This window comes from Lynx rufus, unplaced genomic scaffold, assembly GCF_022079265.1.
Source record: "Lynx rufus isolate CCGP_SWC_20201006 ecotype Redwood Valley unplaced genomic scaffold, mLynRuf1.p SCAF_6, whole genome shotgun sequence".
NCBI classification, from domain to species: Eukaryota; Metazoa; Chordata; class Mammalia; order Carnivora; family Felidae; genus Lynx; species Lynx rufus.
Genome location: NW_025814878.1, coordinates 41087023 through 41207142, shown reverse-complemented (window position 1 = coordinate 41207142; position 120120 = coordinate 41087023). Strand labels below are relative to the sequence as shown.

Below are 120120 nucleotides of genomic sequence, written 5' to 3'. Positions count from 1 at the left end.
CATCCACAGGGTTAACATTATGTAGAGCAGAGGTCAGTAGCTCTTGAACTGGGTGGTAAATATCAAAAAATTGAGACATATAAAGCAGGAACTTTGGGATGCTTTGAGGAGTGCATGTCAAACCACGACAGCCTCAGATGTTGTGCTCAAGAAGTAAGAGGGCCAAGAAGAAAAACATTAGTCAGGTCTGGGACTCCACTCATTCCAATAATATCCCTGGCAGAGAAATTACTACCTGTTTTGCAACATAGCCTTGGGGCAAGTCTGGGCAAGCTTTGGGTGGGCGAAAAATTGGCTTCCCAAAACTGACCTGGTTTGCCAAGCTAACCCACATACATGCCTCACACATGGAATCTTCTTTTTTCCCTCCTTTCTTTCCTCTTTTCCTACCCCTTCATTTCTCACATCCTGCCTCTCTGCCTCCTCCTCCAACCTCCTCCTCCTCCTTCTCCTCCTGGCCTCCTCCTCACTGCCCACCCCCACCCCCAATCTGTCTGTTCCTCTCTTTCTTTTTCAGAATGATCTGTGGAAATGTGGAATGTGTTTGTCAGACAACTGCATCAGGGACAGTTAAGCATAAGCCAGAGACATGAGTTTTGTCGTCATGATAAGTGCTTGGGGTTCCCCACCAGCTCATTTGTTTATGTTAGTTAAATACTAAAATCAAGATCTTTACTAATTTATAGTTCAAATACACATACGAGCAAATATGTATGTGTGTACATGGAAGTATATATGTACGTGAGTCTGAGTTTGTATAAACACTGATGGATGTTTTTCCAAATGAACTGATGATGACCTCTAATTTGTGGTTTAACAGAAGGAACTTTATGTCCTACTTTTCCTCTGGAGAAATTAAAAGACTACTAAGGGTGGTGGTGGGGCAGAATTGTGCATATTTGTGTATGAGTATGTGAGTGTTAGGTAATATTGGGTGGAAAATTTAGGGATCTTTTCCTTTGTAGTATTCCAAATAAATCTGTTTGTGTCATGGATAGTTACTAGGAATAAATATCTTTCTTCATTAAGTCCTTCTTAATTTCCAGAAAGTCTTATAAATGTTTATCGATAAGATATTTACATAGACTTTGCTTCATTAACAGTAATTGCTACCTTTGAGCATTTACTCTGTCTGGCATTGTCTAACACTTTACATTCTTCGTGTTTAATCCTCATAACCTTGAAAGATGTGCATTAATGTCCCCAGGAAAGATGAGATTTAGGGAGGCTAAACAATTTCCCTGAGGTTATAGAGCAAATAAGTTGTTCAGCTGTTGAACATAGATCTCTCTCTAGCCACAGGACACCTACCATTGTGACATAAAGATAGATAGAGGGCTTATTTAATGAGAGCTTCTCTGTAAAGATGGCTGCTTTTGGTGAATTTTAAGCTAATGTAAAATAAGTTGATAATTACTATTTTAAGTAATTATCTTATGGTCAGTCTAAACATACTCATAGGCCACGTATAAAAATTCTTAGAAAGGGTTTTAGAGTAGATGTAAGCAGCAGAATCATAATGGTTATCTGCTTTTAAAGAGTGACATAGCATCATTTTCTCGACTTAAGATAGCTTTCAAATAATACACCTGTATCTGCAGCAATATTTGGGGGTAATATTTCCTGGTATCTAGTTCTCTTAAAGAGAATGAAGATAGTATTTAGTGCAGTCTACACAGGAACAGAGAGTCTCCTTCCTCACATTTGTCCTTGAGATGTAAGGCAAGGATTGGGGGACTCATTGCATAAATGTTGACCCAAAGTACATAAATTTAATGGTCAAAATCCCTTTTAAAAAATATGTTTAAGGTTGGGAAATATTTCATTTTCCAACCAATAAATAAATTTTTATTTCTTGAAAGCCTGTTTTTAAAGCTATGTGCTATTTACATGTTAGACCACACAAACCTGTTGTAGACCTTACCACCACTCTAGGGATTGGCTATTATTCTCAAATCAGGCTCTTTTGGTTGCAAGAAACAGAGTTCCTCTTTTCATGATGTCTCAAAAGTGTTAAGTTATTTTAAGGATGGATGGAGAGTTTATATAATAAGGGAGCCAAGAAACTCATGGTATTGCTGTACAATAAAACCTTATAAGAACTTCAGTCAGAACTCTGTCAGAATGGGAAGTAGTTCAAGAAACTCACTCTTTCCACTCCAGGAAAGGATGATATTTTTCTGGCATTAATTTTTCTTTAAATGTTTGGTGGCATTAACCACTGAAACCAACTGGTCCTGGGATTTTCTTCGTTGAGGGGTTTTGACTGCTGATTTAAACTCCTTACTCATTATTGGTTTCTTCAGATTTTCTGTTTCTTCATGATTCAGTCTTGGTAGGTTTTAAGTTTCTAGGAATTTATCCGTTTCTTCTAAGTTATTCAATTCGTTGGCCTATAATTGTTCATAGTTGTTTTATGATCCTATGTATTTCAGTGGTGTCAGTTGTAGTATCTTCTATTTCATTTCCAATTTTATTTGAGTTCTCTCTCTTCTACCCCGCCCTTTCACCCTCACCCTCCCGCCCCAATTTTGTCTAATTTGCCAGACTGGTTTCTTAGTCTAGTTCTTAGTCTATCAATTTTATCTTTTTGAAAAACCATTGTCATTGATCTTTCCTATTGTTTTTCTGTTCTTTATTTCATTTCTTTCTGCTCTTTGTTATTTCCTTCCTTCTGCTAATTTAGGGCTTTGTTTTTCTTTTTCTAGTCCTTGAAGTGTAAAGTTAGCATGTTTATTTAGGATTTTTCTTTTTTCTTAATGTAGGTTAAAACTACTTTTGCAGCATACCATAGGTTTTACATAGATATGTAGCATTTTCATTTTCGCTTGTTTTGAGATTTTTATTTCTCTTTTGATTTCTTCTTTGACCCTTTGGTGGTTCATGAGTGTGTTGTTTAATTTCTATAAATTTGTGAATTTTTCAACTTTTCTCCTGTTATACATTTCTAGTTTCCAACCATTATGGTTGGAAAAGATACTTGGTGTGATTTCAGATTTCTGAAAGTTGCTAGGACTTGTTTTGTGATCTATCATATAATCTATCCTAGAGAATCTTCTGTGGGTACTTCAGTAGAATATGTTTTCTGATGTTGTTGGATGGAATATTCTGTATATGTTAGGTCTATTTGGTCTAAAGTATGGGTCTAATCTAAAGTTTTTGTTGTTGATTTTCCATCTGTTAATTACCTATTGTTGAAAGTGGGGTATTAAAATCCCCTACTATTATTGTATTATTGTCTGTCCTCCCTTCAGATCTGTTAGTATTTGCTTAATATATTTACGTGCTTCAATGTTGGATACTATATATTAATGATTGTTATATCTTCTTGATGAATTGACTCCTTTATCATTATATAATGATATTCTCTGTCTCTTGTTACTATTTTTGGCTTACAGTCTATTTTGTCTGATAAAAGTATATCTACCCCTGCTTTGTGTTGGTTTCCATTTGCATGAAATATCTCTTTCTATCCCTTCACTTTGAACCTACATGTGTTCTTAAAGCTGAAGCGAGTCTCTTGTAGGCAGCAAATGATTGGGTCTGTTTTTTTATCCATCCAGACTCTGTAAGTCTTTTTTTTTTTTTTTTTTTTTACTTTTTATTATTGAAATATAGCTGACATGCCTCTGTAGGTCTTTTGATTGGAAAACTCAATCCATTTATATTTAGAATAATTGATAGGTAAGGACTTACTAATGCCATCTTACTGTTTTCTGGTGTTTTGTAGTTCCCTTGTTCCTTTCTTCCTCTCTTGCTGCCTTCCTTTGTGAAGTGATGATTTTCCATAATGGTATGCGTTGATTCTCTTCTTGCCTTTTGTGAATCTATTATGTTTTTACTTTGTGATTACCATAAAGTCTACATAAAACATCTTATAGATAGGGATGCCTGGGTGGCTCAGTCAGTTAAGCATCCAACTTGGGCTCACATCATGATCTCACGTTCATGAGTTTGAGCCCCGTATCGGGCTCTGTGCTGACAGCTTGGAGCCTGGAGCCTACTTTGGATTCTGTGTCTCCCTCTTTCTCTGATCCTCCCCCACTCGCACTCTGTTTCTCCCTCTCTCTCAAAAATAAACATTAAAAAAAATTTTTTTTAAATCTTATAGATGTAACAATCTATTTTATGCTGATAGCAACTTAACTTTGATCACATACAAGAACTATGCCCATTTACTGCCTTTCTTTTATGTTTTTGATGTTACAATTTACCTCTTTTTATTTTATTACTTATTATTTTTTTTAATGTTTATTTATTTCTGAGAAAGAAAAGTGTGCATGATCAAGGTAGGGTCAGAGAGAGGGGGAAAGAGGATCTGAAGTAGGCTCTGCACTGTTAGCACAGAGCCTGATGTGGGGCTTGAACTCATGAACTGTGAGATCATGACCTGAGCCTAAGTCAGATACCTACCTGACTGAGCCACCCAGGCACCCCTACCTCTTTTTATATTGTGTATCCACTTCTTTCACCGTTTCTCTTAAATGGTAATGAACTCCTTCAGCTTTTGTTTGTTAGGGAAAGTCTATCTCACCTTCATTCTGAAGGACAGTTTCACCAGATAAAGTATTCTCATCAGCAGTTTCTTTCTTTTAGCACTTGGAATATATCATCCCATTCTCTCCTGACCTGCAAAATCTCTACTTAGAAATCTGCTGATAGTTTTTCCCTTGTATGAGATAAATTACTTTTCTCTTGATGCCGTTAGAATTCTTTACTTGTCTTTAATTTTAGACAGTTTTATTATAATGTGCCTTGGAGAAGATTGTTTAGGATTTACATTTTTGAGATGACCTATTAGCTTCATGAACTTGGATATCCACATCTCTCCCCAGGTTTGGGATGTTCTCAGCCATTATTCCTTTAAATAAGCTTTCTACCCCTTGCTCCCTGTCTTCTCCTTCTGGGACTCCAATTATGCAAACATTGTTCTTGGAATCATGCTCTATAAGGCCCATAGGCTTTCTTCATTCTTATTTTTTTCTTTTTTCTTTTTCTTCTCTCATTAGATCATTTGACTGATCTGTTTTGTAGATCATTGATTCTCTCTTCTTGGTCAACTCTGCTGCTGAAACTGTCTACCCAGTCCTTCAGTGCAGTCACTGTATTCTTCAGCTGTAAAATTTCTTCTTTTTTAAAATGTTTTATATCTCTTCTTTGAACTTCTCGTTTTGTTAATGTATTGTTTCCTGATATTATTACATTTTCTTCCAGTATCCTCTTGTAGCTCTCTGAGCACCTTTAGGACAATTATTTTAAATTCTGTGTTGGGAAATCCCTGGATCTCTATTTTTGGGGAGCCAGTTCCTAAGGGTTCTACTGTATTCCTTTAGTGGAATCATTTGTCCCTGATTCTATGTGATCTCTGTAGCCTTGTGTAGGTGTCTATGCATTTGAAGAAACAGTCACCTCTTCTGTGGGGAAATAGTTTCAAGAATTCCTTATACTTACATAAATGGGTTAAAAAAGCTTAGAAAAAAAGCTGCCACCACAGGACAAAAGCACCCAAGGTTAGTTAGTGAGATATTGTAATGGGATCACAAGTAACTTGTTACATCACCTGCAGGAAACTATTTTCCATCTGGTGCCAATATACTTTGATCACTTCAAACTCCACTTGCCCTCCAGTCCCTGTGCTTCTTACACACACAAGTTAATGATTATCTGATTGTTTTCTTCATGTTCACCACGTGTATAAGATCTTGAGCTCAATAAATATGGAGATGAAACCCCTGTTCTGGGCTTTTGCCTCCTCCTGGACATTAGCCTCTCTTGTATTCAATTCTGCATTCTCTCTCTTGCTGGACAAGAAAGAACTCCAAACTCATTGTCTGCAGCACTCTTCCAGATATTATGGACTGACTTCATTAAGGGAAAACTTTCACCTGTGGGTGGGGCACACTGGAGCATATTGTGATCCCAGGTCTGCTGGTACTGGGCACCAAGTGTGAAGGCATGTGACAGCACTGTGTTGGGGGTAGGAGGATACATGATGTCTCTTTGGCTCAGGCTACTGGGCTCCACAGTATTGACAAATATATGATGCTTAGTAAGCACAGCAGTAGTCCATAGTGGCTGCAAAGGTTGTTAGGGTTCTCAATGGCTTCCAGATCCAGTGGCTAGGGAGCAGGGCAGGCAGAAGTGGCAGCTGGAGCTGGTGATGGGCACATAGTCTGCTACAGGGGCCAGCTGCAGGTGCCTGTGCAGTGGCAGAAGTTGGTTGCAGACATACACATGGGGGGGGTCTGGGGGGGCAGGCAGCATTGGCTGGGGCATCTGCAGGGGCTCTGGTTCTGGGTGTGCTCTCCTGTGGTTGCACAATTGCCCCCTACACTTGTGCCTGCAGGGGAGGTTGATGATGGGGATTGATCCAGGGGCATACAGGTGCATAACTGGAGGGGCCAGCTGCAGGAAACACAGTGGAGAAGCTAGGGCAAAAGACAGGGCCTGATGTGGGCCCACAAGCTACAGCGTGGAAGCCCTAGCTGTCAGTTTATCCTCCTGTGGCTCCAGGAGGTCTCCCTGGGTATGCACACTGCAGTTGAGGTCAGGGACAGTTGTCAGGCCGTTGTGTGCAAGTGCACAGTTAGAGCGGCTAACTTTGAATGTGCACACGGCAGTGGGGGTCAGCTGTGGGGGTTTCTGCCGGTGTCTTGCACTCTTGCAGCTGTAGAGGCCTGGGCTGGTTGCTGGTGTAGTTCTGGGCTCTGATGGGAGTGTGGCAGGGGAAGGAGGAGGGCAGAGGGTCTCAGCTGGCTGGCATCAACAAATGAGAACACCTGTGGGGGGAGAGTTGGCAAAATCCACAAGGGTTCTGTTGCATCTGTGCTGGCCGTTCATTTTTTCAGTAGCAAAATCTGCTGCATTTGTCTGCAGATCAGGTTCCTGTGAACTGTGACTGCTCCTGTTGAATAGCTGCTAATGGTAGCGCCTGCTTTCCTTCTTCATTCCTAGCTGTCTCTCTCTCAGCTGTGCTGGTCTGGGTGGAGTGAAACCAAAACAGGATCTTCGTGTAGTGTTCCAAAAGACTGGGTAAGCTTGTTGTTCACCCCACTATCCCTTTCCTGACAAAGGGAACTCTTTCTACCTGGGAAGTTCCCTCTTGGTTCATGAACAGTGCTGGCTGGTGGATGGAATGATGCAGGAAAAATGAAGCTGTCTTCATTCTCTTGTGAGTTTTCAGGTTTTCTGTTCCACTATGTTGCCAAAATTTCTTTAGTGAACTCCAGAGCTCTCCTAGAACTCATTTTGTTTGTAGATAGCTGTCTAATTGTTGATCTTTGTTGGCCGGGGGGAGGTGGAGAAGGAGGCTGGGTTCTCCTATGTCACCATTTTGGTCTCTTCTATTATTTTCCGGCTGATAGTTTCCAACCTTCTCCTCCAGTTAAGCCACAAATACCCTCGTCTACATTTAAGACCCCTTTCTTTTCCCTTTGGGATAACATTGGCTAGAGCTCAGTCAACCAGCTTATTTCAATGTATCTGTTTTTTGAATATAGTAGCCTCTTTTGTCCGTGCTTAAATGATTATGGGAGTCTAGAAGGGAGACTTCTAATACATACACCTATTTTTTTTTTCATGTCAGTAAAATGAAAGTATGGGACTCTTCACTTTGATAAGTTTTCTCAACTGCTCGGTTACCACTCAACTAAAGACACCTAGAGGGTGAGAATCAGTCCTCCGTTGAGGGCAACTAATGTACACAGAAACGTTCAATGGGCTCAAAAATAGCTGTGTAGTTACAGCTGCAGCTCCATCAAGTCTTCAGCTTGACACACCCCACACTTGGCCTTCTTTGTTTTGCAGCATAGCTCATTGTTCTTTAGTACATTTTAACTTGAAAAAGTTTGACCGCCTTTAATAACTAAAAGCACTCTATGCTATCAAGACGAGTGTTGAAATCTTCCATCCCACTGAATACACAGCAGATAGTCCTCTGATAACTATCTGGAGCCTCTCTGGAGAGGATACGAGCCACATGACCACTGCTTCCTTTATTCTACCCACTCTGAACAGCATGAAGGCTTCATTCGGTCAGTAAAGAGATTTTCAAACATTACCTTGCAGACTGGCATGAACTGGCTGCACAGCAGCAGATTTATCTGGTGAGATTCTTCTAAGATATGACTCATGCCCAAGGAACAGGGTGAGTTCAGAAATATTTTTTTAAGTTCCTCCAGTAATGTTGGTGAATAGCCAGGGAACCATGGCCCAGAGCATCAAAGAGAAATGTAGCTCCTGCTCTCATCTTGTGAACTTTACACTACTGTCTAGAGTAGTGCTGTCCAGTGTGGTAGATGGTAGCCACTAGCTATGTATGGCTTTTGAGCAGTTGAAGTGTGGGCGGATACTTGGAGACTTCAAAGACATTTAAATTTATTTATTTATTCATTCATTCATTTATTTTGAGGGAGAGAGAGAGAGTGAGAGAGAGTGAGTATGAGCAGGGAAGGGACAGAGAGAGAGGGAGAGACAGAATCCTAAACAGGCTTCTCACTGTCAGTGCAGAGACTGACTAGGGGCTCAATCTCACACACTGCAAGATCATGACCCAAACTGAAATCAAGAATTGGATGCTTAATGACTGAACCACCCAGGCTCTCCCAAAGACATGTTGACATAACAATATTTTGAACATATTGGGTTGTGCAAAAATTTTATAAAATCTTATTTCACCTGTTCCCATTTATTTATTTATTTATTGTATATAGACGACATCACAAAAGTGTTGTGATTTTTTTCTATTAAGATTTTACTTTAAGGGGCACCTGGGTGGCGCAGTCGGTTAAGCGTCCGACTTCAGCCAGGTCACGATTTCGCGGTCCGTGAGTTTGAGCCCCGCGTCGGGCTCTGGGCTGATGGCTCAGAGCCTGGAGCCTGTTTCCGATTCTGTGTCTCCCTCTCTCTCTGCCCCTCCCCCGTTCATGCTCTGTCTCTCTCTGTCCCAAAAATAAATAAACATTGAAAAAAAATAAAAAAAAAAGATTTTACTTTAAATAATCTCTACACCCAATGTGGGGTCAAATTTACAATCCCAAGATGAGGACTCTCACACTTTACTGACTGAACCAGCCAGGCACCCCTCCCCTTTTATTTTAATTCTTTTAATGTTTATTTATTTTTGATATAGAGAGATAGAGTGCGAGTGGGAGAGGGGCAGAGAGAGAGTGAGACAGAATCCAAAGCAGGCTCCAGGCTCCAAGCTGTCGGCACAGAGCCTGACTCAGGGCTCAAACCCATGAAGTGTGAGATCATGACGTGAGCCCAAGTTGGACGCTTAACTGACTGAGCCACACCCCCCCTTTGCATATTTTAACGTAGCTACTAAACTTTTAAAATTACGTATGTGGCTTGCATTATATTTCTGCTGGATAGTTCTGATCTGGAAGTCATTTGTCCCATGGCTCAGGAATTTTGAGTCATAAAATTCTAAAGTTCAAGGACTCTTGTAGATGATACAACCCTTTCATTTCATAAATGAGGATACTGGCACCCAGGTGGGTGAAGTGACTTATTTAGGTCACCTGAATTGATGGCAGAGCCAGGATGTTCCTGAATCCCATATACCTGGATCCCTGTCCAGTGCTAACTTCTCTCTCCCCTGCTGCTTGTGTTTGGCTGCAGTAGCTATACTGAGTGTTTCAGGGTTCCTATAAGTCTGGGGCATAGAGAGTTTCACCATCCATAGCCTCTATTGCTGTCTCTGCTCATGGGCTCCTGTCTGCATAGGTAGTGCTTCCAAAATTCATTACTAAAGAGTCACATTTTGGCCTTAAGTTACTATCTCCCCTTTTCACCATCTCACATTAATTTCTAGTTTTGACTCTACACGGAACTGTGGTTTTAGTGATGTCTTGGTATTTTTCCAAAGTATGGCTCAAAAAACTAACAAACAAACAAAAACTGTCTAGCTAATTAAGAAGTGTGAACTTTAGAAATTCCTTAATAATGTTTTCCCCCCAATGTCTATTACATCCTGGTTTTCTCTGGCATCCACAACACAGTGTTTCTTCTCTTTCCTTCTCCGGTGCTAGTTCGTTCTTCAGAAGGGTCAAGTGCTGATGGGTGGTGAGCCACTCCCTGGCTCTTGCCCTTTAGACATAAAAACAAGTTGTTTTTTACATGGCATCAGCAGAGACTTGCTTGTATAAGACTTTTTCTAAAAGGCAAAAACTATTTTTTCCTTTTCTCTCATCCTTTAATAAATTATTTGAGAATTTTAAGAAAATAATATTATTGGTAGCATCCAAAATATTTCTAGAAACCTCCCCCCAGGCCCCCATAGGAATATTTGCTGTTCTCAATGGTACATTCCAGGGATCTACTTCCCTGGATGATTCCAAGTCTGTTGAGATCCATGTATGTATGAGTCCAAAATGTATGAAAATCCACTTATGTGTGTCAAAGTTAGTGAAGATGAAAAGAAATACCTGGCGGAGGTCTTTGCATTTTGATGTATATCCTTCTGGATTCCTTAGATTTAAGCTTAGCTGTCAAGTATAGAATTTATAGAATAATCAACCCAAGTCACTGATAAATTAAAATGCCCCACATAAATAAGAATATGTGAATAAACCTGGTTTCAGGATTTCTCAGGCCTAGGTCACAAAAAAATTTCTAGTTTCAGTACTTTTACTGTCTAGTTGAATTCTTGCCTCTGGCAGAAGGCAGGAGAGTCTTCCTTGCCTGACTCCAAAGTCCTGTCTGTGTCGAATGTAGCAAAACTTTCTGATCATGACCCTCTTTCTCTCATTGCTTACAGGAGTCTTTTACTGCTGCTGATTCTTTCTGGCCATAAAGATATTTACTCAGTGAAAAGAATGAAAATAATAATCAATAGATGACATGTTTAGAGATCACAATATCATCACCATACTACCATACAATTATTTATAAATGGAGGAGGTGAGAAGAGTTTTTAAGCCTCTAGCTTTGTCAAGGGGAAGAGCTATTCTTTAGTTACTAAAAACCTGAGATGAGGTAGTGAGGGAATATGGTGGGTGTAGTCTGGGATGGGTGTCTTTGGAAGTATCCTTCCCAGTGGCAAGAACTGATGACTCATGATCATCCAGGTGGATCTTGTCATTTGATGAACTTCTCATTTGATGAATTGAATGATTTCTAGGCTGTAGGGAACCCCCGGTGCCTTACAGCTCTAACTCTTGCACAATTTATTGGTGTGCTTCACAAACACATAATCTTCCTGTTAGATCTATGTGGCCCTTGGGAAAATCATAAAGGCCCTTTAAACCTTACCTATTTACCACTGTTTCCTTCTCTTCCGGCCAGTATGAGTAGGCTTCTAAATGCCACACGGTATTTGTTTTTAAGCAAATTTGACTTCTTGTTTGGGTAAAGCATCAAGGTATCTTCCTAGATGTTTAATGGCCAGATTTACTAGAGTTGGAAAGAATTCAGAAGACTTTGTTTCAGTTTCATATTTCTTAGAGGACTGTACCCTTAAACTCTAAAAGTAAACATGAAAGATATTTTCTTCACATACAGGATACACCCAGTGCAGTGTTTATAAGCTACAAGTTGCAATCTATTTAGTTGGTCTTGAAATCTATTTAGTCAACCAGAGTCTGTTTTTAAATGAAATACACTAAAATAAAAAAATATAAATATTGGTTTCTAGACCTTTGTTTTATACATATCTATTTATATATCTTTATCATCTGTCTATCATCTACTGTCTATCATCTGTATATCCGTATTAGTTTTTAGCTTTAAAAAAGCTTGGGGCACCTGGGTAGCTCAGTTGGTTGAGTGCCCGACTTTGACTCAGGTCTTGATCTCCCAGTTCAGGAGTTGGAGCCCCACATCCGGCTTGCTGCTGTCAGCCTGTCAGCACAGAGCCCACTTCAGATCCTCTGTCCCCCTCTCTCTGTCCCTCTCCTGCTTGCACTCTCCAAAACAAACAAACAAACAAAAAACAAAAAAAAAAACTTGAAGAGGAGCGCTTGGGTGGCTCTGTCAATTAAGCGTCGGACTCTTGGTTTTGGCTCAGGTCGTGATCTCCCAGTTTGTGAGTTCGAGCACTACATCCGGGTCTGTGCTGATAGTAGGGAGCCCACTTGGGATTCTTTCTCTCTCTCTCTCTCTCTCTTTCTCTCTCTCTCTCTCTCTCTCCCTCTCTCCCTCTCTCTCTCTCTCTCAAAATAATTAAATAAATTTTTTAAAATCATGAAGAAAATCCGCCTCAGGGGAACAATCAGAAATAGATTATTAGACTTTGTAACAATTTTAGGATTTCTTGATAGACTGAATAGGGAAGACTTCCTGTAGGTTTGCTGGTGCGATGACATCCTTCTTTCACAACCTCTTCCTCCCACAACTCCTATATTGGTTTTTTGCCTTTTAAAGCTATGGGTAGAGACATACACAGAGGAGGTATTACTAAGTCTTCTAGACATTTTGATGAATTATCAGAGGCCTTTGCCTGGATGGCTCCAAGTTCTCTGGGCCAAACCTGGCTGATGTTCCTCCCCACTGATGCCATCCAGCAGAAGAGGCAAATAGAATGTCAGCTCCTCAAAAGGCTTGCCTTGATGGGAACAGACTGTCAACGGTGCATTAAATGAAAAATGTTGTAGAAAAGTTTGGGCACCTGTGCCGATACTGTCTTTCATGCATCATACCTCAAGCATGTGCTTGGAGATCAGTAGCCAATGAGACTTGTTTATACTTCTGAGCAGGACTACCAAACCATTAACAAAAATTTAAAGTGAAAACTTTCTAATATGTAAAAGAAGAAGGAGAAGGTATCATGAGAAATATTGCTTCCCTATACAGTTCTGACACTTCACTCACCCACTCAGGATATAGAATATGGTACTTTTTAAATTGTTGATCCAGAATAATTGAGCTATCATTTGCCATCTCAATACCAAAGCAACAAAAATCACCTACAAATATGGAGGCCAAAAATTACTTATATTTTCTGACTTATCCTTCATTACATTTATTCTGCTTATTGGGAAAAGAAAGACACAGGCATATTCTGCTTCAGTTTCTGGTAAAGCTGGCAAATAAGACTTGCTTATGGATTTCTGAACTAAGAAAATACATACAGTTCTGACAATGCTTCTTGCAATAAAAACAAAATTTTATGTTTAGAATGGTATTTTAACAATTTCCTCACTGAATATGAACAGTATATTTTGCTCAGCTTCCTAGTAGTAAAATACAATTTGAAAATAACCATTGTTGGGGCACCTGGGTGGCTCAGTCGGTTGAGCAGCCAACTCCGGCTCAGGTCATGATCTCGCAGTTTGTGAGTTTGAGCCCCAAGTCGGGCTCTGTGCTGACAGCTCAGAGCCTGGAGCCTGCTTCAGATTCTGTGTCTCGCCTTCTCTCTGCCCCTCCCATGCTCATGTTCTGTGTCTCTCTGTTTCTTAAAAATAAACGTTAAAAATTTTAAAAATAACCATTGTTATCAGTTTGCAGATTTCAGTAGTTGTAAGCCATCATGATCAAATTTAAATATATCTTCCTATTTATAATTTTAGTTTGGCTACTATAGTCATAGGTTTTGTTTCCTATATGTAGTAAATACTGTTTTCATATTAGTGGCATTCAGAAGCTTCTTAGCTTACAGAGAATGACATCTTATAGGTCAGGGACATGTAAAAGTTAGTACTATTCTTTCACACTCAAAATAGAAACTGTGATACAGATCTTTCATTTCAATACAGTCATGTAGTTAAGGTCATGTAGTTAAGTGGAAACGGCTGGTAGTTTTGCAATATTATTACAAATCAAAATTCCATAATATTTCCTGTTCCCTTAAGTACTGGTTAATCTCAGCTTGTCTGTGGTTCTAAGTGTTAATATAGCTTGCTTTCCTCATAAAATGATATCTTTGACTTGTGAAGCAAGATCTCTTAGGTTAAATTGTGAGGCCATGGTCATTCTTAGCAGCATCCAATAAAAACAGAATTCACGTGGCAGCATTGTTTTCAAACAACTCGCTACCAAATTATGTTTTACTTAAAAACTTGCTTATAGAGAAGGAATATTATCCTGTATCTGCATTTGGAAAGAAAGTTACATTTTGACATGTACTCTAGCATTTTACTTATAATTTCCCTGGTAATGTTTACTTATTTAAAGATGCAGAAAATCTTTGAAAGCTAGTTTTTGAGGGACTTGTAAACAGAGGTGACACCATTAGCCCCCTTCCAACAGAGTATGGATTTCAGAGTAGATGGATCAGTTTGATGTTAACTCTCCAGTTGCTTTGTGACCACCAGTATGGATATTTAACATATTCATATGTGTGAAAATGTTGCCATCAGGGTGCCTGAGTGGCTCAGTCGGTTAAGTGTCTGGGTTAAGTGTCTGACTCTTGATTTCGGCTCAGGTCATGATCTCATGGTTAGTGAAAGTGTGGAGTCTGCTTGGGATTCTCTCTCTGTGCCCCCCCAACCCCCCCCCCCCGCCATGTGTATTCTCTCTCAAAATAAATAAACATTAAAAAAAAAAGGAAATGTTCCCACCTTAGCCTTATCAGAACAGAATTCTAATTAAGCCAACTACTCAAATATTTTTTTTTAATCTTTATTTATTTTTGAGAGAGAGAGAGAGAGCACGAGTGGGGAAGGAGCAGAGAGACAGAGACAGAATCTGAAGCAGGTTCTAGGCTCTAAGCTGTCAGCATGGAACCCAATGCGAATCTTAAACTCACAAACTGTGAGATCATGACCTGAGCTGAAGTCAGATGCTTAACTGACTGAGCCACCCAGATGCCCCTCAAATACTATTCTTAATAACTCTCCTATTAAACCCTAGGACTATTATGGAGATTTTTAGTTTTCATTCGTTAGTTACTTGTCTCTCTCTGATGAGTTTGAAGTTTTTAACTGTTGAGTTTTTAACTGTTTCATGTGCCTGGAAGAGAAAAGAAAAAATATCAAGGGGTTGTGTTTTCTACTTTTATGTGCTAACTTTTGTGCTGACATAATTAAATTCACTGGTCATACCTCTGGTGATTTGAGATATTTTAAAACTTGATTTGTATACAACTATTATTCTAAGTTTGTGAGGGAAGTGGCATCTACAGTTTTAGCCATTTATGTCCTCGTATCAAAAGAGAATTTAAAATTATATAACTCAGAACATAAGTTTTAATACTAAGAAATACTCATAGTTCCTTTACTTATATGGTTGAATGACCTTTTTGAGATTTTCTAAATACAGTAAAACCTTGGTTTGTGTGCATAACTTGTTCCAGAAACATGCTTGTAATCTAAAGCACTTGTATATCAAAGCGAATTTCCCCATAAGAAATAATGGAAACTCAGATGATTAATTCCAAAAATTAATTCCAACCCAAAAATATTCATATAAAATGATTACAATACTGTAATATAATACAAATAATAAAGAAAAAATATAAACAAAAATAAATTAACCTGAATTACCTTTGAAAACTACCTTTATATGAGGTCATAAAGGTGGGGTCATAATCCCATAGGAGTATTGGCCTTAGAAGAAGAGAGAAAGAGCTCTTTCTATACATGCATGCCCCAAGGAAAGGCCACATGAGGACACATGTGAGAAAACAGAAAGAGAGCTCCCTCAGAAACTGAACTTGCCAGCACCTTGATCTTGGACTTTCTAGCCTCCACAAACTGTGAGAAATAAATTCCTCTTGTTTAAGACACACAGTTTATGGCATTTTGTTGTGGCAGCCCAAACTGACTAATATACCAAGTAATGCCGATGCTGGTGGTCCTTAGACCACATTTTGAGTACTACTAGCATAAGCCACATCCCTCAGGAATTCTGTTTCAATTTGTCTGAGGGTAGTGCAGGACGTTATTATTTTTTAATGTTTCCTGGGTGATTCTGATATATAAACAGGACTGAGAACCACTGATCAAGGCCAATTGCTTTAACTTACAGCTAAGGACACCGAGACTCAAAGAGGTTAAGCGGTTTGCCCTAGTTATCATGTATGCTATTGCTGAATTTTCCAGATTTATAGGAGGAGAAAAAATTTCTTCTGGGGTCACATGCTGGATTGTGAAAGATTTAGTCCTAGAACTCAACACTCTCCATTTCCAGCATTGACCCATTCATTTCCCCCCAGACAACTTTAATTTGTTTAATTCAGGCAGATTCACTTTAAGTGGCTTTTTCATTGCAGTACAATCCAAGAATGTTGTATTCTGTGTTCTGTGTTCCATAATAGTTGCTATTTGTTGACACATGCTTAATGACTGATCATAAAATGTGTGTGTGTGCATTATGTATACACATATGTGTATAGATGTACATACATGTGGCTGATCTTCACACTGTAGTGGTAACCTGCCCACTATGAATAGAAACATTGCCATCTAGCATTATCCTTCTTATATAATAGCAGGAAATGTAGACAGTTAATTCATGCAATAAAAACATGAAAGTTTGTTAAAACTTTTGAATGCCTTAACAATTCCAGGTATAGTGAGGTAATGAGGATAAATGACTCAAACTTTATTGAGGTAAAACTTTACTGAGGTTAAACTTTATTGAGGATCTCACCTCAAGGTCAGGAACTTGGTTAGATAGCAATTGTTAAGTAGGTGGTGATGAGCATATTTCAACCACATGTCAGTGGGAAATGTAACATACAGCATCTAGTTTAACAATGCTTAAACAAAGGGTGCCATCCACTTATATTTATATTTGAGTAGACATTTGATTTTCTCCAAAAATAAAGCTTATTTTTCCTTGTGCATCCACATTTTGTTAATAGAAAGAATGCAAATTCAAAATTTTAAATAAATTGCCACAGCTCATGTAGAATACAAGAACCTCAAAAGGAGAAGTTAGTTACATTTTCTTGGCCAATGATGCAGCATAGAGAAGTGGGAAAAAGAACACGTAGCCAGGAACCAGGAGGCCTGACTTCTTTTCCCATCTCTACCAGTAATTAGCAGGAACTGGCAATCACCACCTATGCTAACCTCAGTTTCTTTGGAAAATGAAAGGGTTGACATATGATTATTCCAAGTGTTCTTCTTTCTTGCATAGATGATTAGTGCTTCTAAGAAATGCTGGTTCTCTGTTAGACTTTAGTTGGGTTTTTAAATTTTGCTGTTTTAGCATTTTTTAAAAACACCAGTATTTTTCCATTTGGCCACGAAGAGCAAAAATGGCCACTCCAAAATGGCATTATTTATAAAAATGATAAAAACTAGAACTAGAGGAAACAATCTGTTCTTTGGAGTTAGGTTAGAAAAAAGGTATAGAAAATGTCATTGGATTACATATTTAGGTTTAACATCAGCAAACTGGCAATTATTCCTATTACCCAAAAGATCATCTGAAAGATACTATAAATGCAAAACAGCCAAGATTTTCTTTGCTTAATACAGTTAATCTCATTGGCAGAAGACAAAGTCCTGAATAGCCTAGCTGTTAAATGTTTCATTGTATTTTATTATTTTTTAGTACTTGGGCAGCAGAAACTTGAAACAATCTGAAAACAACTAAACTAGTTCAGCCAATACTGAAATCAAGTATTACTTCCCCAAGCTGCATTTCCAACAATAGTACTTAGAAATAAATATATTAGTGAACTGGTTATAAATAAAAAGCAATCTTCATAATATTGTATATAATTATTAAACCAGTGCAAACGTGGTGAATTAACATCTAAATCTAATGCTTCCTTTGGTTCAAGTGCCCATTTAGTAACTTCTGCAGGACAGTGGTTCCCAAACTTTCTGTATATTGGAATCACAGGGCTTTAAATGCCCCAGTCAGTATGCTTTGATTAGTCCAGGCTACAACCTGGGCATCAGAAGTTCTCAAAGCTCCCCAGATTGTTGTAAATGCTATGGAGCATCGGTTCTAACTTTGGCTGCACCCTGGAACCATCTGGTGTCTTTAACAGCATATGGGATGCTGGGGCTTCATCCTAGAAAGAATTAAATCAGAATTTCTGAGAGTGAGCCTGAGCATTGTTGTGTTTTAGGTACTCCCCCAGGTGATGCTAATATGGGGTTAGAAATACTATTATGGAACATTGCCAAAGCAATTCCTTATCCTCCTGAATATGTTAGTGTAAAATCCCATAAGGCTTGGCTTCCAAACTAATGTAAATCTGGCATAATGTCAACAACTTAGAGTAGACTGTGAGTGGGGTGCATGAAGGGAGAAGTTGGGTTATTTCTTGAAATAACACAGTGTAATAGTACTTGGACATTGGGCAATCAGATTCCTGGGCTATGAACCTGACCTCAGAACCTTCTTAAGGCAATTCTTCCTTAATTGCACTTTTCCAGAAGAAGCCAGAGTTTGGTAAAAAGAAGATTAAATACTGTCCAAGCTCCTGCTATAAGGAATCACCAAATTAAATCAAGCCTCAATAAACATCCATTTTCTAAGCTTTCTAAACTCTAAACATTCTTTGTAGTTCTCAAAAGCCATGCTTAAGAAAAATATTAAATACTTAAACTACTTTTGGTTCTTTCCATGACTCAAAAAAATAAACTCAATTTCAGTCATTCATGTGGCAAGTATCAATAATCATTTGTTTAATTTCAGAGAATAGTGCTGTAACTTAGTAGGTGTATGGGACACTGTGGGTGGTTTAAAACAAATCAGTCAGTGATATAAAAATCATCTATTTCAAAAGTCGGTTGAGAATGGAGAAAAACTTTCACCTGAGGACATTCAAACCGTAAGTGGGGTTTTAGATATAAGGTTAGTACAGGTCAAATGATTTAGTGGAAAGAGCCTGTATTTGACACCAGAAAACTTAATCCTATGTGGTCTGAGCCATTTATAGCTTGGGAAATTCACTTCCACTTTCTGAGCCTGTTTCCACTTAAATGGGCATAGTAATGCTGACATCAATGCCTGTGAGGATAAAATGAGATACATATGGAAGTGGCTGGCATACTTGATCTATTAGAAGATTGTGAAGCCAGGAGATATGTACCTGTAGAAGAATTATATATAAAAGCCTTCAATTGTGACTGAGGATGGAGAAGGTGCCACTCAGTTATGATTAATAACATAGGTAAATGTTTTGTTTTACTGATGGAAACTAAGTTCAGGAAGCTTGAGTCATCTAGAGGTGAAGCAGTAGCAAGAGAACAGTCTAGGTAATGGAGAGGGGGCAGGTCGGCACTGGACAAGTCAGGGAGACTGCGGGCCTGAGTATGGGGGGTTGGAGAAAACATCTGGTGGGTGTCTTGGCCAGGACTGAATGCTCAGAAATGGGAAACTGAAGACTATTACTAAGTACACCTCAAGTGCAGTCAGGCTGGAGCAAACCAAAATGATCATACCTTTTCAGTGACTCAAGGATGAATCTTTTAGGTGTAGGATAAGGCGGTTTTACAAATAGATTAATTTGGCCTCAGGGAGGAAAAAAAGAAGCATTTCAAGGACTGAGGCAATTGTACAGTCACGGACCAGCTGGCTGGTTAGTAAAACCTAAAGGGCAAATTTCAGTTTAATGAATTAAACAAGAGAACATAAACCATGTACTTTTAACAGCCCCATAAAATTGGGGTCCATTAGGCTAGAGCCAAAAATAAACTAAGGAGAAAAATATATATAGTTTATTTTGTTTATATATATTTTTTGTTTTGTTCAGACAAAAAGAACATAGAAGGAATGCACCTACTCGAGATAGATGACAAACAGAACTCATTCCTTTTTTCTTCTTTATCATGAAAAAAATAATCCTCTAACCGAAAGAGTGAAATGAACATTGTAAGAGTTTGAAAACTTAGGTGAAGAATCTGTGAGGAAATAACCTAGTTCTATAAAGCTTAACTTCTCGTCTCCAAAAATTACATCTCAGCCAAGAGTTTGTAAATAATCACTTTCATCTCAAATCAGCACAGAGAGAGATGAACAGTAAAGGACCAGAGATGGAGAAGTAGAGTTCCAATTTTCAAAAAAGAAGCCACGAGATTCCTGAAGCCAAGACAAGGGGCTTTTTACAGATCTTGAACAAAATTAACAAACCAATTCTTAAATGGTATCTGGGCACTTAGAAAAGGAAGAAATCCAGAAGTTAACAAGAATTCACTAAGTAGTTGTTTCCTTTTTTTGACAATATTGCTACACCAGTAGAGCAAGGACATCTAATAGACAAAACACATCTGTTGTTTAAGCTGTATCTGGGTGGTAGAAATTGCTTTTTCCTAATCTGTTGGCCTGGGTAAGGGTGGGTAACTTTTACTAATTTCCACAAAGACACCACGCACACATGCACATTAGCTGCTGCTCTGGGACGACAAAAGAAAATATAATTAAGTAACACATGGATTCTCCATTGATGAGAATATTCATCAACAGTGTGCTGATTCAGTGTCAGTTGGCAGTGGAAAGTGCCTGGGAATGAGGACTTGAATGATGACACGGCACACAGACCGAATTTGCAGAAGACAAAATTGGAAGGTAGAATTACTCAATTACATCAGTGATATTCAACATGTCAACAAGCTAGAAGAAGAGGCCTAACTTAGCACAATCGAACTTAATGGAATCAATCACATGTTAAGTGATGAACACCAGCAATAATGAGTATAGGTCAGGAAGGTGTGTTTCTGGGCAGTTGTGAAAAAGACGACTGCTTCAGAATTTTAGTGGATTGTAATATAGGAGTCATCAGGGTAATACTGCTGCCATAAGAGCCCACAGGATTTACTTGAGGAAATACCGTAATTAGAACAAAGCCATTAACCATTTTTTTACTCTGTGTTATTTGGGATGAAACCTTGAATTTATTGTTGGGGTCACATTTTGAGAGGGACGATGACAAAAGAAACTGCCTTCCAAGAGCTTTTCAGAAAGGATGAGGAAGAGCTGATGGAGTTGGTAGGTACCCAGGCACACTGAAGCACTCTTCTGTGGAACTGATGTGCCAGATGCTTCCTGGAAAACACCAGAATGGCAGATCTTCGAGGCCTGTTGTATGGGGTGGGGGGTGGGGGGCAGGCTTTGCAAGAGTAGATGTAATCCAGAAACAGGTTCCAATCAATTGAAGGCAAAACTGGGGGTGAAGAGGGGAGCAAATGACAACGGGTACTGACACTTTTGAAGAGTTCTAAATCCTGGTTGCACATTATGATTACCTGGGAAGAGATTTTAAATGCTTATGCTTAGATACTACCCCTAGAGATTCTGATTTATTGGTTTGGTATGGAGCCCTCATTAAAAAAGTATTTTTATCAAAGCCCCTCTGCTAATTTAATGATCTAGGTTGGAAACACACTGAATTAGATGACTACTTTGTTGAGAAATTAAATAAATCAAACCAGATGCTTTTTCTAAAGTGTCTCCCAAGTGTGAGAAGATCAGTGGAAATTAACTTCTGGATTACCTTTTACAGCTAGGCACTTTCACAATTAATCCTAATAATTGAATTAATACATTTAAATCCCTTAGCACAGCGTCTGGCATGTCGTAACTCTCAAATATTAGCTATTTTTATTGTATCCTCGGTATAAGGGTTCAATGGAGGGATTGTATCTCTACATTACAGATGAGGAAACTCAAGCTCTGCAGTCAGTTTTCTAAGGCCTCTGGTAGGAAACTGCAAGATAAGCATTTAAACCAGATTACAGCCAGATCTAAATTAGAAAGTCCTTTCTCCTCAGCCCCACAGGTCACCTTTAAACCTTTTGGAAGTTTATGCAAAACAGTGGTTTACCTGTGTGAACATTTAAAAATTTAATAAAACCACTTCCTCTTGACCTGTTGGTAAGTAATCTCTCTTCATATGCATTTTCTGAAAAAGAGAAGCATAAGAGGAGACATCCACTTTTTTTCCCTAATGTGGCCTGGTGGAAACTTCTCTGAAGGTCTTGAGAACCTGCGAGGACAAGGGAAATGGAGGTGGCCCTTTAGAGCTCAAACAAAGCACTTGGAAGTGAACGAAGAAAAGACACTGCTCTCAGGTAAAACATCTCCAATTCTAATGAATGGGTAAACATTTGTCACTTTTGTACAGCCTGGCTCTGGTAGGTTTGATTACACGCTAATACGGAGGGAAGCAAGTTAGGCCTTAGGTCATTTAGAACACCTCCCTGGAGCCAGGTTAGACCAGGCTGCGCTCAGTGGCTGCTTAAGAAAAGAGTGGAAACTTCTCCAAGGGGGATTGTGACGACGACGACTATTACTACTACTAAGGTTATAAATCCTCCACCTGAAAAAGTGTTGGATAAGAGATCTCTGTCCTCTCCTTCCTACTCCCTCCCTCTCCCCGCCACGCGGGCCTGGGCGATAAGGTAAAAACTGCATACAACTGCTCTGTCCCTGACCCCTTTACCTTTGATGATTAAAATCCGTTCAGTTTGCGGGGTTCAGTGCTTTCGGCTTTAGTGATCTTAAGATCGTTAGTGCAGTTAAAGGGGAGAACTGCGTCTAAGTAGGTGATTTCCTCCCTTACTCTCTGAGAGTAAAACCAAATGCTGGAGGAAAGGAGGAGTAACTGTTGTGGAGAAGGGGAGGGGAGTGGGCAACAGCCCGGGTAGCAAGGTTCTCCGCGTTTTCCTCGATTTCCTTCCCCGGGCTGGACGGAAGCATCAGCTCCTCCCCTCTGGGCCTCCAAAAGTATCTTTCTGTTCCGGGCGATTCCAGAGTCGAACCCGAAACGTGTGGGTCACTTAGAAACGAGAGCAAGTTGGAGCCAAAGAGGCCCGGCAAGGCAGGGGTGCCTGGAGTTGGGGCCCCAGTGGAGGGGAAGGCCGAACTCAGCGCCGAGCCGCGAGTCCCAGGAGAGGAGGAGCGGAGAAGAAGGAGGGCGGGCCGGAGGTCGGGGTCCGGCGGGGAAGGGGGTCCCCGTTTCCCCCTCCCCATCTCGCCTCCCCGGGTTCTGGTGACGTTGCGGTTTCCTCCCTCTAGCAGAGCCTCAGCGCCCGCCGCGTACCGCCCTCCTCCTCCTCCTGCGCCCACACCCCTCACCCACCCGCCCGCTCGGCTCGCAGTAGCGCCGCCCGAGGCTGAAGCGGCGCATCCCGTGGCGCGGCGCCCACCGGCACCCGAGGCGCGGCGGGCGCGCTGAGGGCTCGGCTCAGAGGGCGCCGGGGGGCCCGGGCGCCGTGGAGTGAGGGGGCCGCGGAGCCGGGGCCGAGGCTGGGGAGGCGACGCCCGGGAGGACGAAGCCGCGGCGGGGAGCGGTAAGCGGAGGGGCGGCGGCGGTCGCCGTTCTGGGCCCCGCACGGCTCATCTTTCTTCCGGGGTCTCGGGCGGGTCGTAGGGTGCCGGCGGGAGGGGGAAAGCCACGTCCCCTGCCCCGCGCGGAGCGGCGCGGGCTGCGCGCCCGGGCCCTGCGCGGCTGGGCTGCTGGAGGGCGCGCGAGGCGTGGAGCCGGCGCCGTGGGCTTCCCGCGTCCGGGCAGCTCCTAGCCCCTTCCCAGCCCTTGAGCGCCCAGCGCAGAGTCGGCGCACGGTGAGGACCCCGAGATCGCTTTCGGTGCCTTGGCACCGCGATTTCCCGGCCAGCCCACGGGGCTCCAGCTTCTTTGGCCAGCTGGGTGGCACAGCCTCGCGCCCTGCTTTCCCTGCGTGCCCTGCTAGTTGGGGAGGGGTTGGTGATTGTCGTGTGTGCGGACCCCGGCGCGGGTAGCCTCTCTGTGCGGCTGCGGAAGCCCGGGGAGCCTGTCCCGAGCGCCCCCCCCCCCCCCCCCCCGCTCCCAGATGCTGGATTCCAGCGCCGCTTGGATCCCCCGAACCGGGAGAAATTGTGGGTAAACCTCACTCGCAGGCAGCTCCTGGTGGTGGTGGTGGTGGTGGGACGCCTGACTCACAGGCTGGGAAGCTCTGTAAGCAATGCCACATGGGCTCGAGATCTGTCGCGGCTGGAATCCGAGCTAAGTTTGTGACCCGAGAACTTTCTCGTTTTCATCGCTCATTTGAGGCAGCAGCCTCCGCTTAGGCTGGCTGGCTGGCATTAAAGGTTGAAACCAAATCCACTGCTTAAAAGTAGGAGGTGAGCCTAGTTTACCTGGAATTCCTTAGGTCAGGAAGTGACACTTTTAATTTCTAGGGATCTTCGTGTAATGAAGTTCTTAAATTTGTTGTTGTTGTTAGTCATGGCTTAGTTAATGATACATTAAATTTGAGAATGGACGTTCTCACTTAGAATTTTGACAGAATTTAATTTTTCGGGAGTCCCCTTCAGTTTTTTTTTGTTTTTTTTTTGTTTTGTTTTGTTTTGTTTTGTTTTTTTATGTCTTAGTAAGTGATAACCTCTGAAATGCTATATGTGCAGTATTTGGTAGAATGTTCAGACAGTACTCCCAAAATGGGATCACAAAAATGTAATGCTCATGAAAGAATAAAATACAGGATTATCTGACCATTTGTCTGTCATGTGTTAACTTTTTTCTTTCAAGTTCACCATACAGGCACAAGTCCTTTTATGAAGTGTGTATGTGTTTTAGTAAAAATGGAGAAAAGATGAAATTTAATGCCTCCAGCATCTAGTGACCCCTTTGTGTGAGTACAGCAAAAAGTGCAAGACACTGCTGGTAATTGAGGGGATATACAGAGATGTATAAGAAACTGCCCTAATTCTCCTGAAGCTTCCAACGTGGAAAGGGAGAAAACATAAATAAAAAGCACCTGAGAGTTTGAGCTTGGGAAGTGTCATTGTCCATTGATGGGCATATCATGTCAGTATCAGTTTCATCCGTTTTTGGTTAATTAAATAAAAACAGTGGCCTGCAAAGTACATTTTTACATTCAGATTAATAAGTATTGATAGTACAGTCACCAAATAAAAGGGAGTTCTCCAAAAAAAAAAAAAAAAAAAAAAATTTGGACAAAAAGGGAAATTTGCAACAAACACAGTATAGGCCTTTGCCACCCTGAGGATTATTAGGATTTTGCTGGTTCTGCTGGGTGAAAGCTGTTTAATGTTCCTCCCTCTGAGGTTAGGGGCCTAGTGTGGGAAGACACCTGGTGAGAAGTCAGCTGGGTTGACCACATGAGGTCAGGACCATTATAGTGACTAACATTTACGTGAGCAACTACTTTAGGATTTATAAAATTAGTCCACAGATTAGCAAATACAGGTTTTCAATGAGATTTGTGGTCTGGCTACTCAGTATCTTGCAGTGCTGCCTGGAGGGGACATGGTGGTCATCCATGAAGTTCTTAACTTTACAGATGTCCTTCCTCCTCCAGTACTTGTTTTTGTTTGTTTGTCTGTTATTTATTTTAATTAGAGGATGAGAGAGAGAGAGAGAGTGTGTGTGTGTGTATGCTTGCCCTTGAGTGAAGGAGAGGAAGAATCCCAAGCAGGCACCACATTCAGCACTGAGCCTGATGTGGGTCTTGATCCCATGATCCTGGGATCATGACCTGAGCCAAAATCAAGAGTCGGACACTCAGCTAACTGAGCCACCAAGGCACCCTCCCCTGCTGTGCTTCTTTTTAAAGACTATTTAATTTCTGAAAAAGTGTTTTGTATCATAGGTGAAAATGCATTCTGCAATTACATAATAAAATATTTATATACATCTTAATGTACTCTTTAGTGGATTATTTTGGTATTTATTTGTACTGCTTTGGATCACACTGTGTGGTGTGAATGATATTACATTATTCCCATTCAGTACTACAATTACAGCAATGATTGGAAAGGAATAAAGGATAAAATATTTAAATTTGCATTTCAGTATATCAGTAATCAATGTTTTCAAAGGGGGTAAAGAACTAGTAAAAGACTAGCATTTCATCATTGCAGCATATATGAAGTATTACTTAACCATTAGCATGTTTGAGTCTAAAATATAATTGGTATTCTTACTCTTTTTCACCCCTTCCTCCCCAGTGAAACAGAGAAATACTGTTATTGTCCTGGGATGTGTTTGTGGCAGGTCTTTGAGGAGGTGAAGAACATCATCATGGTGGATATTGGTATTTCATTTACTGAAAGGGGCTGGACCTTTACTATTCTGAAGGATTGGGTAGGGCACGTGATGAGGTTCGATGGTCATCAGCCTTCTGAAGGAGTGTGTGCAAACAGAGGACAGAACAGTTCTTGTTACTGAGCCTTAGGGTTTTCTCATCTTGGAATTACATTATCTTCCCCTAACTGGGGGTCACCAAATTACCAGCAGATGTTTGGATGACACAATAAAATTCTCTAAACCTAGAATCAGTGCCCAACATAGCAATTAGGCAAGTGTATAAGCCCAGAGTACCATAAAGAGAAATTATTTCCCCATGCCATTCATTTGGTGAGTTAGTAGTGGCAGAATAGGAAATAGAGATTAAAAATCCCAGATTCCTGAGGCACTGATCCATGCGTCCATTTGGTGACAGCAATAATTGGAAATGGATGAATTTCAAAAAGTCTTGCCAACTCTAATGCCCAATTCTAAGAGGAAATTCCCTTTTAAAAATTAAACTCTGCATTAAGTGGATAATATCTTTAATTGAAGTAATTGTTCTTTGAAGAAAATCTGTTACCGAATAAACTCAGTCCCATATTCTGGCCCATCTGAACTTACTGTTTAAGAACTTCTAGTCTCGTATAAAAGATTGGTTTGGTTAGCTCGCAGTGGAGAAGTGTTACAGAAAAGATTCAAACTAGTGGAATGTATTAGGTCAAGAGGGGCCATTAGGATTAATAAATTCTTGCTTACAAATTCATATGTGTGTAGACAATTGAAGGAACGGAAAAGTCCCTGATAGATCATATGGCTATACTAATACTTGCATTTAAAAATCGCTTGGGGGGCGCCTGGGTGGCTCAGTCGGTTAAGGGTCCGACTTCGGCTCAGGTCATGATCTCACGGTCCGTGAGTTCGAGCCCCGCGTCCGGCTCTGTGCTGACGGCTCAGAGCCTGGAGCCTGTTTCAGATTCTGTGTCTCCCTCTCTCTCTGCCCCTCCCCTGCTCACGTTCTGTCTCTCTCTGTCTCAAAAATAAAACATTAAAAAAAATTTTTTTTAATCGCTTAGTACTTTAAAATTTTTTTCAAATCTTATATTTTCATATTTTAGCATAGTGGAAATGGAGAGTGATATAGAGCAGGTGTCTTATCCTCATTTTAGGGGTGTGGAAATGAAAGTACTGTGAGGGTAAGAGACTTGTCAATCATTTTACAAGTAATCAGTGGTCTACCTTAAATATGAGAGGAAACTATGTTACACATTTAATTCTACTTTGCTCCTTTATGACTCCAAGTGCATGTTATTAAAGACTCTTACATTTCATTTTCCTACAGATCTAGTTTATTATCTCCTTTACTACTCACTACCGTCCAGGGACTGTCAGCTCCTGTCAAATGCTTATGTGCTTTCCAGACTTCTGTACACTGGTTTTTACAGACCCCCTTCCTACAGCTCCCTCCACTTCCACTCTGGGCTTTGTAAGGATTCCATTGTGGGAATGGAATTCTCTTCTAATTCTCGAATTCCTGCAGAGCCCTAGGCTCACCGCTCAGTCCTCATTAGCTGACTTCAGGTCTTTGGGTGCTTTACCCATGGCGTGGCTTGCTCCTGCCTCTCAAGGCAAGCTCCAGCCTGTTGAGGGTGTGGAATCCAGATCCTCTTTCAGACGCCCAGAAGAGTATAAACCTGCAGGAGGCAGAGTGTTCGCAGAGCCTGGTGGAGATCACAAAGGAGAAAAGGGAATGATTTTAATTTGGCAAGGGAAGAAAAGAGAGTTGAAGCCATCTGTTTATTTCTTGAATAAAATAGTTTGTTCAGTTCTTAATTCAGAATAACACTGTGAGTTTTAATGTGTGTTAAGATTACCGCTGGATTTCCTTCTAGTTGTTTCAACTCCTTTGAGAGATTCTGTAAGCATGAACTTGGTGTCATCAAATGTTAGTAAACAATTCCTGAAAGAACAGATTTGCCTCTTCAGTAATAGGTAGAACTATAAACATACTGATAATAAGTGTAGTTTGTTTGACATTTTATATTTGGGAATGGTTATAACCATCAGGTAAGTATGGTCCTGTTTTTAAAAAATAGAAGGCATATATACAGTTAATTAACATATATATGACGTATCCACTGTAGGTTATTTGTGTCCATCTGCTTCGTACTAGACAGGGTCAGAGAGAGTTTGCAACTGAACATATATGTCTGCATGCCAAAAAAAATTTTTTTTTAAGTTTATTATTTCTTTTGAAACAAAGAGAGAGAGAACCAGTAGGGGAGGGGCAGAGAGCGACGGAGGGGACAGAGGATCTGAAGCAGGCTCCGTGCTGACAGCAGAGAGCCTGATGTGGAGCTCAAACCCATGAACTGTGGGATCATGACCTGAGCAGACATCAGACTGAGCCACCCAGGTGCCCCCCAACCCCACCAAATTTTTTTCATATTATTTAAGGAATTAATAGTGCCTCTCTTTCCCCCAGTTAATGTGAAAAAAGTAGCAAGATAAACCTAGTAGGTTTCCCTGTGTGTGTTTAAAGTGGTGCACATTGCTCTTTAATAGAAATTGAATAGGTCCGAAATCAGTTAAATTGCTGTCATTGAAATCTTTCTATTTGAAATATTCATTGCATACGCAGATGGCTTAGCGTTGTAAATTTGTATTTGTTGATTAAATCAATGCTTCTGCATTTTTCTCATGTGTAACAAACTTAGCTACTAAGCAAAAGGCACTTAATGCATGCAGATGTTATACCACAACAAAGTTGAATCAGCATTTCATAACTCTTAAAAGGAATTTGTAAAGGAAATGGGCTTACCAAGCTTGTGGGTCTATAATATTTTTATTGATGAAGTACACAGGCCATATACTGGCTTTACTGTTGGGAGTCTAATGGCTATTGCAAGAAAAATGGGGGTATTTGTTAGCAATTCATGAAGTGGGAGGTAAAAACATTAGGTTGGTTATATAAATTTTAGTGTAAAACATAGTAATCTCCAGATTATGTTGTGAATCTAGCAGGAATTACTCATTTACAAAAGTAAAAGACTACAGATTGACAATTTGATTTAGGATACTCCCTGAGGCGCCTGGCTGGCTCAGTCGGTAGAGAGTGTGACTTTTGATCTGAGGGCTATGAGTTCAAGCCCCACGTTGGATGTGGAGCTTCCTTAAATTAAATTTTAAAAAATTAGGATACTCCCTTAGATTGAAGTATGGAAAGGGTTATTGCATTGCTAAAGTTAGCTTGCATCCAGAAAGTTGCGTCAGTGACAAGAAACTCAAGAATTGCATGATAAAAATCACCAAGTACTTTAAAGGTGTCCCATGCCAAGGTACACTCAACACCCTGACACACCGGGTAGAGCAGTAGTGAAGACAGCCTGGCTGCGGGACAATACTGCTTACCTTCTTCACAGTTCTGACTGTAATTCTTTCTTCTTGAACAGCACTTTTATTGTTAGAGTCTACTGAGAATAGACTGTAAGTAATGGATTTCTAGAATTCCACAAATTCTGGTGAAGAACTTTTCTTGGGGCCTTTGCTGTTTAATGATATCATTCCAGGAGGTACAAAAGGGGCCAGACTCACCAACCATGCAGCCTGGGGGCCAGCTGCATTTTGGAATCACCTGCAGTGTTTACACTTCTCCCTGGGGGGGAATGGGCCTGGCCGGAAGGAAAAAGTAGCCTGAAAGGGAATGTTGAACAGCTGTTTTCCATCTTCCCTGAAGAAAAAATAGAGGAAATAGACTTACAGCAAGCATCAAGAGGGATTTATGCTAAATACAGGGAAGTTTTTCTGAATGTTTTAACCTTTAGAATGGCTTTCTGAAGGAGGCCTTTGAGTTTTCTGTGTTTAGAAAGATTTAAGTGAGGCTGTCCTGGAGGGATATTAGCTTTTGTCTTCTCAGGTTCTAAATTTATGAGTTTGGCTCATCTGGATATGAAAATCATAGGAATTAAAAAGGATTTAAGTATAGGAATATAGAAGAAATGGTCAGTTTTTGTGTTTGAAACACAAGTTGCCTTCATAGTTTCTACTTAGCATTTTTGTTTATTAGAACAAAGTATTTGCTCACTGGCTAAATGTTGATCATGTGTAAGAGTCCCGCAGCCTTTATTCAGGTACACATTATAATATCTGAAAATTCCTCTTCTCTCTGCTTAATCTGTTCTCCCCCAAACAGGTCGGTTTTCCCCACACTTCTTTTTTAATCTAGAAAACCTTAAAAGATTTTGGCATCAGATTCTAGTATTCCATTTGGGCTTTTCAGTAATATCTTTTCTGTTTTTCTGCTCCATTTTTTATAGTATAACTAGACTGTCAGTAGTGGCCACAGGAACATATGGGGCATTCATCAGTTATTTGGTCAAAATACAGAGGTTGCCTATGTCAGAAAGAGTCTGGAAACTTTTCTCATTTACCAGACTTCTTATTACAGTATTTATGGTTAAAAATAATAATGGTATTTATAAAAACAGAATGTGAACTTCGTTTTTCTTTAGGAAGATAGAATCTCCAAGAGAATTGATTCTGTGGTGTCAGTCCGGTGGTTCTGTTTTTTCTCAATATTAAAATTATTCCTTAAGATGTAATTATCTTAAAAGCAGGTTCATTTGGATGCGACATGAGGTGTTGGAAAAAGCACTCTCAGCCATTATTGGGTCACTGGGCAAGAAGTGAAGCCCAGCAAAGTCAGGGTCTTAGGCAATTGGAATTAAGTGTTTCAACTTACTTTTACAGCCCATGGTTTTAAAGCAGTTTTGAAATGTTTTCACCATGACCCTTTTCAAAGACAACTCTGATTCTTGGAAGCACTGAAAAACCTGCAGAGTTATCTTAGGTACAAGTGTCTTTTTGCTGGCCCCTTTGGTGGTAAGGTTAATTTCTTCTCTCCCTCCTTTATCTTTACTTTTGAGTCTTCCACAAGTTAGAGCCTATTGATTCTACTGAGAAACCCAGTAGAGAAGTAGAGAGCAAAATAAGAATCAATCTGTTGCTTTTATGCAATACTCCCAATTTGTCCTTTCTTAAACATTAGTGTGAAATTTAGGGGTGCCTGGGTGGCTTAGTCAGTTAAGTGTCCTACTTCACCTCAGGTCATGATCTCACGGTTGAGTTTGAGCCCCGTGTTTGGTTCTGTGCTGACAGCTCAGAGCCTGGAGCCTGCTTCAGAATCTGTGTCTCCCCTCTCTCTCTGCCCCTCCCCCGCTGGCACTCTGTCTATCTGTCTGTCTCTCTCTCAAAAATAAATAAACATTAAAAAATGTTTTTAAACACAGGTGTGAAATTTTAAGCACCTCTGTTTCCTCTGAGAAAATCAGCATTGTTCAGATTGGATTCATCACATGTTAATAACCATGTGCTATGTTTGAGTTCTAGGATTTTCACCGTTAACATTTTTAGACTTACTGTGACTTGTATAGAATTATTCCATATAAGATTCAAATTAACTAATAGTATTTTGAGTATCTGCTGTAGGAACGTGGGAACTTTACAAATTCAATTTCACTTCTACTTGTTGGATTTCATCTTCCAAGTTTCAGGTTAAGTTGGTCCACTCAGTATCTCTTTCTTGGGGAAGCAATGTGTATAGTATTTATACTACTAAATTGCCATAAAATGATAAATCCTGTGCCTAAAGAAGCTGAATTGAGCTGGCAGCATCAGGGTGGTTATATAACAGATCCTTCTTTGTGTGCCTACACCTTTTTTTTTCTTGTTGGTGAAGCCACTGAAGTTTGGTTCAGTGATTGCAAGTTTTAGAAGAGATAAGTCTGTGTTACTTGGGAATGAATGCTTTGATATATAACTTCTTCCAGTGTACTTTTGAACCTGGAGAGTTAGATGAAAGAACATTATACTTTAGCGATAGAAATACTGAAAGGGTTTAGTCATTCAGCAAGTATTTGCCAGGTACTTCTGTGTTTGAAGGGACGTCTGTGTGGAGGCAAAGAGGGGAAACATACAAAATAAATATGACATGGGTTTCCAGCCTTGGGGAGCTATAAAATCTGGTTGGGGAAGGATAATCAAGTATGAAACTTTATGAGAACAACTAAGTGCTGAAAGGGCCGAATGCATGCAGTAGAATTGCAGGAAGGAGAGAGCTGTAGGATTACATGGGCAGAGAATACCCATCTAGGAGCGGAGAATGAATTGGGCCTCAGAGGACTTTATGCCAAAAAGGGGAAGGGAGAAAGCATCACAAACAGGGCAGCTGAACCAAAGCACTGGAAGAGGAGTCAGCAGAGAAAGGGAGTGGCTGAGAAAGGAGAAGGTTGGGGAGAACATGGGAGAAGCGTGGGAATTCACTTCTCCTGTAACATTCTGTTTCCTTTCTTCATTCTGCATCTACTCTTTCATTGTTTTCCACAAGTACTTCTTGAAGGTCGTATTGCATGTAGTCAGTGGTACATGACACTATAGGAAAAGACCAATTAGTACTAAATGCATACATTAGTAAACACATATAAAGCTATAGACATTTTTATTGACACCTTTTTAGGTCCAATTCAGGTACCCCCTTCTCAGTACATCCTTCTTTCTCCACCCTAGCCAGATGTGTTAACTTCTCTAAATCTCAGTAGTACTTTGTCATTCTCTTGCATACATCCTCCTTTTTATTTTAGTGGTATGTGTAAAAATTTTATTTCTTTTGCCATCTTCTAAGATGGTGTAAGCATCTTCTTGGCTGGCATTATTTCTGATTTCTCAAAGAATATTGAACAATGAAGGTATGAGGCCACAGGGGAGACCACTTATGGATGGAGTTGCCAGGGAAGGCTTCATCAAGATCCTTGTGTTCTTTGAAAAAGAAAAGAGGTCGGGTGTGGAGCAGCACAGAGGGGGAGCTCCATGAAAGAGAGCGATAGTGGGAATAAAGAACAAAATGTGAGTTGTACTCAAGGAAGAGCAGGTAAGTGTGAAGAGAGAATTTGTATAGGGAAGAAATGAGTGATAAAATGAAGGTAGGTAAGTGTTAGGTTATGGAAGCTCTTGCATGAGAAATTTGTTTGTTTTGTTGTTGGAATAGAGGCTCTTGAGTAGGAAGGTGGTATAATGGTGATTCTTTAATTTGTAAGGAATTTTGTAGTTTACAAAGATACTTGTTTTGTAGGTAGTATGGTCAGACTGTGGGTTTCTCTCTCAGCTCCTTCGCTTTCTATGTGACCTTGGGTAACATACTCAACCACCTATGCCTCAGTTTCCTCATCTGTAAAAAGAGGATGATATTAGTATCTACATTATGGGCTGTGGTGAGATTAAATGAGTTAATCCATGTGAAATACTTAACATGGTTCCTGGCATTTGGTAAGCGCTATATATATTTATTGTTTATAGCAGCCTCTGGTTCAGATATAAGAAATACGACCTCTACTTTAGAAATGAGAGAATTGTAGAGCTAGGACTGTATGTTAGTTTGGTAGAGCTGCTGTAACAAAGTGCTTCTGAGTGGCTTTCACAACAGAAATTTATCGTCTCACAATTCTAGAGGCTAGAAGTCCAGAATCAAGGTGTTGATCAGTTTGGTTCCTGCGAAGGCCATGGAAGAGACTCTCTATTCCACGGCTTTCTGCTAGCTTCTGGTGGTTCCTGTCAATCTTTGGTGTTCCTAGGCTTGGCAATACTTCACTCCTATCTCTACCTTCATCGTCATGTGGCATTCTCCCTGTGTGTCTCTCTGTCTCCAAATTTCCTATTTTTTAAAAATACCAGTCATACTGCATTAGGAGCCCATTCTACTCCAGTATGACCTTATCTTAATTGTATCTGCAACAACCCTGTTTCCAAATAAGGTCACATTCTGAGGTACTGGGGATTAGGACTTTTACTTAGTGAACTTTTAGAAGACATGGTTCAACTCCTAACAGATTCCAAGTCAGATCTTTTGAGTCTACCATACGGTGACCATGGTGTGCCAAAAGGATTGTGGGAAAGGGGAGGAATCTATAGGTCTATATGAGAAACAACAGGCTTTCATTGGCTCTTCTGTCTCCTCTTTGCCTTAGACCTGCACCATTCCCTGAATAGTCACAGTGATGGACATGCCGCAAAGAGCCTTGGGATATCAATATGTCCCTGTCTTCTGAAAGGATCTTTTGCATTTCTTTCTTCTTCTCAGCATGGCAGTCTCTGTGACTTCTTTCCATTTGGGGATTAGAGATAAGTTTAGGGACATTATACTTGCACTGGATAATTTCAGTCTTCCCTATAAATTTGAAAGATATATCACTGTCCCAAAGTATAGGTGATAAAGGAAGAAGTGAATACTTTTGGGAAGAGGCAAAAATCCACAGTATCAACAGCAAGGATTTTACTAAAGAGTCGATTGGAGATGAGTGAGTGGGTAGATATGCAGAGGTAAGATAGAAGTTGATGCCTCAGGTTTATAGTTGGGATTGAGGTAGAATGAACACCTGGTCCCCCTCCCCTGCCTCGTTTAACTCAGGAATTGCCTGACAAGTGGTCATCTAGCCTCCACATTCATTTAGGACTAGACCTGAGAAGAAAGTTTACAAAAGGATTAGTACAAAAGGAGTTTTCTCCAGCATCCAGCTCAACGAAGAGAATGCCATCAGGTTTGACCAAAAGAAACAGCTAGGTGGGACCTGGCTGTGAGCAGAGATTGGGTGAAATGGGTAGGGCAGATATGAGAGGCATATGCGTAGATTAGGAGATGTGGAGAATGGGGCCAGATTCCCAGATGTTAAAGATAGTATGAAATGTAGACAGTCAAGTCAACTGGATATTCACCAAGATATCCAGTAAAGCATGCATGACCTTGGACATACAGACACAAACGTTAAATATCTGGCCATATTATAGGCTCTGACTTGGGGTATTTCTGGCAGGACACTTTTTTTTTTTGGCCTGTGGATCTGTGGCCAGTGCTTATTCTTTTCTGCCCAGTTATCAGAGTCTCCAGCAGTTTAGTAAAGCTTTTCTTTTCCTTAAAGATTATTTCCTAGTAGTAACACTTTATATATCTATAGAAACTCACCATAATAAGATATTTAGCACAAAATAACAGGAGTGGTATAGATGTACAAGAAATAATAATTCATTAGAAAGCATCTTTATTCTTTTAAATTCTCCAGATAAAAGAAATGTCAGCAGTACAGGAAATTTTTTTTTTATTTGTAAATAGCAGCACTAATAAAGCCCTTAGACCAAACCATTAAATAATAATAATAATAATCTTTGGGAATATAGTTAAAAGGAGGGACATGAAGGGAATCACTCTAAATTTCAAAACAGAACAACCTCAGTGAAAGTCTTAGCACCAAGACAACTAGCCAGTGGAAGGAGAGGCCTGCCCGGTCTGGGCAGGAGTGGATGGGAAAAGTGGTGGAATGTCTAACCCCATGTAAAATGGGCTGAAAGTTTTGAGGTGGTGTTTAGAAAAAGGCTCTGAGAAAAACCCATGCAAACCATCCATGGACTGTTGGGAAACCAAATGAGATACTCTGGGTGAGGAGTGAGATCTGAGGTGGGCCAGGCACCTTAACAAGGACGTGGCAAGACTTAGGGGCACAGCAGTACCTCTCACTTATAGTGCGAGCTTTGTGCTCAAGGGAGGGTTGAGAAGGCAGCGGCTATGGTGCCAGCTGTCAGTAAACCGTAATCACTGCCCTGCGTAACCTTGAAAGGGTCAAGGTTGTAGTACATTTTACCTCCAAAGGGTTTGTCTTGGTACACAAAGAATTTTATCACTTCTCTATATGTAGTTATGTTTGTATAGTTATATGATTATATACATAATTATCCCTCAGTTTTTAAAGGTTTACATCTTGACACATTAGTTAATCTATTCAGTAAATGATCTTTGCATGTTTCTTAAGAGCTGGGCACTCTTCTAGGTGTTAGGGATATAGCAGGAAGCAAAGTGATCCTCTGGAGCTTAATTCTAGAGGATGGAGCTAGGCACACAAAAGAAATAAGTAAATTATATAGTAGATTAGAAGATTATTAGTGCTATAAAGAAAAAATAAAACCCGGAAGGGAGTTAGGGGATGGTGATGATTGACTTAAGTAAAATGAACACAGCCAACCTCACTGAGAAGGTGACATTGAACAAAAACTTAAAGGAGGTGAGAGAGCAAGCCATGTAGATGTCTGGGGGTAGCGTTCTAAGCAGAAAGAACAAGCACACAGATGCTGAGGAGGGAGCGTGTCCCATGTGTACCAGAAGAGCAAGGATGCCACATGGCTAGAATGGGGAAAGAGAGAAAGAGCTGTAGGTTGTGAAGGCAGAGAGGCAATGGGGCCAGGCCATGTTGTATCTTGAGAGCGATTGTAAGCACTTTGGTTCTTACTCTGAATGATGGGGAAGCCATTGGAGGGTTTTAAATGGAGCAGTGACATAATCTGAATTGTGATCGAACAAGGATGGCTCCGGCTCCTGTGTTGAGAATGGCCATTGGGAGGTAAGGGTGAAGTCAGGCAGACTAGTTTGGAAGCTTTTGCAGTGATTCAGGCAAGACATGGTGTGGCTTAGGCATTATGGCAGTGGCGAAAGTGTCTGGATTCTAGGTATATTTTGAGGATGGAGTCAACAAAATTGGCTGATGGTTTAAACATAGAGGCAGAGTAGGTAAGGGAAGGAGCGGGAGTTTGGGCCTGAATTGCTGGCAGGATTGGTTGCCAATAACTGAGATGGGCAAGTCCTGAGAAGACAGTGCCTGCATCTTTGGGTTAATTACATGTATGTATCATTGTTTCACAGACCAAGTCTGTGGTATTCTGAGTTTTGATTATGATTCATGAGAGGACATTTGGAAAGTACTCAGGGATTTTGGTGCCAAAGAACTATGATCTGTGAGACAAAAATGAGAATCAAAAAAAGTACATATAAAAATGGTTGAGAATGTGAAAGGCAGTAAAAAGAAAAAATTAAATTTTGTCATTGGTGAGTATTTGAAGGTTGGAAAAATTGAAGAGTGCTTGAATATAAGTAAGGAATGAAAAAGAACTTTAAATATAGCGAGAAAACATCACTTTGCAGTATATACTCAGTAGACATATTCATGAATGTATATACGTATCCAGTAAATGAAATTTTAATTTTGATTATGCTGGAATTATGGGTTTGATGCCAGCAAATTACTTTCCCATGAAATTCTTTTAAGCTTTTTGCCTAACTTCTGTGTATTTTTTTTTAATATTTTTAAATATTTATTTTGGAGAGAGAGAGACAGACAGTGTGAACAGGGTAGGGGCTGAGAGAGTGGGAGACATAGAATCCAAAGCGGGCTCCAGGCTCTGAGCTATTAGCACAGTTCGAACTCACGAACTGCAAGATCATGACCTGAACCAAAGTCCGATGTTCAACTGACCGAGCCACCCAGGCGCCCCTGTGTATTTCTTTTTTTAGATACTACCTAAAGCTTTCAGGCGGTCTGTAAGTACAACACTGTATATTCTGCTGTGTCCTGTGCTTCAACGGCAACATCCTTGGACAGAGACAGAATCATTTTCCTGGGGAGAAAAAATCAGCAAAAGTTGAGTGAAAAAGAAGATTTGGTGAAGAGTATCACCACATTTTCTAATGGGGCAAAGTGTGTGGCAAGACTTTCATGATTCTAATGGGAATTTAGATGATTGGACTAAAAAGAAGGTTGGGTGGGGGCTTCCCGCTGACCACCATTGGGCCCAGTGATCCACTAGAAAGTACTCACAAGAAGCTGTTTTAATCATGAATATGGTTTAACAAAACCATATTCTTCTGGAGAATATTCAACTTCTGGAAAGCTGGTTGTGTAACCCCAGTCCAGGGACAGGAGAAGGCTGATGGCCCAGCTCAGGCAGGCAGGCAGACAAGAGAGCAGGAGAGCGAGTGTGCACACGAATGAGAATGAATTCTCCCTTCCTCTACCTTTTTGTTCGGTTCAGACCCTCAGTGGATTGACTGAGGCTCACCCACATCAAAGAGAACAGTCTCGTTTACTTGGTTTACTCAAATGCTAACTTTTGTGGAAACCCCATCACGGACGATCCAGAAATGGCCAGTCAAGTTGACATATAAAATTAACCATCACAAATGGTAAGAAAGGAAGTCACATACCTAAAAATCAAAGGGGAGCGTTGGTCACAGAATTAAAGGTAGTTTTATCCACAAATTCAAGGAATTACATTATCAACTGAAAGTTAATGCATATTGCCATTTAGGGGAAGTAGAAAATGTATTTCAATCAAACATCAGATTTTTGAAGTTGTATTTAGGTTTAGAAGTGATTCTTTTCATCTTTTAAATTTCATCAAGACTGGGGTTTCTAGGTTTAGGATGTTTTTCTGACTGTAAACACATGCGTCATTATGGTATATCTGTAAGCTTTATCTCTCTATATAAATATTGGTTGATGAAGAAATTGTGTTAGATTTGAAGATTTCTTTTCTTCTCAGATGTGTTCAGTTACTTGGAATATGTCGCCTAAAAATTATAAATGTGCAGTTGAGCAGGAAGGAGAAACCTCTTGGCTTCACATACTTTATATTTGTCAAAATATTTTGATATTTTTAGGCTCCTGATGACTCTGCAAGATTCTGAACACACAATGCATTGTACCTATTTTAAAAATAACATTCTTCGTGTGTTAGTTCTGTGAGCGTTTCCTCCTGCTGTCATGGCCCCCTTGCTCTCAGTTGGACTGACCTTCGCAGTCTCATCGATAAGATGATGGCTGCTAGCACTTACAAAACACCTCCTAAATCCTAGACACCCTTTTAATGTTTTAAGTAAATCAGCTACTTAAAGATCACAGAAACCCTATGAGGAAGGTATTATCCAGTTTACAGAAGAGAAAACAGGGGCATAGCTAGGGCTGTGGTGGTGCTGGGATTCATTCAGACCTTGGAAGTCTGGTTCCAACTTGTGCCCACAGCCACCAATCATGTTCTTTCCTTTTTTTTTTTCTTTTTTTTTTTTGAGAGAGAGAGAGAAGGTGCAAGTGAGCGAAAGCCAGATTGAGAGAGAGAGAGAAAGAGAATATACCAGGAGGGCAGAAAGAGAGAGGGAGGAGGAGAGAGAGAGTAGTGGGGCTCACCTGAAACGGGGCTCAAGCTCACCCTAAGCAGGGCTCGAGCACACCCGATGTGGGACTTGAACTCACGAACTATGAGATCATGATCTGAGCCAGTCAAATGCTTAATGACTGAGCCACCCAGATGCTCAGCCACTAACCATGTTCTGAGGTGAATGGTGATGGACAAGTATTTTGGGGGAACTCTTACCAGAAAGTGGCAAATGCTTTCTAGGTGTTATTTAATCTCCCAACTGTTATATGACACAAATACTATTTTCATCTTCATTTGAAATAAGGGACTAGGGTTTTAGATAGTTATAGTTGACTTGTCCAGAGTCACAGAGCAGTAAACCAAGGCCACTCTGATACCCCTCTTAGCCACCTCACCAGTCTGCCTTCATCAATCTATGGCAAGAAGAAAAATTGTATTTTAGTTTTCATGAGTATTTATGGTTTAGTTTAATTGTTATTTGAAGCTATATGCAGTTGCATTCAGCCATGGGCTTCGGTATCTTTATCTTCCTTTATATGCTTTATATTTTTAGCTAGTAATGCCAGAAAAGAGTGTTTTCATGGTTAAAGCTATTGCTGGGAAGGCCATAGGTGGTTTTGCATACCCTTCCAGGAAAGCTTTGGTTACTTACTGTTGAGAAAAATTTTGGGAAAAAAAAATTTTTAATTTTCTTTTTGTACCAGGTATAGTCAATAATCAGTTAAATAAATTATGTTGGACTAAGGGAGAATTCTGTTCATCTTTATTGTCAGAGTAATATAAGCTCTGCAGTTAAAAAAACACAACTCAGAAACATCATTTTTTTAGATTTTTATCCTATAGTTATTAATTGAAGAGCATAGTTTTTCTTGTTTACATTTTTTTGGTTTGTTTTTTGTCTTTTGTTTTTTTAGAAAGAGAGAGTATGTGAGCAGCGGGGAGAGGGGCAGAGGAGGGAGAGAGAATCTTTGTTTAATGTTTATTTATTTTTGAGAGAGAGAGAGAGAGAGAGCACAAGCAGGGGAGGGACAGTGAGAGAGGGGGACAGAGGATCTGAAGTGGGGTCTGCACTGACAACAGTGAGCCTGATGCAGGGCTTGAACTCACAGCTCAACCGACTGAGCCACGTGGGTGCCCTGAAAGAGAGAGAATGTTAAGCAGACTCCACACTCAGTGCAGTCTGGTGTGGGGATTGATCCCACAATGTGGGAATCGTGACCCCAACCCAAATCAAGAGTCAGTGACTCAACCAACTGAGCCACCTGGGCACCCGTCTTGTTTAGTTTTTACCCCATGCCTAGCATGGTTCTTTGATTTAATAGCTGCTCAATACATAAGTGAGTTAATTAATTAATGTTTATAAGTAATTCTTAGCCCCTACATGGATATTCCAGTTGTGGAAAAAAGTGCATTGGAAAACTTCATGTTCATAAGTTACTACTTCTTAAAAGTTTTGGAATACCAAAAAGAAATACAGTTAATTATACTCAGCATTATATTATTCTGAAAATAGTATCCAAGTAAAAAGTTCTGAAAATACTATAGGATATGGTATTCCAATACCATCATTAAAATCAATCAAGGGGTGCCTGGGTAGCTCAGTTGGTTAAGTGTCCAGCTTCGGCTCAGGTCATGATCTCATGGTTCATGAGTTCAAGCCCTGCGTCAGGCTCTGTGCTGACAGCTCAGAGCCTGGAGCCTGCTTCGGATTCTGTGTCTCCCTCTGTCTGCCCCTCTCCTGCTCGCACACTGTCTCTCTCTCTCTCTCTCTCTCTCTCTCTCTCTCTCTCAAAATTGAATGAACGTGAAAAAAATTTTTTTTAAAGAAAATCAAAATTGTAATGAAGAGGTACCAATTAGAAGATGTCCAGTTGTTAGACTGCTAGATAAACTACAACTGATTTATAGCTTAGAAAGTAGAACCGTTTCGGGACTCCTGGCTGGCTCAGTCAGAGGAGCATGCAACTCTTGGTCTCAGGGTCATGAGTTTGAGCCCCACAATGGATGCAGAGGTTACTTAAATAAGTACAACTTTTAAAAAAGTATAACCATTTCATTTCCTCTTTGTAAGCAAAATTAGCTACTTCAGTGTTCTCCCAAGTGATTTGTAGATCCTCCACCACACCTCTACCCTGCTTTCACTTTGCCTCCGTGAAAGTACAGATTTTACTTTCTTTCTTTTTTTTTTTTTTTTCAACGTTTATTTATTTTTGGGACAGAGAGAGACAGAGCATGAACGGGGGAGGGGCAGAGAGAGAGGGAGACACAGAATCGGAAACAGGCTCCAGGCTCTGAGCCATCAGCCCAGAGCCTGACGCGGGGCTCGAACTCACGGACCGCGAGATCGTGACCTGGCTGAAGTCGGACGCTTAACCGACTGCGCCACCCAGGCGCCCCTTTTCTTTCTATTTCTGTAAGACAGCCATGCTCTTAAAACCTGGATCTGACTTATTCACTTATTTATTTAGGTAATACCTTCATTTATTTGTTTTTTAAAGTAAGCTCTATGCCCATCATGGGACTTGAACTCACAACTCTGAGATCGAGAGTCACGTACTCTACCAACTGAGCCAGCCAGGTGCCCCGAAAGCTGGACCTTAATGGTTCTTAGTTTTGTAGTAAGGTGCACCAGGCAGACAGAACTCTACTGCTAAATGATGCCTTCGGTTTGAGAACCACTAAATTACTTACTCAAGTAGCCCTCTTGTGAATGGGATCTGGAGCCTTCATTTTAAACATAATTTCGGTTAACCATTCTCACAGAAGAAAGTTATAGTTATCATTGTTGGCCTAAGAAAGAAGTGAGGTCCAGATTATATTGTGAGGAAATGTGTTATCTTCACAAACACTTCCTGGGGACAGTGTTGGACTGCACAGAGCTGCACTTAACTTACAAACCTAACTTCAAGTTCCTCCAGTGTTGAGCATGAAGGTGATGTGTGCCATGATTATACATGGTGTGGTTTTGCTGTGTGGGTTCAGGGTTGTAATTACTCCCTCAGTAGTGCGTGTAAATTCTTAGGGGTTCCGTATGCTGTAATTTCATATCGTGGATTTTTGTTTAGAAATGACTTTTTGGGGAGATATATTTCATTTCATCCTAAATAAGGAAAACAATAAGCCCTCAGTAAAAGGAACTTTCAATTTGATTAAGAGCCCTTGGTTTTTAAATTTTTCTTTTTTGGCTGAGTCTATAGGCTTTACACATCAGGGAGTATAATTTTAGGGAATGATTGTATAGTACTAAAACCATATGTTTTCTTAGGATTTGATGTATGTAAGAATAATGTTAGATTTATTTCACTACAGAAATTTATGAAGGACATATAAGGTTTTATTTTGATATTGAGGTAAAATTATTTTTCAAAAAATTATCCAAATTATACATTTAATAAAAATTGAAATAGACAAGTAAGGAGAACCTTAAAAATATGTACATTCCGTTAGTTAAAAAATTAATGGAAACAGTGGAGTAGTGTGTGTGAGACCACAGCAAGTTGTTTCTCAAATACTTGGAAATAGGTTTCTCTGAGAGTTAAATCCCAAAATAGATCAGAGAAGGAAATGTGCGGCTCTGTTACAATACGTTAGCGCTCTCAGGGCATCAGAGTTGCCTAAAACCCAATTAGAGGCCTAAAAATGAGGGAACTTGGTTTTCAGTGGAAGAACACACGAGAAAGAATTGCTGACTTCTACAGTGTCTATACATTTTCCAAGGAAGAGTGTTCTGTTGTCTGGTCAGCAGGACTGCTTTAGCCCTTCATGGATATGGGCACATCCAGTTCTACTGTGGGAGGTATTTGTCCTAATCACATAACTAACTGACTGCTGGGCCCATCCATTGGCTTGGGCAAACTGGAGCCAGTACTCTTGAGCTGAGCTTGATGGGCTTGGTGGCAGGAGCTGTGGGACATGTATTTTGCTCTTCTTTCCTAAATGATTCAATTAAAAAATGTTTGTTCTTAATGATACCCCAAGGGCATCTGTGATATATGCTGACAACACAGCCTCCTTTCAAGCAAATTATGCTCTTGACTGGTTGAGTTACCCCAATCCCAGGGCCTCTTCCCCAGCAATTATCTAATAATTTTACTCCTTGTGTACATTTCTGATGAAGTCAGAAAATATCTCCCAATCTGACTGATGGTTGTATTTCTTATGAATGAATGCACTGATATCCTGGGAGAGAAGGGTTTTAGTTTTGTTATCATCAGATAGCACATCCCAGGATGATCAGCTGGAATACTGATGACATTGCCTGAGCCAACAGCAGACCCTTGAGGTTAGGGTCTTATCAACTCAGGCAGTGGCAACAGATGTCTCCCAAGTACTCACGCATCCCTTCAGTCATATAAATTTGTTACTAGGAAACACTCCCCAGCCAGAGATTTTCTTTTCTAGTCCCTGTTATATACTGGCCCTTTTGAAAGAATACAGTAAGAAGCAGTCACCTTTTATACACCCAAGAATTACAGACCTTGGGAGGCAGTCAAACTCAGATAATCATTTATTTAATCATTATTCTTTTCTTTGAGGGCCAAACCCCTGCCCAGTACTTAAAAATCTCAAGGGTTATATTCATTCTTTTCCAGTGAGTATTGAGCGAGCTAATGAAATATGTGTTAGAGTCAGGAGCATTGTGTTTGAGTTTCAGCTAAGTTTCTTTTTTTTTTTTTAATTTTTTTTTTAATGTTTATTTATTTTTGAGACAGAGAGAGACAGAGCATGAATGGGGGAGGGGCAGAGAGAGAGGGAGACACAGAATCGGAAACAGGCTCCAGGCTCTGAGCCATCAGCCCAGAGCCTGACGCGGGGCTCGAACTCACGAACCGTGAGATTGTGACCTGAGCTGAAGTCGGACGCTCAACTGACTGAGCCACCCAGGCGCCCCAAGTTTCAGCTAAGTTTCTAACAAGCGCTCGACCTTGCTCAGTCAGTTAATATCTGTGATTCTCCTTCTTTTGCTCCTTTTTCTTTCAAAAAAACTTTTATGGATGGATTAATATAACCTTGCATGCCCCAAACTTCTTCCCTTTTATTAAAAATATTTATAGAGCTCTGGGGTGCCTGGTGGCTCAGTCGGTTAAGCGTCTGACTTCGGCTCAGGTCATGATCTCAGTTCCCGGGTTCGAGACCTGTGTCAGGCTCTGTGCTGACAGCTCAGAGCCTGGAGTCTGTTTCAGATTATGTCTCCTTGTCTCTCTCCCCACCCTCAAAAATAAATAAACATTAGAAAAATTATTTATAGAGCCCTTCCTTCAGGTCAGGTTCTATGTGAAGTGCATCACATAATATTTAATCACTCTGTGAAGTTGGGATCATTGATGGATGAGAGAATGGAGACTTTGAGAGCAGGAGTCAGTTGATCAAAACTAGCAGACAGCAGAGCAGGGGTTTATAGTCATGTCTGCCCAGCTCCATGCCCGGTGTTAATCATAATGTAAGAGTGTTTTTAATCCATCTTAATTTGGGACATGTTTTACTTTCTGCAGGGTAATCTCAGTCTTCAATCCTTATACTTTCTACATTTTCTGAAGCCAAGGAAATTGAAAGACCTTTTGTATCATCATGTGTGTCATTTATAAACTGTCCCAGACCTTTTGGAAACCTTCATTTTTGAAATTCCATGTTACTAGTCTAGTTTCTAGTTCTTTTTCTTCTCAGCATATTCTTTCTGTGCTTTCTTTGTATAAGGATGGCAAAAATGGAACTTTTAATGTCACTGAATATTGTTAAAAATTTCATTAAAGAAAAGAATGTTGGCTTAGCATTTAAGAGATTGGGTTCTAGTTTTGCCTGTAAGATACTGTTAGAGTATCAGTAGACACTAACTCTAAATACTGTTTGTAATATTAAGTTATTATAAATTAAAGATCAAATGTGTGAAAAGCATTTTACACAAAATTTCTCTGTGTGTCAGTAACCATAACAGCTGCAGTGGATTGTTGGAACCAGGATTAAAGCAAAATAATTTTAGGCTTATTGTTGCTTTGTGAGGACCTACTTAAAACAATTAGAATTCAGGCATCTTCTTAGAGACACCTGTTGTGTTATTTGGCTTGGCCTAAGCATAATGTCAAACTTTGGACTGTTACTGATATAAGCAGGGTGGAGATGATTAAATTGCTGTCTCAATTATCTGGTAGTGACAGGTTAATTCTTAAATGACTACAGTATATTACAGTCATTGATTAGGTCAAAATTTAGGAATGTTTTCCTTTCCGAACTGTGTTGAGTGAAACAAAAGAATGGGAAGAAAAGCTGGATAAGGAAAGTTAGTGTGTTATAGGAGAAGAGAAAGACTTTTAGGGGAAATGAGGCTCAGTAGAGTCATTCAGAACTATCCTGAGAATTGAACTATGGGTAAACTGAAATATTAGCGGCACCTGCTGAGGGTTGCTCGTGATTTTGCCGTATTGAAAATGCTATGCTCTGAGCTGGGCCAAATGCAGCCTGAAGATTGAAGGGAGTTGACAGTGCTCTGCTGTGTCTGCAACACACTGAACTGGGGGGAGAATGGCTTGAGAGATCATCCACAGACCTCTGAAAGTATAGACTTGTCCAGCGTGTGTCTGTGTGTGAATGAGTATGTGTGTGTGTGTGTGTGTGTGTGCATGTGCGTGTGTGTGTGTGTGTGTGTGTGTGCTCTGAGCTGTCAGCCCACAGCCCAACACGGGGCTCGAATTCAGGAACTGTGAGATCATGACCTGAGCCAAAGTCGGACGCATAACATACTGAGCCCCCTAGATGCCTCCGAGTTGGCCATTCTGGTAAACTCAGTGGCCATTGTTTTACTCAGCATTTCAACATCTTCCAGTAGTCATTCAGCTATCACCTTCAACAATTTTTGCCTTATCTATTTACTTTTTTTTAATATAAACGTTTAAACTTAAATTTGTTGTAAATAGGAATTTTATATCTGCTGTTAAAATTTCAGGTTAGATGTACTAGTTATAGTTTTTCCTAACATACATTGAAATAAGTTGGCATAAAACCTGTCCATCTGTGGTCTACCTAAAATTATCTTGAGAAATGCTCCTTTCATGTTATTCCAACTCTTCACAGAGTGGTACACAGAATGCTGAAGGTAGAAGTTTAAATATGTATATATTAAAATAATTTTTTTAATACGTATTTATTTTTTAGAGAGAGAGAGACAGAGAACACAAGTCGGGGAGGGGCAGAGAGAGTGAGGAGACACAGAATCTGAAGCAGGCTCCAGGCTCCAAGCTGTCAATGCAGAGCCTGATGAGGGGCTCGAACCCACGAATTGTGAGATCATGACATGAGCTAAAGTCAGAGCTTAACCACCTGAGCCACCCAAGTGCCCCCCAGAAGGTAGAAGTTTAAAGAGGAAACCCAAAGACTAGAAATAGGGGCTTTTCAATGGAATTTTCTAGACAGACTTAAGATGGTAGACGTCTCCTTTTAGGTTATCAGCCTCAGTAGTTTGGGTTAGGCTTTAATTAGGTTTAATTTCTTTCTTTTTTATCTTTCTTTCAAAATTATTTTTAGGCTGCCAGAGTTTCTAGGCCTTGTAAATAGTTTGTTTCCTCTATAAGTTTCCTAGCAGAATTTTTTTCTGAAAAATTCTAAACTTGCTTTGGCTTCAAATAAGGGGGAATAAGGTTTCTCCTTTCTCATTTTTAGTGATGATATCTACTCTGCCAGTCCTAAGCCCAAGGGTTAATTCAGTTCAGCCAGCATCAGGAGCTGCCTTTTCCTCGTCAAGCACAGTGTTAAGCCCTGTGATACAAAGAGGAAGCTATGGTCCCACCTTCTGTGAGGCACAGCATATAAACCGCCAGAATAGTTCCATGTGATACAAGTATGTGCCAAATACAGAAGAAATGAACTCTTTGGATAGGTCAACAAAGGCCTTAATCACCGGGAGAGCTGTGAAGGCTGGGTGGCTGAGTGCAATGTAATAAGAAGGCAACATAGTCTGTGACACGATGAGCGCCGTGGTCCTTTCTTTTCAGGCAGTCTTTGTGATTGTTCTGTGGAATTTCTGTGGGTTCTGCATTGGTCCACATGGTATTCCAACAAGAATTAATGTCTTAAATGTGTGGTAGGTAGCTCACAGCCTTTCTGCCCTCATACCCGCATGTGAATTTGAAGCAATAACTAGGGAACTTTCAATAACAGTTGGCATGTTGAGATGGCATCATTCCCAAAACAACATCTTAATGAGGTTCTGTGCTTCAGGAGCAACTCTTCTTGTTTAAATACACTTAGCCATGACCTACGTAACTGGACGCAATGTGGCAGAAGTGCCTGGGATCACAGCGTGAGTCCTACATTGTAAGGGATCCTCTGGAGCGCCCCACTACCTCAGTAACTCTGGACCTGAGTAGGAGGATAGTATGGATAACAGGAGGAGGAAGAGAATAAAACCAATCTGCCTGTAGCTACGTTTAGGGAATGTTGGTATAGGATCTAAGGCAAATTCTAGTCTCCCAGTGGGTTCCTAGCCATCCCTCCAAAATCCAGCACCTCACAAACACCTAGAACGTGAGCTACACATTCAAAAATGAGTAGTTGAGAGAAGATCTTCAATTAAGCATCAAAGGAAAAACTCCTAATCCATCCTCACACTGGGTGCCTAAAACGTCCAGAGTGTTAATTGCATTGGTAACTGCATCCAGCCTTAGACTTTGGGGGATTTAACATATGCAAGCTCTTTTTTTAATTGTTTGCATGGATATTCAATGAAAAAGAGCAAAAAATAAGCCTCGGAGTGGAGGTGGGGGCAGTGGGGACTAAGCATGACTTCAGACCCAGCCATGTCTCTGTGTTGCCAGAGACCACACCCCTCCTCAGACATAACCACGGAGGACTATTTCTTTTGGCCAGGCCTCTGACCTTGAAGGGTCTAGCCAGCCGCCGTGAAGCTTTGGGTGCTAGACATAATATGAGTAGATTCCAAGAGTTATTTCTATTTCATATATTTTATTTAGCATGGCTATACCAATTTTTTTTTAATTCATCACAAGTTCTACTCTTGAAATACATCTAAAATGCTTTGCAAAATTGCTGCCATTGAATTTCATACATATAGTCTAAAACACATTCAGAAATATACAGAATATTAGAATTAATGGCAGCGTCCATAAGTGATGCCATATTGCCTTTTTCTTGGAGATACAGCAAGCTGAGAATGTGGATTGATCTCCAATGTGTGTTAAATCTTTAGTTTTCTTTCTTGTGAATTTGATGAGGCAGTTTTTCCTTGGAAAAATAGTTTGTGTTCAGCTGGGGAGGTTGATTTTTCTCCATCAGTTTCTCTCTTTAATAATTGAAAACTACTGTTCATTATTTACATAAAACTGTCTTTTTCTGGTCTGCTTTCTATAACCTTTCCCCTCTGAAGAATTTTAAGAATTCCCTGACTTTCCTCTGGGGGATTTTATGCCTGCTTTATCCCAGATGTAGGACATAGACTAGGCTGAGGTTTTCTTTTTTCTTTTCTCTCTTTTTTTTTTAAATGTTCTTGTATTTGAAAGACGTTCTTTTAACCTGTGCCACTGAAAAAAAGGGTTTTTAAGAAAGTTAAGTGGTTAAGAAAATATGAGCTTGGTTTCAATGTCTGACTTACTGGATGACATACCAAAATCCCATGTGCAAAATGAAAAAGTGGGCAGCAGTGTCAAATAATAAGGGGAAAATGCACACATGTTCTTTCAGCCTTTTGATTCTGGGGTTTTATTTTCTGAGTGAAGGCCTGTCAGTTTCTAGTCTCAGCAGCTCCTTGTCTGGTCTTTCACTGCATACTTGGCTGATGTCAGCCCAGGGATTGCAAGGGCTTGGCTGACGGTTTACCCTGCTTTGTCTTCTCCGTCCCCACCTTCTGCTGACACAAAGAGAATATAGCCTTACTCGTAATATTTTGTCTGCTCACATTCTTACAGATGTATTGATCCTAATCCCTGCTTTAGAATGCAGATTGTTAGGAAGCTGGGAGAGGCCAGAGTAAAGGAGCCTATATGAAGAAAGACAGGATTAGGATGCCTGGGTGGCTCAGTGGGTTAAGCATCCGGCTCTTGATCCGAGCTCAAGTCTTGATCTCAGGGTCGTGAATTCAAGCCCTGCACTGGGCTCCACACTGGGGGTGAGGCCTACTTAAAAAAAGAAAGAAGGAAAGACAGGATTTTTCTTCTTTCCTAATGTCCATTCAGATTCCCAGACAACATTTCACCACCAGCTTTTGGTTACTGTGGTTTTCATATTAATGTCTAAAAAATACCATAAAATCTAAACTTTTTTTGTATGACAAAGTGTGAGAAAAATACCAAGGAGAGTTTTTCTTCCCTGCTTGAGCAAATATATTACATGGTTTCCCCAAGTCCAAAGTTCTGTTTCCCTCAGTGAATATATATCTGATGTATCATGTTTAATTGATTAATTAATAAAATTAGATTATTTTTATTTAAGTATGGTTGAGACACAGTGTTTACATTAGTTTCAGGTGAACAATTTAGTGACTTGGCAGTTTTGGACATTATGCTGTGCTCACCACAAACGTAGCTACCATCTGTCACCATACAACGCTATCATAATATCATTGACTGTATTACCTATTATGTTGTACCTTTTATTCCCGTGACTAAATTATTAGGTTTTAGTAAGTCTCTTCCTAGTTCAGATTTTTGTTGCATTTTTTTAAAAAATCTAAATTCATAAGCTTTATTTTTTAAATATTTAGACCTCATAATACAAGCAAGGTTGTGTTTCCTATTGGTCATGTTCCCCTGGTTGACATACCCTTTTCTTCCTTTTTCCTCACGTAGGATCTTTCGAAGATGGTTTGGCTGCCTTGGAGACTTGGAGATCTGATGCCACGATGAGGACTCACACACGGGGGGCTCCCAGTGTGTTTTTCATATATTTGTTTTGCTTTGTGTCAGCCTACATCACCGACGAGAACCCAGAAGTCATGATTCCCTTCACCAATGCCCACTACGACAGCCACCCGATGCTGTTCTTCTCCAGGGACGAGGTGGCGGAGCTCCAGCTCAGGGCTGCGGGCTCCCATGAGCACATTGCCGCCCGGCTTACCGAGGCTGTGCACACCATGCTGTCCAGCCCCTTGGAGTACCTCCCTCCCTGGGACCCCAAGGACTACAGCGCCCGCTGGAATGAAATTTACGGCAACAACTTGGGCGCCTTGGCAATGTTCTGTGTGCTGTATCCTGAAAACATTGAAGCTCGAGACATGGCCAAAGACTACATGGAGAGGATGGCAGCTCAGCCTAGTTGGTAGATTTTTGTCTTTTTCTTCTTACTGTATTAACTCTGTAATTTAAAGAAATGAATTCATACTCAGATGAGATTTCAGAGGCCAGATTTTCACCTAGGTGTGTGTGAGTGGAGGGGAGGAGTTGCTTGTTATTTGTGGTGTCAGCGGCTTATGAATGGTCCACAGTTTCAAAAGACCCAGTAACGTCCATGTTTAAAGTTAGCAGGAAAATATTTAGCTACAGCCTAGCCAAAGAAAACATAATTTGTTGAATTGAGTAAATACTATCATCTCGATTGTTGAGAATTCTTTCCCCCCTGTTTAACAAGCATGTATTACGGTCATCTGGCTTTAGATTTTGCTTGAGCCCCAAGTGGTTAAGACTTTTGCCAACAAGAGATTTTAGCCAGTTAAGATCTCTTTACATTTTATGACAATTAGGAGCTAAAAATGAATGTGATAGGATTAACTGGCAATTTATAAACAAGATCTTATCCAATAACTACCAAACTATACTTATCCAAGAACTACCAACGTTAGGAAAACCAGTGTTGTGTAATTATGTGAGGAATTCTAATTACATAATAATTTACTTCAGATTTCCAAGATTTGAAAACAAACTTACTACTTCCTTGTTGATTAGCTTAAATTTATTTTATTTGTTTATAGTGAATGTGTCTACCTGCTGTCAGAAAGATAGGCAATGAGTTGATTAGGGATCCTGTGGGTATTCTTACTTGAACTGTGTTTTTTGTTTTTTTTGTGGTTTTTTTTGTTTTGTTTTCTTTTTTGCTGTTACCACATTTTTATTTTATTTATTTATTTTTAATATAATTTATTGTGAGGTTGGCTCATATACAGTGTATACAGTGTGCTCTTGGTTTTGGGGGTAGATTCCTGTGATTCATCACTTGCATACTTAAACTGTGTTTTAATGCATATTCATGGTATAATTGCACCAAAAAAATACAAATTATATGAAATATCCTTTTAAAATTACAGAGGCTGCTACTTTTTTATAGGGCTATAGACAGCTCATTTTTAAATGCTTAGAAAAAAATCAGTGAATACATATAATGCTGTGATGAGTTATATCCCACATATCACAGGGGTGAAAAATGGTCATTTGCAAGCTTCCTGAATTCAGTCAATATGGTAATGAAATTTAATTCTTCCTAAATTTCTGCCAGTATCATCAAGAATGCTGTTTGCTTATAGTGTTTGAAGGGTTTTCTGGAATTTCTTAATGAAAAACATTACTGAAGACCTGGTGTTAAATCCATATCAGAGCTGACTTTTTAAGATTCATTGTTAGGTGTGTATAATCATTTTGAAGCTTATAATATTTTAGGTTGAAAACAACGTTTTTATTTGGTTTGTTTCAAAATTGAGCCATGTATGCAGTAGTTTCTGATTTTGATTTTAATTAACTGATTTTACTCTATTCCTGACACCAAGAAAGAAAACAAAATATGTGTGAAATTTATTTGATATTTGAACTACAAGATTATATTATCAAATGTTATAATTACTCATTTGACATTGTGCCATTGGTTAAAAATGGCACCCATTAAATACTTTATTTAGGAAAAAAAAACTGTTGCCTATAAAGCTGTTTTTCTTTTCTTTTTAAAAAAAGTTTATTTATTTATTTTGAGAGAGAGAGCACACAAGATGGGGAAGGGTAGAAAAAGAGGGAGAGAGAGTAAATCCCAAGCTGGCTCTGCACTGTTAGCACAGAGACTGATGTGGGGCTTGAACCCACAAACCGTGAGATCGTGACCTGAGCTGAAGTCAAGAGCTGACACTTAACTGACTGAACCACCCAGGTGCCCTTTCTTGTTTGTTTGTTTGTTTGTTTAATGTTTATTTAAATTTGAGAGGGAGAGAGTATGCACAAGCAGTGGAGGAGCAGAGAGAGAGGAAGAGAGAGAATCCCAAGCAGGCTCTGCACTGTCAGCTCACACACTGACAAGGGCTTGATCCCGCAAACCGTGAGATCATGACCTGATTGGACGCTTAACTGACTGAGCCACCCAGGCGCCCCCGTGTTTGAAATTTATTTGGAGATTTTACTCATTGTTCAAATGACTTTCTAAACTAGAACATCTGTTTAATTCACAAAGTTTTCCTTTTGGCCTTGTTCCATTAAAATGCTCAGTGATGCTCCCCTGGGCCCTTTTCTTATGCCTATAAGAATCTGAAGGTAACGCCAACGAAGAAGGCTTAGGGGAACATAATGGTGGTGTGTCTTTTATCTGGTATTAAGAAGAAGTACATCTGAGGTGTACATGCATATAAGTTTCTTAATGTGGTTTATTTTTCAGTTGAGTATTTTGTAGGTAAAGAGCTAAAAGGTAACATCTCTATATTCACTTATTTAAGGCTTTGGGGCCATCGTAAAGGAAAAGTTACAGGAAAATACTATCTAATTATACTGATATAATATATAATATTATATACAATATATAATTATATATTTGATATAATATATGATATTATATCAAATATATAATTATATATTTGATATTATATATAATATATAATTATATATTTGATATGATATATAATACTAATATAATTATACTGATATAACTGTTACGTGTCCATTTTATATAATGCATACCATAAAGTACAAAGGGAGTCTGAAAGATTGATCCCAAGGGTGGTAGTGATTGAAAAACAAGAGTGTGCAAAACTTCTTTCTTCTTTTAGCATCATACTTGCGTGTGTCTCCCAGTACCCCAATGCGTGGGCTCCACAGAAAGATGAGTCCTGTCTGTGTGCTGTATGTGCTTTTGCAGAGATGCCACATTCTCTCTCACACTCTCCTTGGTTCTTCTGACTTCTTCATAGTAGTAAAAGTAGCAGAGTAATTTAAGCTTGTTCTTAACTTAGTTCTAAAAATCAAATTTAGGGGCCCCTGGGTGGCTCAGTCGGTTAAGTGTCTGACTTCAGCTCAGGTCATGATCTCATAGTTTGTGGGTTTGAGCCCCGCATCAGACTCTGTGCTACAGCTCAGAGCCTGGAGCCTGCTTTGGATTCTGTGTCTCCCTCTCTCCCTGCCCCTGTCCTGTTCGTGCTCTGTCTCTGTCTCTCAAAAATAAATAAATGTTTAAAAAAAATTTAAAATAAAAGCAAATTTGAAAAGATGTCATTTTTAACCTCTATATAAAGTGGCAAATCATTTTCAGCTGTAGATCTCATCTTCCAAATGAGAGCTAGAATTTGGGCTGCAGTTGGCTCTGTATTAGATGAAAGCTTGATGAGACCTTGGGACGCCTGGTGGCTCAGTCGGTTAAGCATCCAACTCTTGATTTTGCTCAGGTCATGATCTCATGATTGTGGGATCGAGCCTTGCATCCGACTCTGCACTGAGCGTGGATCCTATTTGAGATTCTCTCCTTCTTTCACTGCCCCTCCCTACCTCAAAAAAAAAAAAAAAAAAAGAAGAACTTAATATGAAATCATTTGGAGAAAGCTTAATGACCTGATACCCTAAATCTAGAGCTGGTAACAATAGAAATGCATTTTGATTCACTTAAAGTAAATTCATTTTTTATATAATTCAATTTTTATATAGTGTCACCTAGTCACTAGAGCAAGGTCTGTGTATGTCATTGGCCTTTGGGGGTATTCTCAGTTATAAATGGTTGCTTTCTGCCTTTCAGACCTTACATAGTTAAAAAGAACACAGCCAGGGGGTGCCTGGGTGGCTCAGCTGGTTACTCATCTGACTCTGGATCTCAGCTCAGGTCATGACCTCACGGTTTGTGAGTCTGAGCCCCACATTTGAGCCCCATACTGGACCCTGCACTGACAGCATGGAGTCTGCTTGGGATTCTCTCTCTCTGCCCACTTGTGTTCTCTGTCTCTGTCTCCCAAAAATAAATGAATAAATAAACATTAAAAAAAAAAAAAGAACACAGCTAGACTTCAAATAAATATTCTCCATCAGTTCCCCCCCCCCACCTCCCAGAAGCTTAAAATTTAAGGTAGGAAAAAAATAAAAGCAGTTCTTAGTAGGGATTTAAAGAAATATCCAGAAAGTCAATATTTGGAGTTTTGGGAGTCAGCATATATTACTCTACTTTTCCTAAAATTTTCATGTGTATATTTTCATTTACTTATTTCTACTATACCTTTCCTCCCACAAGACTGAGGAAACAAAATACAAAATATAAGATTGAAATTAGAAGTAGCTGAGAAAGAAAGGGAAAGAAAAAGGTTGGGGATATCAGCTGAATTAAGAATGAGACCGTTGTAAAACGTTGTCCCTCGCAGACCACGGGTGGGCCAAAGTGGGCCCGGCGTTTTTCGACAGCAAAGAGAGTAGGCTTCGTTAGTTCTGAAGTGTAGGGTGTCCATGATATCAAGAACGGATCAGTTATTTTACAGAACTACTACCTTTGAGCCAAGCGCCAGACAGAAATGTCTCCTGGGGTTTGGGGGAAGAATCTTCCCAATGATCTCATGAACACCCTTACAGTGCACGTGTGATGAGTTGCTTGCATGGTACTGTTTTTTACGCCAGACCAGACTAATGTTAAAGGCAGGGTTGTGTCTTTGGCTCACGCATGTATCCTCCAGCTCATAGCATGGCATGAAGTAGATTTCTGTCCAGTGAATGAATATACCATAGCATCCCTGGATAAAGCATCTCCAAAGTGAAGTTCATTGAAATACAGGGATGTATGGTTCAGCCTCAGACCACTTTTTTTTCCCCTAGTCTAGCTTAATCCTTCAGTAGAATTTTGTATATGTATCAGGCAGGCTCCCTGTACATTGTGTACCTCACTCAAGCTAGCGATCAGTAGATACCATTACACTCCTTAGGAAGTTCTTGCAGGGATCTATAGCTAAAAACAAACAAAGGAAGTAGAAAAAAACTCACTCGTGATTATTGGAAAACACTACAGATCCTTAACCGCTTAAGAAACGTGCAGTTAAGTTGATCCTATTTTACTTAATAACGTGAAGAGATGAATGCATTTAAAAGAGATTTAAGATAAGATTGTAACAAAAAGGATTTGTTGTTCAGCTCTAGTTGATAGCATATAGCGATCCTGTGTGCATTTCCAGGCAACAGGCTTTTTTGTCTAAGCATTGTACACCCTGGGGAACGGGCCTTGCATAGTGGTCTTTGGAGGCAAAACAGTGCTGGCAAGAAACTGAGGTTTCCACAGGTTTAAAAACCTGCCACTTTATTCGCCATGCATCCTTTGGCAGGTGTTTTACCCTGTAGCAACCTCAGTTTCTTCATCTATAAATTGTGGATGAGCCTTCCTGTGCAAGATAGTTCTCGGGATTAAATGAGATAATGCATGTAAAGCTTTTAGCGTTATGTACCTGGCCTGTAGCTTTACTAAAAAGTCTGTTATCTTTAGATATGAACATGCAGCTTGATTCTCAAGTTTCTTGATACACACTACTCCGTTTTACCTGCTCTGTCACTCCGGAGTTGTGTTTTTGAGAAGGATTCATTGTGAATCATGCTTTCTTCCTTTCTTTATAGTATTTTTGCTTACTTATCGTCAGAAAATAAATCACAGAGGAAAGAAATTACTTCATTCTTGCATTGGAGCCAGTCAGCTACAGGAAATCAGAACTGGTGAGGGAAACAAAGAAAGTTGAACTTTGGGACAGAGAAGTAATTGTACTTTGATTTGCAACAGACTGAGTACTAAATCCTTGCCTATGAATCGCAACTTCTGGACAGTGATATCCGAGAGTGTATTTGCAAAATAAAATAAAATAAAATAATAAAATGAAGGAGAGGAAAAAAGAAAAAAGAAAGGAAAGCCTCTGGCATATGGAAATGAACCAATCAGTCTTATTCCTGTACATTCCAAAATGAAGTGTGTGCCTGTCATTCTCAGTGTGGCCTGCTGGCTCCGAGTGCAGTTCCCTACAGCTGTTTTGCAGACTTTTTACTTTTCTAAGTTGTTCGGTAAGGCTGGGAATCAAAGGAAGGGGGAGGGTGTAGTTGGGTCCCAACACGCGCAGCCACAGCACTGTGAGTAAAAAGATCAGGTTTTCCTCTCCTGACTTTACAGTGGTGAAGACTGGGAGGCTTAGCCCAGAATGCACCTGGAAACCATTGGATTCCTGGGAAACAAATGTTGGGCTCTCAGAAAACCCAGCCCCCAGTTCTCCTGCCTTTTTGTCATTCCTGTTTCTCCTTCCTTTTACCCTTTCCCTTATCGATTTGCCGCTCTTTTTCTCTGTTCTTCTCATTCTGTGATCTAAAAGAAGTGATCCCCTTTTACCCTACTTCAGATCCTTGAAAATAGAAGGCTAAAACTGATGACTATGAGGCTTTTGATGATAGTCAGATGTTTTATAAAAGAGAGCCTACATTTATTTTATTTATTTTTTTAAGTAAACTCTACCCCCAACGTGGGGCTTGAACTCATGACCCTGAGACCAAGCGTTGCATGCTTTCCTGACTGAGCCAGCCAGGCTCCCCGATGATCAAGTTCTTAAAAATGTATAGAAACACATGTTAGGAACCTGGCCACTGGGAATTCTCTTCTTGAAGGCTGTTTAATAAGCGGGTTGTTGCCAGTATAATAATAAACGAAGACATTGGGTAAGGACTGAGGTCAGGTGACCCATGGTGGGAGGAAGCATGTGAAGAGTGGCTAATTGAGAGGTGACGTCGGGTGTGCGGGTTAGCCGTGCATCTCCTTTGGGGTATGATTGTTTGATACACAACAAGCAAAGCGTTCTCCACCTATTATTTCAACTGCTGGTGAGGATAAAGTAGTTTTAACAACGCCTTTTTCTAACAACACATTTAGATGTTCTACAGCAGCTATGATCATACACAAGTGAGCAGAAATCCCAAGTTAATTTTTCTGGTTTTCTTGTTGTTTGACTCTCAGAGTCCGTATTGGTGATGAGTGACTCTCTCTCCTACCCCTCCTGCCCTTTTAGTGTCATTTTGCCTTTTTAGGTGTAACATGGGCTTTTAGAGTTCCCAGAGGGAGCCATGCTTAAGGCCAGAGGAATTCTTGTTCATCTTTTGATAGAGCTCTAAGTCAGTGCTCCTCACCCCATATATACAAACAGGGGCAACACAAGTGGTCCATGTGGTCTTTACAATCTGGACGCTTAAATTTTTCTAATATGAAAAACTTGCCAAGCATGATGTTTGAATTTTGTGCATTTCTTGCCCCTTATCTGGAGGGAAAACATTAATTGACAAGTGCTGCTCATGTGTCTGTATTCTGTTCCAATGATGCTTCATAGTCATTTTTTTTTAAAGTTGGCTTTCTCTGTCAGGTAAAATAGCAATCAATTTAATACTACTTAAGATGTAGGGTCTTCAGGCACCTGGGTGGCTCAGTCGGTTGAGCATCCAACTTCCGCTCAGGTCACGATCTCGCAGTTCATGAGTTCGAGCCCCACGTCAGGTTCTCTACTGTCAGCTTGTCAGCACAGAGCCCGCTTTGGATCCTCTGTCTCCCTCTTTCTGCCCCTCCCCACCCCATGCTCTCTCAACAATAAATAAATCTTAAAAAAAAAAGGGGGGGTCTTGCCGACATTAGGTTCTTACTAACGCCGTACAGATATTTCTAACTCCTAGAGAGTAATAATGACATGAGTATGCCCGTGGAGTGTCTTATAAGTGAATAGTTCATTTTACCTTAGTGATCTTCAGAGTGGCTTTTTATTTCTTCCTCTCCTTCTGCCATATCCATTGAGGGAACATGTTTTAGCCATGCTTAATACAGTCTGCCTCATCCATCTTTCCTTTTCCTTTCCAGTGTCAATATGCTGCATTGGGACAGCAGGAGGAGACATTGTTAGGGGTCTCCAGATCACTGCTTATCCCACATAAGCCTGTGGTTTAGAAGCTTTGTGTGTGGAATGGCTTGGAGGGGAGGAATCAGGAGGAGGGAAAATAGGTAGAAGCTTATAATATTAGTCCAGGAAGGAAATGAAGACCACAGTTAAGACAGTGAGGGTGGAGAGGGGCACCTGGGTGGCTCAGTTGGTTAAGCATCTGGCTCTTGATTTCAGCTCAGGTCATGACGTCACAGCTCGCAAGATCGAGCCCCGCAATGGGCTCTGTGCTGACAGCACAGAGCCTGCTTGGGATTCTCTCTCCTCTCTCTTTCTCTCTCCCCACCCTCTCTCGCAAAATAAATAAACAAAAAAAAAAAAAAAAAAAAAGGACCGTGAGGGGGGAGAGAAGAAGGAATGATTTTAAAAGACACATAGGACAGAGAAGCTGCACAGGGATTGATTGGTTACGAGATACTTTCTCACCATGTAGTTCTTTCATCAGAATTCTATAGATGTCCTTTTTTGGGGCAGGGGGAGTTAAAAATTGTCTTTATTTCCTCTTAATCTTAGGGTCATGAGTTTGGGCATCACATTGGACACAGAGCCTACTTAAAAAATGAAAAATTAAACAATGGTCTATTTCATATCTGCAAAAAATCATACTACAGGTCCAATTCATTTATAACAAATATACAAGTAGATTAGGGTTTTTTTTTTTTTAACATTTATTTATTTTTGAGAGACAGAGCAAGCAGGGGAGGGGCAGAGAGAGAGGGAGACACAAAATCTGAAGCAGGCTCCAGGCTGTCAGCACAGAGCCTGATGTGGGGCCTGAACCCACAAACTGTGAGATCATGACCTGAGCTGAAGTCAGCTGCTTAACCAACTGAGCCACTCGGGTGCCCCAAGTTTTTTTTTTAATTGAAGTACAGTTGACATACAATATTATATTAGTTTTAGCTGTATAACAAAATAACTCAACAATTATATGTTATAAAATGTTCACCACAAGGAATATGGTTACCATCTGTCACCATATGAAGTTATAATATTATTGACTATATTCCCTGTGCTGTACTTTTCATCCCTGTGACTATTTTATTTCTAGAAGTTTGTACCTCTTAATCCCCTTTACCTATTTTGCCCATCCCCCCACATTCTTCCCTTCTGGTACCTACCGGTTCTCTGTATTTATGAGTCTGTTTTTGTTTTGTGTATGTGTGTTTGTTTATTCATGTGTCTTTTTTTGTCTGATTTATTTCACTTAGCATAATAGCCTCTACACCCATCCATGTTGTCAAGAATGGCAAGATTTCATTCTTTTTATGGCTGAGTAATATTCTGTCTCTGTACACACCACATCTTCTTTATCCATTTATCTGTCAGTGGACACTTAGGTTGCTTCCCGATCTTGGTTATTGTAAATAATGCTGGAATAAACATGGGGTACATACATCTTTTTGAATGAGTATTTTTATTTTCTTTGGGTAAATACCCAGAAGTGGAATTACTCGATCATATGGCATTTTGATTTTTAATTTTTTGAGGAACCTCCATACCATAGTGGCTGTAGCAAACTACATTCTCACCAAAAGTGCATGAGGGTTCTCTTTCCTCCATATCTTCACCAACACTTAATATTTCTTGTCTTTTTGTCACTAGCCATTCTGACTGATATGAGGTAACATATAGGTATTCTTAAAAAGACAGATCCCTGGGCCCTACACAGACTCCATGAATCACCGTCTCTTGGAGCCAGCCAAACCACCCCCAACCCCATGTGATTCTGAGACACACTAAAATTTAAAAAGGGAAGGAAAGGGACGTTTTAAAAAATGGTACTTGGCTTTTGTCTTGGGTTTAATGGTTGCACACCGATGCCCAGATGAGTTAGGGAATATGGGAGAGAGAAGATAGTTCACTTTTTCACATCTTTTGGTGTCACTGTTTCTTCTGTCTACTTTATCTGTCTCACTTTGTCTCTGTTGATATCAGCCAATGATGTGGACAGATGCATTTCAAAGCCCTCTGCCTCGGTTAACCAGCACAGAGGCTCAGAGATACCCTTGGTGGATATCTTGTGTATATTTATTACTGTACATACTTGGGCCTCCTGTAAGTTCAGTGTCTTACACTTTCACCTGTCCTGTGGCTTCTGCACTGCCGCTGCTAGTCTCTACCTCCACCATTTTACTCCTCCCTCGTTTATTCTGTTGTTCACTCTTGCCACTCTGTGATTGCATTTTGCTATTGTTGTTTGTGTCATTGTTGAATGTGGGTAAGCTTCTCAGGAAAAAATATCTTTAGGTGTCAAAAAAAAAAAAAGGTCAGCCTATTGTCATCATAAAACATGTCCCTGTCCAGAGCTTACAGATTTTTGGTCTTATTTTTCCTAGAATTTTGTGATTTTAGTGTTTTAAGCTTTTCACTGACAGGCATTGATGTGCATCTCCCCCGTGGTCCACTTGGATCATACGGGACCAGCATTTTCAACTCTGCCCTTAGTCTACTGGCAGTAAGTTTACAAACCAGCTCTGAGTTGGTGTTTCTGCCTACAGAAAGATGTATCTGTTCCTTTCCTTCCTCCTTCCCCTCCAGCCCTACCCAGACTTCAAAATCCAGTTTAATTTCTCCTTTCTCCATAACATTTTCTCTAGCCCGTTACCCTTCTCAAATCCCACAGTTATTACTTTTCATGTGACTTGTGGGTTTGCAATGGTAAGTGGGTTGTTTACTACTTGGTTCTCTGATCAGGAATATATATCTTCAAGATGCAGCCCACTCACAGTGTTTTTCCAGAAACATCCGGGGCTGTAGCTTCTACCCATACCTTCTCCACTGATTCAGATATGCCAAGGGAGCCATGCAGACTTCTTATAGGATGTTTTGTCTGTCCAGTAATTCTTGCTTTATTTGTTTGCCTATCCCACTGGCACATAGGCTTAATGAGGGTAGCACCATCATCATGTTTTACTTTTGAGTCCTGAGAGCTATAATATGGTCACCAAGATGCTAATAAATTCTACTGAAGGAATGAATGAATGAATGAATTTTTATTGAGAGTCTGAGCTTACCAAGAGCTGAAGTCCTGGATCTGTACACATCTTTGCATCAGATTTGGTACCTTGTACACCGTGTATGCTCATATTTGTCTGCCTCACTTTAGCTCCTCAGGCCTGCGTGTCATCAGCCTGTAATCACAGAGGTATTGTTCCTTGGCCCAGTTGAAGGCCAGTAGAAGGTATGTCAGGATTTGACATCTCAGTGGATAGTTTACCAGGAGAGTCAGATTACCTGCTCTTTGAAGTGCTCCCGAACCTGGTATTCTCTTCTCCCCAGGTCCTCAAATTTTGGCATCTGGCATCTTAATATGTATGTAATATTCATGGGTGTTCCCTATCAGGTAACCTCAGTAGGCATTTTGTTTTTGTTTCTGTTTTCCCATTAAAGCCACCCGCTTCAGTCTTCTAAATGTTTGGTAATGATATTAGGCAGTGGGAGGTGATAATTTACTGGAATTAGAGCAAGGGCTGGGGAGCCCGACTGCCTGTGTTCTAACCCCATTTATGGATTCTGTGACCTGTAGCATGTTAGTTGGCTTCTCATGGTTCAGTTTCCTCACCTATGAATTGATGATAAATATAATATGTCATAGTAGAGCATTAAATGAGTTAATGAAAGATTACCTAGCATAAGGTTGTTACCTTTATTACTTTGCTTATATTTTGTTTTCTCATAAGTTGATGCCAACAAAGGTGATTTTCATTTATAATAAATATATGTACATATTCATTTTATGTATGTGTACTGTGTACTTATTCTGTTCTAGGCATCGTGCTAGGGATTGGGGATATGAAAATTTGAGGGCGTGTTCTACATCTTGCCTTGTTGTTGACGTATGGAAGACAGCCACTAGTGAACAAATATGAATGCAGATGATAAATGCTGTGACTGGGAAAGTACAGTGTGTAATGGGTAGGTAGAGAGGTACTTTCACTCAACATTAGAGCATCAGGGAAGACTTTCACACTAGGGGCTGGCAGACAAATAGGAATCAGCCAAGTGAAGGGGAAAGAGAGTGTGTTTGATTGTTTCAAGCAGAAGTCACTGATGTTCAGAGGCCATGACATAAGAAAGCACAATGCTTTTGAAGAACTGAAAATGTCATGTAGGGAGGAGACTAGCATGTGTGGAGACTTTGAGTAGGAAGCCAGGGACTACAAGGCCTCCTCTGCCATGTGAAGGAAGGAGCTTGGACTTTTCCTCACAAGCACTGTGAGGCCATTGAAGGGTTTTAACAGGGCAGTGACATGGTCCAATTTGTGTGTGTGTGCATGTTTTAACCTGTTCAGTGCAAAATAAAAGAGAATACCATATGAACAAGTTTGTAGTTTCATAAGGTAACTGAAGGAAATTCCCTGGTAACCACAGCACAGACCCAAAAATAGCACTTTGCCATCCTGAGAAGGCAGCACTGTGCCTGCCTCCACAGCTGAGAAGTCATAGCTGTCCCCACAAAGCTTACCCTGACTTCAGTCATCGTGCCCTCGTGTTCTGTTATACTTCATTCAGTTGTGCCTCCCTAGGTACAAGTTCAGTCTTCAGTCTTTTTCTATGTGCCGTTTCTCCACCATCTCTGTACTTTTGTTACAATTTATCTGTGGAAGAACCTGGGCCCTTTGATCTGCGCAGCCTCCCGCAGTCTGGATGTTGCTGATTGTATGTTCAAGGAGTCCCTCCACCCTGGGTATTTCTTGAAACTGACGGCAGGATGCTGAGCTGGAGCCAACTGTTGTGATCACTGTGACACAAGCGTAGGTGGTGGTTGTTTTCTCATCAGGGGACATAAAAGGGCTGCTGTTTTCTCCATGTGACAGATATGTGTTTTAGGAAGAGTCTGGCCACATGTGGAGACTAGCTTGCAGAGGTCAGACCAGAAAGACCAGTTAGGCCTTTTGTGTTTATCCAGATGAGAGCCTGGAATAGGGGCTCTGAGAATGGAAAGCAACGCTGGGCTCCAGAAAATCTCAAGAATTCAAGTGTATAAGAGTTGACAACTGTATGGGAAGACAGGACGGAGGAATTTCTTTCTGGGATGCTGAGAGAATGGCCAGACCTTTCAGCGAGATTGCAATATTTGGAACTGTTAGAGAATGCCAAAAAAAGGTTGGTTCTAGATATACTGAGTATGAAGCACCTGTGAGCCCAAGAGAAGTCGAGTTTGCCACTCTCAAGCATGTTTTTAGCCACTTCCTGTGTATCGTCAGTGTATTGTGACTTAAAAAAAATGTCACCACAAAAAAAGATTTTTTCCAAGAGAAAAATGCGCTTCAAGTACAATATACTGTTTCTGTTGATGATAGAAAAAATGTAGAAGGAAAGTTCAAAGGAGGTCAGATGTAATTAAAGTAGGCCTACCATAATAAATAAATGAATAACAATTGGAAGAATGAAAAGGCAAGGCCCTAATGGAGCATTATAGCCACTTGGGTGTCTTCACGTTGCTCTTTTGGAGCTGAAACCAAAATGAAACATCATACAGGCGGCACTGCAGGAGGAAAGCATCAATTGGAGCGGATTGGCCTCTTTCTTCTAAAGTTAAAGGAAGAGGGGCGCCTGGGTGGCTCAGTCGGTTAAGTGTTTGATTTTGGCTCAGGTCATGATCTCGTGGTTCATGGGTTCGAGCCCCATGTCAGGCTCTGTGCGGACAGCTCAGAGCCCGGAGCCTGCTTCAGATTCTGTGTCTCCCTCTCTCTGCCCCTTCCCCAGCTCACACTCTGTCTCTCTCTCTCTCTCTCTCAAAAATAAATAAACATTAAAAATTTTTTTTCTTTTAAGTTAAAGAAAGAAAAAGAAAAGATTCTTGAGGAAGTGTGGGTAACCATTGGGCTTATAACAATTGAGTGAGCAATTTTGAGTTCGTTTCTGTTGATTCATTTACAGGAAATTCACTCTTAGAAGAAAAAATCTGGGGAAAGGAAAAGATAATAAATATACACAAAGAAATGAAAATAACTAAAAACAAAACAAAAGAATAAATCCAGAGATATTCTGAAAACTTTATATTAACTTGAATATCTTCCTGCCCTAAACTTGTGGCCATAATTTTGAAAAACCAGATGGAGTTTAGTATTTTACCTTCCTTAGAGAGTTTGTTGACCTGGGAGAGATTTTGAAGTATTACTGAATCCAGTTTGAATCTTTTCCTCTTGCTTTTCTACTATGGCCTGTCACTGGTCACAGAAGATGGAGAAGATGTGGTTGCTTTCAACATTTGGGGTGGGGTCAACTTTTATTTTCAAAATGATGTAACTCTAGATCTAAAACTTGGGAGTGTTTAATGCTCATGGCATGTTGTCTATAGTTTACAAGTTTGGCTCACAATTGAAATTTAGTTTATTCATTAATTTTGTTTTCTGGCAACATGTGAGCTAGCACATCTTCCAAATTTGTTATGATTCACAAAGAAAAATCTTAAAGTGACTTTTTCCACTTTACTGCCAGATTACTTTTTAAGAAGTACTTAAACTGTGTCTTGAGGACATGAAATAAAATAAACATTATTGGTACCGACCGCTGTTCATAGGCATTATTTCATTGTCTCTCTTGAATGTAATTGGCTTCAAAGCAAAACACAATTGCTTTGGGGAGGATGAGAGGTGTTTTTCTGCATAGTGATAAATTATTTTTCATTCCTGAATTGACTGCCTGTGCCTGTGTGGTGTATTCTGTCCGCCTTTATCCTACGGTACCTTCTGCCCTCTACTTTGAACCCGACTGAACTTGTCTAGTGTTCTGGGTTCCTTCCTGGTGATCTCACGATGGGATTTCCCAGTGTTGGCTTGGCCCTGTGCTGGAAAGTGTTCTGGGCAGGCTGGGTCTCAACCAAGCTCCACCCATTGAAGCAGGCCCTGGGCCCAGGTCCTCTCTGCCTGCAGGATGCATCTGGCCAGCTGCTTGTTTGGTGTGGAGTTTATCCTCTGAGACCTTTGCAAACCTTTCTGATTGTGACGCATAGGAAGAAAAAAATGTTGGCATCACAACTCAATACACAGGTACCTTTAACTCTACATTTGTAAATATGTAAGTGAAAGTTGCATGAATTGGCCCTTGCATTTAAGTCATGCTTCGCACTCTACAGTTTTCTATTCTGTTCCATTTCATTAAATTCCACTAAAATGTGTTGGTCATAACCCATTATATTTACTTCATAATCTGTTAATAGCTTCTGATTTAAGATTTGAAAACTCTCCCTAACATTCTGATAAACTTGATTCCTTTTCAGAGAACCCTTTCTTAATATCCTTCTTCCTAAATATCACCAGTGAGGGGACTGTTTCACTCTGTGAGGTGGCCTCTTTATTCCTTATTTTGAATGTTTAGAGTACTTGTTCCTAAAATATATTAGGAAGGATCTTTTATTCATTAGGAAAGAGTGCAAATCTGCGATTAATGATTACATTTCAGGTTTCCAGCGCTAAGTGGAATAAATTCTGCAGCACATTGTTTCCAATTGGTGCCCAGAATAAAATCAACCACAACTCATTTACTGTTAATAAAACCTTTAAAAAGGCATACTGTAAAATAGAAAAATTTTGACAAAGCATTAAAAAATGGGAATTTGGAGTAAATATTAACCTTACTGAGGAAATCATAAGAGAAAGTTAAATATCTTTTCATGTATCCTAACACCTTAAAGTCTGCCTCATTTTGGTTTTGATATTTTCCTATCATTAGGGTAACAAGATTTAGCAATTTGAATACAGTTTTTGCCATTGTTCAGGTGTCCTTTACTTTTTAAACTTTCTATTGCAAATAATTCTTTACTTTTTTGCATGTTGTGTTGTCAGAATATTAGGGGATTGCTCTTTAAAATAAATGGGACTAGGAGCGCCTGGGTGGCTCAGTCGGTTAAGTATCTGACTTTGGCTCAGGACATAATCTCACAGATTGTGGGTTTGAGCCCCACGTCGGGCTCTGTGCTGACAGCTCAGAGCCTGGAGCCTGCTTCGGACTCTGTGTCTCCCTCTCTCTCTCTGCCCCTCCCCCCCCCAAAATAAATAAACATAATTTTAAAAAATGTTTATAAATAAATGGGGGTAACCTCATGTTCAGGTAGAAAAGGATCTGAAATTCTTTATGAAATTCTGAATTCTTTATGCTGGAATGGCATAAAGCAAAGAACCAATTACATTAATTTATATGGAAATATTTTTTAGTGTTCCCAGACCCAAAAAATAACCTGTCTTAGGCTGTTCTGATAACTTAGGGCACGTCTTGCTAATGATGTGCAAAAGACATCCAAATAAAGCAAAGATGCTCACAGACACAATTCAAGTTTTGGCATGTGGATGCTGAAATACCAAGTGTGGTTCCCAAGGAAGGATCCTGGTGGTGCCACTCTTGCTGCCTGGGGCGTGTGCTGCCTCTAATGGCTTGCTACAAGACAAGTGCTGAACACTATTTTCGCTTTTCCACTTTTTTTTGTCAAAGGGAAGATCTTGAAATTTCCTTCAGCTAGCAAAAAAATGCGTACTAATGTAGGTCTTTCATAAAAGTAAAGTTGCATAATCCAGACTTTGGAAAGGTGGGAGAAGCCTGTATTCTTAACCATTGATCTTCCTGAAGAAGTAGCCGCCAGAGCCTTTTGACTTGTGATGATGTGGCTCTGCTGTAAAGCTGTTGATTTGTTCTCCTTTTCTATCTTGTGTTGGATTCCTTGTGCTGTCTTCTTTTGGGGTACATATCCTCATTTGGTGGAGCAATTCTCCATTGGTTTCCAGAGAAAGTGTTCACGAGAGGTAGATTTTGAAGCCTCACATATCTGCATGTGTTTATTCTGTCCTCCAGCTTGAATGTAACTTGGCTGGGTATGGAATTATACTCTGGAAATTGTCTCCCTGAGTTTCGAAGATGTTGTTCCATTGTCTTCAAACTTTTAGTGTGCTGTTGAGATATCTGATGTCACTCTGATTATTGATGGTTTGAACGAAACTTTTTTTCTCTCTGAGGCTTTTTTGGGTCTTTTCTGTCACCACTGTTATGAAATTCTGGGTGTTGGTTTGGAATGGTTCTCTTTGCATCCCTGTCCTGTTGCACCTGACGGACTCTTTCAGTGTAGAAACTCCTGCATTGTAGTTCTAGGAAATTTTCTTGATACGTTTGATTTCTTCCTCTTTCTTTCTTTCTTTCTTTCTTTCTTTCTTTCTCTTTCTTTCTTGCTTGCTTGCTTGCTTGCTTGCTTGCTTCTCTTCTTGGTGAGATATTCAACCTCTAGGACCAATCCTCTGATGTTCTTTTCTGTTTTCTATGTCATTGTCTCATATCTCTGTTTCTTGATATTTCTTCAACTTTCATTTAACCTTTCTAATTAAGCTTGTCTTTATGTTACTTTTCATTTTCAAGAGTTCCTTTTTGTTTTAAAATTATTTCTAGCTGCATTTATCATTTTGTTAATCTGGGCCTCTTCTTTCCTATTATGGGATTTCCTTAAGTCTCTGGTAGTAATTGACTGCCTATTCATATGTGTGGAGCTTTATATTAGTTTCCTGTTGTGGTTGAAACAAATCACTACAAACATAGTGACTAAAACAATACAGACTTATCTTACACAAGACAAGATATAAGGTTAGATTCTGACTTGGCTCTCACAGGGATAAAATTAAGGTGTTAGTAGGACTCCATTTCTTTTTGGAGGCTCTGGGATGAGCTTTATCTAGCTTCTAGAGGCCACATAAATTCCTTTGCTCTTGGCTCCCTTCCTACATCTTCTAAGCCAGCAACATCGCATCTCTCTGATTTTTTTCTCTGGTCACATGTCTCTATGACCACAGCCAGGAAAGGTTCTTTGTTTTTGAAGACTCATGTGATTGGATTTGGTTCATCTTGATAAACTAGGATAATCAGTCACCACAGCCCTTAATTTAATCACACCATCTGTGAGTTAGGATGTGGACATCTTTGAGGGGACCATTGTTCTGCCTACCACAGGTTCTAAACAGCTGATTATCCATTCTATGTTTGTGTTGGGGAGGAAGTTTCATGTACTATAAGGTTGATAACAATTTGGTTCCATCTCTTTCCTTTGGAAACTTTGATGTCAGAATCTTTAGATCTTTAATCTAGGTCATAGAGTACTTAAGCTTTATGTATCATGTTATGTTTGCAATAGATGACATTTTTAATTTTGTATGTCATGAAATTCATATTGAATTTTAGAAGAAAAATAAATATATAAAGATAAACACAATTATTATAACTGATGAGCCACTGTCAGAGCCAACATTTATAAATTTTTGTTTTTTTCTGAACTTAATTTGAAAACTTTCATAAATGCATAGAAGTTAAGGAATTATGTAGTTATATCTACTTACATATTCATTTCCTGTATTCAACAATTATTTGTATTTCTAGAGTCAATTTTCCCTTGGTTGATTTTCTCTTACTATTTGTCTCTTGCATTTCATAGATTTTTGTCTTTATTATTTGTTTACTACTATCAATGTTGGATTTAATTCCTTTTTAGCTTCTTAATGTGGAAGCTTAGATCATTGATTTTATACCTTTTTGTTTCCTAATATAAACTTTATAGTGTCATAAAATTTATTCTAAGGACTGCATTAGCTGCATCCCCCAAATTCAGATACATTCTATTCTCATTATCATTTGTTTTTGCACTAATTTATAATTGTCTGTGATTTGTTCTTTGACCCATGAGTTATTTAGAAGTGAGTTGATTTTGGGGCGCCTGGGTGGCTCAGTCGGTTGAGTGTCCGACTTCGGCTCAGGTCATGATCTCACGGTTTGTGGGTTTGAGCCCCGTGTCGGGCTCTGTGCTGACAGCTTGGAGCCTAGAGCCTGCTTTGGATTCTGTGTCTCCCTCTCTCTCTGTCCCTTCCCCGCTCTTGCTCTCTCTCTCTCAAAAATAAATAAAAATGTTAAAAAAAATTAAAAAAAAAGAAGTGGGTTGATTTTTATATACATTCAACTTTTAGCTATCTTCTTATTGCCTTTGTTGCAGAAGCATACTTAAAATGATTTCAGTCCTTTGATATTGATTGAGACTTGTTTTTATAGCCCGGCATTAAGTAGGTTTTGGTGAATACTCCATGTACCCTTAAAAGAATGTGTGTGCTTAAAATACTACAAGAACTGATAAATAAATTCAGTAAAGTCACAGGATACAACATCGGTGTTCAGAAATCTGTTGCATTTCTATACACTAATAATGAAGCAGCAGAAAGAGAAATTAAGAAAACAATCCCATTTACAATTGCACCAAAAGTAATAAAATGCCTAGGAATAAACTTAACCAAAGAGGTCAAAGGTCTGCACTCTGAAAACTATAAAATATTAATGAAAGAAATTGACAACACAAAGAAATGGAGAGACATTCCATGCTCATGGGTTAGAAGAACAAATATTGTTAAAATGTCTATACTACCCAAAGCAGTCTAACACATTTAACACAATCCCTATCAAAATACCAATAGCATTTTTCACAGAACTAGAACACACAGTCCTAAAATTTATATGGAGCCACAGAAGACCCCAAATAGCCACAGCAGTCTTGAGAAAGAAAAGTAAAACTGGAGGCATTCAAGCAAAGCTTGAAATCCACAATTCTGGGCTTCAAGTTATGTTACAAAGCTGTGGTTATCAAAACAGTGTGATACTGGCACACAGATCTTAGACACACAGATCAATAGAACAAAACAGAAAACCCAGAAATAAACCTACAGTTATATGGTCCGTTAATCTTTGACAAAGGAGGAATGAATATCCAATGGGAAAAAGACAGTCTCTTCAACAAATGGTGTTGGGAAAACTGGACAGCAACATGTGAAAGAATGAAACTGGACCACTTTCTTTCACCATACACAAAAATAAATTCAAAATGGGTCATGGACCTAAAATGTGAGACCTGAAACCATAAAAATCCTAAAAGAGAGCACGGGCAGTAATTTCTCTGACATTGGCTGTAGCAACAGTTTTCTAGATATGTCTTCTGAGGTCAGGGAAATAAAAGTCAAAGTAAACAATTGGGACCACATCAAAATAAAAAAGCTTCTTCACAGCTGAAGGAAACAATCAACAAAACTGAAAGGCAATTTACTGAATGGGAGAAGATGCTGCAAATGACATATCCAATAAAGTATCCATAATATATAACAGACTTACACAACTCAACACCAAAACACCCCAAATAATCCAATTAAAAAATGGGCAGAAGATATGAACATTTCTCCAAAGAAGACATCCAGATAGCCAACAGACACATGAAAGGATGCTAGGCATCACTCATCATCAGGGAAATGAAAATCAAAACAGCAATAAGATACCATCTCAATCTGTCAGAATGACTAAAATTAAAAATACAAGAAAAAACAAGTGTTGGTGAAGATGTGGAGAAAAAAGGAACCGTCCTGCACTGTTGGTGGGAATGCAAACTGGTGCAGCCACTCTGGAAAACAGCATGGAAGTTCCTCAAAAAGTTAAAAGTAAAACTATCCTATGACCTAGTAATCGCACCCCAAAGTTCAAAAGCACTAATTCATGCACCCTTATGTTTATTGCAGCATATTTACAATAATCAAATTATGGAAGCAGCCCAAGTGTCCATTGATGGATGAGCGGATGGGGAGGATGTGGGGTGTGTGTGTGTGTGTGTGTGTGTGTGTGTGTGTGTGTGTGTGAAATAGAATATTATTCAGCCATAAGAAAAGTGGGGTCTTGTCATTTGCAACAACATGGATGGAGCTCAAGAGTATAATGCTAGTGAAATAAGTCAGAGAAGGACAAATACCATGTGATTTCACTCATATGTGGCATTTAAGAAACTAATGTGCAAAGAAGAAAAGAGAGATAAACCAAGAAACAGATTTTAACTATAGAGAGTAAACTGAAGGTTACCAGAGGGGAGGTAGGTCAGGGGGATGGGTGAAATAGGTGATAGGGATTAAGAGTACACTTAGGATGACCATTGAATAATGTATAGAATTGTTGAATCACTATATTATACACCTGAAACTAATATAACACTGCAGTTAACTATACTGGAATTAAAATGAAAAAACTTCATCAAATTAAAAAAAAAGAATGTGTGTGCTTTCTACAGTTGTTGGATGTAGTGTTTTATAAAAGTCAACTAAGGAGCACCTAGCTGGCTTGGTTGGTAGAGTATGTGACTCTTTTTCATTTTTAAAAAATTTCTTAATTTTTTAATTTAAATCCAAGTTAGTTAACATATAGTGTAATAATGACTTCAGGAGGAGAATTTAGTGATTCATCACTTACATATAACACCCAGTGCTCATGTCAACAAGTGCCCTCCTTAATGTCCATCACCCATTTAGCCCATCCCCTCCTCACCTCACCTCCAGCAACCCTCAGTTTATTCTCTGTATTAAAGAGTCTCTTATGGTTTGTCTCCCTCTGTGATTTTGTCTTATTTTTGCTTCCCTTCTCCTATGTTCACCTGTTTTATTTCTTAAATTCCACATATGAGTGAAATCATATGATATTTGTCCTTCTCTGACTGACTTATTTTGCTTAGCATAATATACTCTAGTTCATCCACATTGTTGCAAATGGCAAGATTTCATTCTTTTTGATTGCCGAGTAATAGTCCATTGTATGTATGTATGTATACATACATACGTGTGTGTGTGTGTGTGTGTGTGTGTGTGTGTGTGTGTATCAGTTCATCAGTAAATGGACATCTGGGCTCTTTCCATACTTAGACTATTGTTGATAGTGTAAGCATGTGACTCTTAATCTCAGGGTATTGACTTCAAGCCCTATGTTGGGCATGGAGCCTATTTAAAATAAAAAAAATAAAAAAAACGTCAATTAAGTTAAGTTGGTTGGTAATGCTGTTCAAATCTTTTGTATCCTTACTAGTTTTTTCCTTCTTGTTCTATCAATCTGTAGGAGAAGAGTATTAATATCTCCAACCACAATTGCAGATCTATTTTTTCTTTCTTTAGTTTTGCCAGTTTTTGCTTTATATATTTCTGAAGGCCAATTCATAGGGTGCCTAAACGTGGGATTGTTATATTTTCATGGCGAATCAACACATTTTCATTATAAAACATTTTTTTAAATTTCTGGTCATATTCCTTATCAAAGCCTACATTGACATTAATATAACCATTCCCACATTTTTTCTCAGTGTTTATCTTTTCTCATCCTTTGCTTAAAATCTGTTTGTTGTATCTGTAAGTTTCCATTTTGCTTTTTTTAAATACAGCCTGGCAATCTTTTTACATGGTGGATTTGTCTGTTTACATATACTGTAATCATTGATGATCGGGTTCAAGTGTTCTAACTTGGTATTTGTTTTCTATTTATCCCTTCTGTTTTTGTTCCTCTGTTTTTCCTCTCCTGTCCTCTTTTATGTAAGGCATTTTTTAGTATTTCATTCTATTGTTTCTTTTGGCTTTTAGCTATACTACTTTGAGTTACCCCAGTGCTTGCTATGAATTACATTATTTACAAGATACAAATTATACATCAGAAAAAATGTAGAAACCTTACAGCAGTATAATTCTATTTACTTCCCCTCCCCTTTTTGCTCCTATAATATATTATGCTTCTACATTTGTTGCAGACTTCACATTACATTGTTACTTATATTCTCTTCAAAGAGACACTCATCTTTCTTAAAAGTTTAGAATGACTGAATATCCATACACATATATAAATATAAATATTAGAGAAAAATGTCTTTTTATATTTGCCCCCATGGTCATCCTTTTTGGTATTCTTGATTCCTCTGAATAGAGTCTGGTTTTCATTTATCATTTCCATCAGCCTGAAGGAAATCTTTTACCATTTCATTTAGCACAAGTTTGCTGGTAACAAATTCTGTCACCTTTTAATTTATGTTAAAATTCTTTATTTCACATTCAATTTTTTTCGCCTTTATTGAGGTATAATTGAAAAGTAAAATTGTAATGTATTTAAGGTGTACAACATGATGATTTGACATGCGTATATATATATTGTGGAAAAATACCCATCATCCAATTAATTAACACATCCATCACCTCACATATTTACCTTTTTTAAAATGAGAACACTTGAGTTCTACGCTCTTAGCAAATTTTAATTATGCAATACAGTTGTGTCAACCATAGTCACTATGTTACACTTTAGCTCCTCAGACCTTATTCATATTATAGCTGAAAATTTGTACCTGTTTATTAGCCTCTCCTTGTTTCGCCTGCTCCCTACACCCTGGCAACCATCATTCTACCCTGTTCCTGTGAGTTTGACTTTTTTTTTTTTTTAAGATTTTACATAGAAGTTATACTATGTAGTATTTGTCTTTCTCTGTGTGAATTATTTCACTTAATGTCCTCCAGGTTCATCCATCTTGTCACAGATGATAAATTTCTTTTTATGGCTGAATAATATTCTTGTGTGTGTGTGTGAGAGAGAGAGAGAGAGAGTGTGTGTGTGTGTGTGTGTGTGTGTGTCAAATTTTTTTATCCATTCCTCTGCTGATGGACATGGGTTGCTTCCATACCTTGGGTATTGTGAATAATGCTGCAATAAACGTGGGAGTACAGATATCTCTTCAAGATATTGATTTAGTTTCCTTCGCATATTTACCCAGAAGTGGGATTGGCAGATCATAGGTATTTCTGTTTTTAATTTTTTGAGGAAACTCTATTCCATTTTCATGTGTCTGTACCAGTTTACATTCCCACCAGCAGTGTAGGAAAATTCCCTTTTCTCCACATCCTCACCAGCGTTTTTCTCTTGTCTTTTTGATAACAGCCATTGTAATAGGTGTAAGGTGATGTCTCGTGGTGGTTTTGATTTGCATTTTCCTGGTGATTAATGATTTGAGTACCTTTTCATTTACATGTTGCCTGTTTTTATACATTGTTTGGGGAAATGTCTGTTCAGTTCCTCTGCCCATTTATTAATTGGGTTATTATTATTATTTTTTTAAGTTGTGTGAGTTCCTTATATATCTTGGATATTAACCCATTATCAGATAAGTATTTTGCAAATATTTTCTTGAATCCCATAGGTTGCCTTTTCATTTTGCTGATGGTTTCCTTTGCTACTTTTTTTTTTTTTTTCTGAAGCGTTTAGTTTTGATGTCCTATGTGCTTGTGCTTTTGGTGTCAAATCCAAAATAGCCTTCCTAAGACCAGTATCAGAGAGCATTTTTGCTGTTTTTTTCCTAGTAGTTTTATGGTGTTAGTTCTTATGTTCAAGTTTGATCCATTTTGAGTTGATTTTTGTGTGCAGTATAAGATAGAGATTCAGTATAGTTCCTTTGCGTGAAGCTATCCAGTTTTCTCAACACCATCCATTGAAGACACTATTCTTTCCCTATTGTATATTCTTGTCTCTTCTGTCAGAAACTAATTTGCTGTATACGCATGGGTTTATTTCTGGGCTCCCTATTCTCCATTGGTCTATATGTCTGTTTGTATGCCAGGACAATACTGTCTGATTACTGTGGCTTTGTAATACTATTTGAAATCAGAAGTGTGATGATGCCTCCAGCTTTGTTGTTCTTTCTCAAGACTGCTTAGTCTACTCAGTCTTTTGTGGTTTCCTATGAATTTTAGGATTTTTTTTTCTATTTCTGTGAAAAATGCCTTTGGAATTTTGATGGGGATTGCATTGAACCTATGAGTGGTTTTGGATAGTATGGACATTTTAAACAATATTAGTTATTTCAGTTCATGAGCATGGGATAGTTCTCCATGTATTTGTATGTTCTTTCATTTCTTTCATCAATGTTTTATAATTTTCAGTGTTGAGATCACTTACCTGATTAAATTTATTCCTAAGTATTTTTTCATGCTATTATAAATGCGATGTTTTTTTTTTAATTTCTCTTTCTGATAGTTGTTAGTGTACATAAACACAGCTGATTTTTATAAATTGATTTTGTATCTTGCAACTTTATTGAATTCACTTATTCTAACAGATTTGTTTGGTAGTTTTGTTTTTTGTTTTTTTTTGTTTTTTTGGGGTTTTTTTGGTGGAATCTTTAAGTATCCCTAAAAGATACCTATAAAGTGTCCTTTATATAATATCATGTCATCTTTAAATAGAGGCAGCTTTACTTCCTTCTGATTTGGATACTCTTTTCTTTTTTTCTTTTTCTTCTTCTTCTTCTTCTTCTTCTTCTTTTTTTTTTTTTTTTTTTTTTTGTTTGCCTAATTGCTCTGGCTAGTACTTCTTTTTTTTTTTTTAATTTTTTTTAATGTTTATTTATTTTTGAGAGAGAAAGACACACACACAAAGTGTGAGTGGGTAAGGGGCTGAGAGAGGGAAACACAGAACCAAAGCTGGCTCCAGGCTCTGAGCAGTCAGCACAGAGCCCAGTGTGGGGCTCCAACTCACCAACTCAGATCATGACCTGAGCCGAAGTTGGACGCTTAACTGACTGAGCCACCCAGGCACCCCTGCTCTGGCCAGTACTTCTGACATTATGTTGAATAAAAATGGTGAGAATCAGCATCATTGTTTTGTACCTGATCTTAGAGGAAAAGCTTTTAACTTTTCCCTGTTGAGTGTAATGTTAGCTGTGGGCTTGTCATATATGGCTCTTATTATGTTTAGGTATGTTCCTTTTATGCCCAGTTTGTTGAACTTTTATGATAAAAAGATACTGAATTTAGTCAAATGCTTTTTCTTCATCTGTTGAAGTGATCATATGATTTTTACCTTCATTTTAGCAAATGTGGTATATCACATTTATTGATTTTTACATATTGAGCCATCCCTACATCCCTAAAATAAATCCTACTTGGTCATGGTGATGATCTTTTTAATGTGCCATTGAATTCAATTTGCCAATATTTTGTTGAGGATTTTTGAATCTATGTTCATCAGGGATATTGGCCTATAATTTTCTTTTTTTTACAATGTTCTTGTCTTCCCTTGGTATCAGGCTAATGCTGACCTCATAAAATGAGTTTGGAAGTATTCCATTCTCTTTTATTTTTTTGAAAGAATTGGAACAGAATTGGTTTCAATTCTTTAAATGTTTGGAAGCATTCATCAGTGAAACTATCTAGTCCTGGACTTTTCTTTGCTGAGAGCTTTTTGATTACTGATTAAATCTCCTTGCTAGTAGTTGGTCTGTTCAGATTTTCTGTTTCTTCATGGTTCAGTCTTGGTAGGTTGTGTATTTCTAGGAATTTGTCTATTCCTTTAGGTTATCTAATTTGTTGGTGTATAATAGTTCATAGTGATTTCTTTAAAAAAAATTTCTTTAATGTTTATTTTTGAGAGACAAAGGTGGGGGAGGGGCAGAGAGAGACAGAGAGACACGTGTACACAGAATCTGGAATAGGCTCCAGGCTTAGAGTTGTCAGTATAGCACAGAGCCCAATGCGGGACTCAAACTCATGAACCCCTGAGATCGTGACCAGTTCCAAAGTCTGACGTTTAACCAACTGAGCCACCCAGGCACCCTGTTCATAGTAATTTCTTATGAGCCTTGGTATTTTTGTGTCATCAGTTGTAATATCTTTCATTTCTGATTTTGAGTCTTCCTTGCTTTTTATTAGTCTAAAGATTGGACAATATTGTTTATCTTTTCAAAAAAAAACGGCTCTTAGTTTCATTGATCTTTTCTATGGTCTTTTTATTCTGTTTTATTTATTCCTGCCTCATCTTCATTATTTCCATCCGTCCATTAATTTTGGACTTAATTTGTTCTCTTTCTAATTCCTTGAGATGTAAAGTTACTTGTTTATTGGGGAGCTTTCTTTTTTCTTAGTGTAGGCTTTTATCGCTGTGAACTTCCCTCTTACATTTTTATTTAAAAAATGTTTTAAGTTTATTTATTTTAAGAGAGAGTAAGAGAGAGCATAAGTGGGGGAGGAACAGAGAGAGAGGGAGAGAGGGAATCCCAAGCAGGCCCACAACTGTCAGCGTAGAGCCTGATGTGGGGCTCAAACTCATGAACCATGAGATCATGACCTGAGCCAAAATAAAGAGTTGGCCACTTAACCAACTGAGCCACCTAGGCACCTCTGTGAACTTCCCTCTTAGAACAGTTTTTGCTGTATCCAATATGTTTTGATATGTTGTGTTTCCATTTTCATTTGTCTCAAGGTGTTTTTTTATTTTCCTTTTGTTTTCATCTTTAACTCACTGGTTACTTAGGAGCATGTTGTTTAATTTCCATCTATAATTGATTTCCAGTTTTATACCATTGTGGTTGGAAAAGATGCTTACTGGTCCAGCTCCTGGGTGGCTCAGTCATTTAAGCATCTGACTTGGGCTCAGGTCATGATCTCGTGGTCCATGAGTTCGAGCCCTGAGTCGGGCTCTGTGCTGACAGCTCAGAGCCTGGAGCCCGCTTCAGATTCTGTGTCTTCCTCTCTCTCCACCCCTCCCCCATGCACACTCTGTCTCTCTCTCTTTCAAAAATAAACATTTAAAAAAAGAAAAGATGCTTACTATGATTTCAATTTTCTTAAATTTATTAAGAGTTGTTTTGTGACCTAACATATGATCTATGCTGGAGAATGTTCCACATGGGCTTGAGAAGATTGTGTATTCTGTTACTGTTGGATGGAATGTTTTCTAGATGCCTATGTGGAGTCATCTGGTCTAATGTGTAGTTTAAGTACAATTTTCCTTCCTGATTTTTTTTTGTCTGGATGATCTATTCATTGTTGAAAGTGGGGTATTGAAATTTCCTACTATTACTGTATTGCTGTTCATTGCTGATTACTGTATTGCTAATGATCTGTTAATATTTGCGGGCTCAAACTTGAAACAGTGAGATTATGACCTGAGCTGAAGTCAGAACACTTAACTGACTGAGCCACCCAGGCACCCCTGATAACTTTACTTTTAACACATACAAAAGCTCTACATTTTTACACTCTTCCCCACCACATTTTATGTTTTTGATGTCATAATTTACATTTCTTTACCCCATTTACATTTTTAAATATTGTGCATCTATTAAAAAATTATTATATAATTATTTTTTATGTTCTTTTAAAATTTATACTAAAGTTCTAAGTGATTTACTCACAACCATTACAACATTAGAGTATTCTGAATTTGGGTATATATTTATTTTTACCTGTGAGTTTTATACTTTCCTATGTCTTCGTGTTAGTAATTAGCATCCTTTCGTTTCAACTTGAAGAATTCCCTTTAATACTTCCTGTAAGGCTGGTTAGTGGTGATGAGCTCCTTCAGCTTTTGTTTTGTTCAGCTTTATCTCTTCTTCATTTCTGAAGGACGACTTTGCTGGGTAGAGTATTTTTTGATTGGCAGGGTCTTTGTTGTTGTTGTTGTTGTTGTTGTTGTTAGTATTATTATTAAAACATTTTGAATATGTCATCCCACTCCCTTCTGACCTGAAAGGTTTCTGCAGATAAATCTGCTCATAGTCTTAGGGGGGTTCCTAAGTATGTTAACGACTTACTTTTCTATTGCTACTTTATGATTCTTTCTTTATCTTTTATTTTTGACAATTTAAATGTATCTTGTGGGTCTCTTTAGATTCATCTTTTTTTAACCCTTTGAGCTATTTGTATCTGGATGTCTGTTCATTTCTCCCCCAATTTAGCCATTATTTCTTTGAATAAACTTCTGTCCCTTTCTCCCTTTTTTCTTTCTGATACCCCTATAATGTTTCTATTGGTCCTCTTCATAGTGTCCTTTAAGTCCCTTAAGCTGTCTTTCCGTTTTTTTCTTTTTTTTCTTCTCTGGCTGGATGAATTCCACTACCCTGTCTCTAAGCTTACTGTTCCTTTTTTCCACTTGAGCTAGTCTGCTGATGAATTCTTCTGTCAAATTTTTCAGTTTCATTGTTATATTTTTCAGCCCTGTGATTTGTTTGGTACTTTTAATATTTTCTTTTTGTTGAAATTCTTACTTATTTCATACATTGCCCTCCTGACTTTGGTAAACATCTTTATGACTATTGCCTATCTATCAGGCAAGCATTCATCTGTATTTCATTAAGATTGCTTCCTAGAGATTTATCTCATTCTTTTGGGGAACATATTGCCCTGTTTGTTCATTTCGTTTTGAATCAAATCCCAAACATTCATTTCACTTTAGTATTTATTTGACATATATTTAATTTGAAATATTTGAAACATTTACATAGTTCACAATGTGCCATATCAGAATCCTATTACATACGATCCTTGAGAAAACAACCTTATACATATGTGCTTTTGTCTTTGTGGAGCTGTATTTCTGTAAGTAATAGGTCAAAAGATAAAATGTTTATATAATTTTGTTAAATTATTGCTAAACTCTACCCTATAGGATTTGTACTATTTTGCACCTCTAACAGCATTTTGACAGTGACCTCATTTCTCTACAGCTTTTACTAGAGTGTTTGTCATAGTTTGATATTTTACTAATCTGGATGTTACCTTATTGTTGATTTAATTTACATTTCTTTTATTATGAGATGAGAATTTGGGAGGGGAGATATATTTACCTTTCTTTTTTGTTAACTGTCTTCTGTTCATTTTTCTAATGACATTATGATTTTTTTTTTAATTTTAAGAGTTTTTTGTATGTTTGGATAAGTGTAGTTGTATTCAAGGTATATGATGCAGGTATTTTTTCCCAGTTTGTTATTTGTGTTTGACTTTGCTTGTGGTATTTTTTTCCCCTATGCAAAAGTTCTTTTAAAAGTTCTATATGGCCAAAAACGATCACTTTATTTTTCTGTGCTTTCTGTTTTTGAGTCATGGTTGGAAAGGTTTTCCTTCCTTAGGTCACAAAGGAATTCATCCATTTTTTCTTCTAAGAGTACTGTGATTTCATATTTTACATTTAGATGCCTAATTTATTTAGAGTTTATTTTGTTGTATTCCATGAGGTTTGGATTCAGTTTTATCTTTTTTTCAAATGACTGTCCAGTTGTTCCAAAAAACTTGTTTAAAGATACTTCTTTTTCCTGTTGATTTTTGATGCGACCTTTATCATGTGCCAAATTTCCACATTTCTGTTTTGCTTCATTTGTGTGTCTTTCTGTTCATATGTCAGTACCACTCTGTTTTGATTAGTGAAGCTTTAGAGCATGTTTTCTTCTCCGCAGAGCTAGTTACCCTCCATCATTGTTCTTTTAATTGACCTCCTTGGCTATTCTTGCATGCTTAATTTTTGTAATCAAATTGACGATTTTAAGGCATTGTTTCTTACATGATCATTGTATGCTTGCATAGTCATTGAAGCAATGACGCAATAAGCTGTCCTGCTGAACCCTTTGAAACATATTTTACATTAACGTATAAATGTGTATGTGTGTAACACATAAGTGTGTTTCTACTTATAAAATACCAAGATACTTTTTTAAATGTGCAAAAATCATTCGAATAAACTTTGTGAACAATATAGGCAAGTCTGTGTTATTCTCTCCTATTCTTTGTAGGTTTCACAGTTTTTCCATTATAATGGGTTCTTTGATAGTTTTTCATTAGAATTTGATAGGTAAGGACTAGGGTCCTTTGAGCTCTGCCATTCCAATGAAACAGAGGTCTTGTTATCAAATTCGAATCATCTTGCCTATCATGTTTCTCCCCCTTATCTTTTCAGGCTGGACACTAGCCCAGGCTGGACACTAGCCCACTGGTCAGCTAAAAGGGATTACAATCATAAAAGCTATTTGATTCTATTTAAATAGATTGTGCTTGGATGGCACACTTGGATGTTTGGTTAAGACTTGTGTCAGTGAACTAAACATTGGAATAATGGCATAGCAGTGCCTTTTCCCATTTAACAACACTATTCATTTAGCTTGGTATATTTTGACATTCAAATTAATTAATTTTCTCTACACATTATTTAGAATATTTTCTTAAGTAAAAAAGAATATTCTCTTTAATTTCTGCTTTCACATAAGTGATTCCTCAATATTCTGCTTGAGTGAAGCCAACCTAAACTAAATTTTTGTATTTTAGATTTTAAAATTTGGGATACTGAATTCTCATCTTTAAAATGAAATTAAGTGGTAATGTTTTGCTGTACTGAATCTAGTAATTTAATGAATATAGAAATAAAGATAGTGGGAGAAAATGTCTTTTATTTTTTAGGGGTGATAAGATATTTTTCCTGAAGGTCTCTTAATGTATATATATTCCTTCCAGCAATACTTTTTACCAAGTAGGGAATAAAGTAGATGTTAAAAAGGAAGCTCACTGACCATTTCTGTTTATTGTAGCCCTGTCCTGCTTAAGGGGCTAAAGGTTCTGAACATGCAAGTTCAGGCCCACTATCCCCTTCACCAACCGTACCTGGAGTAGAATATTGGGAGCCCCAGGCTCAGTGGATGTCTGTGGAGAGAGAAAGAGTTGTTTCAGGCATTCCTCATGATTGGTATCTCATGTTCCTTGGGTGGGTGTTGAGCAACCATATGGACACAGAATCATAGTATCTCTTCTAACGTCTGCCTTTTTTCCCCACATTTCTTGCCTTGTATCTGCCTTGGTGTCATGAAAATGGCAGGACTTGGAACCCTGTAATGTATTTCAGCCGAAGTGCCCTTCTGCCTGGCTCTTGGTAGGTCTGTTAACTCTAGCACTTTCTTCTGACCAGTTCTTATTGCAAACTTGGTGACTTTCTTTGAAAGCACTGTGCTTTTCCTCACTAAGAAGTAAAATGATTCTAGATTCAGATGATCTTGGATGCCATTCTTGGTTCCACCATTTAACTTAACTGTGTGATCTTAAGCATGTAATTTTCCTGTCTCTAAATACTACTTTTATAGCTTATAAAATGGACATGTAATACCTAATGTGAGTTTTGAAGATTAGATGAAATAAAGTACATAAAGGGCTTGGCACATGCCATGCACTTAATATGAAGTACAACATCTCTGTTTCCTCCCAGTTATAAATAGTGAATTTTGCTTGATGATGCAAATGCCACTCTTAGCCACCTGATCAAACACTTGGAATATGGACACCAAGGCAGGCCAGAATTTAGCTGAATATGCCCCTTGGATACCTGGCCACCCACTCAGAGGCCCCCACATCAAGTCTCTCTAAATTCCAGGTTTATTCTGCTCTCCTTGGAAAGTCACTGTCGAGGCCCCAGTGTGCTTCACAGGCAAGGCCACACGGCTTAGAAATCCACTTCCTTTGGCTAAATTTTATAGGAATAACTTACAATATTTAATGTATTACTGACATTTAACATTCATAGTTAGTTTTCATGTTTAACTTACGGAAGGAAAAAAGATGAATCACAGCTGCCATTAGTCATGTTTTAAAAACAGTGGTACTACATGACTCTCCTAACTTATTGGAAGGTGTTTCTAAGCACACAAAGGCAATTGATTGAAAACTGAATGACTTTCTATCACATTACTGTCTTCAGGGTGCTTTTAGAGTGAATAGACTAATTTACATCTTAAGGTAGAATTGACCTTATTTTGGCATATTTGGGTGGTGTGACCCAGGGCACACAGTAAGCAGAGGTGTGTCTAATATACAGTAGACACAACAGCCGTGAAGCTGGTAAAAGTGAAGTTGGTACTGCTCCAGCCTGTAAAGTTTACCCTTGGGAATAATTTCTGAAGTGTTCATTGCTATGTTCTACATTTAAATTCCTAATTATTTTAAAGCTTCTTTCATTTTTCTTAAATTTATATTGCTATAAATATCAAGTCTAAAACCAGATTTTGTTAACATAAAAAGAAAATTTTTTTAATGTTTATTTTTGAGAGAGAGAGAGACAGACAGACAGAGCAGGAGCGGGGGAGGGGCAAAGAATCTAAAGCAGGCTCCAGGCTCTGAGGGGTCAGCACAGAGCCTGACAGGGGGCTCAAACTCGTGAACTGTGAGATCGTGACCTGAGCCGAAGTTGGATGCTTAACCAACTGAGCCACCTGAAAGCCCCTAAGCCAGATTTTTTAACATGAATCTTCTGTATGAATTTACTAAATATTTTATAGGTTAATAAAACTAAATGTTACCTCAAAATGAGAAAAAGGATTGTTTTTGAGTTCTGCTTTTTGTAAAAGCTAAACAAGCAGTAGAGCTTCATTTAAACATGCTTATAAAAATGTATGAATTTGCCTATACCATGGATCAAATCATGACCTTCAAGATATAGTTACATATGGAAAAGTATGACATAAAATTGTTAGGCTGTAAAATGTGCTAGAAAACAGGACTAATAACCATAATAACATTGTAAAGGGAGTTAGGAGTTGTCCCATTGTTTCTAGTATTTATTTTTTCTATACTATTGATTCATTTAAATACCAGTGATTTTTTGACCCCTCTTAGATTTTAAACACCAAACTTCTGTTATTCCAAGCATTTACCTTAACAGTGTTTGTGTAAATGAAATAACATAAAAGTAGAGTATTCTGTGAACCTTGTAATACTAAATGTTAATCTTTTCACAGATGGTTATTTTGAAAGACTATGTATCTATTAGAGCTATAAGAAAAAAATTTAAATACAGTCATTTGATCATAAATCTATAGAAATAAAAATAGATGCCAATATTATTATTAAGCTTCTTTTTACTCGTTTTATCAAGTAAACTGTCCAATTTTAAGTATGACTGCTTAGAATGCCCACTGTGTACTCTGTACATAATAGATGGTTCAAAAGGCGTTTATGATAATGGAGGCAGTCTGTTCATATAAAACTATTATAAAAATTTGGATCAATGAAGCTATTGCATTTTGGAAAGATTTTTATGCCACTTTTCTTCCTTTTGTAGCCATCTTGATTCATGGAAGCAGCACATCTTGATAACCTCTATTCCTCTCCTCACCAACACCATACCCCCAACCTAGGCCATTAATAGTTCATTTTTGTGTTCATATCCTTCTGTTTCACATAAATTCACTTAAACTTATCTCTGAAAGTGGTCTAGGCAGCTTTTTAAAAACTTTTTAGAGTCAGAACTCTTTTACACTCTTAAAAATTAATGAAAACATCAAAGAGCTTTGTGAAGACTATACCTATTGATATTTACTATATTAAAAATTAAAGCTGAAAGATATTTAAAATATGTATGCGTTCATTTTAAAGGTTCATTTTTTTTCCTTTTAGGGTGAGAGGTCCATTTTGTATTAACATTAACATAATTTTAGGAAGAAATAACTATACTTTTTTAAAACAAAGCATTTAGCACAAAAGAGATCTTGGTTGCTCATTCTTGCAGATTTTGCATGTCTACTGTATTCAGTCTGTCACAGTGTGGTGTTTTGGTTTCTATATATGAAGAAAACACAACCACTTGATATCAATATGGGCTTGAAAAGGACAGAGTTTTTAAGAATCTTTTCAGAAAATTATGGATATTCTTTGATTCTATACTAGAACTTGACAAGTAGGAGTTGCATAAAAGTTGGGTTTTTTTTTATTTTTTTAAATTTTCTTTTTTCAACGTTTTTTATTTATTTTTGGGACAGAGAGAGACAGAGCATGAACGGGGGAGGGGCAGAGAGAGAGGGAGACACAGAATCGGAAACAGGCTCCAGGCTCCAAGCCATCAGCCCAGAGCCTGACGCGGGGCTCGAACTCACGGACCGTGAGATCGTGACCTGGCTGAAGTCGGACGCTTAACTGACTGCGCCACCCAGGCGCCCCAAAAGTTGGTTTTAAATGGACTCTGATTCATAAAAGTATGGGATCTGAAGCCATGTTAATGAACTCCCATCTTTTAATTAGTAGAATAATCCATTGGTAGATTTTGCACGTCCAGGGGATCTTTTATCTGTGCATGGTTTTATAATACCTTGCCTTTTTTATTTTGAATGTTTGCTTGCTGAGTTATTCCAGTCTTCCAAGTGTTGATGTATTTAGTTATACAGTATAAAAATAAATCACATTTGTTATTACTGACCTCATCAGAAAAACTTTTATGTACTGGTAAACTCTTAAGCACATGGCAGTAGATACACGTTTTCTAAAATTCTTATTTTCTCTTGGAAGCTCCAATTTAGTCATTGGAGCCAGCAAAGGCTTTCAATTTTCTTTGAGCCGGCAGGCTTCTTCATCTTAAAGAAAACTTCCACTTAAATACCTAAGTCTAAATAATTGCAATTTGTCAGTTTGTCATTTTCTCACATAAAAATGATGTTTCATGGAAAAAAAAAAAAGGAGCTACTTCAGCTCTTAATGCATAGTTTCTTTTCATTGTGATAGTTACTGACTTTGGTGTCCACTGTGCTTTTTACATAGTTTTCATTTCATCACACAGAATATGGAAAAGAGATATACTCAAAGATTTGAGATTTGATAAAATTAATAATCTTCACACTTTATCAAGGATATTCTTTTTTTAATTTTTTTTAATGTTTATTTATTTTTGAGGGAGGGAGAGAGAGCACAAGCAGGGGAGAGGCAGAGAGCGGGGGAGACAGAGAATCCCAAGCAGGCTCCAAGCTGTCAGCACAGAGCCCAAAGCGGGGCTCAAACTTGCAAATTGTGGGATCGTGACCTGAGCCTAAGTCAAACACTTAACTGACTGAGCCACCCAGGTGCCCCCTTTATCAAGAATATTCTTAAGTAAAACTGGCTTGTGTGTGTGTCTGTGTGTGTAGCTTAGAGTTCATGACAGTATGCAGAATCAGGCAAGGATTGCTAGAGCAGTTTGGTACCTCTGCTGGACTCTTGCTTAAGGTGCCAGTGTTTTTAACCTGTAAGTGCTGTGGCACCATCAGTGCAAATGTCAGCATATAACGTATTTGTATTATCGGGAAACTAATTTTTACTTGAGGATTCCCTCAAAGAGTCTCTAAGGCCCTGGAGATCCATGGACCTTACTTTAAGAATGGCCTGTAAGGGAAGAAGGTATAGTTTATAAAAAGAGGGCTACAGTAAACATTTTTCTAACCCTCCTCTTAACTGACTCGCCAGTGAAATTAGCCTCCATTCCTTGTGTCATCTGGCAGCAACTCTCACAAAATGCTGAATGTCAAGGTTGGTCAGCTGTCCTCTGCTATGTCCATTCATCTCTGTTCCCACCAGCAGAGTGAAGTGTTTTTGCAAATACCAGTTGTATTCTCAAATGACTTTATGCCAATGCCATCAATACTTTAGTTACACAATTTTAATATTGTGTGAGTAAGTAGGAGTTCAAAAAGAAAAAACTTAGTGTTTCTAAAACTAAAATGCTTTGGAATGACTTACTGTAAAAGATTGCTATCATATAATTTACTGTGGATGAGATTTGTAAAAGGTTAGGGAAAAACATGCAAATCTGGAAGGATTCTGCATTCCTTCACAAATATCTTTGATTTCTATATTATAAAGAAACTAAAGCTTGCAATTATGATGATGTGTTGTGTGTGTTCTTTGCAGGAAAGAACAATGAAACCAATCTTTAGACTCACATTTTTTTATTTTTTATTTATTTACTTATTTTTTTAATTAAAAAAAAATTTTTTTTTTATTTGACGTTTATTTATTTTTGAGACATAGAGAGACAGAGCATGAACAGGGGAGGGTCAGAGAGAGAGGGAGACACAGAATCTGAAACAGGCTCCAGGCTCCAAGCTGTCAGCACAGAGCCCGATGCGGGGCTCGAACTCACAGACTGTGAGATCATGACCTGAGCCGAAGTCGGTCGCCCAACCAACTGAGCCATCCAGGCACCCCTCACATTTTTTTTTTAAAAAAGGCTTTTATCTCACCTTCAAAAGATTAATGAATGTATGTACATACGGATATGTTAAGCTGAAGTAAAATTCATAAATTAATACCTGTATCTTTTTTTTTTAATGATTCACCACTTAACCAACTTTTCCAGTAGATTTGCTGACCAGTAGTGAGAGTCACATTGAATCAGATAGTTACTTTGCGGCTATCCATGTGCTAGAAGCAAATTTCCTTTGGTTTCCATGATAGTAAAATATGCTCTCTCCCATCATTGCACTTTGAATCTGTGGCTGGGTCAAATTGTATTGGTAAAGTATTTAGATAACCTTTTAGAAATATAACTCTTACAGGTCAGATTTCATAATGATACAGTGATGAGCCGGATGGTATCAGCTTTTTTTCAAAGTCAGTATACTAGCATTTTGTTGAGTTGGGAACTGCCTGGAATAAGCAAGTATATGGGGGCATCTTGGGGATTTCATAGTTTGCCTAATTTCATAAATTGCATAATAATACTTCCTGAAGGATGAGAATTATAATAATAAGTGTTCTTTGATCTACGAAAATAAGTTCCCTGGTCAATCAGATGTGTCAGGATTGGGGCGATGGTAGCGGTTCACTGATGTCAGCTCTACCATGGCCAGGTACGTATGCTGTCGTTAATAGATGCATCGTGACATGGTGCAGAGACATGGGCTGGGAAACAAATGGCCTGGACTCTCTGCCTGGCTTGCTTAGCAACCACCAGGAGTCAGTGAAGACTGTGTTCCTAACTCCCTAACAGTGAGCTTGCAGGATAAGTTGTTTTCCCTGGAAGTGGAGGGTTCATTCATACTCTTCACACTGTTAACAGTGTGGCGTGGTTTTGTAGGCCTGTTCCTTCTTTTTTCCTTTTTTTCCAAAAATGTTTACTGAGTATCTGCGGTGTGTCAGACACTGTTGTAGGCTTAAGGATCCTATAGTGAATACAGTAGAGGCAAAAATAAAACCCTGCACTTGTAGAACTTAACACCTGGTAGAGGATACATATACATATGTATATGTATACATACATATACATGTACATGTACATACACAATCACACATACATACATGTATACATACACAAATGCTAAGAGGACAAAAAAAGTGACAAAGGGAAATGAGATACTGTTAGTTGGAATTCTGCAGGGTGACCATAGAAGGCAACATTAAGATCATGTCTTTTTTTTTTTTTCAATATATGAAATTTATTGTCAAATTGGTTTCCATACAACACCCAGTGCTCATCCCAAAAGGTGCCCTCCTCAATACCCATCACCCACCCGCCCCTCCCTCCCACCCCCCATCAACCCTCAGTTTGTTCTCAGTTTTTAAGAGTCTCTTATGCTTTGGCTCTCTCCCACTCTAACCTCTTTTTTTTTTTCCTTCCCCTCCCCCATGGGTTTCTGTTAAGAGTGAAAACATATGGTATCTGTCTTTCTCTGTATGGCTTATTTCACTTAGCATCATACTCTCCAGTTCCATCCACATTGCTACAAAGGGCCATATTTCGTTCTTTCTCATTGCCATGTGGTACTCCATTGTGTATATAAACCACAATTTCTTTATCCATTCATCAGTTGATGGACATTTAGGCTCTTTCCACAATTTGGCTATTGTTGAGAGTGCTGCTATAAACATTAGGGTACAAGTGCCCCTATGCATCAGTACTCCTGTATCCCTTGGGTAAATTCCTAGCAGTGCTATTGCTGGGTCATAGGGTAGGTCTATTTTTAATTTTCTGAGGAACCTCCACACTGTTTTCCAGAGTGGCTGCACCAGTTTGCATTCCCACCAACAGTGCAAGAGGGTTCCCGTTTCTCCACATCCTCTCCAGCATAAGATCATGTCTTTCATACAAACTCCTAAAAGAAGGCTATAGTCTAGAGGAAGTGGTCTCTCAGGACATTTTTGTGTGTGTGAAGAGAGAGAGAATCTTAAGCAGGCTCCATGGTCAGCCCAGAGCCTGATGTGGGGCTTGAACCCATCATCTTGGGATCATGACCTGAGCTGAAATCAAGAGTTGGCCGCTCAGCTGACGGAGCTGCTCAGGTGCCCCTTTCAGAACATTTTCAAGTATCCTTGTCCTGGAATCTCTGGGGTTTGCATGGGAGAAATACTGCATCTTAGTTTTCATGGACTCTAACTGAAATTTAGCATTTCTTCCAAATGATGGACATAGGTAACCGCTATAGTAATATTGGGAGAACTTGTGACTTTGTTGCAGAGAGATATTTTCGTGTCCCATTATAGGTATTGTAGACACTCTTGCTTATGCTCATCACGACTTATAAATTATGGTAGTTCCTATCTCTACTGTTAAATCTTGGTTTTTAGTGCCGTAATAAAGAAGCACAGAGATCACAATTTTTAAAAACTCTCTATTAATAGTTAGATGTCAAAGTAATAGTTTTCCTTATATCCCTACGTATTCTATCTTATGAATTTTAGAGCGTTGAGAAAGAGGCTGAGGCTTCACCAGATTGCCAAGAGGTCAGGAGGTTCCTGGCATAGAAATATTAAGCTTTCATTTAATCCCCAATCGAGAATTTTCTTCAACCTCCCAACCGTACAGCACTTCCTTCACTTGTGTCCTTCTCCTAGAGATTAGTCACATACATCTTGAGATGGTTTGGGCTTTCTGGATAGTTCCGTAGAATTGTGATTGTGAAAGATCCCTTTTAAAAAGCTTCCTCTGTAATGCGGGCCACACAGTATTAAAACACTTGCAGAATAATGTAGCAAGTTAAGCAGAAAGTTGGCTTCCTAGAAAGTGACGGTTTCATATTTCACAGGTCAGCTTTTACATTTCTCTGGAAGTTATTACTCAAAGGACCTAGAGGCAGTGCAGTTCATCTTAAGAGAAAGAACAAGATGTAGAAATCTGAGTTAGAATCAGTTCATTTCACTCACTTTAACTAGATTTCATAGGCTGTGATACCTTCACCTTGACCTGCCTATGGGAAATAAGATGGGATGTACATGTTCCACTGGTTTGGCAAGAAAGCCCTAAGAATAAAACTGAGAACCTCTTACACAGGTAAAAAGGGGAGGGTGAGTATTGGTGAAATGGGTACTCCTGAGAATTTTGCCCTGCCACTACATGTTATATGCTTTAGATCTCTTTGACCATATCCTTCTACCTCTCGTCGAAAGTAAAAAGTCAAAAGTAAAAATTCTCAACATCTTGATGTTGCCAGAAATCTGAGAGAAAAAAAATCATTTGTTCTGTAATTTTCCCATGAGACAAGCCTTATGCTTGTGTCTACTGTGGAAGGAAGCTAATTGTGAGGCACTAAACCTCTTGGACTGTGTCTTCAGTGGTGCCCTTTCCTTCTAAGAAACAGATACTTGAAAAGTGGGATGAACGCTCTAAGACCCTTGCACTCAGTCACGTGGTTGATTTTCCTCTGCAGGCTGGTGAAAGACGCTCCTTGGGATGAAGTCCCGCTTGCTCACTCCCTGGTTGGTTTTGCCACTGCCTATGACTTCTTGTACAACTACTTGAGTAAGACACAGCAGGAGAAGTTTCTTGAAGTGATTGCCAATGTCTCGGGATATATGTATGAAACTTCATACCGAAGAGGATGGGGATTTCAGTACCTCCACAATCACCAACCCACCAACTGCATGGCCTTGCTCACGGGAAGCCTAGTTCTGATGAATCAAGGTGCGTGTGGACACAATCGAGGGGATGCCCAAGCCAATATCAGTCACAGTTGCCTTGAAAGCAGAGCATTTTTGTACCTAGCCTTAGTATATATGTTCATAGTCAGATCCCAACTAAGTTCATGAGATGAAGTAATACCTAGGATATCCCTTAGAGAATTGAGACACATCTCTTTCCTCATTTCTGCTAGTTATATTAGCCTGCAGGTTATTTAAGTAAGGCTTCTGATTGTGCCAAGCCATATCCTTACAGCACACCGTCAGTGGTGAAAATTCATTTTCCCAGAGAATTTTGACAGTGAAGACAGCCATCCTGGATAAATGGAGTTTTTAGTTTTATTCATTCATTCATTCATTCATTCAAATTTGTATTTAAATTGTAGTTAGTTAACATGCAGTATAATATTGGTTTCAGGAGTAGAACCTAGTGATTCAGCACTTAAACATAACACCCAGTGCTGTCTTCCATAATACCCGTCACCCATCTTACCCGTCTCCCACGTACGTCTCTCCTTCAACCCTCAGTTTGTTCCCTGTCTTTAAGAGTCTCTTGTGATTTCCTTCTCTCTCTCCCTTTTTATTTTTCTCCCTTCCCATATGTTCATCTTTTTAAAACCTAAGTGGGTGGTTTATTATTTGAAATGACTGTTCTTTGCAAATAGATGTCTATCATTACAACACTATTTTTTTTCTCTAAAGAATTGAAACAACCAATCTAGATCATTTAGCTCAAACTTGGAAGTGACTTTTGTGGATCACATAGCTACTTTGCATTAACGTATTATGTAATTGCTGATATTACATTTTCTTTGCTTCTATAATTCTGACTTAATTACAACACCTGTGAAAGTCTACAAATGATTAAATAAGACTGTATTTAAGAAAAGCAGCCCTAAGATCACAGTGAATTAGTAGGATACTAAATATATACTTGGAATAGGCAAATCTAACAGAACTCTTGACTACTTCCCCATGAGATTTAGTATGCATTTTGTAGATTATCCAACATCAGATTTCCTCAAGTCTAGCTTTCTCCCTTGTCTTACCAACCAGCCATCACTTTTAATTAGTCTTAGAGGAAAAGAAACTAACATTGCCTAAGCATATGACACGTGCTAATCCTTGTCCCTGTTTTATTTAATTATCGCACTAGCCATATAAGGTAGCTGGGATTTGGACCTAGTTCTGGCCAAACTCAAAGTTCACTCTCTTTCCATTACATTTTGTTGCCTCTCTTGGAATAGAGATTCAGTTTGTAGTAATTTAAGGAAAGCTTTAAGAGGGTAGAGTTTCATCCTAGCTCCCTTTGTCCCCTACTCTTACAAAAACAAACAAGATTTAAAAGATGAAAATGCAAATTAATTAATTAATTAATTAAAAAAATGAAAGATTAAAATGCAAACCTTCAAAGTATTTATAAATCCCAATGCCTGTGGAATGACATCATCATGAAATGGTGGAAGGAACCCAAGATGAGCTAGGTCTCAGCCCGGGTCCTTGGTTTTAGCCCAATATAGTGTTATTTCTTTATATAAATGTTTAGTTCTTTAGTAGCAGGAAGAGAGCTTACTTCTTCATTCTTTGTGGTAGATAAAATTGTTCCAGAAAGTATGCAGGCATCGAAAATACTGGTTCAGATTGGATCAAAATGTGTAGTTCTCCCCTGGCAGGAGTTTTCATTGTGCATTTATTTTGTGATTACAGTTCTGGTTGCTCAGAACTATGGGATACAGTCTTACAGAACCCCCACATAGGCAGTGTACGCCTTTTTTTTTTTTTAAGTTTATTTATTTTTGAGAGAGAGAGACAGCTGGGGAGGGGCAGAGGAGAAGGGCACAGAGGATCTGAAGTGGGCTCTGTGCTGATAGTAGAGAGCCCGATGCGGGGCTTGAACTCACAAACTGTGAGATCATGACTTGAGCCGAAGTCGGAGGCTTAACCGACTGAGGCTTTCAGGTGCCCCAGCAGTGTACACATTTATGAGATGATTGGACAGACGAAGAGGTGAAATCTCTGGCCCTGCACATCTCAGTTAATAATCAGGCTTACAGTCCTGGCTTTGTTGGCATACCCACTACCTTTAGGGGCTACCTCACAGGCTGGTTCAACAATCCTGCGTCCTCCAGACCAGCCTCGTAGATACTGACTAGGTAGCTTAGTGTATCAGTAGTTCTCAGCAGACTCACATAAAATCTCAAAAGTGGGAGAATCAGAACTCGGTGCACAGGGACCGCAAGATCACACATAAGCAGTTTACACATCAGTTGCAAAGAAGATAGATGTGAAATGTTTAAGTGATTATGCAATAGTTATAATAGCAACAGAGAATAAAGTAAGAGGTACTATGAAGCTATGGTTAAATATCAATTGAGTGTATTAAGTTTGAATTCAGGAAAACAGTCTTCTTTAGGTGGGTTAGAGAAGGTTCATAGAACTTTGAAAGATTGACAGGGTATGGATAATGAAAATAATGAAGCACATTCCAGGCAAGGTCTATATGGATGGTAGATAAACACAGAGCATAGCATCAATAACAATCCCAGCACCTCATATTGACAGATTTGAAGTTCACAAAGGTAGACATTGCCTCATATCTCCTGAACAAGGTTGTTGTAAGGAAAAAATAAGGAAAAGCTAGGTAATGCAATATCAGGGAGCAGTAAGTTAGCAGGCCTGATTTTAAGCATCACATTAGTGTCTGGTTGGAGATGGTAGATATGGAGAAGAAAAAGATGATGACTGGAATTTTTATTTTTTTAATGTTTGTTTATTTTTGAGAGAGGGCACGCAAGCAGGGGAGGGGCAGAGAGAGAGGGAGACAGAGAATCCGAAGCAGGCTCCGTGCTGGCGTATTTTGCCCCTGACGTGGGGCTCCAGCAGTCCTCGAACTGTGAGATCATGACCTGAGCCGAAGTTGGATGCTCAACTGACTGAGCCACCCGGACACCCCTGGAATTTTAAACCCTAATGATTAGAGAATGGAAACTGAAAACTCTCCAGAAGACTGGCATGTCAGGTGTAGAGCTGGATAGGAGGAGTCAATGTACAATTAACAGTCACCTCTGCAAAAGCTGAGCCTGAGAACAGTGCTGCCCTCATGAGATGGGAGCCCGGTCCTGCATAGCCTGGGACCTTGGATTTAGGCTGGGGTCGGTGGTCCCTGGGCCCCTGGAAGCCCTCACCCCCAGCACATGCAGTAAGCTGTGGCAGTGTTTGGCACTGGTGATCACACACATGTCTGTGGGGGTGAAGCCACAAAACTCCATCCACATCAGGAGGCAATGAGCTTAATTTTATCCTCACTGGTTCTATGTTTTAAATATAAGCAAACAAAACAAACCTGAAATCTAAAGACCTAGGTTCAGATCAAAGTCCTGTTCACTTTTAGTCATGTGTCAGAGGTCTTGAACAAGGCAAGCTTTCTGTAATTTTGGAGTAACAATGCCTAATTGAATTGTTAAAAGGATTAAGTAAGATTGTGTTCAGTGCTGTGGAGATTACAAATGTTTTAGAAATGTGAGTTGTTACTGTTACCAAAATGCTAGCCTTGCAAGAATTATAGAAAACTAGCATTTTTGAGTCAAAAGAATTTTATAAAGTTTGTAGGCCTTTAATTTTCAGTTGCAGAAATTGAAAAATGTGACAGCTTGAGCGCTTGAACCAAATTTTGGACCTCATTTTAGGTAGGTTCAGAACTCCAAGTTGATTATTTTTACCATTAGATTGTCACTCCAATGGTCTCTCTACCCCGCTGTGCTGCCTTTTGAGATCCTCTGGAATCTAAAAGCACATGAAGAATGAGAAACTGTCTTTAATGACAGGACAAACTGAAGACTATCTGCTTAGGCTTTATCGTATTTGCAGCTTATTAAAAATCCTATAAAATAATGGTGCAAGTTGTATGAAGTATTAAGCTTCAAAAATATTTTCAAGTAGTAGTTTTTAAAAAACTTGAAGGAGTGCCCGAGGGGCTCAGTCCGTTGAATGTCCGACTTCGACTCAGGTCATGATCTCACAGCTCGTGAGTTCGAGCCCCACGTTGGACTCTGTGCTGACAGCTCAGGGCCTGGAACCTGCTTCGGACTCTGTGTCTCCCTCTCTCTCTGCCCCTCCCCCGCTCACGCTCTGTCTCTCTCAAAAACAAATAATTTTTTTTTTTAATTTAGAAAAATTGAATTAAATCTCAATATACAAGATCTTTACGTATAGACATAAAGTTATCTTAGATGTGATGAGGTTTCAGTTTATTTAACAGCGGTACTCATTTCAAGGTTTATCTTCATTTAATAAGGGACTTGTATTCAAGAACTTTTTAACCCACATCATGGACCCGACCCAAACCTAGATTAGCAGAATGCTGTTTGTAATGTTGACAAATGAGTTTTGCAAAATGCCATTTGTAATATAAACTAGCCAGATGACTCAGAGGGTTTTATTCGGCTATCATTTTGCCAAATTTTGTTTATGCTTTATTAGAGCCATAGTGATTGTATCCGTGTGTTTTCATTCTTCAGGGTATCTCCAAGAAGCATACTTATGGACCAAACAAGTTCTGACCATCATGGAGAAGTCTCTGGTCCTGCTCCGAGAGGTGACGGATGGCTCCCTCTATGAAGGAGTTGCCTATGGCAGCTACACCACTCGATCCCTCTTCCAGTATATGTTTCTCGTTCAGAGGCACTTTGATATCAACCACTTTGGCCACCCATGGCTGAAACAACACTTTGCGTTTATGTATAGAACCATCCTACCAGGTACAGTGAGGAATCAGAAGTGGGAAAGTGGGAAAGCATTAGCTATTATGTTTGTTTCTGATTATGAAAATGGGCTAGATGAGGAGAAGAAATGTGAGGTTTGAGTCATATTGAGGTTAGACTTGTCAGAAAAATAAAGAATTCAAGAGTTATGTTATCACCAGAACATTTCGGGAATTAATGCGAGGATTTGTGATTTACACACTCTAAAACTTGGAGCATAATGGATCAGATGCAATTCATAGCCCCCATAGTACTTTTATTTTTGTAGATGTAAAACTTGGGTACGTATACAAATTACTTTTCATGAATCTTCACAAAATATAAACATTTATGATTACGTGGTAATTTTCCTTGACGTATGATCATAACTTGAATCTCTTTCATTTTTTAGTTTTTAGTTTTTATTTCTGAACTATATATATATTCAAAATGAAAGATTACACCTATGTATTTGCTGGAGCTTTGGTGTTTTGTTTAAACAGTTTATTGAAAAAAATTACATAAAAAATAAAAAAATGAATTGCTGTAAGGGCACCCGGGTGACTCAGTCAGGTCTGACTTCGGCTCAGGTCATGATCTCACGGTCTGTGAGTTCGAGCCTCACGTTGGACTCTGTGCTGACAGCTCAGAGCCTAGAGCCTGCTTTGCATTCTGTCTCTCGCTCGCTCGCTCTCTCTCTTTCTGCCCTTCCCCTGCTCATGCTGTGTCTCTCTCTCTCTGTGTATGACTCAAAAATAAATAAACATTTGAAAAGTCAAAAAAAAAATGAATTGCTATAAAACTTCTAAATTCTGTGTTGCTATGTAGCTTAGGCTTCTAAGAGAACTGGCTCTAAAAACAGATGTATTTGATTCAAGAACGCATTCATTTCTAGGACAGCCTTATAACTCTCATTTCTAAACAAGACTAAGATGTTTGAAAAAGTTTAGGATGTAGATTTTCGTCAGGATGGGGATTTTTTTTACCCCAGTGAAATGCAATTTTTAGGTGGTGATTCTAGACCTCTAGTAAATAATCCAGTCTTTAAATCTTTTGCTCTGGTTGTTTACACATGAACTGAATAGTACTTCCATTATTGGATTAGTTATCTAGAAAACATTACAGAGCAAAAGAACCCTAAGATTCTTAAAGTTTAGTTGAGACTTAACATTCAGAACCCTATTGTTTCACTGCATATTCTTAGAGGAGAGGTCTGTTTTGTAGTTTATCTTGATAAACAAAGGCCATCTAAAGCAAGGGATCTTGAAGAGGTCTCACTGCTTTGTAATTTGAGCTGAGATCTAACAGCCAGCCACATCACTGCTGTGAGCTGTGTCCCTGACTGCATCCTAAACTGGAAGACAGTATAAATACCTCTAAGAGAAAGATGCATGTATTTGTGCCAATTAATCCAGCAAATCTTTATTAAACATCTACATGCCAGGCATTGTATAAGGCAGGGGATTCAAAGACAAATAAAGCATATCATCTGCTTTCAGGGAATTCACAGATTAATAGAAGATTCAGAAGTCACATTTTATCATAAGATTTATTTGCAGTAGCATCTACGAAGCTGGTAGAAGTGAAAATACTAGCTGTAAATTATGTAAATACAGTCATGGCATCTTTTTAGAAGGGATTATGTGTTAAAAGTCAGCCTGTTCTCAACAGCATTTCTCTTTTTGTTCCCTCTACAATGTCTGTTCTAGTACCGATTATTCCTGTCTGGCTCAGAGTTGCCTCCCATTCTTCAAGAACACCTGGATCATATCCAGTCTTACCTGCTTTTGTTTTGCTGACCTATTCCTGTATGATCTTTGCATTTTCTAACTTCCAGCAGTATGTATTAGCAGGCTCTTCCATGGGAATTGTTTTCTTCCTATAGAAATGGAGTTTCTCCCTTAAACCTTATCACTTCCACTTTATTGGATGCAAGATTGAGGCACCTTCTGTCATTATCTTGGCATGGAACGTGGGTTGAGTTGGTAGGAGAGCTGATGTTCATTCCAGGTTCTGCAGCTCACCATGCACCAGAGGATAGATAGCCTGTGTGTCTACGCAAATATAATTACACGTAGCACGGACACTGGAAAATGAGGAAGGGGGCCGTATACATACGCATTAGGAACTATGGCACTTCTGTTACCAATAATAAGCTGCCACATAACAGACACAAACTTGTACACAAGATTTGTGGAAGGGCTTCAGAGGGATTCTGATTAACTGGGCTGGAGTAAAGCCTGGACATTGTGTTTTTGGTTTTTTAATCCAGGATACAGAATTGATTCTAATTTGCAACCAGCATTGAAAATCATTGTTTAGATCTTCATGGGAATATGCAGTTTTACATTTATCTTAATTCTGTCAAACCTCTTACCCCAGGGTTTCAAAGAACTGTGGCTATTGCAGACTCCAATTACAACTGGTTTTATGGTCCAGAAAGCCAATTAGTGTTCCTGGATAAATTTGTCATGCGTAATGGCAGTGGTAACTGGCTGGCTGACCAAATCAGGAGGAACCGTGTGGTGGAAGGTCCAGGAACACCATCCAAAGGCCAGCGTTGGTGCACTCTTCACACGGAATTTCTCTGGTATGACACGTGGGGCTGTCTAGGGGGGCGGGGAGGGGGGAATTGGGCCCTGGGGATACAGGGTGCTAGTTTATTGCAATTAAAAAGAACAACTATCTAAAGTACTTTGTAACCCTTTCTCCATGCCCCCTCCCGCCTTGCAGCTTCAATTCATATCACAGCCTTTGACACTGCTAGAAACATTTAGAAACAGTTCCTTACATGTAAGATCTCATCACTGTTTGCGGTTTTTTTTTTTTTTTAATTTTTTTTTTCAACGTTTATTTATTTTTGGGACAGAGAGAGACAGAGCATGAACGGGGGAGGGGCAGAGAGAGAGGGAGACACAGAATCGGAAACAGGCTCCAGGCTCTGAGCCATCAGCCCAGAGCCCGACGCGGGGCTCGAACTCACGGACCGCGAGATCGTGACCTGGCTGAAGTCGGACGCTTAACCGACTGCGCCACCCAGGCGCCCCTGTTTGCGGTTTTTGATTTTCTCATACTGGGAGATGTCTTAGGTTCACATATTTAATAGATGTGCATGTTTTGATTTCCATCATTTTTGAAATCATATAAAGAGAAAAGCACAAAATTTAGACTGGGATTTACTCCGACAATCACACCAAAGAAATAAATAAATAAAGGTAGTAAAATGTTTTGTTTTAGTAAATGGAGCATTATAATCTTCTAATAGCAAAGCTGTTACTAAATTTTCAAAACTATTTAAAAGTGTTTGACAGTATTTGACAGTTTCACTTTGATAATAAAAGAACCATGTAATTTTTTTTGCCTTAATCTTTTAAGCCCAGAAAGAGAAGCCAGGGCCTCCTGTTTAAAGTTCTGCCAAGTATATTGTTGGCATCCAATAAATTAAAATAAAAATTACAGGGAACTGGTTAATCATTAATCCTTGATGTCTTTTCAAGCTATTGAAATGTGTATTCAACTCCAAGATCAGCTTCTGTGGTTTGCTCTACTTCTCTTCATTATTTTTTTTTAACTTAAAAAATTAAGAGAGGACAAAGACATTAATAAAGTTAAAACTGGTTATCCTTTAACCAGCATTCTAAAAGACTGTTGTCACAGATAAAATAGTAATTTGATATGATTTCACTTACCCTAAATATATGACCAGGAGAGCCCTATAAAGCTGACTCTAGGAGTCAGATTGATGCTAAATCTCACTTGGTTCAAATTCTGCCATTTATAGGAATATGCAAAGTGACCAAAGTCAGAGAAGTATTACCAATTTGTTTTATATCTGGATTTGTTAAATCACAATAATTAAGTCAACATTATTAACTAGACCTGAAAAGAGACACAATTTCTGATGGCCTGAGATTCTAGAACAAGAGACAAAACGGCCAAAACCAAACACCAGTAAGATTAACTCTACCATTGGTGATTGATTCATTTCAGAGAAAAGTATCTAAGAGCTAATAATCTAGGCCTGCCTTTCTTCCCTTGAGCAGTAAATCATCCAGACCTGTCAGAAATGTTATCTCAAATCATCAAAAGCAAACAGTCTTGTTTATGATTACTTTGGGGGCCTCTCTGAGCCACAAACCTGTGTTCTTAATCACTGTGAAAGTTTAATGTTAATTATTGTATAAATTTGACAATAAGCATTTGTCATAAATAAAAAAATGAGAGGCCATTTATTGTCCAAAATGCATGACATCATCTGCAGATTAAAACAAAACCTGTGAGTGTGGGTAGGTACTAGTAGCCACAATTATAAATCTCCTGGTATTAATAGTTTCTTGAATTTCATCCACTTGCATTTGTTTTGTTTTAATTTTTTTAAGTTTATTTATTTATTTTGAGAGAGAGTGCACACAAGCGGGGGAGGCGCAGAGAGAAGGAAAGACAGAATCCTGAGCAGGCTCCACCCCATCAGCACAGAGCCCGATGTGGGGCTCGAACTCATGAACCATGAGATCGTGACGTGAGCTGAGATCCAGAGTCAGATACTTAACCGGCTGCGCCACCCAGGCGCCTGTCATCCACTTACATTCTTACGTGTGGTATTGGTAGTAAATTTTATCTAGTGTGTGAAATTCAATTCTATTTAAATCTATTTTTTTAGAAGGTGAAAGTACTCTACCAAACTTTCAGTAATATCAGCCATGACAGAACAGTACTTCCTAACAACTTGAGGCTTGTTAGAGTCTAGATCCTAACACGGGGTTCTCTAGAATAGGCACCCCTGGACTAGTTTAGATGGGAACTTAATTCTGTGAGCCCTGGTCATTTGGATGGCAGTTCTGAAATCGTTACGTGAAGAACGTCCCTGTAGTATGAACAGCAGCAGCCATTTCAGGCTCAAGCCCAAGGATCCCACGGTGTGAAGTACTCCTCTCCCGTTCAGCAAGGGTGCTCCCCTGTGCATGCTTATCCACGGGTGTTTCCGGAAATGTCCCGAATACAGAATACACTGCCGGCCCTCTGGGGAGCATTGTGTTGTTTCCTCCAGCCACGTCACAAAGTGGCATCACAGTCCTGATGTGTTATTTAACTTCCACCAGAAACCCATTTCATTGTTTAAAAATGAATCCTTTCAGGTATGATGCCAGCTTGAAATCTGTTCCTCCTCCGGATTTTGGCACCCCTACGTTGCATTATTTTGAAGACTGGGGTGTTGTGACTTACGGAAGTGCCCTGCCTGCAGAAATCAACAGATCGTTTCTTTCCTTCAAGTCAGGAAAACTGGGGGGCCGTGCAATATATGACATTGTCCACAGAAACAAATACAAAGATTGGATCAAAGGATGGAGAAATTTTAATGCCGGGCACGAGCATCCTGATCAAAACTCATTTACTTTTGCTCCCAATGGTGTGCCTTTCATCACTGAGGCTCTCTATGGGCCAAAGTACACCTTCTTCAACAATGTTTTGATGTTTTCCCCAGCTGTGTCAAAGAGCTGCTTTTCTCCCTGGGAGGGTCAGGTCACGGAAGACTGCTCATCGAAATGGTCTAAATACAAGCATGACCTGGCCGCCAGCTGCCAGGGGAGAGTGGTTGCAGCAGTGGAGAAAAATGGAGTGGTTTTCATCCGAGGGGAAGGTGTGGGAGCTTATAACCCCCAGCTTAATCTGAGGAGCGTGCAGAGGAATCTGATCCTCCTTCATCCACAGCTCCTTCTCCTCGTGGACCAAATACACCTGGGAGAGGACAGCCCCTTGGAGACCGCCGCAAGCTTCTTCCACAATGTGGATGTTCCCTTTGAGGAAACAGTGGTAGATGGGGTCCACGGGGCCTTTATCAGGCAACGGGATGGTCTGTACAAAATGTACTGGATGGATGATACCGGCTACAGTGAGAAAGCAACCTTTGCTTCAGTGACATACCCTCGGGGCTATCCCTACAACGGGACAAACTACGTGAATGTCACCATGCACCTCCGGAGTCCCATCACCAGGACCGCTTACCTCTTTATAGGGCCGTCTGTAGATGTTCAGAGTTTCAGCATCCACGGGGACTCCCAGCAACTGGATGTGTTCGTAGCCACCAGCCAGCATGCCTACGCCACTTACCTTTGGACAGGAGAGACCACGGGACAGTCTGCCTTTGCACAGGTCATTGCAGATCGTCAGAAAATTCTGTTCGACCGGAGTTCAGCCATCAAGAGCACCACTGTGCCCGAGGTGAAGGACTACGCTGCTATTGTGGAACAGAACCTGCAGCATTTTAAGCCAGTGTTCCAGCTGCTGGAGAAGCAGATCCTGTCCCGAGTCCGGAACACAGCTAGCTTTAGGAAGACCGCTGAGCGCCTGCTGAGATTTTCAGACAAGAGGCAGACGGAGGAGGCCATTGATAGGATTTTTGCCATATCGCAGCAGCAGCAGCAGCAGAGCAAGTCAAAGAAAAACCGAAGGGCAGGCAAACGCTATAAATTTGTGGACGCAGTCCCTGATATTTTTGCACAGATTGAGGTCAATGAAAAAAAGATTCGACAGAAAGCTCAGATTCTAGCACAGAAAGAACTGCCCATAGATGAAGATGAAGAGATGAAAGACCTTTTAGATTTTGCAGATGTAACGTATGAGAAACACAAAAACGGGGGCTTGATGAAAGGCCGGTTTGGACAGACGCGGATGATGACAACTCGCAGCAGAGCCCCTTCCGCTTCGTACACCAAACTATTCCTGATCCTGAACATCGCTATTTTCTTTGTCATGTTGGCAATGCAGCTGACTTATTTCCAGAGGGCCCAGAGCCTGCATGGCCAAAGATGCCTTTACGCAGTCCTTCTCATAGACAGCTGTATTTTACTGTGGTTGTACTCGTCCTGTTCCCAGTCACAGTGTTAGCGCTAAAGCCATGCGTTGCCGGATCGTTGTGTGGTCACAAGAGTCTATGCAAAAAAAAAAAAAAAAAAAAATTGCCCTAGTTTGTTACTGGAATTTTTATCTCAGATTCATTTTAACAAATTAAGGGGAAGATTTTTTCATACAAGAAAGCAGGGATATGGAGAAATAGGAATTGGAAAGGCAAAGGTTTATCAGAGGAAGAAGAGTAGCTTGGTTGTCCCATGGTGTTTCTGGAAGTAACTGGCTTGGCTAAGTTAGCAATGCATATAATACTACCCTTAGAAGAAACAACAAGTCTGATTTTAAGTGATATTTTTTCTTGAGAGAAAAAGATTTAGATAGATTTGGGTTTTATTAATATTAATTTAATGATGTTTAGCAGTTTCCAGATACTATTTTATGGCAAAGACTGAAGCCCACAATAATGAGAAATTCAGAAAAATTTTAATGGTGGAATCATGTTGAAAAATAAGTATTGCTAAGTCCTGGGATGGCAGTGTTCACTTCCTTGGAGGGTAGTTCATCAGGGAAGTGACAGCAGGATCTGCATATTGGATTACTATTCGGACAACATAATAAAATGATGACAGATGATCATTAAAAAATTGAAATATATTTTTCTGTAGAAAACACATCAGTGAATGAATATTTCCTTGATGTTGGTCTCTGCGCACACATAATGCATCCATTTGTTGTTCAACAAATAAGACAGTTACAGGCAATTTAATTTTCTATTTTCCTTATATGAAAAACTGTTATAGACCCAGTGACTCAACTTCAGAATAAAATATTTTATACCCCGAACATTGATTTCAATACCAAAGAAGATGGGGGAAGCTAAAGTTTGGATATGATTCTTATGTTTTTTTAATAGAAAACTTTAAGTTTATTTTGCTAAATAAACATCATAATTATGATTTATCTGTAGTGTCTTTCTTCATTGTTGGATTACATTAAATGTGTGTGCAACAGTTTTGAAATCTTTGAAGAGAGCTGTTTATTTGGACCATGCATCACTTATAAAGTAGTGTTTGAATTGAAAGAAGTACTTTCTCTGCTACATACCTTTTTGTTGTCTAATCCTATTTTAAACATTTGGAACAAAAGCCAACTTCTGATACTTAAATACCAAACTTAAAAACATAAACTTGCTATAGTTATTTTAGTTAAGTTCTCAGGTGGTAACAGGAGCACAGAGTACTTGAAACATATTCCACAGTTTATATTTCAGCGTAAGAAAATTATCTACTTCCAGGGAAGTTAAGAGTAAATTATCTGACGTTCCACATAGTTGAGTCTTGCAGATTTCCTCCTTGAAAACAGAAAATATGCTTAGCTCAAAGTTTACAGTAAGAACGCATGCACTGATTTGTAGGTTTAAAATAGTAATGGCAGTCTTTTTATTTGTCCCTTTTGTTCATGGACATATCAGTAAGTAACAGAAAACAAGGAAATGGAGAAACTCTTAGAATCACCTTTTTTGCGGTTCAATTTTGAACCTTCTTACGTAAAGTAAACCCAGGTTTTAACTTTTAACTGTGTTTCACTCATTACACTTGGAATCTAGAAAATGACTTCTGAGGAAGTATTTTTCCTTCTTTCATGGAAGAAGTCTCTAGGGAGGATGTCATTACACACTGTTTAAAAGAATAATGTTTTCAAAAGAATAATGCTTCCGTTTGTCCTGCATGGACGCTGTTACTGGGATTTAAACTTGCTTTATGTGACAGTTTCTCCGTTTACTTAACCTCATTCAAGATTCCTCTCTTCTGTTTTTCATTCAAAAGGATGAATTGTCTGAAATGATCAAAAGCAAATTTAGGAAGAGAAAAAAAAAGGGAAAATTGCTCTTTGAGGCTACCAAGCAAACCTGATCTCAGATCCAAAAACTCAAGGCATACTTTCTAATACCGATTAAAAGTGCAAGCGAGTGCCAGATTCAGCTCTCCTTTTGTTTTCGTTAGGTTAGGGCAGACAGTGAATTAGTCATCATAGCATGGCCCAGTCTAACACATTAGCTCATTTTTTAAGCAATTTTTAAAAATATGGTAATCATGCATCCTTGAAGCAAAATTCATTAACTGGGTGTTTTTCCCCTTCTAATTGGACCTCATATTTCACTTAAAAGAAACTTCCAGAGGCAGTGTCTTAAGTGGTTAAGTAAAAAAGAAAATGCTGAAACAAATCACAGCTCTTTATAGTGAGACATGTTTTATATCAGGGATAGTGCATATTTGAATAAAACTAAGCAACTCTTTGTCCCAGAAAACCAAGCAATGTTAAATCTCCCTTGTAACGGAGTAATCAATTATGGAATCTGTTTCAGGGCTGCTCACTGAAAGGAGTGTTTCAAGTTCACTGAATAATATGTAAACTGTTTTTCAGGGGATTGGCAGGACTCTAGCCTTAACCTTAAGAAAAGTTTGGGAGTTAATAGCATACACATTTTGTGCAGTGAAAGGGGCATGCGTATTCCCTGGTTGGTAACTGATTAGCTTACAAACAGCCATGAAGATGGATGAGACGTATCTACTAAGAACATTCTTTTGAGATCATTGTTATAATTGTTAATAAAGTCGGTGGCAGGCCTTGTTCTGGAACTGTTTTAATGATTAAAACTTATTGTATTGCCTAGAATATTGAATGAATTCTTCCACGAATATTTAGTCATGATTTTAAAGAAGTAGCAAATGTCCTAAGTTTGATAGTTTTAACAGAATATCATGCACACTGAATGTTTTTTTGAAAGAAAAATTTACATTATGATTTAATCTGTTAAAAAAAAAATCTTGATAGTTTACAAAACTGCCCACAAAGGAATTTGAGATTTCTCCAAATTTTTCAGAGAAACCAAGTTGTGAAATGTTGTATTTGTAAGTTAAAAACTACATTCATGTTTTTCCTTAGAAATATAAACAAGATTGGGGCGCCTGGGTGGCGCAGTCGGTTAAGCGTCCGACTTCAGCCAGGTCACGATCTCGCGGTCCGTGAGTTCGAGCCCCGCGTCGGGCTCTGGGCTGATGGCTCAGAGCCTGGAGCCTGTTTCCGATTCTGTGTCTCCCTCTCTCTCTCTGCCCCTCCCCCGTTCATGCTCTGTCTCTCTCTGTCCCAAAAATAAATAAACGTTGAAAAAAAAAATTAAAAAAAAAAAAAAAAGAAATATAAACAAGATTAAAATGGATATGACGATGGGGAATAGGCCCATGTAATTTATCATCTGAACTAGGCACTTTGGAGAGTTAAAGGAAGAGCAAACTACAGATATAAACCAAGAATGTTCTGGGAACACTAGGACATATGGTCATCTATGCCATAGACAATTAGTTAATTCAGGAAATGAAAGAGGTTAAGTAGGTGCGTGCAAAGTTCTCACTTGTACTTTAGTGCTAAAAAAGGAACTTGAGATGATCTGATTGTGCCTCCAAATTCTACAGGTGGGGAAACAGTCTTCAGCAAAGGGGCTTTCCTCTCTCTCACTTCCTGTCATGCTTATTCCTGCGCTCATTCCATTTCCGTTGGCAAAGTCCATTGGCTTGATTCTCCCGTCTTTAGGATCACGTTGAGAAGAGGTCAGTTTCTGCAGCTTGTTTAGCTTACTGGCAAAGATAAATACTTTCCCAGCAGTGTTTCAGCTATTTGCTTTATGCTGTAACACAGATGAACTGCTGATATTTCTCAGGAAATGACTGCAAGGAATCATGCAATCCACTCCATAGTCTAAATAGTTAATTTTCGGTCCTCTATTTTAACAGGTTCAGACACATCACCACTTGAAGAACAAAGGTCGAAGTTGCACTGTGACTTTCTTGTTCTTCTGGGCTGTATAGTTGCCCTCTCTTTTGGGGAAAGAGGTTTTGGGGGTTTCTTTTTCAGTTTTAGATTTTTTCCCCAAGTTATACACATACATGATTAAAAAGGTAAAATAGTACTAAGAGCCTTGCATTTTTATTTATTTTTAAATGTTTATTTTGAGAGAGTGTGCAGAAAAGCGCAAGAGGGGGAGGGGCAGGGAGAGATGGAGAAGAAGAATCCCAAGCAGGCTCCAAACTGTCAGTGTAGAGCCCAACACAGAGCTTGATCTCATGAATCATGAGACCATGATCTGAGCTGAAATCAAGACTTGGACACTTAGGGGAGCCTGGGTGGCTCAATCGGCTAAGCATCTGACTCTTGATTTCAGCTCAAGTCATGATCTTACAGTTCGTGAGATCCAGCCCCGTGTCAGGCTCTTCTGCACTGACAGTAAGGAGCCTGCTTGGGAATCTCTCCTTTCTGTCTCTGCCCCTCCCCCACACGTGTTCTCTCTCTCTCTCTCTCTAAATAAATAAACATTTTTTAAAAATTAAAAAAAAAAAGGCAGATTCTTAATCAGCTGAGCCATCCAGGTGCCTCAAAAGACATGTAATTTTAAACACATCCTGCCCACTCGTTTTTCACTCTAGGTTCATGCTTTCCAGAAGTAACTAATTTTTGATTGTCTTAGCTGCTCTGTCCGTTATGTCCTTGTTTATGATAAGGTCTAAAACTTCTTACCAGTGAAGAAGAGGATTTAGCTCCCTTGCCCATCTCCTCTCTCTTCACACCTGTTTCATTCACCCCCAACCTTCTAACAGAGCTATCATAATTTTTGGTTAAGTCACCATTCAGCATTTCCATACTTACCACCATGATAAGTAGGACCTGCGGGTTAGCCATGTAGAGCACTATCTTGCTTCTTTCCATGTAGAACTTTGGTTTCCCCAAGGTTAATGACTATTTCTTTTTTCCATTTGCTTAGTTGTCAAGCAATTTCATTTCATCTCCCTGTTTTTCCAATAGGAGTGGGACTCTCCTCCCTCTATGTTCAGTCACCTCTATGTAATCAGATAGCCCTTTGTGTTCTTGGACCAGCCCTCCTTACATGTTAGTTGTGCTCAGATCTCTTTTCTCCATCATTCTGAGGATTCTGTGTGCCTTTTTCTGTGTAGATCTTCTGCTGCTTGAACTTCATGCTTCCTTTTTCTTCATTAATATCTCTTTTTTTTTTAACATTCATTTTTAAGAATTGAGAGATAGAGCAAAAGCCAGAGCATAAGTGGGGATGGGACAGAGAGAGAGGGAGACACAGAATCAGAAGCAGGGTCCAGGCTCTGAACTGTCAGCACAGAGCCCGGTGTGGGGCTCGAACCCAAGGACCACAAGATCATGACCTGAGCTGAAGTTGGATGCTTAACCGACTGAGCCACCCAGTTGCCCCTCCTCCCTGAGATTTCTGAGGAAGAACACGTGAGTGGTAAATATCTTGCCCCTTTGCATATCTGAAAAAAATTTTTATTCTCTCCTTTTGATCAATCACTTAGCCAACAACTACTGTAGGTTGGAAATAACTTTTACTGAAAATTGTGATGGCGTAGCTCCATGACTTCCCAAATGTTACTGAGTTTTCTCCTGGACAGAGCAATTTTCAGCAAAGTCTCCACTCTCCTCCCTGGTTACTTCAGCAGAGGGATGCTGGGGGAAGGAGGCGCTTAATAAACCTAACTGCCTGTGTTCTCAAGGTCATGGAGGAAGGGAGCTAGAAGCCTCACTTATTCTCTGATTAAGCTCAGCATCTCCACTCTCAGCTGCGTCATGTCTTTAATTCAGAATCCCTCTTCTCAGTCTCTCTGGAGAGGCAAAGCCTCATCTTCTGCTGGAGTCCAAGTGTGCCTCTGCCTGCTCTATGGTTGGATTTTCCACTTCCAACTGCATTTCCCCCACCCCCACCCCCGATCAGGGGTGCCTCCTGCCAATTCCTGAGCCTCCTTGCAGTGCTGCAGAGCAAACTGGCTTATTTCTGTTGACAACCCCATTCTCTTCTTGCTTGGATTCCAGCCTCCTCTTTAGTTACCATCCATCCATCCATCTTCTCTCAGCTTCCACAGTCTTATTCCACTCTCCATTCATTCATTCTACAAATATATATATATATATATATATATATATATATATATATAATTATTTTTTTAAATTTTTTACTTATTTTTTTTGAGAACCCACTTAGTGCCAGGCACTGTTCTATTACTTAGAATATTACATTAGTGAAACAAAGATTCTGCCTTCTTGTTGCTTATGTTCTAGGGATGGGTCTGACAAATTAGCATAATTTATAAGTGAATTACATAGCCTATTAAAGGATGATAGGTGCTGGAGGATGTAATTGAGACTGAGAAGGGAAGGGTGTAATTTTAAATAGGGTGGTCAGGGTAGGCTCCATTGATGTCCCCACTCCCGTTCTCCTTTTCATTTTTAAAATCCTTTTACTGTCAATTTAGTGGAGTCTCAGGAAGAAACAGATATAAATTGATATTGAACCCAGTATGTTTAACTGGAAGCACCATATCACTTTTTAAGTGAGTTGGTAAATAAGAATGACAACAGCACACTTTTACTGAGCACCTACTATGTTCCAGGTACTGTTTTAGGAGCTAGAAATTTGGTAGAGAACAACAAAATAGAACCTGGTCCTTGGGTAGTTTATGTTCTGATATGAGTGGGTGAGAGGGAGAGGCAAGTAACAACCACAATAAAAATATAATATGTCCAGTAGGGTAAGCATTATGGAGAATAATGGGAAGGGATGTAAAGTGATGGTGAGCTGGTACTGTTCTATAAAAAGTGGTTTCATGTGTGATACATATGAGCAGACACTTGAAAGAAAGGAAGATTTCTAGGAGAAGTGTGTTCCAGATGGAACAGAAGTTACAAAGGCCCTGAGGTCACTATGTGTTTGATGTGTTTCAAGAACAGGAGGCCAGTGTGGCTGGAGCAGAATGGGAAAGGGGAGAATATTGGGAAGCAAGATCTGATTATACACTCCTTCATGGATTGTAGCAAAGCCTTGGATTTTGAGGGGGAGAAGTCAGTGGGAGATGTGGCCAGCTGCAGGAGAAATAGCCAGGGAGAGGTGAGTCCAGGAGCTTGTATATTTTCTAGACACCCAAATGGTCCTGGAATCCAGGAAGAGGCTGTGGCTGTAGATAGAGTTGTTGGTGCCTTTTTTTTTTAAGTTTATTTATTTTGAGAGAGAGAGAGAGAGTGGGGGAGGGTCAGAGAGAGAGGGAGAGAGAGAGAGAATCCCAAGCCGGCTCCATGCTGTCCGCACAGAGCCAGACGTGGGGCTTGATCCCACGAACCATGAGATCACGACCTGAGCCAAAATCAAGAGTCAGACGCTTAACTGACTAAGCCGCCCAGGCGCCTCAGTTGTTGATATCTTTTTAAAGGTTAAATGGAAAATCCCTAGCTGTGTAAGGGGAGAAATGCATTCTTGGTGAGTGGAATAGCATAAACAGATGTATGAAAAACCAAGACTTATTCAAGGATTGACCCAGATTGATGTGGTTGGTTCATAGGGCATGAAATGGGGAGTGGTTGAAGATGAGACTGGAATGGAAAGCCGGGAGAATATTAAAGTGGACTTTGAAAAAATAAATAAGTAAAGAGGACTTTGTATGGCATGTTAAGGAGTTTGGACTTCATTCTGCAGTGAGGGCTCCTCAACCTTTCTTATGCTTCAGCATAACTGAGGGATACAAACAATGCCTATTACTGAACCAACATGGCAGTAATTTTCACCAGGTGGGACGTGTGGATAGGGTGGCTAAGGGGACTTGAAGGAAGGGAGGTAATGATAGCACACATCCATGTGTGTATGTGTGTGTGTGTGTGTGTGTGAGGTTTTGAAAAATCCTTGAAGTGGTGCTCATATGCCCCATTTCCCACCCATTCACTCTAGTGGAAGTTTTCCCTCTAGTTGGAAATCACTGCAAGCAATGGAGAACCATTGAAAGATTTTCTTTTTAAATAGACAGATTTGCATTTTATTTTCATTAAATTTTTTGAGCATTTATTTATTATTTTTTGAGAGACAGAAAGAGACAGAGCATGGGCAGGAGAGGGGCAGAAAAAGAAGGAGACAGAATCAGAAGCAGGCTGTAGGCTCTGAGCTGTCAGCACAGAGCCCAATGCAGGGCTTGAACCCACGGACTGTGAGATCATGACCTGAGCTGAAGTTGGACACTCAACCGACTGAGCCACCCAGACACCTCACAGATTTGCATTTTAGAAAGACAGCTTTAGCTTCAACACGGGATGGACCCAATAGGGAAGAGATAGGAAGTTTTTTGCACAGTCCTTCCATAGGTAGGAGATAATTTGCTCTTTAAGTCTAGAGAGGGAATATTTAAGATCCAGCTCACAGGCAAAACATGTGACCAAAGGGATATATATTTTGTGGAAGGATAGGTCAAAAGATGATAAATCCAGGGGCCCTCAGGATGTATGTGTCTCTGCGTCCCATTTACTATAGAAGAGCACAGGTGCCTGGCACACCTCTGCTCCGATCCTCTTGACTGTCCCTTAATAAGCTTCGGAAATTGTCCAAGTCTTCCTGCCACTTCTATTTTCAGCCTGCCTGTTTCAGTGACTCCACATAGATTGGTGTGGTTGGGGTAGAGGGTGTACGATGGAGGGTAGTGGAAAACAAGACTAAAAAATTAGACAGTGATGGGTGCCTGGGTGGCTCAGTCGGTTAAGCTTCCAATTTTGGCTCAGGTCATGATCTCACAGCTTGTGAGTTCGAGCCCCAAGTCGGGCTCTGTGCTGACAGCTCAGAGCCTGGAGCCTGCTTTGGATTCGGTGTCTCCCTCTCTCTGCCCCTCCCCTGCTTGCTCTCTCTCTCTCTCTCTCTCAAAAATAAATAAACATTAAAAAATTTAAAAACATTAGACAGTGGGGTAGAGGAGATGCCCCTTCTCTCCCCTTAATTTTTTAATTTCTCCCCTTAATTTTTTAAATAGTACCAATTGTATGGGCATTTTGATTAATGCAGGCAGTCAAAATACCTTCTAAATGGGAAAATTAGAGGTGCTCCTTCCTCCTCCTGCTGTCTCTGGAAGTTATAGGGCAACTTTGTCATGGAAGGATCATGTGACTTTAATGGTGAGCCCCAAAGGAAACACGAATGATTGGGGATGGGCTATTGAAGCTTTGGTTTAAGGTGGATTTTCTTTTTTAACGTTTATTTATTTTTGAGACAGAGAGAGACAGAGCATGAACGGGGGAGGGTCAGAGAGAGAGAGAGAGACACAGAATCTGAAACAGGCTCCAGGCTCTGAGCTGTCAGCACAGAGCCCGACGCGGGGCTCGAACTCATGGACTGCGAGATCATGACCTGAGCCAAAGTCGGCCGCTTAACCGACTGAGCAACCCAGGCGCCCCAAGGTGGATTTTCTTAAGGCAAGAGCTTCTAAAAACATTTCAGTCAGCTCACACTTTCCAAATTAAACAAGGAGAAGTGATTTTAGTATATATTTAGGAATTATTTTCTGAATAAAAAAAGTTTCCAATGGTTTAGGCACCTTCTTTTCCTTTCAAATAAAGTGTAAGAACAGGATATTGGAATTACCCTTCTCTGTGAAGGGGACATACTAGCAGTCTTTTCTGCTTTTCACTTTTTAGCATTTGTTGTTTACCACTTTTTAATTTTGTCCAGGGTAAGAGACCACAGGTAAAATACAGGAAATTCTCATTTATTGCCTTCCTATGCAGATAATCTTGATTCCTTAGTTCCCTCACCCCACTCTCTAAGGAATCTGTTTTAGTGACAAAGCATATCCATGCCATTTATTCGAGTTCTGAGGAGAATTCTTGGAGCACTATATATATTTAAAGCTCTGTTCCTTATACAAAAAGGACTGAAGGAAGGAAAATGTGATTATTTTGAAAGATGAATTCACAGAACTTTTTATCAAAGTTGAACTATAAATTGAAATAACAACTGAAAACATCACTATTACTGAAAATTGCCCTTTGGGTACCTCACACTTACAAGACATAAAGAGAACATGAAAATCACTACTCTGACTTCCCCACTACACTACAAACCTTGAGGGTAGCGATTAGGTCTCCTGCTCATTGTGTTTTTTATTTTTTAATTTTTATTTATTTTTTATTTTGAAAGAGAGAGAGAGAGGAGGGGCAGGGGAGAGGGGCAGAGGGAGAGAGAGAAGGAGAGAGAGAAAGAATCTCAAGCGGGCCCCATGCTGAGCAGGGAGCCCAACACGGGGCTCAATCCCACGACCCTGGGATCATGACCTGAGCTGAAATCAAGAAGCAGATGTTCAACCAGCTGAGCCACCCAGGTGCCCGTCCTGCTCGTTGTATACACATGATTCTTACACAGTGCCTGGCACATCCATGGTATTCAAACAACATTTGACAAACTGACTGACGGAATACGTGAATGGAACGTAGTCTCAGAAGACCTTAACATATAGAACTCCAGCTGGTGCAATGAGCTAACATCACTAACCTCCCACATCGCTGTGAACTTTGGCCCTGAGAGATGCTCCAACTAGACCCTAGAGCTGTTTCAGCGTTGAAATCTCTGGGCTATGCAGTGGTTCTAAAATTCAATCTCCAGGACAAGCCACATGAGAAAGACAGATGTGAACTGCTGCGCTATGGCTGTAATACATGTGGTGGTCCCAAGTGGGATAGAAAGCCCAGATGCCAAAGCACGACTTAAAATAACACACCATTTGTGTGGGATGTTGTAAACCACCAGTAATCAACAGAGTGTTGCTAAGCTTCAGGAATTGCCCAGGAGAATGCCTTTTGAGTTCACGACATTGTGCAATGCAGCAAGCAAGGCAACGCCAGCACAGCTGACTTCCTAGAGAACACAGGACAATGTGGTGTGGGTGCAGGGGATGTGGGCAGGCAGTGTGGCCAGGAGGGTTGATTATTCAGCTGGCTTTGCAGCCACACCTACACGCGTGGAGAGTCACGCCAGGGCACCTAGGAGAACATCGGACTTCCTGGAGAAAACTGGCAAGCGGAGGAGCTCATATAAGTTACTGCATGTTTTCTCTACTTCTAAATAGAGTTTCTGTGTTGCTTAGTGGATGTTTTAAAAGTCTTATAGATGATGAGAGGACCTTTGTGAATTTACTGCTTAGGAGAGGTCATTTTTTTATTTAAAAAAATAATTTGGATGCCAGAGGAAGAAATAGGGAATGAAAGGGCATTTGATAATTCTGTAAAATAAGTCTTGTTTTTAAAATAAGATATAAAGAGGGGCGCCTGGGCTCAGTTGGTTCAGTGGGGCTCAGACAGAGGGGCTCAGTCAGTTCAGTGTCTGCCTTCGGCTCAGGTCATGATCTCACGGTTCGTGGTTTTGAGCCCCGTGTCGGGCTCTGTGCTGACAGCTCAGAGCCTGGAGTCTGCTTCGGATTCTGTGTCTCCCTCTCTGCCCCTCCTCTGCTCTTTCTCTCTCTCTCTCTCTCTCAAATAAATAAACATTTGGGAAAAAAATTTTAAATAGGATAGATATAAAGAGCCCACAATTCATGAAAACACTGTCCTCTCCATGTTTACACCATTACTATGTTAAAGCATATGGGCGAGCAGTGATAATAATAGCCATCTTACTGAGACCTGTAGAGCAAGAATTTTGCAGACATCTGCACACCACTTCCGTAAGGATGTAAGGAAGATATAAGCTATAGCCCCATCTTATAAATTAGGAAGCTAGGCTCAGCAAAGTTAAGAAATGGAACTAGAGATGCGCAGAAATCATTATGGACTATTTTATTAACCTCAGAATACAACAATGTTTTGGGGCACCTGGGTGGCTCATCATTTAAATGGCAACTCTTGATTTTGGCTCAGATCATGATCTTGTGTGGTTCGTGAGTTCAGGCCCCACATGGGGCTCTGTGCTGACAGTGAGGAGCCTGCTTGGGATTCTCTCTCTCTCTCTCTCTCTCTCTCTCTCTCTCTCTCCCTCTCTGTCTCTCTTTCAAAATAAATCAAAAAGGTAAAACAATATTTTAATATTTGCTTCTAATACTTGAAATGTTCAAAATGCCTCATTGTAACAATTTAAACTATTAATTGACTTATGAGCATAATTATGTGAAAACTACTAAAGTGTCACTGCAGTTTCTACCTTTAATCTTGTGAAACTGAAAACAGCAACAAAAGGTTTTGTTTTTGTTTTTGTTTTGTCAAAGTAGACTTTAAAAAATAAGATAGACTTGGGGCACCTGGATGGCTCAGTAGGTTAAGTGACTTCAGCTCAGGTCATGATCTCACAGGTTCTAGAGTTTGAGCCCCCGCACCGGGTTCTCTGCTGTCTGCGCAGAGCCCACTTTGGATCCTCTGTCTCCCCCTCTCTCTGTCCCTCCACTGCTTGCTCTCTCTCAAAAACAAATAAACATTAAAAAAAAGACTAAAAGACACCCCCGTATTTTATTTGCTTATTTTTTTAAACTATGGCTCTTTATTTTCAAGTGGACAGTTCAGAGGAAGTCATCAGTAGCTTTTGTTTAATGCAAAAAGAAGAAGAAGAAGAAGGAGGAGGAGAAGGAGAAGGGAGAGGAAGGGAAGGAGAAGGAGGAGGAGGAGAAGAAGAAGGAGGAGGAGGGGGAGGAGAAAAGGAGAAGGAGAAGGAGAAAAAACCCACCAAAATAGAGAGAAATTTTGGGTTTAAAGGAAACCTGAGTATCACTAAGAGCCTGGTTGAAGGATTCACATTTTTAGAAGGGAAATACAGTGCAGATTTCTCCAGAGAGCGGGTTTTTTTTTTTTAAGTTTATTTAGAGAGAGAGAGAGAGCATGTGCACGAGAGAGAATCCCAAGCAGGCTTCCCACTGTCAGCACAGAGCCCCACACGGGGCTAAAACTCACAAACTAGGAGATCATGACCTGAGTGGAAATCAAGAGCCCAGTGCTTAACCGAGTGAGCCACGCAGGCACCCCTCTTCAGAGAGCAGTTTTTAAAGAAGTTGGGGATGGGTGTTAAGTTTTAAGGCTAGCTTGGGGAACTTACTTCCCAGGCTTAATTTAGGGAAGGTGTCAAAGTGCTAGGTATAGGGTGATGGGACACTGGTCACAGCCCAGGATTGTGGAACAGAACTTGCTGTCACACAGTGCAAGGTAACAGAGAGTGACACAACAAAAAATGTAATCAAGATTGCCAACCAACACTTTGGTAGGCATTCATCATGTAGGTCCACAGGTGCCCCAAACTGTCAGTCAGTGGTACGGCCTGTAGCAATTCCCCCAAAGTCTTGATGCTCTTGGGGAGAGAAGCCAGCATTCTTTTTGTTTCTCTTGGGGTTTTAAAGGTCCATTTCTTCCTGAGCCACAGTGAGGCCGCACATAGCCCAAGGGGCTCACGGGCAGCCAAGCCCTTCAGGAAGTTGTGAAAGGCTTCCCCCCTGCGTGGCTGGTACTCCAGATGCATTAGACCTTGCCTGGGTTAGGTCCCTAGGCTGTTACCAGCACAGAGGTGTCCAGTTCAGCCAGTCACTCAGCCTTCCTGATCATGCTCCTCCTCACCGATGCCCTTGGAGACTTTGAGTGGGCACTGGTGGGAGGGCAGGACCATGCCACCGTACCTTCCTTGTCTCACGCCGCTGACCAGTACTGATGGGATAGCTCAGGCAGCTCTTGAAGTTCAGCTGTAGTTTGTTCTCTGAACATTTGGTCTGGTGGAGGCACAGGATATCTGGGGCTTCTTCCTTTACCCAGTCTCAACCTTTCTTCTTAATCCAGACTTGAAGCCCACCCACATTCCAGGTGCAGATCTTGAACCTGTCCGATTTGCCACTGGGCAAGGTTTTCCCATCTGTGGGGATGGGGGTCCTCGTACAGGACTCCCCCTCTCCTGCTGCCTTTTTTCCATTTTCCTTTGCTCCTGCCTTACTCTTCTTGACTTCTGGCTCAGTCTTGGGCTCTTTCCCATCTTCTGCCACAGTTCGATTTTCCCCATGCTTCAGCAACACTGTAATGAATGCCCTTCTGAACCTGCACCTCGCTGCCCACCAGAGCAGTATTTTTACCCCGTTACCTTCTCGGGTCCCAGCCTGGCTTGTCCTCTAAAAGACAACCCCATATTCTAGAAATTACAACTATTTGTCGTAGTTTAAGATTCTGCAGCACGGCTTACACAGGGCATCAGATATATCATCAGTGCAAAATCAGGCTTCTGCTTTTTGTTTCTGGTCTCATCTTACACCCAAACTGCGAGTCACTTTGATTCTTATGAAGTAGCAATGCTTCATAAACATAAAAACAAATTATTTGCTGATTTCTTCATATTCATCCCTTAATATTGTTATCTGGATTTTGCTCTTACTCATAAATGTTTGTGGGTTTTTCAGGTTGTTTGAAATGAATGAAGTCATTGTAAAACTATAATGCTGGCTTATATTGGCTGGCTAATACTTTATATAAAAGAAGTCGGACGCTTAACCGACTGCGCCACCCAGGCGCCCCATAAAAGAAGTCTACCTCATCTCCCTCTCTTAAAGACAAATATTTGTCTGAAATAATTATTAACAGGTGTGGAGATAGAAGCTAGAAAATACTTCACAATCAATACATCTTTGAGACAGCCAATCACTTGTTACTCACACTGTTTTTTATCTTTTTTTATTTTTTTATTTTTATTTTTATTTATTTTTATTTTTTTTCAATATACAAAATTTATTGTCAAATTGGTTTCCATACAACACCCAGTGCTCATCCCAAAAGGTGCCCTCCTCAATACCCATCACCCTCACGTCCCTCCCACCCCCCATCAACCCTCAGTTTGTTCTCAGTTGTTAAGAGTCTCTTATGCTTTGGCTCTCTCCTGCTCTAACCTCTTTTTTTTTTTTTTCCTTCCCCTCCCCCATGGGTTTCTGTTAAGTTTCTCAGGATCCACATAAGAGTGAAACCATATGGTATCTGTCTTTCTCTGTATGGCTTATTTCACTTAGCATCATACTCTCCAGTTCCATCCGCGTTGCTACAAAGGGCCATATTTCGTTCTTTCTCATTGCCATGTGGTACTCCATTGTGTATATAAACCACAATTTCTTTATCCATTCATCAGTTGATGGACATTTAGGCTCTTTCCATAATTTGGCTATTGTTGAGAGTGCTGCTATAAACATTGGGGTACAAGTGCCCCTATGCATCAGTACTCCTGTATCCCTTGGGTAAATTCCTAGCAGTGCTATTGCTGGGTCATAGGGTAGGTCTATTTTTAATTTTCTGAGGAACCTCCACACTGTTTTCCAGAGTGGCTGCACCAGTTTGCATTCCCACCAACAGTGCAAGAGGGTTCCCGTTTCTCCACATCCACTCCAGCGTCTATAGTCTCCTGATTTGTTCATTTTGGCCACTCTGACTGGCGTGAGGTGATATCTGAGTGTGGTTTTGATTTGTATTTCCCTGATGAGGAGCGACGTTGAGCATCTTTTCATGTGCCTGTTGGCCATCCGGATGTCTTCTTTAGAGAAGTGTCTATTCATGTTTTCTGCGCATTTCTTCACTGGGTTATTTGTTTTTTGGGTGTGGCGTTTGGTGAGCTCTTTATAGATTTTGGATACTAGCCCTTTGTCCGATATGTCATTTGCAAATATCTTTTCCCATTCCATTGGTTGCCTTTTAGTTTTGTTGGTTGTTTCCTTTGCTGTGCAGAAGCTTTTTATCTTCATAAGGTCCCAGTAATTCATTTTTGCTTTTAATTCCCTTGCCTTTGGGGATGCTCACACTGCTTTTTAAACCCCAGCATTCAATGGGAGGAAAGAATGAAACTGTTTTTTGTTTTGTTTTGTTTTATCTTCCTGTTTTGGAAGATTTAAAGAATTATTTGTTTTTTCACTTTTGATTGAATTTTGGCACTTTTTGGTTGAATGTTTGTAATTTCTGGAGATCATGCCTGTTTCCTTCCAGAACCAGAATTGTGGATTACAAAATGTTAGAGTTGAAAGGGACTCTGCAGATGATCTAGTCCAATCCTTTAATTTCACAGTTAAGGAGTCACCTTGCTTGGCATTTTTTCACTTTGGTGCAGGTGAAGGCGTCACCAAAACCAACATTGCCTGCTTTGACATTTCCAACTGTAAGTTAGACCAACCCTTGGTTGGGGAGAATAAACAAAACAGGGATGAAGACAAGTTTATGATGCCATCAATCCAGCTGTTGGATTGTTCTTCCCCCAAATAATTTCAAGCAAGTTGCAGACTTAAATTTTTGAGCTGTATTCATTTATTTCCCTGAATAAAGATGGCTGATAATTTGTTTACTAAACTGTCTTTGATTCTCTGTTAGATGATCAAGTCAAACGTTAACACCCCATAGAGCCGAAGAGCCTATTATGGCAGTGAACTAGCGCCCTCTAGCACATTTCTGAGTCACCACTGCTAAAAAAAATCTTTTATAAAATCTAACTGTAAAACCAAAATGACCTAAGTACTGTGCTGGGTTCTTTCCACCATCTCACTTCAATTCTCACAAAAATTGTATGATCAACGGAGACAGCCAAGTAAAGAGAGGCAGCTAATATGTGGTGTGGTGAGAGCTCCCTCAGGAGTGAGAAGAGCGCTGGACAGGCAACGACGGACTTTGCTCAGTGACACAGTGATGAATACGAACAGGCCCTGGCCCTCTGGGAGCTCCCAGATTAGTAGGGGAGACAGAATTCTGGAAAGGATTGCTGCAGTAGGCACCGTAAGGACCGTTGCAGACTTATTTATTTATTTATTTATTTATTTATTTATTTATTTAATAGTGTGGAGCAAGGAAACAGAACTACTAACTCCACTTGGGGGTTTTAAGGATAGCCTCAATGAAAACATGACATTGAACGAAGTATTAAAGGAGGAGAGTAGTTTGCCAGGTGAAGAACAGAGAAACGGCATTCCAAGCAGCAAGCAGAGCTAATGAAAAGACACACAACCGAGGAACACTGTGATAAGTCAGTACAGGTAATGTAGGGGGCAGCGCTGTGGGAAACTGGGGTGCACGGGATGGAGGGGACAGAGGTGTCTGGAGCAGGACTGGGAAGAGATCCCATATAGTTGGGAATACAGAACTTGTCCTCTTGACAATGGGAATATTGAGGATATTCAACCAGAAAATAATGTGACTGTATTTCTTTCTTTTTCTGCCTGATAAGTTAAGAAAACATAAGCCACAGTCAGAAAACTAGTAAAAGAAATATACTGTATAAAGCATAGTTATAAAGCAAATACTTCTGTGCTCCTCACCCTGGTATAGAAATATAACTTTGTGAACACTCCCCCTTCTTTCTATCCCAGTCATAATCCCATTCAAGCCCCAAAGACAGTAATCACTGTGTCTGTGATTCTTCCTCAACACTTTCTTTTTCTTTTTTTTTTTTTTTTTTAATTTTTTTTTTCAACGTTTATTTATTTTTGGGACAGAGAGAGACAGAGCACGAGCAGGGGAGGGGCAGAGAGAGAGGGAGACACAGAATCGGAAACAGGCTCCAGGCTCCGAGCCATCAGCCCAGAGCCTGACGCGGGGCTCGAACTCACGGACCGCGAGATGGTGACCTGGGCTGAAGTCGGACGCTTAACCGACTGCGCCACCCAGGCGCCCCTCTTTTTCTTTACTGTTTCATGACTTTTATAAACATCCTTAGAAAATAAAATTTTATTTTAACTGTTTGTGAACTTTTTATAAATGGAGTCATACTTAAATTTTTGTTTGTGTTTGATTTTTCTTGCTCAACATAATGTTTTTTTAAAAATATTTTTTGTTAATATTTACTTCTTAAGAGGGGGGAGGAGGGGCAGAGAGAGAGAGGGAGACACAGAACCTGAAGCAGTCTCCAGGCTCTGAGCTGTCAGCACAGAGGTGGACATGGGGCTTGAACTCACGATCTGTGAGATCATGACCTGAACTGAACTTAGATGTTTAACTGACTGAGCCACCCAGACAGCCCAACAACATAATGTTTTTAACACGCATCCTTGTTGGTTGTCGCTGTGTCAGCGTTTATTTACGCTGCTGTATAGCATTCTCCTGTTCGAATATTTTGCAATTTCTCCTGTGTGACGCTGTTGGATACTTATTGACATTTTTTAAACCAGTTTTTTCCTAATACAAACAATACTGCTATGAGCTTTTGTACTTTGTACTTTTCACATGTGCACAACAGTTTCTCCAGCCTAAATCAGATTTCTTTCAGGAAGTTAACTCTGTCTGATAGGACCATGTGGCATCAGCTAGAGTGGAGTGAGGGAATAAGGGCCTGGTCCACTTTCAGTGAGGTTGGAGAAGAGATCCAATATGAGGGACGGTCCTGGGGCAGCACCGAGCTGCACAGGAAATGGGGTGGCACTTACAGGTGACCCTCGGTTTTCCAGCTTGAAAGACTGATATCCTTAAGTGACATCAGAATTCTGGAGGAAAAGTAAGTTTTGGGGGAAAATGAGTTCTATTTTGGGTTTGAGATGATTGCTGGACATAAGC

At 39.6% G+C, this 120120-nt stretch overlaps 1 protein-coding gene and 1 pseudogene across 2 annotated transcripts; one reads left to right on the top strand and one right to left on the bottom strand.

Moving 5' to 3' along the window:
• The first annotated feature begins 23036 nt into the window (after window positions 1-23036).
• Window positions 23037-102741, top strand: DSE (dermatan sulfate epimerase). Of its 2 annotated transcripts, XM_047102535.1 has the most exons (6): window positions 23037-23138; window positions 49669-50137; window positions 89947-90200; window positions 94714-94953; window positions 97318-97525; window positions 100071-102741. In XM_047102535.1, the coding sequence occupies exons 2-6, from the start codon at window positions 49722-49724 to the stop codon at window positions 101818-101820; spliced, it is 2868 nt and encodes a 955-aa protein (XP_046958491.1). In that variant the 5' UTR covers window positions 23037-23138; window positions 49669-49721; the 3' UTR covers window positions 101821-102741. The 2 variants fall into 2 exon arrangements, with proteins under 2 accessions (XP_046958491.1, XP_046958492.1); XM_047102536.1 differs by lacking the exons at window positions 23037-23138; window positions 49669-50137; window positions 94714-94953; window positions 97318-97525 and having other exon boundaries at window positions 90118-90200.
• Window positions 102742-114601: 11860 nt separating this feature from the next.
• On the bottom strand, window positions 114602-115819 carry LOC124529101 (DNA-(apurinic or apyrimidinic site) endonuclease-like; annotated as a pseudogene).
• Window positions 115820-120120: the final 4301 nt, after the last annotated feature.

Coding starts and splice junctions, on each gene's coding strand:
- DSE (XM_047102535.1), top strand. CDS start 49,722: ATGAGGACTCACACACGGGGGGCTCCCAGTGTGTTTTTCATATATTTG. Junction 90,201..94,713: donor CCTAGTTCTGATGAATCAAG/GTGCGTGTGGAC, acceptor TTCATTCTTCAG/GGTATCTCCAAGAAGCATAC. Junction 97,526..100,070: donor CTTCACACGGAATTTCTCTG/GTATGACACGTG, acceptor GAATCCTTTCAG/GTATGATGCCAGCTTGAAAT.